This window comes from Stegodyphus dumicola, chromosome 5, assembly GCF_044657685.1.
Source record: "Stegodyphus dumicola isolate Sdum_Otavi_A_Nest chromosome 5, ASM4465768v1".
Classification (NCBI taxonomy): domain Eukaryota; kingdom Metazoa; phylum Arthropoda; class Arachnida; order Araneae; family Eresidae; genus Stegodyphus; species Stegodyphus dumicola.
In genome coordinates, this window is record NC_140772.1 from 54,015,179 (window position 1) to 54,159,357 (window position 144,179).

Below are 144,179 nucleotides of genomic sequence, written 5' to 3' on the forward strand. Positions count from 1 at the left end.
ATGAAAAATGGAACAAGATTTTTTTTTTCATTTAACTAACACTATCTCAGAAACGATACGAACTTTAAGGAACTTCGTCGTCGTCTTGTTCTGCTTCCAGTATAACCACTTAAAAGTCTTTACGAATTGTGATGGGTATTTTAAGGAAAGAATTAAAAAGATAATAGCGAATTAGGAAGTATTTGCTTCCTGAGAGCTGAAGATAATATTCCTAATCCCTAACAATACACATTTTGTAAGCCGAAGGTACTGCTTGGTGTCTATTTATTAAACATTCACATTTCCTGATTGTCTTTTGAAGAATTATGAATCACATGCTGGATGTGAATGCAGTGGACACATCCAGGATATAAAATGATCCAGGAAGAATTTTTCTATGAGAATAATGAAGAAACGACATGTAGGGTAGTAATAAGATTTGAATGTCTTCTTTTATTTCGTTTAATGCGAAAAGAAAGCGGCTTGCGTATTTTTGTATAATGCATCTAATTTGCCTTTTTGATTTAACACTGTATTAATAAGCATTATAAAAGAATCGATTTAGGCGGTAATATCATTTTCATTTCAATTACACTAGTGTGCACAGTTTAAGCACCTTTTATGATTTTGGTGGTAATTCAGCAAAAATGAACTGGGAGACATGAAATTCATACTACAGAGGCACAAAATAGTACTTAAGGATGAAGAAAGTACAGTAGTAAAAAATGAATAGCACGCATACACTACGAAATGAATAAAAAAGTTTTATTGAAACTATGGCGTCGGTACAAAAAGCTATCTGGCCGAGTACATAATAGTTATTAATATACAGGTTTTAGTGAATTTTTAAAATTACATGTTTCCTTTTCATTTTATTATCAACCTACTTATCAAGTTTGAAAACATTTTAAATAAATAATGATTAAAAAAGGAAACGATACATAAATGCGAAGTTTTAAACAGATTAACATAAGTGACAAAAAAGTGCAACAACTACTAAGTCACTCGAGTCTTGCCAAGTGAACTTACAGTAATGCCACTGTATTAAAGGGATGTTGGTGAAAGGGGTACCAAGGGGTGAAAGGGGATATTGCTGAATGCCTCAAACAACTGAATGTCGGATTATCGGACTTTTACTGCTCTTTCAAAATTTTTGGATCGTTTCATTTTGTTACATTACATCTACCATACGTTATGTCACCATGCATTTATTACATATTTTACTTAAATTGTGTAAAAATAATGCACGAATTACTTCAGTAAACATCAACCCAACAGTAAAATGGCCTTGAAGGTCACCTTGATTTAATTAATGATTAATCTAATTGCTATAGTTTTAAATGCACTTAATTTACAACATTCCAATGATAATATTTATTTGTATTTGCAACATTATTATCATTAAATAAAACGTTTTTAATGTATGGAATCCTTTTTTAAATAATTATGTTAATTTCTTTCTGCAGGTTGTTTTAGCTTTAGAACTCTTTTGGCCAGTTGTGATATTCCTTGTCGTTATGGTTGCTAGAAATGCCATTCCACCAGTTGCTCAACCTACTTGTAAGCTTTTTAATATTATTATTATTACTTGTTGTTAACGTTATTTTTTTAAGATTTAAAATGCAGTTTTTAATAAAATTTTAAAAAGAGTGTATTTTTGCCTTTTCAGCTCAGGCGGATTAGCATTGAAAGCACATAGCTTCTAAATATTTAAAAAATTGAATTTGAATTATTTAAAACTAATTCTACAATTATTTTAAAATAATTCAAACTACTTTTTGAATTTTTTTAAAAGATGATTTTAGTATTTCATGAAAGAAAATTAATTTTTATTTTAGAGTTTTATTTTCGCATTTGATATTGATTTTAGATATAAATCGAAAACCGTGTATCTGTTTTAAAAGTGTATTTGTCGGGCAGTTTTTCATTGTGGATAGGGCAGATTAGAGACATCTGCTTATAATTTTTATTTTCATTTCAACTTAGAAATCATTCACGTTCTAAATGAATAAGACAGCAGAGGAAGTTTGACATGCATTTGAATACCTGCATGGGCGTTTTATCGTTTTTCCTATGCGTAATATAAATACATCCTGTTTTTCCTTAGTTTCCTAAGAAGGGTACTGATAAATTATATGTGAGGTGCTTCTAATTATGATAAAACTAAACTTGAGATGTTGAGAAGAGTATGGCACTTGAAGAATTAAAATTACTTGATATGTTCTGAAGATGCTTTAAAAGCTATGCTCTTCTTGGTTTCTATTATTGAATATAATTATCATACGATACGTGATGAGTATTTTAATAGTTTATGAAGATTATTAGGATTAAATAATGTATACGATAGACTACCAGAAAACAGTGTATCTATTTCCCTTACTTTCCCCAATCAAATGTCACCGTTTTGTTACCGATGTCTGAATTTTTGCATCAGTAAATAATTTTGTAAGATTGCAACAGAAAATGCATATAAACAAGTAAAATATGCTTATTCTTTATTTTTCCTTAAGCTGTTGGTCAGTAACACATTATTAAAGATTAAGTTTATGGAGAGGCTAAAATTGTATAAAAGATCTGCAAATGCACGAATACCTTATGAGGCATTTTCTCCCTCCTTCAAGATTGCCTTCGTGGTGTAACGTTAGCCCACTCATCACGTATTCGAGAGGTCCAAGTTCGAGTCCAGGCGAGGGCATTTCTCATTTTTTGAAGCAGAAGGCTTGAAGGTCTCACTCTTCAAAAAATCCTAGCGATTTTACAAACTAAACACTAACTTCCCGTGTAATCGAGGATCATCTGTATTTTTTAAGATGATCATCAGCGACATACTGAAGGACAATACTGAAGTTTTCGTTATAGTTTATTTAGTGCACTAATAGCATACGTAGAGAATGGCAAAACGTAAAACAAAGACTGGATTCTGTATTTGGTGACAACACCAGGAGCTACACTTTCAAATATAAGACGTTACCTTAAAGCATTAGCGGAAGCATTTACTTCATAATTTAATTTCAGGTACAAGTCATATAAGTATGTCAGAACACATCTTTAATTAATCAGGTGAGTCGGGTTATTAGGTGACGAGCGCTTTGTAACGAAGAGTTGCAACAAACAGTAGCTGCATTTTCAAAGCATAAACAGCAAGAGTATATGAGGAGGTAAAGAAAATTTATCTACCTGGGGTAAGGATGTAAGTCTCATTACCGGTGACTATATGAAATGATAGTGCTTGCTGTCTAAACGTATAAATACACAGAACAATTACGATAGTTTCGAATTTAAATGAAACTTAAATGTTAGAACTGAGATGAAAGTTCATGAAAAAAGACATTGTGCAGCCAGTAGAACAAACAAAAAAGAAATAAAAGCGTACTCATCTACTGTGAGGAGCTTCTAAGATAAGAGATATTTTTATTAGCTTCATCGTGGGCTTAGAGATTTTCTCAAATTGTCTAACACGACACCCCTAATTTTTCGTTGTCGTTTATGGAAACAATAATCTCCATTTCCGTCATCTGCATAGAAATAAACTACAATGTTAAGTTCGGAGTATTTCTGCAAACTAAGAAAACATTTAAAACACTTTCATAAATTTACAGCAGTAGCTATGGAATTTTTACAGTAAAAGCGTCCTTAGCAAAGTAGTCCGAGACTTTTTGGACATATTGTTACCTATATTAACTCTACTATGCATTTATCGACCACGCATTAATGCCTTTCGGTTTGATATTATTTTCATAGTTTACCTAAATTTATTGCAAAGTTTTACAATGTTGACATACCTGTTGACTGCCGAAAACAATCAATCTGCGATGCCTCAGACGATACTTTAATTTTATTTTAATAACCTATACCATGAAGTTAATTAAAATGCATTTAATTTACAATGTATGCAACTAATATTTCTTTTGAACGCATGCAACATTATTGAAATCAAAGTTTTCTTACAACGCATATGGTCCAGAATCGTCTGTTATTTTTTTTTTTTCAGCAGTTAATTGCTTGACGGTAATACGATCTATCCTTACGTATTTTCAGCTGCCGTCTTTAAACTAGAGAATTATAGGATGTTAAAGTTAAATGTTTCTTTCTTTATGAGGTTCTGTTTACTGAATGTGTTTTAATATGATATCTTTCTTTCTTTTGCTCTAAGGTTACTACAAAGCATGGGCGTTACCATCCGCAGGAGTCGTTCCATTCGTGCAGTCCATGATATGCAATATAGATGATTGCCAAAATGAGACTCAGTACGAAGATATTCCATCATATCCTGGATCCAGGTAATAAAGCATTCGGTTTTTTAATATTAGTGCAGAAAATATGTTCTTGTTTTAAAAATTGATGAAATAAAAATACATATTTTAAGCACATATTTTTATCGTATACATTATTTTATCTGGTAGTCTATCGTATACATATTTTTATCACTTTTGAAACATTCCAAAATTTTTGGATTTTTTACATAACGCTATCTTACAGTATCATGAACTTAACATAGAGGGAGTTTAATAAGTTTTGCTACTGCATTTTAACAGAGTGTCTTAAAAGGTCGTTTACAAACTTAACATACTAGTCTGTCATACCATGATAAAGAAGATTTACATAGGAACTTGTGTCCGAAAACGGCGACCACTAGAGGGCAATGTTCTTGAGCGTAGAGGGGAAGAAAGAAAAGATGTCAAAAGAGGTGTTAAAGTGTCTTTTATTAAAGAACATGGTTAAATCATAGCAGCTATTCAAAATTCCTTCCATTCCCTACGATGCATGCTTCACAACGTCGAAGCGTGGATTCACGGACCCATTCAAAATGAGCAGGCGTGTCATGGTAACCTGCCGCCACTTCCAATATCCTGGCAACGAAGCCCATGTCCTCACAATGCATGGTTCACAACGTTGAAGCATGGATTCACGGACCCATTCAAAATAGGCAGGCGTGTCATGGTCAGGTAGCGCCACTTCCAACACGGACTTCATGCATCCCCACAGGTAGAAATTCAAGGGAGTCAGGTCGGGATATCGCGGTTACCATGCGACTGGTCGTCTATAACAATCGAGCAATCAGGATATGTCCTATCCAGGTACTCCTTCACAGTGCTGCTAAAATATGCAGGCTCTTCATCATGCTGAAACTAGATGTTTCAGCGTGTAGCTGCTGGAACGTCAACCATGAGATTCGGCAACATTCTTTCCACAAAATGTCACACAATATCCATAAAGAATTGAGTTAGTGAACCGATTCATCCTTCTCATGGAACGTCCTAACCTTTCCACTTTCCATAAGCCTGCGAACATTGCCTTCTAACTGTCGCCGTTCTCATTTACGGTTCCTATGTAAATTTTCTTTGTCATGGTATGAAAGACCAGCATGTTAAGTTTGCAGCGACCTTTTCAAACACCCTGTATACTACATTAGCTTTCATCGATATCTATCCACCCATTAGCTGTCTGTGCTTAACTTTATTTGTCAATTTTAATTTAACGCCCAATCCCAAGATATTGACCCTCAACCTGTAGATCGGTGGCATTGTCAGTTACCTTCGACTATGTTTCATTAAAAGAATTTATTTGATATAATTTTAAATGTACTCAATCTTAATATATTTAATTAAAAATGTTTACGTATAATCGTCACAATATTTTAACTGATAATAGGTTGTTTCTAAGAATAGGATTCCCTATATATAACCACATGTAGCACAGTTTAAAAATGGTTGGCATTTATTTGCTGTAAATTTTGGACTTTATAAACTTCCAGATATAAGAATCAAGATTGCAAAACATTGGTGCCTAATTGTGATTACTATTGTGCGAAATCAACCGCCCTCTAAATTTCTGCTTTTAACAGCATGACATGTGGTACCATCCTGCTGGGAGAAGATCTCATAGAGCAAACATAGAGCATCAAACATAGAGCAAAATTCACGGCTTTAAACTGAGGCCATAAAAGTACTGTGGTCATCTCGCAGTAAGGTACACCAGGGGCTCCCGAACCAATGTGAAAATCACTCCTTTGAGGGAATTTCTTAGTTTCAGAGGGGGGGGGAGAATGCGGTCATCTTTTTATTTATTTGTTAAGTATTTAGCTTTTTAATTTACGAATATAAAAAATTACTTTTGTTACGTTTTGATATTTATCAACATTTTATGCAATTTTTGTTGTCTAAGTTATTAAATCTGATAAAAAGTCATCTAACTTTAGAAAAAATTCCTTTTCGAGTTTTGGAAAGTGCATCGTGTATTTTTCCATTACGACTAACTTATTACTAACGGGAATGTAATTATGCAACGCGTGCTTCAGGGAGCATTGTCAACCCAAAGGGAAAAAATGCCACGCAAATTAAATATTACGTTAATTTTGAGACGTATTTTGAGACGTTATATTACGTATCTGTCTCAGAATTTTTTCCTTATTTTTTAAACTTATATGTTCCTTAATACGCATTACCTTATATTACGTATCTGTCTCAGAACATTTTCTTTATGTTTTTAAACTTATATGTTCCTTAATGCACATTTACACAATATTTGAAATATCAAACTTCGGCGTATACGAACTTTCTTATATGTAAAGTAAGCATGAATTAATGTAATATGCGGAATTTATTGGATTTATTCATATATAATGTGTTCCAAAATGATTTTAGTCCAAACTGCAACACTAAAGGTGAACTAGGAATAGAACTATTTATTGCAACTTCTCGGGCATTGTAATTACAACAAATTTACAAAGAATAATTTATTTAACATCGAGCTGAAGAAACAATCACTTGAACGCTTCCTATTGTAACAGGTTTAAATAATATTAAAATCTTGTAGTTTAAATAATTTAAATAGATGAACATTAAGGTATTTGTGAATGGCAATATTTCAAACCAGACTCGAGTGCCTCGTGCGACTCTCGCACGAAGAATGTAATTTATTTTTAAATGATAGAATATGTTTTCTCTTCTTGTTTGTATGTCGCCATTTTTTTTAGTGTTAAATAAAAGTTATTGCTGTGTTCCATCATTGGAGTTGCTTCATATCGCCAAAGAAGTATTACAGTCATAATTATTTTGGAGGCACCGACCAAGATCGAATAATCGTGCGTATTTTTATTTTATTAGTTCATCACTGAGACATAATATTAGTAACACCAGATTATTACTTCCTGTTAATAATAAATTGTCTTATTTTATTACCGTATTTGATATTATATTTAATATTCATTTTAGTTGTCCAGACGGTAGATATATATATTGCTCTATGTTATTATTCTTATTTTAATCACAATTAATGTGGTCCAGAGAATGAACTTCATATAATTTAAATATTTCATTTTTGAGCTATTTTGAGGAAAAATAAGGAACACAGTGTTCGTTAATTTTAAACATAGAAACAATGTCTTACTTAGGAAGAGCTCGTAAGGAAGATTTGCAAAATCTCGCAGCTGAACTGGGAGTTCATGTGACTGCAGATTTGAAAATAGTTGATTTAAAACAGAAAATTGTTGAAAGTAGAGATTATGATGAAGTCTTCGTCAAAGGAGTTTTAGACACAATAATAGAAGAACGGAAAGAGAGGGAGGAAAGGGAAAGAGAAGAAAGGAAAGAGAGGGAGGAAAGGTAAAGAGAAGAAAGGAAAGAGAGGGAGGAAAGGGAAAGAGAAGAAAGGAAAGAGAGGGAGGAAAGAGAAGAACGGAAAGAGAGGGAGGAAAGAGAAGAACGGAAAGAGAGGGAGGAAAGAGAAGAACGGAAAGAGAGGGAGGAAAGAGAAGAACGTAGGAGACAGGAAGAAGCAGAAGAGCGGAGAAGAAACGAACAGTATGAATTAGAGAGATTAAGACTTGAAGCAGAGACAAAGTCTCAAAATACCGGACAGATCCAGCCGAAAACGGAGCTGCGTCACCTTATGCAGAAATTCGATGACAAGAAAGGAGATATCAGTCTATATTTGCTATTGTTTGAAAGGAAAGCAGAATGGGTTAAAATTGATAAAGAAGAATTTGTATTTCATTTACTAGGACTACTTCCTTACAATGTAACCCAGTTAATAGCTAGAAAACCCTCCGATAAAGCTAAAGACTATGAACACGTGAAACATTTATTGTTAAGACGGTTTAAATTAAGCCCGGAAACGTTTAGGCAGAAATTTATGAAACATCAAAAAAGTACCGAATCCACATGGGTGGATTTCAATTATGAAATAGAAAATTATTGCAAAGAATGGGTGACTGGTCTAGGAGTTAAGACTTTTGATCCGTTGCTAGATTTGATGGTGCTTGACCAACTTAAACGTCGAGTTCCTCCTGAAATTCGAGATCATTTTCTTGATGAATGGATAGAGATGATTTCATCGAAAAAATTAGCTGAAAAAAAACTTGATGCCTATGAAAACGTTTGCGGAAACTTTCAAAAAAGGCCTGTAGTCGATCGGCAGAAAGAAAGATACAATGCACTAACTCATGGTAAATTGAGTTCAGATAATAAAAATAAAACTGAAAAAAAAATTGTCATCAGGATTTAATTCGCAAAGCTGGTTTCATAGACCTAGAAGTCCACGTCCAGATGATAAATATGAAAAACGAAAAACGCCACAATGCTATCAGTGTGGGTCCTATCAACATTTAAGACCCCAATGTCCAAAACTTAAGAATAGTACTGAATCTCCTGCTAATCTTAACAGAATTAGTGCAAAACCAGAGGATAAATTTCTATTACCTTATACTAGTATGGGTTACGTAAATGGTCATAAAATTCCTATATTAAGGGTATCAGGTGCTAGTATTGATATAGTTTGTCGCAAATACATCACGCTGGAAATGCTGACAGGTGAAAATGTGTGGGTGCAACAGCCATTAGATTTGAATCCAACCTGTTTACCATTGGCTGAGATCGAACTAAATTGCGATCTTGGACGAGTAATAACTAAGGCTGCCATTATTACAAATGAACTCGACAAAGGAAGGTATTTATTAGGCAATCGAACTTTTGCACTGTTGAATAAACAAGGAAAGGAACCTGATAGTTGTCCTCACCAGGTTAATGCTGTCTCTACTAGAGCTCAAAAGAAAAGAGAAATAGCCGAAGAGAAGATCTTAGAACCGATGAAGGAAGAAAATAAAGCATCCAGAGATGTTTTTGAAGAAGAAGATAATTTACCGGAGCTAAATTCGGAAGATGAAACTCTCATGAAACTGGTAAACATTGACTCAGAAGAAATTGCACAACTTCAGCTTGCTGATAAGGAACTGTCTAAAATCATCCAAGAAGTTAAAGAAGGTACATGCAAAAATGAGAATTATAGTCTGACAGGAAAAGAACTTTTAGTTAAAAAAACGACGGATAAAATGGGCTTTGAAAGACAGCTTGTCGTTATACCTGAAAAACTCAAGCCGTCAATTATAAAGATGTGCCACGAAGAAACTTCTGGTCATTTGGGTGTCAAAAAGACCAAAGGAAGACTTGCTAGATATTTTTACTGGACGAGGTGTTACAAAGAAACTGAAGATTTTGTAAGAACCTGTGATGCTTGTCAGCGCGCTGGAAAAGGAAATGACAAAAAGAAGGCTCCAATGACATTAGTACCAGTAATTTCCGAAATATTCACTAAAATAAATGCCGATGCCGTTGGTCCGCTACCTATTTCAAAGACTGGAAAAAATATATTATTACAGCTCTGTGTATGTCGTCCAAATATCCAGATGCTGTTGCGGTGACAGACATTTCTTCGCCATCTGTGATTGATGCTTTCTTACAGATTTTCAGTCGTATGGGTTTCCCAAAAGTGATCCAAACAGATCAGGGGACCTTTTCGTCAGTGCTTTGACAGAGGAATTTTTGGAGCGTTTCGGAATTAAACATGTAACAAGCTCTGTGTATCATCCGCAGAGTAATCCCGTTGAGCGATTCCATAGAACGCTAAAAAGGGTGTTAAGAGTCGTATGTATAGGAGCGACTTCGGATTGGGAGAATTATCTACCATCAGTTCTTTTTGCTCTCAGAACAGTCACACACGAAAGCACTGGTTTTACACCAGCAGAATTAGTTCATGGCAAAAACCTACGAACGCCAGTCACTTTACTTTATGAGCAGTGGCTAGAACCGATTGAAGAAAGTAATAATGTTGTCAGTTACGTTTTCGAACTTATTAATCGAATGAAGAAATGCCAAGAACTTGCCGTAGAAAACATGAAAGAAGCTCAACAACGGAGGAAAACATGGTACGATCGAAACGCAGTGAAAAGAGAATTTGCTAGAGGAGATTTAGTTCTTGTTTTATCAACGAATCGTCAAAATAAACTAGAAGTACAGTGGAAAGGACCTGGAAAAATAGAGCAGAAATTTTCAGAAACCAATTATATTGTAAGTTTCGAGGAACAAAATGAGCCAAATCAAGTATATCACATTAACAAGCTTAAATCATACTACAAAAGACCAGAAATGATTAATATGATAACTGAAGTGGAAGGAGACTTAGAAATGGACATTCCTCGTTTACCTTCCAATCCAAGTATATTAAATTTCTCGGACATCATAGAGGACAATGAACTCGAGAAAAGGTTGAAATCCGAGGAAATAGAAGATTTACGAAAGATTTTATGGAAACATTCTGGTTGTTTTTCAAATAATCCTGGACTAACAAACTTAGTTTGTCACGATATTGAGCTATTAAATAACGAACCAATACAAATAAAGCCATACAGACTGTCACCCCGACAGACTGAAATTCTCAAAAAGGAAATACAGAAAATGCTCGATCTTAAAATTATAGAGCCGGGAGAATCGGACTATACATCTCCCATGATTTTGATAGAATCTTCATCAAAGGATCCTCGGCCTTGTATTGATTATCGTAAACTCAATGCTGTTACTAAAACTGAATACTATCCTTTGCCTAATATTGAAGAACGTATCAAAACTGTAGCAAAAGCAAAATATATTACCCTATTAGATTTATCTAGAGGCTACTGGCAAATTCCGTTAACAGAAAGAGCCCAAAGATATGCAACATTTGTAACTAGTTTTGGAAGTTTCAGGCCTCTACGTTTACCCTTTGGATTAAAAAATGTCCCATATTTTTTTAGCAAAGTTATGATTAAAGTCCTGGCTGGATGCGAAGGTTTCGCTGTACCATACCTGGATGACATTGCCATTTACTCAGAAAACTGGGAAGAGCACCTTAAAAACTTAACTTCTGTTCTAGAGAGAATACAGAAAGCAAATTTACGACTAAAACCATCAAAATGTAAATTTGCACAAGATCAAGTGAGATACCTAGGCCATGTTGTGGGACAAGGACAACGAACCCCGGATGAAGTAAAGATCCTGGCTGTAAAGGAGTATCCTACACCTAAAACCAAAACAGAAGTACGTGCTTTCTTAGGACTGGTAGGGTATTATCGCCAGTACATACCGAGATTTTCGGAAATTGCTTCACCCCTCACGGACGCTTTGAAGGGGGTAACAAAAAAAGGAAATATACAATGGTCTGAAATATGTGACAAAGCTTTTAAAAATTTAAAAGAGTTGCTATGCAAGAAACCAATTCTGTATGCTCCCGATTTTGATAAAAGGTTTATTATACAAACCGATGCCTCAGACAATGGCATGGGTATAGTACTATGCCAATTAGATGATGAACAACGTGAACATCCTATCTTGTATATAAGCAAAAAATTTACTAAGTTTGAAAAGAATTATTGTACTACTGAAAAGGAGTGCGCTGCTATCATCTACGCTATCAAGAAACTGCATCTTTATCTGGATGGTCAGCAAGAATTCTTGATTCAGACTGATCATAATCCTTTGGTCTGGCTACAATCCAACGCCAAATGTAACTCTAGATTGATGCGCTGGGCACTCTCATTACAACCTTATAATTTTAAGGTCATTCATCGCAAAGGATCTTTGCACAAGAACGTAGATGTTCTGAGTAGAATTAAGTAATGTAATAACTCTTAGTGTATGTAACCACGTTCAGGATTTATTTATTTATTTAATGTATACTCAACTGATGTATTTGAACGTTCTCCATTTTTTTCTTCCTATTTAAATGTAGTGTAAAAATATTTGTTTAAAACTTAAAATTTTCGGCCTGAAAATTTGGAAACTTATGAGAGAAGTTATCTTTTCTCTTTAAGCAATTGAGCAAGCTGAGCTTATAAACTTTCGAAATTTACAGAACTTTTCCCTTCGGTAAAAGTCTCTCCGTTGGGGGAGAGGTTGTAACAGATTTAAATAATATTAAAATCTTGTAGTTTAAATAATTTAAATAGATGAACATTAAGGTATTTGTGAATGGCACCAGACTCGAGTGCCTCGTGCGACTCTCGCACGAAGAATGTAATTTATTTTTAAATGATAGAATATGTTTTCTCTTCTTGTTTGTATGTAGCCATTTTTTTGAGTGTTAAATAAAAGTTATTGCTGTGTTCCATCACTGGAGTTGCTTCATATCGCCAAAGAAGTATTACACTATTTTAACTTTCTGTTGGCTGTAGAAGACAGCATACAAATTCTAATAGTTATCGGCAAGAGGTAGATCTCAGGTCAGAATATTGCATTAAACTGTTGTCGGGTTGGAGGTGATTTTTCTTTTAAATAATTCTAGCTTTAATGCCTGTTAAATCTGGGGATGGTCTAGGAAATTCCATTTCGGATCCTTTCGAAATTAGTTGCTGTCTAAAAATTTGCCTACGATTTTGCAAGAAATTAAGCTGAATTTACTACGATCTCCAAGATTTGTAGTTTTATAATCTGAAGGAAGGAGAATAAATAAAAATAAATTTTAAAACACGAAAGAAAAAGGTTTAATGGCACTTCTTCACACGGCATTTCCGCAAAATCCAAATCAGAGGCATTTCCGTGTAACAATATTTATTGACGGGCAGGTAATCGAGGTTTGAATAATTTAGTGGCACTTTAGTAAATAAACCTGCGATGGTGACGCTGATTATTTAATTAAGTAAAAGTTTAGGTTAGCTGTAATGCACAAATATAAATTGTAATAATATACAGTAGTACATCGGTATACGTCATTAACCCGTTTAAGACATTTGAACGTATCCCAAATGAACGTTGTAGAGACATTAGGTATTTTTTGGAAGCAGGAGAAAATGAAAAATTAGCAACGCTTTCGCCGGGAATCGAATCGCGGACCTCTGGAATACGCGCCCAGCGTGCAGACCACCACACAACGACGACGGGAGAAATAATTTATATACTACTCCTTTTAAAGAGTGATTGGGGTTTTTAGGGGACCCAATCGCCAAATCCTGGGTGTGGAGATTCATCATCCACCACCCTTTTAGTTAGGGCGCCACTGTAGAGGCATTAGGTATTTTTTAGGCCGGAGAGAAGAAAAATTAGCAAAGCATTTGCCGGGAATCGAACCGCAATACGCGCCCAGCGTGCAGACCACCACACCACGAAGGCATGCGAAGAAGGCGGGAGAAAAATACCTCATATGCTCCCCATTTTAAAGGGCGACTACTGTAGAGACATTAGGGTTTTTTTAGAAGCAGGAAAGATGAAACATAGGCAACGCCTTTGCCGGGAATCGAACCGCGGACCTCTGGAATACGTGCCCAGCGTGCAGACCACCACATCACGAAGGCGGGAGAGATACTTTATAACGTTTCCAATAATTCATCCATTCTTTTAAAAAACTCCTCTAGGTCTCATTATAACATTGTTTAATTCTGAAGTACAAATACGGCTGGTGAAATATATACTGTGCGTAAATGAAGAATGGCGCATGATACTATACCTACGCGATTTTCTGCTATCCAGATCAAAGAAAATTTTTTAACATGCTCTAGCACTTGTGATCTTTGTTTGGTAATTGATTTCACCTTCTTCGTAACGTTAGCCGATTTATTAGCGTCTTTGGTCTTCACAGTGTAAGACACGATTTTACTCGGCATACTGTACGCAATATGTCTTGGACACGCACACCATCGCCATACTTTTCAGCAATCTGTTTTTTCCCCTGCGTGATGGTACTACTATTTTCTTCGTAGCTTACTTCTTTTCATTCATTTTCCTAAAATTCATTGTTAATGAATTAACGAAATAGTTTGGCTAAAAATGCGAAATACTTGAAAATCACTTGAGTTATAGCGTTGACTGTTTATTGAATATTAGCAATAGGTGTATTGACTCATGGGAAGTGATTCCTGGAATTCGAATCATATTCCAAACAAATGTCGTATACCAAACAAAAATTTTCGCGTCCAAACAGGGCGTATTCCGGAGTGAACGTGTACCGAGGTACCACTGAATTCTTAACATGTATTGGTATAAAGAATGATAAGTACATTAAATCGCGTGGATGATAAGCGAAATATAAAATATCTCATGGCATGTTAATTTTGGCTGATGGTCTGATGACAAATGCACTGGTAACCGCGGAAACAGAAAAGCTAAATCACACACCTTCGTAAAATTAAAAAATTGTTTATAATGGTTATAAACATTTTTATTGACCTTGAAAACACATAATTCTTTGCTGCACCTTATACAGTGAACCCTTTCGTAATGATCACGTTCTTAATGCAACAGATTCTGAAGCGACCACCATTTTTAGGAATATAAATAAATATCAGTATTCAATATTTCCTTTGCAAGACTACCGTCTTATACGGAAGATCAGTTTCAATTGTGCGTGCTCGTTTTAGAAGGAGTTCATAGTATTTGTAGAATTTTGTTAAAATCATTTCAATCATGGGAAATGACATTATGCATATACGTTAAATGCAATTATTGTGTGATATATTCCATATTTATGTGATACTGTTACCTTGTTTTTCTTTTCTGCATAAATTTATTACAAATATCGTTCTCTTCTAGTGTAAGAGAGCTGGTAGAGAATACGATGCCGCTGATCATGGATCAAAATATAACAGAACTAGTAGGAGCCTTGCCCAAAGGCATACGTCTCATGCGAGCAGCGGTGGATGCACTGTCTGGACCCGATCTCTCGGCATTGTTAGGTAGATGACATTTAATCTTTGAAGCTGAATGCTTGCTATATTTCATTTCCTTTATGTTTGCATTTTGTGTTAAGAATTATAAGATTAAATTCAATTTGAATTAATGTCTATTTGACTTAATATGAAACTGTCTAGGTTTCTAGCGGAAAAACGAATCTTCGTTCCTGTTTTTACTGCAGTGTCAGAACATAATACAGCAGAAATAAAACAATTAAAATTGTTTCTACCATTAATGAACACAAGTTAATTTCCCTGTATAGCGAGAATAAGATACAACACGGAATTCAAATAATTTTACAGTTCATACGTTTCAGTTGTAGAACCTAGCTGGATTAATTTCATGAACTATTACTTAATATTCAAATTATGACCGGCTGGATTCGTCACTTGTCTTTCTTAAACTTAATAGTCTTAAATCTTTTTAAAACTTCTCTCATTTACATATTCTGATGAAGTAAGTGAAACAGTAGAAGTATAATTCAGATTTTAAAGTAATGAGATAACAGTTAACTAAAATAAACCTTACGGAGTTAAGTGATGAATATATGTGATAAATGTAACTGAACGTTCTGATGTATGGTAAGCTCATATGTAACTTAACGTATGTGCTGTTTATATTACAAACAAAGCCTGAAGTTGGCTATTTCTAACATTAGCTGTTCTCTGAAATACAAGAATTTGCCGTTACTTCGGACCATCGGTTTTAAGTTTAGCTGGAAACATCTGGTCAAAATTAGGAGCTATTTTTATTTCGCTTTTGATGATTCCTCACAATGTTCACGACCTTCGAGAATGAAAAGTATGTTTTCTATTTAAATGTGTAATTTTTTTTTTCATTTGCCGAATACTTGCTTATTGTGCATTCACGGAGGGCGATCAAACCCACTGGTCATTTAGCCGCTGCCTTATCACCGACAGCACTGCCCAAGATACACCTGTATTACATACGTTGGAAGAGGAAAAATTAAAAATACCTACGCGTTCTCTAGAATTCAAATCGGGACCCAAAGACACCTGGCACAATGTAACTGAACTATAATAAAATAATAATTAAACGCTGACTTTTTCATTAGTATAATCATACAGATTTGTCAGTTCATACAGTTAGCATACATAAAATTGAAAAGCTCATCTGAACTTTTCAGTTGAAAAATTAAAAGCTCATCCGAGAATCGCATAATGTAGATGAAGAAATATCGTAGATTTCCTTGTCCCGTTAAAATAATGAAAACTGAACTAAATTGTTCATTCATAGCTTTAATTACTTACTACAAAACGCCTTCGGGATGATTTCCTGTCGAAAACGCCTTCATATTCATATTTCACAAAGCGTTTGAACCGTATTATTTGGCTATAGCAAGGTGCACTACCTAAAGGTTAAAGCACCTAAGGGTAGGCTTTTAGGACTATATGTTCGAAAGGAAGGAATGCTTTCGTGGAGAATTTTTAAAGCTCACAATCATGTTACACATGAAGAAACCTACGTCCATAAGGCCCCACACTTAAATATAAAATTAATTTGCATTCTGGTGAAGACTACGGAAAGATAAAGTTATAATAGTTTCAGTTTATAAGAACTGAATTATAATTAATTAAGCTAATTAATTAATCATAAGTTAATTAGCAGTTAATTAGCATAAAATGCTACAACCTTTCTATACTTTTCTTCTGTCACAATCAACGAAATATGAAATACCTATCATAATATTAAGATCGTCATATTTTTAATCTGTTTTTTTTTTTTTTTGGTAATTTTCACATCCATGAGAAACATATTTTTATTTATTTAGTTTCATATATTCATTTATTAAATACCGTGAAACAAGCATTTTCGATGCGTTTATTATTTTCGCTTTGTCATCCTGGCAAACCAAAAATATTAGCCGAAATATTTGTTCCAGTTCTAACGTGTAAAAGAAAAGGCTGCAGAACTTTTTAAATAACTATATTTCTTTTTTATTAAGAAACTGAAGAAGAGTTTTTTTTAAAAATGTATGACTTTAGGTCCTATATCTTCGATTTTTGCGAGACTTAGTTTTTTGAAACCACAGTAATAAACTTGACGTGATGTTAGATGAATACATTAAATTTTCAGATTTCAATATTTTTGTATTTTGTCATTCATTATACATTTGCGAAGCCATCATAAATATTTTTATTTATGTACTAATGATGTTAGTACAGACATTAAACAGAAAATATATTTCTTAGCCGGCAAAAAGATAAATTTTGTAAAAAATCATTTAAAAAAAGGGAAAAAAAAATTTGTAATTTTGGCCCTTGCTTCTGACCAAATCTAGAAGTAGCCGGCTAAATTCCGAAGTATGTACATTTTGGGACTTAGCCATATCAGTTAGCTAATGCTGGAACTGAGCAGAATATGGGTTTTAGTCAAGATATTCATAAGAAAATGTTCCTAGGTATAGTTTTTGTTAGTAATGAAAAGTATGTACACATGCAACTATAAAACGACGGTAGTTTGAGAGTTATGCTTAATACTGACGTAATGTATAATGCTCTTATGCATAGCATTGATGCCAAAAATGCTCTTAGCGGAGCCTCTCAAAAGTTTTGAAATGTTACGTTACATTACAGTATGGTTACGTTATAAAATACCCTACCATTACGTGCGTTATAGTGCATCCTATCAGGCAGAAAAGAAAAGAATACTATCAAATTATTCCATCATAAATGCATTCATATAAAGACGTTTTTCAAAGAAAAAATTTAACATTTTAAGTACGATTTTTTCGACTGGATCACTTACGCACAAGGTCTGCAACAGATACTCTTTATAGTAAGATAAATGGCAACCCTTTCTATTTTGCTCAGACTAGAAGTTCTTGTGGTGAAGAAAATATCATTTTCTTTGAGATTTATTAATAATTGATGGCAACAATGTAATAAGTAAATTATATAATAACGTATCAAATGACAGATATAGTGTTATAAATGTAATATTCTAAATCAAATATTATTAAATACAACAACATAATACTATGAGTTTATCTGCTCTCCAAGACGGTAAGGCTAACGGTGATACCTAAAACCGCAGGCTTCAGGGAAAATATATGATTTGCGTCAGACGTTGGGAAAATATTCTCAAATTTTACACATAAGAAAATAAAAAATAAAAACTTGCATAATGTAGTATGAAATGTAAAATAAAGCTACTTAATGTAGTTTTGTTTCAGTGTTACAAATATGTTTTAATTTTGCAAAATGATATTGTTTTAATAACGTTTTGCAGCTGTTTAAATTTAACACAGTTTTTATTAAACAATGTTAAATGTTAACTGCTATTTTAAAAATTTATTGCTTTCCAGCAATGTCATTAAACTTCTACATTTTACCAATGTAGTTTTATTTTAGTTGCGTTTCTGTGTTGACAACACAGAAGTGCATCTTTAAGCCTTATATTGATTTCGTTCCTAAAAATCATACTATTTTGGAATTTTCTAAGTGTTTGCCTTGAAACTGCGTTACAGTTTCACTAACAAGTAAATAGTGGAACTATTTGCTATAATTTCAGTGAAGTCTGAACTAATGAAAGAAAATCTAATTTGTTGATGTCTTTTATATTTTGCTTTTACAGGTGATGGTTTTCCTGTTAAAAATCTTCTGAAAGATACAAATCAGACAAGAGAGTTGCTGCGTCATATAAATATCACCAAGAGAGAAATGGATATCATTTTAAACTCGTCCATACAATTACCACAGGTATTTTACTTTTTATAACTGTCTAGATACAGTCTAAACAACCATTAAGGAAATAAAAGCAAAGTTTTATAATATGTATAGAATTGGGAATTTTATTTTTGAGGGCTCATTGACCCCTTAAAAATAAAATTCTCAGTTTAAAATAAAATAAAATTCTCAGTCAAAAATAAAATTCTCAGTTTAAATTCTCAGTTCTCAGTTGAGTATTTCTCAGTTATTTTCAGTCAATAAAGTTTTAAACTCACAAATAAAAAAAAGTGAGTTAGGTATGACAAAGGATTTTACGATAGGTAAAAATTACTTTTATTGTTCAGTGCGTTTTACCAAACTAGGATAACCCTAAACATTTTTATATGTACTTTACCTCAGAATATTTAGAATTGGGGAAAATAATTAAGAAAAATTATCGCTGTCTCTGATCTATCATTAATCGTATTATCACTGTCTCTGGTATGTGGCGTTAACTTGACCTTTAAAATCTCCCAATGTAACCATTGGCATGAAAGTAAATTAAATTCATAAATTTTCTATTTAATTTAAAAGTTAAGCACGTCGTCACTTGAAATCTTGGAGAATGAAAGGTTACAAAGGAAATTTAGCAACGAAGGCTTTTGGCTTAAAAAATCAGTCTTTTGATAGCAGCAGTACTATAATTAAACTAAATACCAACTTTTGAAGAATCTGCAAAAGTCTGTAAATTAATCTAAAACTTTCGAAAAACCTTCATTTGGAAGATTATTTCTGATTTATGTGGTGGTGCAAAAACCTAAATTCTGTGATGATTAATTTGATTTTTTAGCAACATCATTAAATTATGCAAAAAATATTAACATTAAATATAAAAGCATCTAATACAAATTCTAGAAAAATTTCACTGTATTGTCAAATAGTAGGTACGTATTCAAAACTGCAATAAAATCGTTTCTGTAGATATGGGTGAAAAATCAGTTACAAAACGTGACCCGATCAAACTAATGAACAAACCAGAGAAACCAAGGTTAATAAATGGAAGTAAGAAGTTAGTTTAATGTTGGTTAGCTGTTTCATCTCATTCAATAAAAATAGAGGCACGGTTATGTGTTTTGTTTTATATCTTACGTAAATAGAAAGTGATTTCCTTATCTAATATTAAGTAGAAATGGGTTCTGTGTGCTTAGATAAAACCAAAACTAAATTCTTGTTAAGTTTTACTAAAAAAATCGTTTTTATCCGAAAATAAAAACAATAGTATTATTTTAAGTTTATATGTATTTCATTTTTTGATAACACATAAGGATTTATTCTAATTTAGTTTTTGTTAGAAAACAGAAGAGAGAATGTTTATTATTGCTTCTTTATATATTAATTAATGAAATATTTCTTTATTTAGATTTTTGTTGGTAAAAAAAAATTCCGCCAACGAACTTTTCATATTTTCCAGATTTTGGAAATTACTAGTCAGAGAAGTTTCTGCGAAGCAGCGCCGACTTCGGTGAGTGGAAATTTAGATTCTGTTGGTATTCTCAGACGATCTCTGTGCACAATTGACGATGCTAGTAGAAACGATTTTTTTCGACAGCTAAGAAATCATTTGGACGTTAGGAATATAGTACAGACGGTAAGAGCTTCTTCTTTTATTATAAATACGGCTATATTTATAAAAAAATTTTAAATACAGTAGAACACATATGTGAAGTAATTGCATAAGAGATTTTCTCTTCTAAAAAGCCTGATTTTAAATATTCCAAAATCATATTCAGACTCTGTACACATTTCCCTGTGGTATGAAGTTTCTCCTGTTTAAGTCTGGTTCTACGGCACCAAGAGTATGCGTGTAAAACCCAAAATTCTCGTTGTCCGATTAACAAGTTACCAACGAGAAGCTCTCTTACATTCGTGTTTCAATCGTAGAATGATTCTTTTTTATACTGACCTGTCGTGCTACGATGTGAACAGGCCCTTCTTACGTAACCATTTGATCGAATTTTAGAATTTTAGTAGGATTATATGTGGTTTTTGATTAACATAACCGATACAGTTTCCACAATAATGAACTGTTCATTTCAATAAATGATAAATTGATAAAATTAATCAATAAAAATAAATTGATAAAATTAATCAATACAAAATCAATCTGTAACAGAGTATTACAGTCTACACACACATATATAAATATATATATATCGAGTTCTGAATTCTAGACAATATAAATATTGTTGGGACTGTTAAAAATATACTCAATAAAAATGTTCCTTTTAGGATAAGTTAGTTCTATCAAAACCATAAAGTCAATTTATAATTTAATTGACAAATGCTGACGTAGAATATTTTATTGTAAATTCTTGAATAACTTCTGAAATACAAATTAGTTAAATATTGATCAAATGTTTTCATTTGAAAATTAATAGAGAATGTTGTAAAATTAAATGCTTCTTTCATAATTTTCAGATGGGATTAGCCATGTCTGAACTTGGCCGATTGGATGTGAGCGAGATTCTCGAAAACATAGCAAGTTTCCTGAGCAGTGTCCAGTCTTCGGATATACTTTCGGCTGACTTGCTGACTATGCTAGCTACGGTTATGGAAGAGATTCATTTCGAAGAAATAGATACTGAAGCGTGAGTATCTTCAATAGATACAGTTAAACGGGGTTTCGTAACGGTCATTTTAGTTTTTTAAAAATTGCAATCACAAAATTCAATTTACAGTTTAAAAATTTAACCCTTCGGTGGTTGCGACATTAGGCAATTCTTTCTTCCCAAACTGGCGCCGTATCTGTCATTCCTTATCTGTAATGCGAGCTGTGTTCTCTTGCGCCCACTGTGGCGCGTAATTAGAATGCCAGCTGAGCTCGTTGCCAACGATTGATCAAATGATTGAGAAAAGTTTATCATACAAAAATACCAACAAAAATTAAATTATTTAAAAAACATGCAGAATGTCCTATAAATGTGGGCAGACTTTAAAAAAGCATACAAAATCAGCAAAATAGAGTATTAGAGTGCAGTTTTCACCGAACGGCTTAGAAAGGTAGGTATTTTTGAGTATGGCACTTATATCAGATAAAATGTTCTTCAAAGAATTGTGCTGTGTTTTTAAGTTTGCTAAAACGTGCAAATTTAAAATTCTTTAAAAGAAAATTTGCATCTGAGACTTCATTATGGGTTGTTGCATTATTAGTCTTATTGTACTATGCTCGCAAATGCAAGCAAATAAATGTTGTATGATCTTAATTTTCTCCCCTCCGTTTTTTATACTAACATTGTCATCTATTGGTAGCAGTTTTAACTATAATGCACTTGGGAGAGGGGGGGGATTCTCCCAAATAAGGTATTAATGTGAAAACCGCGCTTTGATACTCCAGTTTGCGTATTTTATAGGATTTTTTTAAATGCATCCGTATCTATTGAATACGATATATATAAAAATATGTAAAAAAAATATCCTTACGAAAAACTGTAGTTTCGCCTTTTTCGAAGGCTGTTATAATGCTATTATTTATTTTAATAGTTAACTTGATTAGCCAAAAAACTCATGGTTTTCGAATTCGAATTATGTAGAGAGGACTCGAGAGCTATCTACCTAAGAAGAGCGATGCCTTCGTGGAGAGATTTTTAATGGAAATATACTTGTATTCACGTATATCATTAGGAAAGTCCACGAAAAGTCTTAGTTCATCAGTCAGTTCGCTGCAGTTGTAACCCGGATATCCCACCAGTGTTCAGCATTTTTTATCATTTGGCTGCTATCCCATTCGCCCATCATGATTTTATTAGAGGTATTTAATGTATACATAACACACGTATTCAAAACAATACAATTTTTTTTGTAAACAAAAAATAAGAAGAAACCATTAGAATTCAACAAATGGATGATAAGTTTTAGTGTTCGCAATATTAAATCAAAATATTAATGAGTTTCTCTCGCCTACGCTTCGGGTTATAGACGTCATCATTTTCATGAACCTGCAAGTTGAATCATGACGAGAATGCTCCTAACCTTGAAAACTCGGTCTTACCAGATATTTTCAATGAAATAAATTTTTCTATGCCTCCAAAGTCCATTTTTTCTTGAAATTCGAAAACTGTATTTTTTATTTGTATTTGCATCTCGTCATGCTGTGGCCATCCAATGTCATATTTTTAATAGAATCTTTGAATTCTATTTTTGAAAGATTTATTAACTGAACAGTCAAGTAGTTAAAAGTTTAAAGAGTCTAGGATTTGCATCCATTTTAGAATCAAAATAGCATCCAGAAACGCGTTCTTCTAGAGCAAATATCTTCGATTCTAGTTGGATAATCCCCTTTAATGTAGGTAGTTTTGCATCATTCCTGCCAATACTCCTTAGATACTATTTCTCTAAAAATGTACCACAAAAATAAGTATTCGAAAATATGAACTTTAAGAAGCAACTTTGTCAGTGGTGATTCTTTCTGAAGTGGTGTAATGATTTACCTTTTTCATTGTTATATGTAATAAGCTACAAATCTAATGGTTTATTTTTGAATTCCGGAAAGTTGTCATTATTTACCGTCTGTCATAAGCAGACATTGCTGTCAGTCCATGACGCATAAGATTTATTATTTATCTGTCGAGCACAGTATTAAGTTAATGATTTAAAATGTAATTTTACTTAGACTTATTAACAACGTTTTGTAATAAGTGATATCTTATGACCATAATGGTATAAATGAAATCGGTTTTTAACACCGTATAACTGGCCGACTGTAAAATTTCTGCTGTCACCAATTTTTGTTGTCAAAGAATTTACTTCTTGTATTTGCTATCAGTTATTTGCTCCAGAGTAAAATTTAATACTAACGCTGAAGTTTTGTAGTAGACTACATATTGAAAACACACACACACACACACATATATATATAGTAGGTGTTTGTGTAAAATGTAAAATGTTAAAGACAATCACTAACAAAATTTTAACAACAGACCTTTTAATTTATGATTCTAAATATAAATACAATCCCCCTTCGCATATGCATTGACGCCTGCAGTATTCCGCATTGCAAAAGCTCTTGCTCAGTCGTCATTCAGGATTAAACAATGGAGACAAGGTTATAAATACCACTGACGATATACTCTTTCTCTTTTGCCGCTTGCTCTGCCTTCAGTAACCCGTATTGCTCCGTTTATTTGCATTCTCTATTGTTTAAAATGTAACTGCGTATATAAAATAGTGGGGATCGTTTAGCACCCCTAGTGGTATACTTGTTAAGAAAAATTGTATCTTTAAAGAATTAATCCTGTTCAAAAATTAAAATGATGTTTTAAATATCAAACTAGTTGTAATTTTTAAAAATTTGAGTCGTGTATGCAGCAGTTTACTCGCTCATGGTTAAAAAGTGAATAGCGTGCCTTACCTAATCAAGCTCTTATCTAATCTGAGGTTATCTACAAGAAAGTATAATATATATATATATATTGTTGCGCTCTACCAGCTCATGGATTTGGGCTAATTGATGATAGCACTTGATAAAGAATCAAAACACAATTTATTCTCCAGTATTACACAGAAAAGTTCCAAAGACACGTCACGTTCGTCGAAAAACTACGCCAAACACGCTGAAACAATCAGCAACACAGCCTTCGGGCTATCAGGCTATAACAGTGAAGATAGTTTCACGGCAAATCTCTAAAGTACAGCTCCTGATTCGTTCGATTACTTTAAAGCTAATCTCTGAACTCAAGTCACTCTACACCACTGAAATCAAGATGCTACTACTACTTTCAAGATATTACTTTCTCCGCGTACAGGCTGGGTATATATAGCTTTATTCTAACTTCGAGAACATTCCCGAGGAAAACCGCCAAGGATGCGTTCTAGAATGTTCTCGCTTCGTCGTCAATTTTGTCGCCAGATATCGCCTAATCGGTGATTTCGCGCCAGATCTCGCAACCCCGCCTTTCCTTGCCGTTTCTACCCTAACTCCGCTTTGCGGGAAAGGCAGCTGGGAATTTCGCAACAATGCAATGCATACAATTTAGCAAAATATTTGTATGATTCTTTTGCCTTTTTTTCTCTTCAAAGAACTTTAAACTCGTCTTTGAGACATTAGCCTATATTGTGAGGTTTTCAAAATTTGCAAGTTTATTTATTTCCTTGTTTATTTTTCAGGATATCCCTTTTGATTGACGACTTGGAGCCCCTATACAGGCATAGCCAATGGGCGGATTTAATAAATGTTCTGAAAGATCTGAAGTTTAATGCAGCTGATTCAACAGCTAACATTCCAAGTACTTCTTTTTTATTATGTTTATCAAATTCCTCGCATAATTTATTGCTTAAATTAGTTTCAATTCATCATATTAATTTTTTGTAATACTATTTTTGTTTAAATGAAGCATAAATGAATGTTATGAAAATCTATGAATTTATATTTACACTTCATGTCGCTTTTGGAAACAGAATTTACTAAAATTGATGTTTAATGGCAAAAGAAAATTTTAAATACTAGATTCTAGTAACTAGAATATTTAGCAAGTGTAACATTTATACACATTTTAGTTATTTAATTACTATTAATGCTTTTGTATATTTAGTTTTATTAGTTACTTAATTTTAATATTGTCAATTATATTTGATTCTATGTTTGCAAGAATAACTGAAATACATAATAAGCTTGTTGTTCATGCAAAATGTACCTAAAATACGCATAAAAATCATTTGATTACTTGAAGCTAATTACTAGAATTAAAATTTACTTATCTATTCTGAATTTTAGAGTAGTATAATGAAAATTTAAAAAAGACCCTATACCACATGAATTTAGATAGTAAAATTTACTTATGATATGTAAGTAGATTCATAGGTTTATTGAAAATGTGATTTTTTTAAATAGCAAATACTCCGAAATTCCATTACTGCAGCTAGGTTCTAATTCTAATTGCTAAATATATTTTGTTAAAATATTACAAAAGAGTAACTGGCGAAAAGCCGCCATTATTTCATCTAAATTTCAATTAAATAAAGTTTTTTTTAAAAAATTTAGTAAAGATCTCTATATTTTAACTTGATTAGAGTCATTAATATGTGCTTGGAGAGAGATGAGATTCAGTTCTAGCTAATAATAGGGTGCATAAGTATTCGATACTAAAAACGATAATCACATATGTGAGACATTTATGAAAATAAAATATATATCGTAAAAATTAAGTTCGGAGAACGTTATGTCTGTTCCATTCCTCATCTAGAGGTTTTAAGTTTTCGAATGCATCTGCGTAAAAAATTGCATATGAAATTGTACAGAAATGGATACTTTCGCTTTAAATGTCCTTCGCTTGTGCATTTATATCCAATTTCTAGAAATGTACTCATACCTAGAAAATGATATCTAGCTTATTTTCAGAATACTATGGAGAACCTGTTTCGTATTCTGGGGAATTAGAAATTCTTAGTTACATCGGCTGAGTTGTTAGTTTCGGAAATATTCAGAAATCACAGGCAGCGAAGTCAGATGAACAGATAGGATGATCTGATTGTATTATCTCTATTCTGGGCAAAAGACATTTTTTGTAGCTTAGTCCCACTTCTGTCATAGTGATTGATTTACAATCCACTTTGGAAACTTTCTCATATTCAGTCTTTCACTTAAAATTAGCTTAATTGTTTCTGGATTAATAAGTAATATTTTAGGTATTAGTCTCACATTTAAACATTTGTCGGGCCATACTGAATCTCAAACTTTGTTAATATTAATATCCATACTTTTCAGTTCTTACTGTTCACTTCCAAGATCATGCGTTCTCTTTTTCTCACTAATTTATGAATATCTCGCCAGTGAAATACACTTTTCGTTTTCGTAGTATCTTCAGCGTATACCCCGTTTAATAGTTTCAGTTGCGTATTTTCCAATTTTTATACAAAATGTTACATTAATTTACTGCAGTAAATTTCGATCACTCAGTTTTATGTCCAAATCCACTTTCGATAATAATAAACAAATGAACACATGTCTGCATTAGCCTGTAATCAGTGCATATATTAATTTACACATTCCTCAAAAACTTAAGTGATTTGAACGTAATTATGTTGCAAATGACATTTCATGGGCATTCAGGAAATTAAAGTATCACATTTTGATTAGAGAAGTTCAAATTTTGTTTAGTTCGCTTTAACACGAATCTTTCTACATACAAAATATGCGTACACACTATCTATGCTTGCAGCTGTAAATTAAAATTCTATTAGTCATCTTAACGCAAAGTTAATGTCTTAACTTATTCTATGTAAGAGTTCCTCTAGAAAAGATATAAAGAATTTAATCAGTTTGTAAGTGCTTCGCAAATGAGGGATTTAATATCAACAAAATCATTTAAAATATTTTTTGTAATATGTCTTTATAATGAAAGTAAATCTGTGAACCATCGCTGAAGAATGGCCTTGAGGGTAAATTTTATTTCAATTTTAATAATCTATATACTTTCGTGGTCTCGATCCTGCAGAACAATGGTGAGCAGCTGTCTTAAAGGTCATCACTGATTTAATCATCGATCTGATGCAATTTTAAATACTTTTTGTTTGTAATATACTAAAGTGATAAATTTCATGAATTATTACAGCATCATTTGAACTAATGAGCATTGTTTTTAACGCCATACCTTACGTATCTGGCCTTACTCCCCCCTCCTTAAATTCATGTTTCTTTAATCACGCTACAGGTATTTTATTCTTATAGTTATTCCACGTTTCCACAGTTCAGTTTCTCATACTAAACTATTTCTTGAAGTCTGCAATTTTTTATAGGGTTACTTCGTTTCGTAACTTTGATCTATTGGTAATATCATTATATGTGAATGCATAAATTATTTTATCCCCGATAACATATAAATGACAAAACATTCTTTAGGATTTGTAAATGCTTTTGTACATATCTTTCCTTGTTAAAAGTTACTATCAATTCTTGCGGAAATTTGATATTCATTTTATTATTATTCATTAATATTTTATTTGCATTGCATTATTCATAGGTAATAGGCGAATGGATTTGCCCGATAATATGCACACCAGGTGGAGCCAAAGTCAGGTAAGAATAAATCCTTTTTTTTTTAATTTTACGATACTGCTTCAGAATTTTAAACAGCATTTAGTTTTTCAAGCACTGAATTTTGGTTTCCAGTGTTAATTCTCATAAGCAAAAGCAAGTGAAATTCGTTACACTTGGTCGGTGTTCAAATTACTTGCGTCATCTTTCTTTCGGTTCAAAGCATTTTTTGACAATGCCGTTTGTCGCATATTTAAATAGTATATATATATATATATATATATATATTATTTTGCACTGCAATTATATATATATAATTGCAGTGCAAAATAAAATAAAATAAAAAGTACGTTTCAAATTCATCCCATATTCAATTCGGAATAAACCACAGGCAAAAAACAAGAGAACAAAAGCACAGTAGCAAACTTCAAGAAAAAAAGGGGGCAAAACATGTCAAAACAGAAATGAAAATGAAATTTACATCTTTCGCTGTATTATTATTATCAAAAGATTAGTGCAACGAAAGAAGTAAATCAATAAGTCCTCCTCTGAACCGACAATGACTCAAAGTTAAAATTTTGAAATAATCTTAGAAAAACAGTCAAAACAATCCTTGTCTTTAGCACCCATCCCCTACAGGACAAAGTAAACAGTGCCATAAGTGCAAAATTATAGTTTCAAAAAAAATTAAAAAAAAATAAATAAATAAAGCTATATGTGCACACACACACACATATATATTGTATTGCACATTAAATTGTGTGTGCATATATCTCTGCCCATATAATTTAATAAATAAAAATACATAACTATATTTAAGTAAAATATAGTCTAATGAATGATATTATAAAAGACTGATTTTTTAGCATTAAATATTTTTCTTGTATAAAATTCCAAATATGAATAATAAGTAGAAGAATATTTTTTTATTTCTTCAAAATAAAAATTAGAATTACATACGCGTACAATCACAAAATTATAAAGACAATAAAGTGAAATATTGTTAGGTTTACAGTAGTATACGTAATAAGTGGAACGAATGAGCTTCGTGGAAAATTAACAGCCTATCAATATTTCTCATAGATCCTCATGTCCAATAATTTGCAGGCGATACCTTTGTTTTGCCAAAAGCGGACACACAATATTAAAATCCTCATTCGTCTAAATATGAGGTTAAAAATGGTATTGTGGGGGAAGGATAAGAAAAATCACCGCCAATCTGTACTTAATTTTATTCAAGTTATCTGTTAAATTATGTCTAATTGCATTATTGCATATTTATTAAATTAGTACAAGTTTTATTTCCTGTTTTAAACTGTGGTAGCGTTCAAGCGCTAAACGCTAATAGTTATCTGGGTTCAAATCTTAGCACATGGGCTGGATACACGGGTGTTTTCGTGTTTCATGTATGTATAATGTTCAGTATCTCTTAAAAAATCCTCCACGAAGTCGTCCCTTCCCCTTAAATAGATAGCTCTCGTGTGGCTTGCAGTAATTCAAATTAATAATAATACCTTTCATGAAACCTAAAACACCCTGCCGTCTCCGAATGGAAGTACATTTCCCACTCTAAACAGCACCATATGCATCATGCCTATTGCATTATATTTTTACATTTTATTTAATTTACGCATAGAGCCTATGTGACTCTTCCCATATACTGAAAGTAATAGAAAATGAAATTAATATTAAAAATTATTGGTTCACTGATTGTCAAACGAATAAGACAGTTTGCCCAGAGTTCGAACACTGCCGAAAGTTTCTTCAGCCGATGGGCAGAATTCCATTGTAGGGCGTTTATAAATTCCAGTACCAATGCAGATTACTTGACTACACTTTTGAAACTCTCTCACTGCAAACTAGAGCAAATTGTATCCGCCTAACATTGTATGCAAGGAAAAAAAATAACTGACGATAAGAGATTTTTTTATAGACTAAATTAAGATTAATACTTGAAGTTTACATTTTATTTGACGCATTTTAATTTTATTCATTGTGTTAGAAGTTGAAATTATATTCAAAATTTTAAATTAACTTTAACTGCTTGCAGTAAATATGAAATCACTACAAATGAAGTTACTGCTAGATTGGCCGCAAAGTTATCTGGAACAACTTCAGCATTGAATAACAATCATTCTGGAAAGCAACACATTAGTATTTAATTGTAAATGGTTTATCTTTATCGTAGCCCCAAATATAACTGTTTAAGACCTAAGAACGTGATCACGTTGCACCATCGAAAATTTATCATTTCAAATGCTGATATATATCACAATATTATCGCACTCTTGGGCATCATTGACACTCGTTCAACCATTATACGTTGTTCCGAGTCATTTGCTGTTCCCTTCCAAAGTAGTATATATGCTTTTAAATTAACCATTATTTTTATATCAGTCCAGAAAATTTCGTTAACGTGACTAATTAATCCATGAAATCACGCGTTTCAAGGAGTCCCGTTACGCTGTAGGCATAATTACAATTGTTCTATCATTCAAAATTTGGGGGGGGGGGAGAGTTTGTTTATTCCATTTAATTTAACTTTTTTTTTCGCACAGCAACGTAAATCGAATAAAATAAATAAAATTTAATAAAGTGTTTGAATAGTATTTGTCATTTGTTTCATCATGTCGTGCTGTGATGAAAAAAGAGTCGAATATTTGGCAGTCACTCTCGGCCGACTCCGAAGGTTCGTTCTATATCAGGTTCAACATCAAATAAAATTTCTTTAGCGTATAGTGAGGTCTGTAAATTATTCAAATTATTCTGAAACCTGTCTTTGATTTACAGATTCAAACTATATTAGACTTACATATTTCAAACTATATCACAGTTTTTAGGTAGGAGTAATTTTTTACCTCTCACTTGACAGCAAGATATACCGCGGTTTGTAACATGTTGTCTTATTCGATTGATTATGACGCACATTGATTACCATATATTGAATTTGCATTAAGCGTTTTGTTTTCAAAAATTATATGTGACTTTTTATTAAGGCTGAATAAGGAGCACACAAGAAGGAAGGTTTTTGATATTGGAACATTGGAATAAAAGATATGCCCTAGTACACAATGGCTTTAACAGTTACTTAATATGTTATGAATTCATATGTTATTAAAAAAATAACAACAACAGTTACTTTTCTTTCATTATTCTTTTTTTCATACGAATTCACTTAGCCTTTCCAGAGTAGAAAATTCTTTAATGGTGTTATAACTCAGTTATACTTATAATATTATTTTCTACTCCATTATTATTCAAATAAAGGGAAAATACAATTTATCATAAGAATGAAAATATATGTACCTTTTTTTTGTCATCCTTGGTTGAGTTGTACTAGATTCGTTAATATGCAAAGCAAGTCAGAGCCATCTTCCCTACAACAAGCGATATCTTCATTAAAAACTCATTAAAAAAACTCACTTTTATACAGAAAAAAATCCAAAAGTTCCATGCGAAGGAGGTGTTTATAAAAAAAGTGTCTGTTCTTTAGTGGGAACAGATCCAAATCTGTCATTCAATCACATACCCTATCACCAATAAACTGATCGCCTTTCTTATCCATAAATCTCTACAACGTGATTAAGAAAGTTATTACTGATTATTTTAAATTTTAAATTTTGAATTTTTCCGACACCCATTCAAGAACTTTCAGCGAACCAAAAGACAAATAAATAAGACGAATGAACTTTGGTAGTTTGACCCAGTTTCGTGTATTGCTGCGTTAATACAAGATAGAATGATACACACTAGTAAATCACAAAAAATATCATTTAATGGTATTTTAAGGAAAAAATAGAGCTCAAATAATTCTAATTTATTTATTACCGACTCCTAAAAAAAGTCGATAATGACGTAAAATATCCAAAATTTTGAAATTATATATTTCGGTCAAATTTTGTTGTACAGGAGTGAAATATTTTGCTCTTTTTTATTTTTATAAAAAGTGTAAAATTTTCTTAAATATAAGAATAGGGACTAAGAGACAGTGCAAAAGGTCAGATTTTGAAATTTTTAAAAAATTTATATATTTTTAGAAATGTAAAAACACGAATATTTGCATAATCTAAAATCTTTTGTAAACACTATACATGTGTACTTAGATTAGGTAGGAAGAAAATATTATTTTTGTTCTATAACTATACCCCGGAAAAGTTGCCTATGTATGAAAAAAGAAAAAGGGTTTTCATATAAAAATATATCTTACGTTCACGCATCGCCCTCAGAAGAAATTTGGGTTTTTTTTGTCAATATATATATACATATATATATATATATATATATATGTTTCATTTAAGCAACAAACCGTGAATATATTTATCATTTTAAAGTTTTTATTCGAAAGAGTGTACCTTAATTAAGTTAATGTTTTGGTAAATTCTGGCATAACGCATCTTCATAGCAGATTCAGCCTAATCAAGCCGTCTATTGTGTCAGCGCCACGCACATTTTTAAACGTTTCAATCACAGGTTTGACACACAGTTCTACAGCCTGGATGTGACCAGCGAAGCTTTGGAAATTCAGTTGCAGCGATGTGCCAGCCTTTAATAAATTTTTGATATCCTCATCTGTAATGTTTCCTTAAGAATGGAGAAGGAGAGATATTGGAACTACCACACTAAATGATGTTGGACGTAGTCTAATGCGTCAAAGTTGAGTTTTGGCACGGTGAAGTTCTGAACAGTTTTCTTTGGAAAATGATCGAGCTTTCAACAATATATGCAGCCCTAGTAGTTCTCCGATGTGTCTTTCTTTCATCTACATCATTGCAAGGATCAAGGTTTCGAGATGAACAAAGAAAGCATCCACTGAATTACTGGGCTAATGACTTGCAGTAAATTTTGAGTTAGGTATTGTATATCATCATGTTCTGATGGTATAAAATACTGCCTTGGATTGTCTGTGAAACTTTTAATGGATTTGATTTGGAACCATAAATACATGCAACAGTTCAAAATAAGATGCATCAATTGCCTAATTTCATCAGTAGGTTTTTCTAAGCACACGTATAATCTGAAAATACTATTTGTTATCGTGCGAGCCAACTTCAGTGTGAAATGGTCCAGGACCAAGTGCTGCCAGATCTAAAACTGAACCTGATGGCAGCATGAATATCAAAAATGGTAGCAAAAATATCAAGGAAGTACAATTTATCCTTGCCGAGCACTCTTCTGTCAACTTGAGGAATAGAGCTTTCAACACGTTCAAAGCGAATCAGTGGATGATTTTCACAGTCAGCGAGGTTTTCCAGGCTGGTCCATTGAAGAATTTAGGCCTTGAGGTAACACTATCTATTGTGTCATCTTTTCTTCCATAAAAGTATAGACAATGTAATGTTTCTTTAATAGCCTGATTCTACAAATCGTTTCTGTTACGAGTTTTCCTCTTGTCATTTTATCTTTGTCAATGACGTGAGAACTGTGTGAATCAGTTATCACAGCACACTTAAAGAACAAATTTAGTCACAGTTTAAAATATTTTGTAAAAAAAAAAAAAAAAAAAAAAAAAAAAAAAAACTACGAAATATTATTAGTTTTACAAAAAATTGCGTTGCTGAACTTTTTGCGTAAACAATAAACAATTTGAAGTTACAAGTTTTATGTTTTGCGTGTATGTATGTGTTCCTCAAATGCTAAACTTCACATTACGACCTACAGCATTTCGGTAGTAGTGAGTTTAGTAACTATAAACAATTGACACAAAACATCAAAATTTCACCATTTTTCCAAACTTTTGAGTGTGATGCACGAAGGAAAATGTAATTTTATTTATTTATCTGATTTTACTTGGATAGGCGGTAGGCAGCTTTTCCTGGGTACAGCAATAGAAAAAAAAGTGTTTTTCAGTCCACTCTAAGATACGTACATAAATACGTATACATGTATATATTATATTATATTATATTTTTCATGAACAATCATTATTTTATCAAATCAATCATTTTTTCTTTTCAGAATGTAAACAAAATTACAGCTGCCAAGAATTCTAACCAGAATTCTTCAAATATACTGTAAGTATAATAGTCTGAATTTCAGCAAAGGAAGTAATTTTAAGTCAATAATTTGAGTAGATTTAGGTAAATAATATTGAGTAAAGTAAATAATTTTGAGATAACCAGAAACTGTAATAATAGATGTATTTACATTATATTTCCGGAAATAATAAAAAAGATTGCTAATTACTATCTCTTGTGATCGTTCAAAAGAGCCCTTGTTTTTACATAAATGAGAATTTAACAGATGTGCCATGTTTGCGCATAATTAAATTATTCATTTGCTATCGAGACAGAATGGGGCTGAATATGTACTTAATTATTTAAAAAAAGTATGATATTTTTCATTTGTTATTGTTAGGAACACTCTATGAATTGTAAATAATTGACAAGCCTTTCCACTTTAAGAGTACTTTTAATAATTTGTTTTAATGAGAATTATATGAACTCTAAAATAGACTGAAAACGCTTGTGATTTAAAAGGATTTTCAGAAATTTAAGTAAATTCATCATTCGTTTTTCTTTCTTCATAAAGAAGTAAAAGGAAGAATATACGTACGTTTTCTGAAAATAATAATAATCATTATATAATTCATATCCATTTCCATTTATGCAGCATTTTTTGTTTCATTTGCTTCTCATCATAATTCTAACAATAACAGGAGGACAGAATTATTTCAGTGATCTTTTTTATAACAGATGTAGTTTAGATATTTTAATTAATTGATTCACCAGACATAAAATGTGCATAATATTTAATTAAATATGAAAACAATTATGATCATAATTTTCTGTCTAAAACTATATACAATGGGAACGAAATTATCCCTCACAATTTACTGAGTACAAATAAAACAGTATGTTGTTGGGGTTCAGTTTTATTTTAGCAACTGAAAATTCTCGCTTTCTTCAGTTGCAAATAAATGAAAGACGAGTGCTAAAAAAAGTTTACGTTATCTTTCAGCCACTGAAAGAATCCAGTGGGCAGAATGAATTAAGCAAAATGCAAATTAAAAAATAAATAACTAAAACAAAATCCAAATAAAAATTATAACCCTAATTAAAACTTTTTGGTTTTAAAAAATACCATACTATAGAATAAAATATGATTGGTTTGTTACTATATTTACAATAAAAAGTTAAAATACTATTTCAAGGCATACAGCATAATACAAATATTTAGAACTAGACAAAAAATATTTCCATTAAAATTTACTGCCCAAGTTCAATAATGACAGAATTTCATGTTAATTTTGAATACTTATCTTGGTAGCATTTTAAATTTCCTGTCTTAGTACATAGAACTTTAGCAGAAAGTTATATCCATGTAAGACAATAATAATTTTCTTGGTAGCTTTTTTAATTTCCTGTACTATTAGGTAGAACTTTAGCAGAAAGTTATATCCATGTAAGACAATAAAAAATCAAACAGTCTCTCCATGCAAGAAAATAGAAATTAAGGAAAATCGATGCCAGTAGTTCATGTTAAAAATTATTCATATTTATCGTATTGCAGTTAGATACTGCTGAGAATTTATTTACATTAATTTTGTAATGCGAGTAATAATAAGCAAGCTGAGTAACTTCAGTACGACCAGTTTTCAGTTTTAATCATCATTATTATCTGTGCTATATACTAAGCTAATAAAGAATCTATGTTAATCGCGCTGCCCGTATCTGAAGGGGGCTGTGGTGTGAGGAATTTTTAAAATTCGTCTGTTATCTTGTCTGTCCCGATCAGAATTCAAGGATGATGATAACAACAAAGCAATCACTATATGGAAACCACATTTTCTGTCCGTACTGGGACTCCTTATCCAATTTCTTTTCTTTTAATTCCTAGGAGTGTTTTTGAAGTTCGTTCACTCTTAACTATGTTAACTTTCTATTTCGATGATGAGGAGGTTATTGTAAGTTTACGATAAAGGTGCACGTGAGGAGGGGGAAAACGCTTTGGTCCTTAGTTGGTTAATGATGCAAAATCGAGATTATAGTGTAATAATATTCAGTATAAAATATTTTTTGCTTTTCTTTTACATGATTTACAATATTGAGTCATAATATTTTGTTCAGGGATACAGTACTGGAAGTGGCCGAGACGGGAGTGGACGTCGTTCGATTGATGCCACATCAGAAGGTTCAACATATTCAGAGCGCTCTCGAATATTTCACGGTTCTTGTCGAAATAGTCGATGGTGAGTACTGCATTATTATTTAAAAATATAACCAGCTAAGCATAGGTTAAAAAATGCATTTAATACTGCAACTCGGAGGGGGGATATCCAATATAAATTTAAGTACTGACCAATCATGAGAAACTCTCAAATCGATCAAGATAAGAGGGATTGTTTACGCTTTTATGTTGGAAACATCTTAAATGGGACTTTTCAAAGTTTCAGAACCTTACGTTACCACTCATATATCACCCATTTACATTAACAATTTTTGTCTTTATTGTGCACCAAGTATTGTGCGCATTCGGTCATCAGTGATCGATCGAATTTAGATTTAATACTTATAGATCACTCACATTGAAAACATTGAACAGTTTTCGTATTGTCCTCTCTCTTATTGTGAAGAGCTTGTTTAGGATCAAATAATTTTATTTTATTAATTGTTGATATTAAGCATATAAATGTATCTGAAATGATATCATTTTGATAGATTATTTAAATAAAATTAAATCAAAGCTGATGGAAAAGATCCTTGGTTACCTTTATGAGATGGTGTAGTAAAGTTCAATAAATATCCACAATTAAATTCAATAGAGAACACCTTTGCCTTGTGAGTTCATAGTCAACAGCGCGGTGGCATTGTAGAATTTTGTATTCTAGTAAAATTTTCCGACACATACGGTTGATAAAGGAAAGTATAATATACTGTATTGTAATGTAATGCCTTAAAACAATTCGAAAGAATCTACTGTGGATGTTTCTAGAGTATCAAGCATATTTTACGCTGCGCAAGCGGCAATACTGGCTGCAAAGTTAAAAGTTAAGTAACATTTATGTAAAAATTTCACATGTATACAATTCTTATCTTACAGAATTGACCAGATCACTGGAAATCGAAACCTCATCAAATTTCATTGACCATCTAAGCGATGTTTTAGGAGCCGTACTTCTCAATGTGGCTCAAGAAGCAACACCGGTAAGTAACTCTATAAATCGAATGCTTCGAAATTCTATGACCAAATCAAAATATCAACATGATCAGACTAAAATTTATAATAATTTAATTCATGAATCTGATGAATGGTTCATTGAATTGGTTATTAAACCTGACGAATGATCATTCAGGTTTAATAATACAAATATAAATATTTTGTTTAGCTCATTGAAATAACGTAGAAATAATTTACTAATACTTTCTTCTTATGGATACTGACCATTTTAAAAAATCAGCAACTAAAGGTAAAAATTTTGCGAATCTATTTTTTATCAGAAAAGCAATTCTTTCTTATCTACGGAGACAAACAAATGTACTATTGTTGCGCGTGCGCGCGTTCGTAATAGACTGAATGCATACAGAATTGATTAAAGCTTCCTAAACTTTATTTTGTCAAAAGTAACATTTCACAGTTCTGGAATTTTTCCACAAAAGTACTCGTACAACTTTTCACAAAATATAATCAAAAACTACTCTTGAAATTGTTAAGAAGGTTAAATACAATCTCAATGCAAAGCGCATTTAAAGAACAAAGCTAATACGGATATTTCAGTACACTGAACTCAATTCTGAAATACAAACTACTACTCTAATGCTCTGCATGGTCTTATATAGATTTTCCCCCGGCCGCCGGGAAATCTCTAGTACTTCTTAAAATTACTGGAAAGAATATGAGGGTCGGATACGGTTACAGTTACGCAGAGCATCGATTACTATTTCTCAATTGCAATACCAATCGCAGTTATAGAGGAACCGGACCAAAATGTCACCAAATGTTCGCCAAGTTTAGTGATTTTGGCGATTTCTCGACAAATGTGGCGACAACAGTCCCAGAAACTGTTCCCAGCTTTGGGATATCTCGCCGATTTAACGAGATAGACCTTTACTCAATGCTAAATAGACTTGCCCTTGTATTCTTGCTTTTTCGGCAAAACATCGTCTATTTAGATTTTCATGGTGCATTATACAAAAAAATAACTAAAATTTCACATGTAATTTCACTAAAATTATCTACGTGTGTACAAAGTTCATACCAGTATTGCTGCAAGTCGGGAATAAAACTGAAAAGCTTCCTTTAATACTTTTTTGAGAATAAAAAAAGTATTCGAAATAACTTTAAAAGCTATTTTCTCCGTCCTTTCTGCATATCTTCGTGGTGTAACGGTAGCCCACTCATTCGAGAGGTCCAGGTTCGAGTCCCGACGAGGGCATTACACATTTTTCACGTTTCCTGCATCAAAATAATCTAATGTCTCTATAACTTGTAACTATTAATTCCAAGTACAGCTAGCAAATAGTATCCTGTCATAAAAATGTACTTTAATTTGTTTACTTGTAACAATTTCGTTTTCACTGCGAAAAAACACCGCAATTATTAATTTAGTAACACCGCATTTAGTTATGAATAATCATAATAATTTTGCTGTTTACACGACGCTTATGCAGAACTAGATTTAGACTTGATAAGGTTGCTATACCTAAGCTGTTTGAGATATGGGGCCCTTTATAAATCTGTTGTACTATACCTATACTATGTTTTAATATTTTTGTGGGGCCCCCAAGAAAGTGGGGGCCCTAATCTATAGCTTGTGTAGCTTACACATAAATCTTGCACTGTGCTTATGCTTAACCTTTTCCAATTGTTCCGTCAACATATCATCGTTTAATAAAATGTTCTCCCAGGTGAAAAAAGCCTGAAAATTCATTACCAAAATTGATTCATTTGCCTTCTTGTCGAAGAATTACCTAAAATATTTCTGTTTAGATTATCAAATATGAATGTGTTATATATTTGATAGAATATTCCCACGGTTTCTGCATCAGTTTCCCAGATTCCTAAAGATTAAATGTACCACAGACAGCAACTAAAAATCTCGCAAGATGTCTTGGACTTGTTAAGAAGCTCGATATTTGGGTTCCGCAGGAATTGAAAGAAATTCACTTAACGAATTTTAAAATGCGATAAAATTGTTTTATGTTAATGTGAAGTTCTCTGAACACAACAGAGTATTTATATTACGCATTTCAAACGTGGCGCAATCGACCCTTTTTCTGAAACGAATTATCACTGGTGATGAAAAATTGATAGTCTACTATAACAACAATTGAAAAAGATCATGATCCAAGCATGATGAATTAGCACAAATCATATCGAAAGCCAAATTGCGTCAGAAAAAGATCATGCCGTCAGTTTGGTGGGATTAGAAATGTGTTGTGTATTTTGAGCTGCTCCAAAGCAACTAAGTGGCCAACTAACTCAGGTGTTTGCTGCCAATAACTTATGCAATTGCAGGAAACAAAGGGAAAAGGCTTCAATTGGCAAATCGCAAAGGAATCGCGTTCCACCTCGGTAATGCGAGGCCTCACACATTTTCAACCATATGTACGAAATTATTGGACCTTAGTTGGGAAATGATGTCATTCCGCATAAAGGCCACGACTTACCACCATCGAAATCCATTTATTTTCAGTTTATATAATTTCTGAAATGGTAGAAATTTAAGTAATAACGATGAACTCAAATCGCACTTCACTGAGTTTTTTTGCTGATGAAGATTAGAATTTCTATGAGCGCGGAATCATGAAGGATTCATGAAAAATTAGCAGCGTCTTTGCCAGAAATCGAACCGCGGACCTCTGGGATAAGCGCCCAGCGTGCAGACCACCACACCACGAAGGCATACTAAGAAGGCGGAGAAATACCTTATAAAGTTATCAGAAGAATGAAAAATGGTCATCGAACAGACTGGAAGGACTCATTAAAGTTAATTTTTTTGTGGAAAAAATTGAGTTTTATTTCAGACTAAAAAGCTAAAATTATTTTCTTTCCAGCCGTTTATTTTATATTTCCTATGAAAAGGAATTTTAGTGGTTTTCTTCATGTGTAACATGGATACGAGTCAGTTCCGTGAAAACGTCCTCCACAAAGACATCCATACCGTTAAGCAGACGGCTCGCGAGTACTTATCTAAGCAATCCTAATTGTTACAAGAATCGGTAATTTGGAGACGTGGAAAATAACATTTTAAAATCTTAGTAGACAGTTAAGCAGCGCTGCAACGAAAATTTTTGATATATTTCAATAATTTTTCTTTACTTAGTTACAGCAGTTTGTAGCTAATTTTTTATCACTAGAAGAGCAGATTCATGCAGCTTGTTTTCGAAAGATATTGAGAATTCAACGCTGATAATCCTTCCTTGTTAGTAAACGCCCTACCATGACGTAGAAGTGGAATATGTACACTTTTCCTTGACTCAAAAGCTACTTATAAATGACGGAAGGTAGAATTGCAGAACAACTAGCAATACATTTTTTCTACTTTTAGTCATTACGTAATTCATACCAAAAATTGTGAGAATGAGTCCCAAAGGGCAATTTGGACAATTTCGTCTTGACATTTTGCGTTGGTTCACTATAAATGTCGGTTCACTTTTCAAATTGTTGCTGCCAAATATTAGGCCCCTGTGTAATATTTAAAGAAATTAAATAATGAAGAAACTGCATAAATGTATGTATGTTTATCGCATTGTGATAAAGCAACGGTACCTAGAGCCGTCAAATTATGAATAACGTAATCTTCCACGGAATACGGTCCTCTGGAAGCCCGAATTTGAAATTTGAAATTTATTTTATTATCGATTTCATATTTTGTAAAAATTTAAGGAATTTTTGATTAACAAGCTCAACAATTTAAAAGCGAGCAATGGAACACTGCACGGAAAAGAAATTCTCTCCAGCGCGCGAGACTGGGTATCGGAAATTCTAAGATATGCTCATTTTAAAATTATTTTGCGATATTGCTGTTGAACTGAAATTTATGGTATGAGTACGTAAAACATTATATTTAATAAATAAAGATAGCACAAAAACGTTAAAAAACGCCTCTTCGGGCGTAATATAAAATCTGAAAGCTTTCAAATTAATTAAAAAAAAATATTTGCATATTTTTTGCATATTCACTTTATTGTACAATAAAGTATTTATTATACAATATTGTACTTTATTGTACAATAAGTGTATAGCTGTGTTCAAATACTATGTTAAGTACAGGAGAAATAAAAAATCAGTTAAATTTAAAGAGGCCCACCAGCGGCCGAGCGGTAAAGTCGCTGAGAACTGGCAGTTCGGTCCGAGGTTCGAATCCCACGAACGGTCTGGCTGCATGAGCGTTTTCGTGGTTTTCCTTGAGCCAATTTCCCTTCGAAAATCCTCCACGAAGGCATCCCTTCCCTTAGGCAGATAGCCCTAGTGTGCTTAGCCGTAATTAAATAAACCAAACCAAACTAAATGTAAAGAAGTGTATGAGTGAATTTGTAGAGGGTAATAAAGTGAAGTAATATATGCAAATTATGGCATATATTACTTTAATTATTGCAAATTATTACATCTGCTAGACAAAATGTTTTGCCTCGAGATATATGGTTCTGCTTTTAAATTCTCACTCCCAAAAGTCAATATTATGTCGAAAGAGTATTACGCTCAATCTGAAAAAAAAAAAAAAAAAAAAAAAAACAAGCAATGAATTCTGTAATATTCATGCAGGATGCTGCATCATCCGATACCTCTTCTATCTTATTTTCACATTTCTAGTAAAATGCAGTTACAGCGATCAATTTCAGTGCGAAAGGTCTCTAATTACTAGATTTCAAACCTCGTGGTTTTTGAGATTAGAAATATCATTAGTTCTGAAAGAGATTTTCGTTCCGTCGTATTACGTTACGCTACCATGTATTTATCATTCACGTGCTACTGCATGAAACATTGCATTGCCCAGACTATTGATTTGTCACACACCGGTGACCAATGGAATCAGCAATCACCTGTTTCCTTCGGTTTGAGTTTTACAAATGTCATTAAAAGCGTTCCAAAAGGTGCGGAGATGGTTACTGCTGTTTAATGCTTAATGGTGATTAATATGCTGTGATGCTTCTTTCATCCATGCGACTTTACACTGAGTGTTGGCGTTGAAAAAAAAACTTAAGAACGGGCATTTATCATTTTGCATGCGGCCTGGCAAATATTTCGATTCCAGAGCATTGCCACTCGACGTGATGTAATAACTTTAAATGACGACGTGATGCAATAACTTAAACTTTTGTTTCAGATAATATTTCTGTTAATTAACGAACTGACTGAATGAATAAATGTATTTCTTATTAAAGTAACATAATTTTAAAATAACATAATTCTTTCTTATATTTAATAATATATTTAACAGTAACACAATAAAAAATGCTTATTATTTCCAATGGAACGTATCCAATCGATAATTTTCAAGAGCGTTTGCCATATTATTGGAATTTATAAAAATGTTTCTCACATCATACTACTATACCTTAATACAGATTTTTTAGTTTCTCAAACGTTAGCCTTTTCGATGATCTTATATATTTATCGCGTTTTGTTTGTCGAATTTATTAATTACATTATATTTTTTTAAACACTTATTTAAATAATAAAAATTTTAAAATGATTTAAATAACACGAAATGGTCTGAAGTCTTTTGTTATCGTACTTTTTAAATTTTTAACGTGTCCTTTTTGTTTGTGCATCCCAGACTGGCAAAAATGTGAATCGGCAACCAAGTGGTCGAAGACTGTGCGATCCTGAATATTTTTTGAAGAATATCAGCACTGCCGACTGGAAAAATACTAAAGCTTTGCAAAATTACGCCTGCAGGATTTCAAAGGTGATGGCTCAGGTATGGCATTACCATTTTTGTGTAATACAGCAAGGATTCTCAACCCTTTTTTTGTATCGACCCCCTTTAAAAGAATACTTTTCTTCATTGAAACCCTTACCTTTTTCTTCATAATATACTGCATACCTTGTAATCATAATACAAATATTTTCACACAAATAATGTTAAGCTAAAAATAATAAGAATATAAATAAAAGTTTTGAAAAATAAATTTTTATTAGATTTCTATTTTATTATTTTTTGTATTATTATGATTAATAATTTTCGAATCTAAAATAGTTTTCAAAAACTAAATCGCAGATTCTAATTGCACAAATATTCGATTTAAATTAATGCGTTTTATGTATGGCTGTAATTTTTTAAAAAAATATTTGAGGCAAAAATGCTTAATTTAATTTTTAAATCACATTGTTATAAAATATTCAACTTTTTTATTTAATTAATTTATTTATTTATTAATAGAAATTATTCGCTTCATAAAAGCCTGCTTTCGCTAGATAAGAAGACGGAGATAGCAATCATGTTGGTTTGATAAAAAATTTTATTTTGGGATGTTTCTCGCAGATGACTTTCAGAATCGGAAACTTAGCGTACTCATGTGTTTTAATTTTAAGTAAGACTCATACTTGAGCATTTAATTACACATTAATCTTCTTCTTTACTATGCAATCAACTCTTCTTGCATAGTAATAATGAAGGTCAGATATATCGTAGTTCAGCGGTTGTATAAGATGCTGACACATTCAAATTTTCGATGTTTGGAAGAGAATATTAAAATTTTCTTTTAAATTTTACAAGTGACTTGTATATAACAATATATCTTCTGAGGAAATACAATCCTTTTTAATAACGAACGGTATTATTAAATTACCAAATTCTTTTCCATTCAGTGTCGATATAAATAAATTAATTTTAGAATGAAAACCGAAGATAGCCGCCCAACCAGGATAGGGGTCAGCGACGGTGATTGTGGTACCAAAAAGGTCCGGGTTCGAATCCCGGATAAAGCATGGATGTTTTTAAATGCATAGTGTTTCTGCGAGCAGTCTAAATATGCGGTGAGCAGAACGTCCTCTCGAGAGTTTGTGGTCGAGAAAGAAGGGCGAGAGACCTTGGACCTTCCACTCGGTATGACCTTTCTCAAAGCTGGGAGCGTAACTTTAAGCGGTAAGTCGGGAACCTTCTGTCAGACAAGGGAGACTGGTAACAACAACAACAATAAATCGAAGATAAGCATCAACCGTTCTAACTTCAGTGAGATTGACGTCTGTTCCTTGCAGTTTTTTCTGTTGCGGCATTGAACAATAAATAGATATCAGTTTTTATATCAATAACTTTTCCCCTCCTTACTGCGTAACTTCGTAGTGTAACTCGAAGCATGTCAGGCTGGCACGAATCTTGGCGAGGGCACAGCAGATTTTACATATTTCCTGCTCCAAAATAAACCAATCAGTTAATGGCGTCCATGGACGATAATTCTTCACCGCGTGGGCTTGATGACTGGGTTCCCTCCTCCCCAGTTGCTCTTTAAGTGGAGGTACATAATATAAGGTAATTTCTCTCTCCTCACAGCCTGCCTTCGTAGTGTAATCGAAAGAACGTCTGGCTGACAATCAAAAGCTTAGGAATTTGAATCCGGTGACAGAACTGCTCATTTTTCATGCGTCTTTCTCCAAACAAACCTAATCATTCTACAAAATGCTATAAAGAGAAATCTATCATAATAATCACAGAGTATTCTACTATTTGAAACCAAAAATGTAAAATAAAATTTCCTACTAACCAATGGAATTTATTTTGGAAGCAAACGATAGTTATACACAAGAGAAATAGATTTCGAAATTTTACTATCAGAAAAATTGAAAGAGTTAAAAAATCCATTTTATTTATGATACTGAGGATATAAAATAACAGTTGTTGCAAAATGTTGTTAAAGAACACGACTTTTTAAGTAATCAGTTTTGCAATCATGATAAGGCAAGCACTTTTATAATATAGAAAATAAATGAAAAATTTATGCATTGTCTGGCTCTTTCTAAATGTACTGGACTTTTTTGCTAATTGAAAATAATAACAAGTCTTTGAGGTGTTAAAAGGCCATACAGTCAAATGTATCACCATGCAGTCAAGGGCTATGGCCTCAAAACTGGTTTCTTTTTCTTATCTTCTGATGAAAACTCTAGCGTTAATAATAAAAAGTTTTATTATTTATCTTCTTGTTAGCATCTCTAAGGTACAGATGATTATATCATTTGTTACTGTTACTCATTATGATTTATTATGTTTTTAAAGAATCGAAAACTCATTTGTTATTCTTTCAAGAAGGAAAGAACTCCTTTCAACTTTCTATGTCACTTCTTTGCCTTCGGCACTGCGGGAAAATGATCCACAAAACCAGTCTGTAAATCTCGCTTTTTAAAAGTAAGAGAAGATGCTATTAATAGAACGAATGATAACAGACCTCATGAAATGTGAACTCGTTTCATGTCAGATCTCGTTAGATTCGAGGTTTATATTGAAAATAAAATCGTGCTGAGATAATATCTTTAGTTTGCTTCGACGAATACGTAAAAATGACGCTGAAATAAAAGCAAAAATGGGCGAATACGAGTACAAAATTTAATATTTAGTAAATAAAAAGAAAGTATTTTATTAATGGACCACTGAAAGCAGCATTTTCCCCTAATAAATAATAATCTTTGTTTACATTAGTTGCACGTATGCCTAGGTGTGCTTCAAGCACAATTTGGCGGAAATCTTTCTAACTGGAAATTATTTTGCTTCCTTCAAATTCAGCTCATTGAAATTCAATAATATCTAGTGAAGGCATTTTCTTTCTTTACACAAAATATGTTATTAAGCAACCAACACAATATCTTTTTTTTTTTTTTTTTGAAGAAGGACTTTTTATTGTTTACTTGGAATCCAAATTTTTTATTTCCAAAGTATTGTTTACCTGGAATTAATACCTTAAACATCAGGTGCAACTGATAAATGAGGTCTATCTTAATCTTACATCACTTAAGACGTTTCTCTATTTTCAGATGGCAGATATATATTTAGACCCTTTATATAATTTTTTTTAAGCGTAAAGAATTTTGAACATGAATGCAAAATATGTGCAAATTTAAGCGTTGAAAGTGCACATTTGTCATTTTTTAGTACTTGTTTTTCAGACTGGATAACTCGAAAAATTCTTGCAGCTATTAACTGCTTTATATTCTATATTAAAGAAATATCATGTAAATATTTTCTGAGACTTGTTTGGCTGCGTTAAAATGTTTTTCGTTGTACAATGCTACATGCTGCTATTAATCGACGGTGCTTAAGATCATAATTTATCTTCGGTATTTTAAAAGTTCATTGCTGACTACAGTATAAAGGAATTATCGAAAAAATTCATTTTATCAGAAGCGCTTAATAATATTTTATTGTAAGTATTATTTTATATAATTAGCGTTGTAAATAAAATAGGTTTCTAGCATCTATAAAAGATCGATTTACAAAAACTTCTAACTCCGCTTCTTGTTTACACTTTTATCAACATCTAAAAATAGAATTTACCGATTATAAATGTTTTCGGTAACAAATAATTTGCAAGCTTTCCTCTCTTTCTATATATATATATATATGTAATAGAAATACACTTTTCTAATGTTTTGATATTTACAAATTTATAACATTTTAACTTAAAAAACGAAATTCTGAACAAATACTGGAGTTTTTAAAACTAGGATTCTTCTCTTCTATTTTTATAAAGCGGTAAAAATTTGGCTTTGTCATTTGGCAACAGCAAAGATTATTTAATCTTTTATTTTGCTCTTCTAATGTCCTCATTCATTTTCACTGTTCAAAGTAAAATTCTCTTTCTAGACAAGGACTTTCAACTTTTCCAATATATGGGTAACTTGAATTTTCTTGCTTAAATTAAAATAATATCATCCGCAAAATTATCCGATACTAATACAAATTGCTTTTGTGATTCAGTACGTTTCAGAAAATCAAACATTAAAACGTTATATCAATTTTTTTTTTTTTTTTTTTTTTTTTTTTTTTTTAGCGAAGATCAAGTGGTTATGAAGGTGATGAATGGCAGTTTCCCTCTGACAAAATTCGACGAATATTCAGTCAGCGAACGAGTTCCGAAATTCAGCACAATATCAAGAGATGGGAAAACGAAGACAAGTAAGTTGAATGACAGTGATTTACTTAACGCATTGCATAATTTAATATATTTCTTTTTTATTTTTGGAAGAAACTTAAATGGATTGCAGGTCTTATTGCTTTCACTTAACGATAAAATCATATTTACACAAATACACATTGTTGCCGTTCAGTGATGCAAAATTTCTTTATTTATCCTCGATGATTTAAAATTGATCTTCTCAGTGCAATCTAATTATTTAATAAGTATCATAACCTAAGTTAATCAGCTTAAATTAATCTTTTAAAAGTTCATTTATCTGTACTTGTGTAATTGTTATTTTATATAAGTGTTCTATAAATAGTTATTATAGTGTTATTACAAGAGTTTTTTATATAAAGAATAACATAAATAAAATAAATTGTTTACGCATATAAGAAGTCAACGCCATTATTTCTAACTCTGCTTCTTGTATACACTACATAACAGGTCAATTGTAAAATTCATGTCTTTAATTCTCATAGATACATAACCATCAGATTTTATTTCCGGTGCCGATGGTAGGTGCACTGTATCATGTCAATGATACGTCGTTTCTAACAGCAGTCAAGGGTCAATGACTCGTCGTTAACGAGTTCTTCGGAATCTTTGCTGAAAGTTTGACGTTCATCACTGCGAGATCTGCGGCTACATATTTTTTTATTTATTTATTTATTTAACCGAAATTACAAACCTTTCTTTAATTAAGATTCCTGTGAATAAACTAGAAGGATATACTATAAATAACTACATGACCGATTTTTATAAATAATAGTAACACCACTGTACAGAACTTTCTGTTCAAATGTCAGGCAATTTATTTCTATCCTGAAGAAGACTGGAAACCTCTTTGCAAGATTTAAGTGCCCTTTTGTATTCTGAAAAAGTTAATGTTACTCATATCAGCCGCATCTTTCTTTGAACTCTGCTTAAGTAGTTAAGCTGCTATCTCCAGTCGGGAATCCATGTATAAATTTGTTAAAAGGATTATTTCAGCTTCCTTAGGACTGGCTTATTTATTATGGTAATATTTTTTACCTTCAAATAAAATTTTCCATGTTAGTAAAATGTCACATGTTTCCCGAGAAATTTGTTGGATGCTTTTGATATTACAAAATTTAATAAGCCCATTATTCACTAGCGTAGATTCACTCAACAAAATATCTGAACCGATGAAATCATACCTTATGCTTCCTAACCTCACTTTATTTTTCGCTGGTATTATAAGGCATTTGATAGTGTCAATAGTGATATAAGGCATTTGATCGTGTGTGCCTCTAGCAAAGGCATTTCGAAAATTTTGAAAATTAGTGCTTAAAGTACAAAGTGCTTTTATTTGTGTTGATTTGTTATAGGTAATCTTCAACCTGAAGCATTACTAACATAATACCATTTGGAAAGACATTGCCCACCAGATATTTCCAAAATGTGCTTCAAATTTCTAGAGATTCATGAAAATGTTTTATTGGACAACTGAAAAAGATAATCGAAAAATAAATCTGTATAATTTATATTTATATTAATTTTATATTAATATTATACTTTATTTTTCGCTGGTATTATAAGGCATTTGATAGATATCGTGTGTGCCTCTAGCAAAGGTATTTTGAAAATTAGTGCATAAAGTAGAAAGTGCTGTTATTTGCGTTGCTTTGTTATAGGTACTTTAATTAGTCTTCAAATTGAAGCACTACTAAAATAATACCATTTGGAAAGATATTGCAGACTAGATATTTCAAAAATGTGCTTCAAAATTTCCAGAGAATCATGGAAAATTTGAAGCACATTTTTGAAGCAATTGAAGCACATTAAAAAAGACCATCGAATAGTAAACGTGTATAACTGGCAAACTAAACAGGATTACTGACGTCACACGTCATTAGTTACGAACTCGTAATAGCCTATTTTGTGGTGGTGTACTGAATTAAAATGAATAAGGATTTTATAAATATAGAAATAGATACAAAATGAATAATAAAACATGTTAGAAAATAATTTGTACCTGTACCTCAACCAATAACTTCCAATCAAAGAATATTTACATTTTCATCGGGCCTGTCTTCAAATTTTGAAAAACCTCCTCGTTTCCATCAAATGATATGTTTAATAATTAAAATAAAAGTATCTAAAATCCAAATATAAAAGAAAATTTTAAGTGTGGCGCTCCGATGATGTCTTCATAAATTATTTATTTTCTTTGAAATCTTAGCAGTCTGTGTACAGAGCCTTTAAAAATTTTGAGATCGTGCTGCCATGTTTTGGCTTTAGTTATAATTAAAAGAACAAAGCTTTTGTGAATAATGATTTTATTTTTCAATAGCGCACGGGAAAGACTAATTAATGGAAACAATTTTTTGATAAATTTTATTTCTCTAAGAGAATTAAAAATACGTATAGCAATGCGTAGTATACTTTCTAGTGAAATTATTTGATCGCCATTTAAAAGGAAGGCATTTAAAGTAAGCATTTTTAGTGCTGCCATCTTGTGATCAAGATATTAAGCATTTCAAGAACTTTCAATATATGCTGTTGAGATCAATTTGATATTATCCATATGAAAATAATAATAATAATAATGTATTTTATGTTCCATTCAGTTCATTGACAAATTATAAACATAAAATGTAGTAATTAATAACAGTTCGTAGTAAGAACGACTTAATATCTTCATCAGGGCTTAATTTCTAAAATTAGAAATGCCGGAGCCTTATCGAAGACCATCAGAAAAGAGGAAAAAATAAATGTATAAATAAAATGACTCATAAAATCATTAATAGTTGAAAAAAATTAAAATTTAATTATTAAAATAATTAACTAATTGATGATTCGGATAATGAAATAATTAAAATTTCATAAAATGTAAAGAGATAAATAAAAATTTAATAAGTAATTCAATAAATAGTAAATAATAAAATACTGTATCCTGACTTCTGGATGCAATTAAAACTTAACAAAAACTAAGAAATAAATCAGCCGGTATCTGACTGAATTTAAGCTTTGAATATAATGGGGGATGATAGAAATAAATTCCTCTTCCAGCACACCAATGAACAGCAGTAAAATGCTAATTCAGAAGTCAAACAACAAAAATCAGCGTTATATTTACAAAATTTTCACAGAACTAGTTTCGATGGTTTTACCGAACCACCATCCTCAGCTGCAAAACCGCAAATGAACAAGATAGGAAATAATGATTAGATAAGATAAGAAAGCCTGGACAAGAATAAGCAAGTGGCGCCATCTGTTGGTGAAACCAGAACTAAAACATAATTTCTTTAAAGGCCGCAGGCAAATTGGATTGGAGTTAGGATCGTTAACTAGAACAGAAAGATTTTTATGAATGTGAAATGCCTCTAGAAAATCCAGTTCTCCAATGGAAGATGTTTTTTAAATAATTTGGGCAGCAGAAAAATTGAACGTGTGATTTTCGGACCAACAATGTTGAGCAACAGAAGACTTCTGTGTTTCTTTTTTCTAACATATGCCTCATGTTCCTTGACGCGAAATTTTAAGGCTGTCTTAGTTTGGCCAATGTAAATTAAACCACACTGGCAAGGAATCCTATAAATACCCCAGGAATTCATATCCGGAATGGGCTCCTTGAGTATGGAACTCGGAATTTTATTGATGGGAGAATAAACAACCTGAAAGTTAAATTTCTGCAAAATATGTGCAACTTTATAGCTAATTGATGGAAAGAAGGGAATGACAACAGAATTTTTATAATCTCCTAAAACAATATAACGCTGATTTTTGTTGTTTGACTTTTGAATTAGTATTTATTCGGAGTGTTATTGTGTCTTAATTAACAGTAAAATGGTTAAAGCATCACTAATGACATTAGAAGGAATACTGTACATAAAATTGAAGAATCAGGGTACATAATATTGAAGAGTTATTAGGTTATTTGATTACTTGAAGATGTGGAAAATGCGAAGTACTCTCTCCGTCCTTTTCAAATGGAAGGGAACTCCTCAGAATTTCCTTACTTAAATATTTATATAATTTTAAAGAAATAAAATGCAGAAACAAACATCGTAGCATTTAACATCGAAATTCTCTCTCTCCACACTTCTTTTTTTTTTTTTTTTTAAAGATGACATTTGTTTCTTTTAAGAACAAAGATTTAATTTTTATTTCCTTGTTAAAAGTAAAGGAAGTACAGTAATCGCGAAAAATTTCGGGTATCATATTTCAATGGAAATTCCCATTCTGGCCATTCCTAAATCCATCTTGAAGATTATTTTTGAGTGACGTTTGAAAACATATATGTACAGAATAAAGAAAGGACTCTTTATCCCAAAATGGATTGTAAAATAGGTGTAAAAAGGATTTTCCACCCCCTTACTCGGCTTTAAAGTCCTTACCCGGCCTATAATTTCTCAATCATTGGACTAGTCATTTACTTCCATTTACAGAAGTGTTTAAAATGACAAAAAATATTCATATTCTGAGTGTTAAATTTTTAACAAAAATTAATTTTTGACAAATAACGAAATCAATCCAAAACTTTTAATTTGATCTCCCGGTTCCTATATTAATATCTGAGAATGTTTTTGTTTGTTAATATTTAGTCATTATAAAAATACATAAATACAAGAAATTGACTCCCGTACGACAAAAGTTGACTGGGATATTTGATTTCAAAACTTGTAATTTTTTATGCCATTTTAACTTTGGCTTGAGGGATCGAGTCAGCTTGAGTTGACGTTAGAATAATTTGAGGAAACGAATTTCAGTGAAGTGCAGTAAGAAATGTAGATAATTTAACAGACTGTACAAGGAAGTTATATAGTGTTAATTTTTAGTTAACAACACTAGATATTGTTTGTTTTTTGCTTATTTAATGACAAAATTTCAAAATAATCCCTGAGATGTTAGACCGCAGTTGGAGATTTTTAGAATTAAGGTTTACTTACTTATTTAATGATTTTTCTTCTCCCAAACACTTTTATTGTTTTTATTTATTTATTTATTTTTAATTAGTGTATCAAATCCGAGGCGAACTGGTTTATTAAGCCCGCATCAAACAGAGAATGAAACAAGTGTCGACGACTTAACATCTGCGGCTGAATGTGCAATTCAAGGACTAAAAGGTAAACAGACAACGGATATATTAATTAATCTGAGTATTTGACTTGCACGTATGTATATATTGTCACGTTTATGGTGCGAGTAAATAAATACAGTTTACGGCTCGTTGATTAGAGCCCTCGGTAGTCTATTATCTTCTGTAGAAGAAAAACAACAAAGTCAATAACAACAAAGCTAAAGTTAGGAAGAATTCTGCTACTTTTAGCATTGGTCCGAAAATTTTAGCCAAAGTTTGAAATATGCAATTAATTATTGGTACTGCTCGAATCTGGTGATGAAATATCGTCAATGATTTCTTATATTTGATTGTTTTCATACATTTAATTGTATCAAATATATTTGATACAATTAAATGAAAGGATGTCAAATGAATTATATTAATGAATTTTTAGACTTTCATAGATGAGAAAGCATGCTTTTTCGTGAATGACGAAATGCTGTTTCGAAAGCAGAGCAAAATTAGGTAATGGAAGGGATCGATAATTTAATATGATAATATTTGAAATTTTTATGATTATATTATTTCTTATTAACTCCCGAAGGCACTGGAAGGATCATTGTTTTATTTCTTTTCATGCTTACACTGGGGTATTTGCTTCGGTTTATAAGCAGGAGAGAGATAATCCAAATAATTTTAGTTTTAATTTTAAAATTCTTCATAAAACCGATATATGCGTAATTTCTGCTCTTAGTTATTGAATGGTCAAGGTCCTATGTGGACAAGAATTACTAGGAATATAATAATGGTAAAATATTTTTACGCCCCTTCCATAAGTTGTGAAAACACTGATAATTAGATTACTAAATAAGAATATTTTGCACATTCGGAAAAATATTTATTCAGAATTTCCATCAATTTCATGAAGAACTGGTATTTTTCTATATACTGTGTAAAATTAACCATCATTCATTTAACAGTCAGTCTGTATATCCAGTCAGGCCACTGAAACAATACAAATTCCTCTAGATAAATGAATCCAAACACATAATAACAAGATAAAAGGTGAATTACGCAGCAAAAAAGTTTGTTTTATCACTGAAAGGTTCAACCTGCTGTATTAAAGAATGAAATATTGCATTGCGAATATTTTTTTATTATAAATGAGCTTGCAATTTTGGTAATCGCCGGATAACAGGCTTTTCATAAAAATGCAGTTTATACAATCTGAAAAGGCAGTTAACGTAAGTCTATACATTCGGATATTACATATTCATTGGCTTATAAATTCGGAAAATACATTTTATTTGTGTACTGCTTTTTTAATGACACAGAGCATTAACTAATCGAAAAAAAAATGTTTTATAGGCTAGGCCTTGCATTGTATACATTTTCATAAAGTAAAATATTTAGCCTAAAATAATTGTGAATCTGTTCCGTTTGAAATATGGAAAATTGTTATCTTTGTATTTCCAAAGTTTTTTGGAACACACACACACTTGCTTAAAAACTCTCGATATTCTTAGAAGCATTGGTAGAATTCATTTTTTTGGATCGGTAATAAGCTGGCTGCCGCGTTGTTTCGGACAGCTTGCTTGATAAGAGAAAAATCGGAGTCGAGAAATCTGGGAGCTGTGGCGGTCACAGAAACCAAAACTGCTTTCGTCAAACTCGCTTTGCTCAAAAATGTGATATTGTGCCTAATGGCAGGAAAATTTTGTAGTTCTTTTGGCACTACAACACAAAGAACTCTGCTCCGAGTGAACTCTTTTCGATGTGTATCTTTTGTACAAAATACGCTAATGATTTCTAGCAGCCAAATTCAATTATTGCAAGTTTTATGTCCGTGAAATGCTACTTCCGCCAATAGTTTGGACAAAGAGAATTATATATTTGTCGGTTTTTACAATAAATAAAAAAAGATCCTGATATATTTTATTTTAAGTCAAATTTAATTAAACAGCGTTGTAGGTATTTGATATTTACCATACTGATTTAGATTTGTTTTAAACTTATTTTACTGTACTTAATAAGAGGCTATTATGTCACCAATTTTTAAATCGTATCTTAATTTCTATTCGTGTTATAGAATGCATTATTCGATACCTTATGCATTATAATTGAATAATGGTAACCATATAAGTGAATAATGGTAATTATGCATTATAATTGAATAATGCATTATTCAATTGTCTGTATACCTCTAGGTGACAGTAGCAGAAGTTTCTATTATTGGTCTTTCATTTATCTATCACAACGGCGCTTTCGAGACCGATTGATAATTGAAGTTCTGCATGAAATATGTAACTGTAATATATATCAGGGTGGTCGTAAGAAACTTCCTCGATATTTCATTTCGATTGGTTGAGCGGCATATCCGCTAAACCAATCGAAATCCATCATACCAAATAAAATTTCAGATATTGTTTTTTAATGCTATATACGTTTGAAATAGTGATGATTTAAAACTACACAGCATACTACGCACTATGCCATAAATCATCAACTCATTTAGGCAAGTATTGTCACTGCGCGAAAGAAGCTGTTTCATATTTCTTCCTCTCATCTTCGCGCATGAAGTGTTGCCATTTGGTAAAGCATAAAAATAATTCTTTTATTTTTCATTTTATCAGTCTGCAAATGCTTAACAAAGGAAGCATTTTAAAAATAATTAGTTCGCGTTTCATAATTTAAATAATTTAATTTTAATAATTTCTAACGCTGTTTAATTAAATTTGACTTAAAATAAAATAGAATATTTTTATCTAATAAATGTTATTTATAGGCTATTTAATTCATAAATTTTATGTTCATTTGTAATGTTATTGTGAGTGATAAAAAGTTTATATAGTGCCATATAGTACGGGACTAGGTACAGAATCTGTTGAATCTTTTTTCCCCTTCTCAGATATTCTGGTGCAAGTTGATAATGGATCAAACTCGACGAATGAAAATACTTTAAAGGTTTCGGAAGATGTATCTAAACAAGCTGATGACGTAAGTTTTTATAAATTTAGTTATTCTTTTGTGTTTTTGACATTTTATACTTTTTAATAAGAGTAATTTGACGAATTTTTCTCTGTTTTATTTTAATTAGCTAAAAGAAAAGTGGGTGCTTACTTCGATTTCTCGGGTAAAGGAAGTGGCAAAGGATTTCAGAGGGAGTCCTCTTATGCAGATGAACTTATCCAATTTTGATTTGCAAAAAATGTAAGTGTCTATTTCTTTAATGCTGGCGGTTAATTTCACAATAAAGGATTTGGGTACTGTGAAAGTTATCTTATGTACTATCAATTAAAAAAGCGACTAATAAATGATTACTATATTAGTCGCATTTCAGCTTTTCTGCACAGTTGATTCGTTCAGGATTAGTTTCATAAATTTAGAAACGTATTATATGTCGTGCAGTGTTTTTATCTTGAAAAGCATTATAAAATAATTTACATAGCTATCTAGAGAAAACTCACGAAATTTCGCAAATTTTCGTAGTCAAGGAATAATATTTGAAATATTTCGATTGATCCTTCTAAACAAACATAATTTAATTAAATATTCGAAATTTTCGTTTGATCAACCTAAAAAATATAATTTAGTTATGAAAATAATTAAATTAGATAGACAGACTGACGGAAGATAAAAATTAAATAATATTCCTTAGCAGATTCCTTAGCTGATTATACTTGTGTTTTTTATTAAAAAATCTCCTGATGCATTTTTGATTTATAAAATATCAGTTTGGGGCGGAATTATTGGCATTTTTTAATGTAATCGCTACATCGATACGCTAATATTATTTATACAAGATATTTTCTTATTACATATATTAGAAATGTCTTTATTGAAGTTTTTGCAAAATATTTGGACTGTTGTGTTACGTTTCATCAACATTTATTAGTAATTTGATTAGTGTTGCTACTACACAAAATATCGCATTACTCAAAATCTAAGGTCACTAATGCCCTTTAGTTATAAATAATCTATTTATGTTTACCGACCTACCCTTCCCCACCGATGACCTTCAGCTCGCAAATCACTAACGATGAATTTGTTTTATCGACCGAATTTGTTTTAATTTTATTTTAACAACCTACGTAAGTGAGATAATTTTTAAAATATTTTATTTATAACACGCTTGAATGATAGCTTATGACTATTTTCGGTATTATTTTGATTAAATAAAATATGTTTCTACCTTCATACATTATTTACTTAATACGGAATCGTTTGCATTGTTAAATATTATCGGTTTATAATCGATTTTACATTATTTTAAGGTTATCTACAGTGTACAGCATGCTGAATAAAGCCACTGCACATAACCCTGCTGGTGTCTCTGCTACGGCTAATGAGCTCGTGAGGTTATTGCCAGCATTTTTGTTTGTGTCCCGTGAATTGAACACTAGTAAGTGTTTCCTCTTCTTTCTTATTCTAAGACGCTTTGCATATTTTTTTCATTTCCAAACTTGAATTTAATAATAAAAATTTCATTGTTATTTTATTTAATCCTTCTAAGCCAGGTTTTGAATCTATACTTCCTATCTGAATACTACAGCTTAGGCCACGTAAAAAATAGTCCACCTTCAGCGATAGTATGACAAAATGAATACGAAATTTCTCAGAGTAGGGGATGAATAGGAAGACAAAATAAAGCTAGAATATTGCTTTATTTAACGATATCAAGTTACTGGACAGATGGACAATCGGTGGACGTAGAACAAGGGCTCTAAGTCCTGCCTCCAAAGACCTGGCGCCGGTATTGAAAACGGATTATTTTTTCGTAGCCCACACTGAGTAAAATAGTTCAACTAAAGTTTCGATATAAATTCGTATTTAGGAAGCAATTTGGCTCAAAAATTATTTTAACTTGAATGAATTCCGAATTAAATTAGTTAATTCCGAATTAAAGTTCAGTTTTAATTTGATTAAACGATCATGCTATTTTACAAAAATTACTTTCAGTTTAAAAGTAAGTAAGCTTATTTTAAATTAATGTCTCATTTATACGACACAATTTTAACAGCATATGAAACTGCCTGTAATTAACATTAAATTTTAGAGAAAAGCAGAGCTGTCGCTACGACGCACTAAAATATAAATAATTTGTAATTTGCCGATGCAACATCTATTAATTAATGTTATCACAAAAACAACAGGCCGAAGAACAAATTTTAAAGACAGTAATAATTAGCAACAAGAGTCGCCCTAACTTGAATAAATTTTCGGGACTATAGTTTTGAAGGTAAAATAGAACCTCTTTTCTCAGCTGTAGGAGTGAAAATGATGACCTGATACCAAAGGACAAAAAGTTTGAGAAAGTTCCAGTTAAAGAGACGTGGAAATCAAAGTCACTGGAGCTATCTACTGACAAAAGCCAAGCTGATAGTAATGAGGCATTGAAACTGGGATCATTAATTAGAACCGATAGGTTTTTATGAATGGAAAACTTTTCCAGGAAATCTAATTTATCAAACGAGAAGATGTTTTTTAAATGGTAGGCATTGCTGGTCACGTTCATAAGAATTTTTCGGTTCTGGTTAATGATTCCAGTTTTAATCCTCCTTTATCAGTAGCTTTACAGAAAATTATTTGCTAGTTGCTTTTAATTCAGATTTTAGATGGAATAAGTGGTTTTGTTTTGCCGTCTTTTAGGTGGAATTATCTTGAAATTTTCGTCAGTTGTTATTGTGTAAGCACTTTTCTCTGTTGTCAATATTTACGCTTCTGTAACTGAAGAAGAAAATTCTGTTTAACTTTCGAAACTATAGTCTTTTTGAAATTTATGCACGTTATACCAAATCCTGTTGCGAATTATTAATATCTTTGCAAAATACACCAAAGTGTCAATTTCAAGATACAATCATTGTGTTTTGCCAGATTATAAGAAATTCATGAGCCGCTAGAGTAACGTCTATTAGTCTGGCAGTTGCCAAAATCATCCTATTTAAATTCGTAAATTTTCATATAAGTAATTCATTGATAATTATTTCAGTATGTCCGTTATTTATTAATTGATGGCGTTGCTTCGTCCACTTATACATATAGCCATTAGTCATCTACCTCTTATTACGCATAGTATACCGATAAAGTGAAATTGTGCCTTTTTTATTAAATCAGGTGCTATTAACTAAGACTGTCTTAGAGGAGATGTTTAAGAAAATAATACTAATATCATAACTTCCTTTTCCTATCATTTGTCAGGGCTCACCAAGGGCTGAGCGGTAAAGTCGCTGAAGAATGGTATTTCGACTTGGGTGTGATTCTTATGGGGATGGATGCATGGTCATTTTTATAGTTTTCTTCTGTGCAACTTGAATAAGAACTAGTTTTCCTTAGAAATTCTTCCACAAAGACAGATAGCACTCGCGAACTTTGCCATAATCAAATAAAATCAAACTATAGCACAGCCAGTGAGCACACAAATCCCAGTGAGCGGGTAGATGCACGGGCGCTTTTGTGGTTTTCCCACTGCTTAAAGTAGATATAAGGTCATTTCCTCTTAGGAAGTCCTCCAAGAAGACATCTATCCCCTTAGGTGGATAGCCCTTTCGTGCTGTGCCGTAAGCATACAAACTAACTTATCATTTACCACTGCTATTACGAATAACTCATTTTAAATATATGCCAATTTTTAAGTTTGGGATTTCTGACGGTTTTAAACTACTAGTTTCAGTTTTAAACTACTAGGCTTTTTGATAGTGTTTAGCTTAAAACTATTTCAGGATTGGAACCTGAACAGTAAAATGAGATTTCATTAAAAAAAAATTTTTTTTTTTAAATAAAAATTTTTAATTTATGTTTGTTAACCTGCATAAAAATGCAATCTTCTTTGAGGTGTTAGACTATACTCTGCAGTTTTGAGACTATATATTTTTTAATTTTGCTATAGTTATAGGTAGAAGTAATATTTATGTTTTATTACAGTAGATTATGCATTGTGCATTTTCCTGGAAATGACAATAGAGACTTGATTTGTAGAAAAAAACAGTCTTCGTGAAAATATGCCCGATTAAAAACTAAGGAAAAGAGACAAATTTAAATTTCTGATTTTTCCATTGATGAACCTTTCACTCTCATTCACCGTACCAATGAAATAATACTGCTGAATATTGGCAGCTCGACCCGGGCTCTATCCCGACAGAACTGGCCGGCTGCATGATTGGCTTTTATGGTTTTCTCCATGTTTACCGTAAATGTGAGCCAGTTTTTCTGAGACCATCTTCCATGAAGGCCTTGTTTTCCGTTGACAGATAGCCCTCGTGTACTTTTTCATTCCAGCTACCGAACTTAATCTAACCTTCACTTTCATTGAAACACGAGTGGTTTACAGATACGGCTTTAGTTCCTGCACACTTAACATTCTATAAGCAAAAGATACTAATATTATGAGCATTGAATTGCTAAAAGGTGCTGATATTTGTTGCCTGGTTGTATAAAAAAGATCTTCATCGTTTTGTGAAACATAAGATGTTTAATTTACTTTTCTTACGGCTTTCCAAGTAGCCATTTTTCAGAATGTTATCATTCATCACAAAGGAAAGTATCATCAAATCAATTTTCAAATTTAATCAGTTTATAACTGCTTAACACTAAACAGTTTAAAAATAATAAAAAAAAATTCTTAATAATTTTAATTTATTTTTCAAAATAATTCTAATTAGTTACTCATTAAATTCTAAAGTACTCTGTGCCAACTACATAATATATGCCGTTAGAAACATTTTTACTAATTAGAATAATTCTTGAAACGTCTACAATAAGTTATCAGTTGGATAAGCTATGAATTGAATATAATTAAAATGATAATAATTAAATATTAAAAAATAAATACAGGTTTATGTTATTGAAGAAATTAAACAACAAGAATCAGTGTAATGTTTATAAATTTTGCAGGACTAGTTTCCATGGCTTAAATACAGAACCATCTGCATCAGCTGCCTAAGTGCAAATGAACGAGATAAAATATGGGGAGAAAATAAGATTGACTGGAAAGAATTAAAGCTATTAGCGCCATCTATTGATGAAATAAGGAAACTAAAGCATAACTTCCTTAAAGGCTGAGGATAAAGATGGATTGGAATTAGGGTCGTTAACTAAAAAAGAAAGATTTGTTTTTAATGGCAAACCCCTCTAGACCAATGAAAGATTTTTCTTAAATAATTGTGGCAGCCTCCCCCCCCCCCGAAAAAAAAGGAAAGTGGGATTTTCGGACCAACAGTGCTGGGAAATTGAGGATTTCAGTGTTTCCTTTTTCCTAACGTATGCTTCGTATTATTTAACGTGAAATTTTAAGGCTCTGTTAGTTTGACCAATATAAATTAAACCCACTGGCAAGGAATCCTGTAAATACCCCAGGCACTTTTATTGAAGAAGAAAAAACGACCCGAAAGTTAAATTTCTGTAAAATACGTTCAATTTTATAGCTAATCGGTGGAAAGAAAGGAATAACAGCAGAATTCTTATAATCATCTAAAACGACAGAGGGTCTTTTATGTATAGAATTCAGAATTTTTTAACCGCTTGGTTAATAATGTTGGGTGAAAAGCCCCTGTCAATAGCAAGTGCTTTTAAGTAATCAGTAAGTTCTTGATCAAAAGCCACTTTCGAGAAGTAAACTTGAAGTGCACATAAAGCAAAGGAATAAAGTGAAGATAACTTCTGTTTAGTCGAATGATATGATTTGAAGTGTGGTGGAAGGTAAACCGATGAAGGTTTACATTAAACAGTAGTACTGAAGTTGGATATATTACGTGTGACTAAAATGTCAAGAAACGGAAGGGCATATGATGTCTCAAGTTCAAAAGTGAACTGAGTAGCAGGATTAATGGATTCATTATTGAAAAAAAAAAACTTTATTTAAATGATCTTCATTACCGCCAAACAGAGTAGAAGTATCGTCTACGTAGCGGAACCAACCACACCGGGAAGTTTGAAGTTTCAAATAATTTTGATTTATAATAATGCTTGTAGATAAGACGAGGATGGGACTAAGAGAGCTTCCCGTGGCTAATCCCTCAGTTTTCTTGTTATACTTATTTTGGAAAACAAAATGTGTTTGTTTCAAACAGAGTTGAGTAAAGGAAATTAGCTCGTCAATTTCGATGCAGAAGAAATGAAAATCACAAAGTCTGATTTCTAATCATCTTAATGTACCTTCCATTGGAACATTGGTAAATAATGCTTTTATATCAAAAGAAACCATGAGTAAATACCTAGAAGAAATGCTTTTAACTTTTTTTGTAAGTGTAAGTGTTATTATCTAATAAAGCTTAAAACCTAGAAACTAAATATTTAGCAAAGGAGCATCGAAAAGAGCGCTTTTAACCTCAGTATGTTTAATTTAAATGTCTAAATGGACAGTTTTTACGAATGTTTCTAGAATTATTCTAATGAATAAATGTTGGTTCAATGCTATATATTACGTATGTAGGTACAAAATAGATTTGTTTAATTGATTTATATTTTCTAGATGCCACTTTGATCAATGGAATCCCAAATCTAATATCAGCCTTCGTAGATGATTTGGAACCTTTGGTTTGGAAATCTATTTCACCTGATAATGTAAGCATTTCTCATTCATGTTTAAAACAATAATTTAAGGTTATGAAGGCATTTTAGAACATCTTAAAATGCAGCGTAAATATTTATAAATGCGAAGAATATAGTTGATTATCTGGAATTTCTGATGCGTATATGACTATGTTTTGCAAATGTATGCAAATACTATTGGTGTTATATAAGTATAAATATTATAAAATAATTCCGCAAATATCATATAATATTTTAAAACATTGTATAATATAAAATAATTGGAACCATGCGATTGGCACATGTTATAAAATAACTCGAACCATGCCATTAATCGCCAGGAAATCTTTAATCTCTTTTACGTGTAATTTCTCTGTTACATTTTATAATACTGTTGTTAAACCTTTTTTGTTCCTTCAAAATCTTTCAGATCAAAAGGGGGGGGAAACATTTCAGTTTGAAATAAAAAGTTTTTTTTTTTTTTTTTTTTTTTTTTTTTATATATATATATATATATATATATGGGAAAAAAAGGAATTTATCCTGTCGACCATCAAGCACGGCGATTTTAGCGCCAATTAGGTTTGCCCTAATAACACAATAATAACATCAATATTTTCGTTCGATGTAACCCCGTCTGATTCTAGATAAGCCACCTTTTGTTTTTGTGAACAAGATGCAAAAATTAATATAATTATTACCGAAAGGTTATTGTGCTTCTTGTCATTTATATTTAGGAAAAAATCAGCTTTCGATTAGCTTAAATTAAAAAAGAAACTCAAATTTTAACAAAACACATAGTTTTATTTAATATCTACTCCAATTTAAGTTTTTTTTTTTTTTTTTTTTTTTTTTAGAACCATTACTGATATTTGAACAAAACGAATCTTCAGGAAAAAATTAAATTAACATATCAAAAATAATCTAAATGAAATCATTGTAGAGAGAAAAAAACAGTTGCTCTGCATTTAAATTTTTGGGCTGAATTATAAATAGTTAGATGCTTTATCGCAGAGACTTTATGAAATAAAATACTTAAGCTGACGAGAGTAAATTATACCTTACTCATAGAAATATAGCGGTTCCTTGGAATAAGTTATTAATCCGGTCCGTAACCTTGGACTTTTGATTGAAAGTATACAAAACAAACTTTTCAGTAAGAAATAAAGGGAAAACAATTAAATCATTCTGAATACAGACAATGAAAAGCCAGAGGTGGGCTATTCACAGGAATCTAAAGAGCATTGCCTGTAATCCAGTTCAGTTAACTTTAAACCGTAGAAGGATAGCAGAAATATATTTGTATGGTAGACATTCACAATTAACGGACAGTCGAGTTTTACTTTTGCCATTGTTTTTATGGGTGTTTCGGTCGTAAGCAATTTTTTTTTGGGGGGGGAGGAGTTGGTTTACCTGTCTCATAATTTGATACAGGAAAATGCTGCATTAAAATCACGTCTTTCCTGCCTTACGGCCTGGGTCATTCTAGGCAATAATCATTAATTAGTCAGATAATTTCATAGAATGTTTTGGGTAGTAATTAGTCCCAATATAGGAGCAACTACAAACGCCAAACACTCATTTTGTAATTACAGCTTGCTCTTTCATATTCAGCGGCTTCTCTACTAATGATACAAGCTCGAACTTGGGAATCTTATTTGGAATAAAAAAATGAGGTTTCAAATTTAATACATCATTCACTATTTCCTTTCATAATATGTGATAATATTTCAGTGAATTCACTTTAAACGCGAAATACGCATTTAGCTCACCCTATAGAGTAATGTAAGCTTTGCAGAGGAACAAACTTTTTTCCACAGATTAAAATTAGATCTCTTTACTCTTGTGCTACATAGAGATATCAGTTCTTCATTATTCTTTATTTTTTTATTTTGTGTATTTTTAAAAGTTTTATCATTCTTAGAAATCATAAAAGAAGCATAATTTTTAAGCAATATGTTTTTATGCAGTATGTAACTATTATATTATGGCATTATTTCAATCACATTTCGTTATACTGATGACGAGGAAAAAATATTATTACAGTAATAATACATCATACTTAAATGTCATATTATCGTTATCATTATAAGGGCAGAGCCGCGATCCTCATTGCCGGCACAAGCCGGCCGTATGATCAAAAAAGGGGACTGGTCAGAAATTCATCAGGGTCGATATATGATATAGCAGACTTTAAATAAATTAATTCTAAGATTAAATCCATAAAATATTGATCATTAGGAAGGAAAAAAATACTTATCACTAATAAAAAACATTTTCACATAATTTAGATGTGCTAAAATTAATCAACACAATAAACTATATTAAATGCGGTAAGCTTTTCGCAGTTTCGTACTGATGCAAAATATGAATTTTCGGATGAAATTATAACACTCACATGCACTTTGGAAATAATTTTAACACAAGACCAGAAATGTCTATAATTTGTAAAGAATTCCTTCCAGCTTCTGCATGTATTTGAATAAACTGTCCAAATATTCATTTCAATGTTTTCATTCCAGTTATAAATTTTTTGCGTTACTGAATATTTTGAGAAGAATCAAGTTCCCAATCCTTTAATTTTTAATCTTCGCAATTAATTATATGTACTTGAAGATATTATGTATTTATATATTTTTGACAGGGTTATAATACATAGCAACACAAGGCGATTGTTTCAAATTGAATATAATATATACTATGCTATACATGTATAAATGTTTATTAGGTACTATGCGAGAAAAAATGGGACAGTTTATATCTCCCGTTCTACTGGGCCGATTGACAAACTTCAAATTACGTTGCGTTTTTCATATCTCGAAAGCTCGACTTAGGATATATATTAGATTTATATATAGCATTGTTCTAACATAGGTATTTTGACACAAAATTGAACCTTTTTCTGAAATTACATGCCAGTGTTTTTCCATATTTCGATTCTACGATTCAAATTACGCCAAACTACCAAGTTTTGTAAAAATCGCACGAGTAGTTTTTAAAAAATTAGCTCTCAAAATTTTAGCTCCTCCATGTTAATTCAATTTGGTATGTATTCATTAATCTCTCTTTTTTTTTTTATTAAACTTATTTGATTCCTTCTTACACAATTCGAAATGTAATTTCATTCGAAGAAACATTCACCCATTTTTAAGATTTACTTTTAAATAATGCTTCTAAATTTTTCGAAAAAATGTTTGAATTATAACCTATAAAAGTTTTAAAAGCATCTTAAAATAGATGTATTTTTAAGCATACCTGCCAAATATTAGAGCATTTTATTCGAAATTTCATTTATATATTAGTGCATTTTCAAATTTGGCATATTTGTTGAAAGCGATAATAACGAAAACGTGGTTTACGCTCTTTGTTAAAATTATTTGAAGATAAGAACGATGTGACATTTTCCCCACTCATCTACAATGTAAAATAATACGAACGAGGTGCCTTTTTTCCTTTCTGGCATAATGGAAGGGTAAGGAAAATAGGTTGCCATATATTAAGAAGTTCGCCAAGTGAATTATTCTTGGCGCAAACTTAAAAAATTGCGCCGAGATAAATTTTCGAATTTCTCCTTAAATTTCGCGCTAAATTTCACAAAATTTAACTAGGCATAATTTGAGTTGTAGAATCGAAAAATGAAAACAAAAATGGTATGTTATTTCAGAAAAAGTCCGATTTTGTATCAAAATACCTATCTTAGAACAATGCTATATATAAATCTAATATATATCTTAAGTCACGCTTTCGAGATATGAAAAACGCAATTTGAATTTTGTCAATCGGCCCAGTAGAACGGGAAATATAAAACTGTCCCATTTTTTTTTTCTCAGTGTACTTACATATTATCCCATCGATAGTGAAAACTATCGCCAAACAGTGCGATTTAGCGCCAGTTATGCATAAGCGTAGCGAAGCAACACATTCATAATATCTGCGTTTTTAGTTAATGTAACCTTGATTGATTCTTAATAAGCCATGTTTTATTTTCATGAATACAAAGATGTAAACTAATTGCTACTACTGTATGTTTTCATACATTTTAAAAATAGAATGACTAAAATTTGGGATCTAATTTCTTTAGAAAGTAAGCAGTGAATTATTTTCAAAGTTATGGGATCCTGTCATTAAAAAAGTGTGTATTAATGAGCTCTATATATGGTCAGCTGAATAGGGCCAACAAAATGGTAATACATGGAACAATTACTTGCGGGAAGTTTGTAGTCATAGTGTCTCCATTTAACTTACTATAATTCTAGTAATTTTCTGGGGTGTAGGATTCTGTAATCCTCAGACGTATGTAGCACACGCTAATGAGTATGTATTGATTGACCTTAACAGCTTCTTAATGCGCTAGTTATCCCTTTATTATCTGGCAGTGCCCGGCTATATGGACAGTAAAATCTTCTGAAACTCTCATTTTCGGTCACGTTAATAGGATTATTTGCACCAGGATATATATTGATACCTTGTTTGGTAAAAGACAGGTCCACTGATTGAAATTCAGTGATTCTTCTTTTCATGGGAATTGAAGATTCCAAATTTATATATTTATATATATATATATATATATATATATATATATTCAATTTTTAAATATATATATATATATATATATAATATTTATTCAATTTTTAAAGACATATATGTCTTTAAAAATTGAAATAAAATAGCAAAATTTCATATAATTACAGATTCTTGGTGTCATGGAATTACATTTCTTAGACTGCCAGTATAAACTTTTATCGTTGCAGCATATATTTGTTAGCTTGATAGTTTGACCTGTTAAAAAACTTTATTTGGAAACTAGTTGAAAACTGAATAGCTGAAAATTTTGACCGGTTAAAATGATACTATTACCCATTTATATGAGTGATTAAGCAGTTCAGTCAGTTTATTTAGGTTACCCGAACCCGTTATAACGATTTCTTTACGTTGCTGCTTTTGATTTAAACTTATTTCCTCGAATTTCATTAGAGATATATTTCTCATTCAGTCAATAAGATGCAGCAAGTAAAAGTACATAAAAACTCAAAACAGCTTCATTAAAAATTGTAAAATACGGAAAAACCTAAAGCACCAAACAGAGTTAAAAGCCGTTAAATTTTTTACAATTACAATTAGAGCTTAAATTATTAAAGTTAAGCAGAATGACATATTTTTCGTTTTCGACGGGAAACGTTTGACACCACTTGGCAAAAAGACACCTGAAGTTGGTGCAGAAACTGACTTCACTATGCTACTAAGTTTTAAATGTAAACAAATGGCGGCGTCCTTAGGCTTAATGGAACTTAAGCAACTTTGAATTTTTTTTAATAATTCTACAACTATTGCATGCAGATTAACTAAAGGCATAAAAACCTTAACCGGAACATAAGAAGAACATAATTCAATATTTTTAAAGCAAAAACTGCACAATTTACGAACATATAAGAATAATAAAAAAAAACAGAGCTCACTAAGCCGAGTACCAGAGGGGTATATATATATGTATATATATATATATGTACTTTCGGTGCCGCCGATTGCAACCAAAAACGGAAGTCCGCATCTACATGTTATAGCAGTCCTATATACAAAATTTCAAAGTTCTGAGGCTACTCATTTTCCGCCGTTCTGAGGCTACTCAGTTATGAGAGATACATACATACGCACTACGGACAAACGTCGCGAAAAAAAATCTCTTCTGAATCCATTTTAAATCCATTTCGCAATTCATTTTGGGGAAAACAGTTGTTTATTCTGTCCATACGTAGAGATGTAACGCAAAAACATTGTTTAAATGGAATCACGGGCAGTCAAAATGGATATTTTCGTTGAAATACGATACCCGAAATTTTCAAGATTCCAATACTTCTTTTACTTTGTACAAATAAGTAAAATATTTCCTTTACTTCTTATAAAGAAGTAAAAATAAGAAAACGAATTACTATCGCCCTGAAAATGACTACGCGAGCGTCAATATTTATGATATATGATCATTCTTTAAGAAAATGTTTAAATGACACACCTAATTGAAGCACAGTTTTGTACATTCCATTAAATTTGTTAAAATCTGCATTGGATTTTAATAAATAGTAAAATTCCCATTTGTTACACAGTTTGATTAAAGACGAGAGTTAACGCTTTATAAGAAACGCCCAGTCTTTCTTTTTGAAACGAATTAAGCTTATTTGTATTTCGCAATCTACTCTCAAACTGAAGCTCGACTAGAATAAAATGCTAACTGCAAAATAACTTCGGTTACTTTTCGAACACCTTGAAAATTATGTTTACACTCTGCCAATTTTGTATTCAGCATAGCAGAAATTATTGTTCAATTGAGGGAAATATAGATTGCAAAATTCTTGCGCAAGATTGCCAGTGGAGCAAAATGAACATTACGACTTTAATAACGAAGATTTTCTTTTATTAAGATCATAAAATCTCCTTATGGTGTTAACGATGGAATAATATCATACCAAGTATTTCCCCTTCCGTTCTGCATTGCTATATCGAGCAGCTGTTTTCCAATAGATCATATTTTTATGTTCTTTATATTGAAATTCTTGGAGGTATTTTCTTAAACAGAGAGATCTGTCGAAACTAATAAAAGCTAAACACCCTTTCCTGTGTTAAACTAGGATCAGAATATGAAAATTAATTTGAAATTTTATAATTTTCTTTATTTAAACTTTTTAATATTTTTCATTTGTATAAGTGTATAATGAAAGACTTTTCCTTAAGGTATTATGTTTTAATCATCAGTTTTTGAGACTGCAATTTTGTTCTAAATGTGCCTGAAACAGACATTCAGGAAAGCAAGCAAAAATACAGACATTTGATTTTGATTTTTCTAATATAGCTCACAAAATGTTTTCAAGGTTAATTTTGAATGACGGATGAATTATAATTATTCCTAGTATTTATTATATAAATTTTTATGAAATTTCACTTAACGCGCATTTGCTTATGAATTATTAATGATGTTTAATTATTTTTTGTAAGCTCTTCATTATCATAATTATAAACTTTATTATAATTCTGATTATAATTTTATTAATAAATACATTCCTTTTATTCTAGGTCAATTTTACCAAACATACGAGCTCGAATTGGAATACCAGAACGAAATTCGATTCTCAAACTCTTGCTCGAATTTTGTTGGAATTATCATCCAGTATTGGATCAGTATTCAAAGTCATGGCCAAAATTTTAAAAGAAGTGCCCGGTTGCGAAAATACTTGCGGTAACGATGATGTCGTGTTGAAGAAAATATGCTTCTTGAGCCGATTGCAGAATGTGAAAAGTATAATGGATAATGACAGTGCTGATACCGAAGATAATGTTATAAATGTGAGAAAATGCACATTTTATAACTCCGTTGTAACAGAATATTTTTAAAACGTTAACTTTTTAAACTGATATATTTAAAATTAACAAAAATTACCACTCTTCTATATTTAACAATTTTTTTATCATTAGAAATGTCTTCCGTGAAGTATTTCCAAAATCTTTAAACACTATATTACGTTATAAATTTGTAACGTAACATTACGTATTATCTATTTATCGTTCACCTATATGCCTTTGAAGTATTGTCACCACGGGGAACATTGCATTCTTCTACACCAGTAACTGTCTTTCTACAGTCACTGCTTATACTTGGCACAGAATAGAAGTCTCTTATAACCTTCGTTTTATTTTTATTTTAATTATTTAACTAACTATACTGTACCACTCCACACTGTTCCCTCATGGGCTGACTCCAGTGACCTATAAAAGTCATGGGTGACTAGTGAGCTTACATGGAATTGGGTATCGTTCTATTTTACATTTCTTACTGATCGATCTTAATTTACTACTTTGTTGCACACCGCTTGCCGTCAGCCTGTGAGTAACCAATAACTTGAGAGTCACACCTGGCCTGCTTAAATTTGATATTAGAAACATCTTTAGCAAAATCTTTCCTAATTTTTTGCACTGTTACACATGTTACATTATGTTACATCGATTTCATTTCCTTGTTACCAACTATTATCATTAGACGAAGCATCACCTTCTTAAATTTTTGTTTTAAGTGATTGACAAGTCACTCATTGTCAGAAAGTTAGCTTTTTCGCGAAAGCTAAAGATCTTTAATTTATTGCTGAAGCATAATTAATCTCTGATTGATTAAAAAACTGATCTGTTTAAGGGGAGAAAACGAATTTCTTGATAACTTAATTCAAATCAGTGACAGCAACTGGCAGGTCATGTGTGATCAAGTTAATCATCTGTGACGAAGGTTATTGTATTACAAGGTTTCTTCTTCCCGCTCAGAAAGCTTTGAGCGTCTGACATCACCAATATACAGTCTTCTCAAAAACTACTACTCCCTACTCCTTACGTCTCCCACGTCTATAAGCTAAATGACGTCATTGTACTCTAGCATTGGAAAGAGCCTAACTTTTTCTACTGACCTTGGTTTTGATTATCACCTTCGTCTTTATTTTATTTAAATAATTTGCTCAATTAATATGATTTAAAATGCAGTTATTTTACAATACATCCTATAATAAATTTTATGAATATTTAATGAATATTCTATTTAATGAATATTCGAATTAATTTTATGAATATTCTAATTAATAGAACATGCTTCTATTATATATCGCATACTTGTGCAAAATCATATTTTAATCGGATGGTTCATTATTCAAATAATAATTACTGCACTATGTGCATTATTCGAATCCTTCTGATTCATCTTGGTTAACCAAAGATTGTTGTTATAATGCAATCCAAAAAAGAATTGAAAATGTTTTGCAAGGTTAATTTTCTCAATACATAAATAATTAACATCAGAACTGTTTCGAAAATTTTAACTTGTTTATTTTTCAGGAACTGAGACCGTACTTCACTCTGAATGAAAATATTTTAGAAGCATATAACCTCTTTGTGGATACTGCTCATTCAACAGCTTCCAACAACTACACGGATGACAGGGATATTGTAAGACTGTAAGTTTTTGCTTTCAAGAAAGCAACATATTGTTATAAATTTGTTATGTAAATATGTGTGTTAATTTGCTTTTCATTTCGCTAGTTTTACTCGTCTGTTTGGTATTTCTGGGTATAGGGTGTATGGATTACAAAAGATAAACTTTCAAATATAAAAACCAAGGGAAGGCTAATTCTGGGAAATGACAAGAAAACATCGCACCTTTTGAGGACCAAATACAGATTGCTATAATAGTGAAATATACGGAAGTGCTGATTTTTAATCCATTCACAAAACGATTACAAGAGAAACTGCATTATGAAATTCAGTGAAGACAATCACAAAATATTTTGTGATCACAATCCTTCGTTTTGTCCTTTAACACATTTCTCGCATTCTTCATAAGTTCAAAAAGAGATTAATTTACTCGTCTATCAATAAAATTCATTGTCCAGCCTGATTTCTCAATAAATTTTGCGATAAGGGGAATTCATAACATCTATTCTCAGCTTAACCACATTTTGCAAACATAAATGTTAGATTAAAAGAGTGTTAAGATTAAAGATTAAAAACCCTATGTTAGAAAGAAGTGAATACGTATTAAATGGTTAATTTTGGTTGTTCCCTTAATCGCAAATTTGACTTTAGTTTCTTTAAATTTATCTAAAATTATCTTGAGGTGATGAACTAGATATCCTTGAGGCATTTCACATGCAAAAAAATTAGTTATTGACATTATTCCAATCTTGTTTTTCCCTAAAATTTCAAAAATTACTTATCTTATTATTCGGTTTTGGTTCTACCTATTCGGCTGCTATCTAATATTTACCCGGCTCTTTACTCCATTCTCAATGCAATTTTTACCTCTGAAGAAGGACTTAGGGAACTTTATAATTGAACATTCATCTTTATAGAAATAAAAACAGTTCCAATTTTCGACACTAATTAGTGTTGGACAATGAAAATTTTATTCAAAATTTAAGTTACCCATCTTTTGTGAGAATTTAAAAAATATTCTCTTGTATGAATATTCTGTTTGAACTAGCATGCCATCAGAGAAGAAATAATGGGCTCTGCTCAAACTATTTTGAATACGGTAGTAGTGCCTCATCTTCACTGTAAGAAAGTCTTAGGACTGCAAAATAATGCATGTACCAAGAAAGATGGCGAGGACACAGAAAAGAACTCATGATTTGAGTGTGACTCTAGGAAGGGAATGGTCGTCCATCCCGTAAGATGGTGTTAAGGAAAGGATGTTTTTGCGGTTGATAAAATTTCTTGTTCTCAATTTTCAAGTAGTGGAAAGATTTCTCTCTTTTTTGCTTCGAAAGATATTGTGATCTATTTTACTCTGGTATGGCGCAAATTTCACATGGTGTAAGAGGTGAAACACAAAATTCGAAAAGCTTGCAAGTTTTGCTACCGATTTCTCGCGAGAATGATTAGCAATAAAATGTGACTCTGGATCACTTTACGAACTCAGTACACATAATTTACACTATCAGGAGCAATAAATGCCCAGAACTTCCGTATTTGAGGCGTCTGCGATGTGGTGTGTAAAAAGCCATACATTCTGATTATGTGAGTTTGTAGCAAATTTGTCACTGATTTCATTCTGAGCCCATATTTATTTAAAGCTGATATTTAAAGATTCTGTAAGATCTTTTATTACGAATGAACTTACCTGATATTTGCCAAGATAACTTCCAGAAACTTAATCATCTCGCTCGCTCGCCCGTGAAATTTTTCTATGAAGCAATTTTCACTTTCGCGAGTGTATGTGTAATTTCGTATTTTTTAGAATATTTTTTGAAAAGTTTCTCATTTCTAGAGAAATTAAGTATTTTTTTTAAATGAGAAATTTTTCTTTCTCTCAAACGGGTTTATTCCAATTAATTTTGAGTTTCATTGCAGCGTTGTTTCTGGAGTTCGTCTGCTAGAATCACTTGGAGGAGAAGAGCACACTCTAAGACCTGCCTTACACGTGGCAAATTCCCTTATCAGTCTGTTAAAAAACAGAGTGTCAGATGCTGCGATGTACAATGAAAGTAAGTTTTTCTTTTTCATCTGTCAACAATGAATATTGAAAATGCAACTTTTTAAAATTCTGCATAAATGTTTAGTAATTAGCTCAGCTATGTTTCTATAGCTCCAAAATGTAATTTGGAGCTATAGAAAGATATGAGTTAATTACTCCAAAATGTAATTTGGATAATGTAATGTAATAAGTTTTTTGAAATCTGAAAACTTTTGCTTAATCTTTAATGTCAGGAGGCGAACCCAAACTTCCGTGGCAAGGCACGCAATGTACTATACTAAAAAAATCTGTTGTTGGTTACAGAAATGATATTAATGATTATAAAGGATCAATTTATTCTTAATTATGTAATTAAAATTGCATCAAATAGCTATAGTACAAAACCTCTAAATGATTCTGTACTAATGTACATTATATATGGATTTAGAAACAACACTACAGACCACAAATATCGACAAAAATTATTTGTATACATTATTAGCTCAAAAGAGGCGTTAGCCCAAATGCACTGTTAGTCTGGAAAATAGGATTTTGCGTTGAATCACTATAAATGGCGTATCACTTGTTGCCACCAGTCATTATCACCCTGTATTATTTTTGAAGAAATAAGGTGATGAAGAATCTGCATGACTGTATGAATGATTTTCGCAATGTAAAGAAACGATGGTACCTAAAGCCTATTTGGAGGCTCTAGGTATTTCAACGTAGCCCTCCACCCAAACACGGGCACTTGGAAGCCAGAATTTTAAATTTAAAGAATTGGTTTTGTTACCTATTTTATATTTTGTAAACCTTAATGTATTTTTGATTAACAAACTCAAAGATCTCAAAGCAAGCAGTGGCAACACTATAAGGAATAAAACGTTTTTATCACCAGAGCGCGAGAGTGTCTATCAAAAATCCTAAAGACATGCTGTTTTTAAATATCTGGTGATTTTACTATTGAATTGAATTTTATGTGGCGTAAATACGAAGATAGATAGTTAAGATAGTTAATAAATAAAGTTAACTCATGTTAATAATAAAAAGACTAAAAAACATTTTTATCTAGCCATCTTACTTAGAAAACTAAAAACTTATCCGAGAAACTGAGAAAAGAGGGAAAAATATACGCCAACACTTAACACTGCATCAGAATTAAAAATTTTATTAAATTAAATAAACATTTTGTGAATTTGCTGTTGAACTGTATATGGCGTAAGTGCGATGAAAATGATGCTTAATAATGAGGCTAAAAAGGCAAAAGCAGGGGTCAGCAAGAGTGAGTGCAACAGAAGATTAAGTAGACTGCGAGAGCGTAAAAAAACTTTAACAAACCCTTTTCGACGATCGTTCGAAACCTTTTAGATATTTTAAGTAAAATGTATTTCTAATTATTAGTTAGATAAAGAATTAAAATTAAAAATAAAGACTTATGTTATAAGGAGCGCGTAATTTATTAACGAGTTATAAACTGATTAAATTTTAATTAATTATCCTGTGTATTTGGCAGAACTGCGAGATCTGGATCTTCGCAACTTTGCGTGGAAGATAAGCTAAAAATACTGTTTCTCTCAATAGCAGCATCTGAAAGCGTATTTTGTTAATAAATGCATAGTTGTTAATAAATGCACGTATTTTGTTAATAATGGACTTTATATAAAAGTCCAAAAATTTTGGAAAAGCACTTTAACTCCTTTCAGAGTTTCATCTATATGTTAAGAACTGCAAAGGGTTGGTGTTCAGTTTCACACATTTAAAAGGAATAATTTCGATCATGTATATTTATTATTTATTATTTGTTCTCTTTTTAGCATCTGTAGTACAGATACAAAATGTATTCCCTGATTCGCCGTTGACTCAAGAATTAGCGAGTAATCTTCTTCCTTTATTGCCGGAAGTGACTTCAACTTTTTTGTGGACTGTTTTGGCACCTGGAGAAGTAACATTAATTCTTTTTTTTTTCTTGGAATTATGCATCTATAAAATTTGACAGATAAAAAAATTTTTTTAAATTGATTTATATTTTGAACTGATGTATAAAACTCGGGCATAAAAAGGATAAACTAAAATTATGTTAAGATATTTTTCAGAAGCCACAGTGTTGGCAACTTATGCAGGAATATTTATTAAGAGGAAATTATATTTAGAGTAATATGATCATTATTTTTATAGAGTTTCGTCTTCTTTAGTAGCATTGAAATAGGGAAGCACTCTCGAGACGTATGTGACTTATCACTGTGTCTTTGAAATTGCGACAGAAACGTACGAAAGGTTTAAAAAACCCTTTTATTTAACTCAGATAAAAAGTTTAACAAAAGACACTGCTCGAGCTTACAGAAACAGCCAGCATGTGTGGCTTAAATCAGAAGAAAACGAAATTCAAATTGACTTAAGTTAGCTGAAGGGCTACACAGACACAAAACACGCAAGATGGCTCAGATCAAATATTGGAGTGTCAAGTCTAATAGCGAGAATAACGCAATGCCGCAGATATACTGTTCTCAAAAGAATAAATTAGCAAACGTGGCTTTCAATACGCGGAACACGTTCTAATTCTGCCCTCTTTCTTTTAAATACTGTCTTTACTAACTCAAAATCCAACTTCTTTGGAGACAACCTGAAAATTTTTACAACGATTTATAATGAATTTATTGAATTAAGTTTGTATTTTTAGTTTTGGTAGAACCAGCCCGTTGTAGGAGGCGCTTTCTTAATATAGAAATGTAAAATTTGTCTCAGTTTGACAATTTTCAAAGGTGTAAGATACAATTATTTGGCAGATAGATATAAATTAACTAGTACATAATTTTTGATTTTGTCGATTAATTAAGTGACGGATGATTGAGTAATGGAGTTATATTTTCGACGACACTATGACGAACACAAAAAACTCCATTTTAGTCCAAACCCATTCATATATTCAATAAGGTCGAATATCAACTGTACGTTTCTCTTAATTTGATAAAGGTGAGTTTCTTTCAATAACCTGTGTTAGAAATGCGAACTGTAGAAGAAAACTTCTGACTGAAAGCTCGTCTTCTAGGCACGTAGTGTCAAATGCAAGTAATTGCTTAAAGAAATTAGAATTTCTTTTTTCAGATCAAAAAGAAAATTTACTTCATTTAGGCATTTCTCTTGTTTGTAAAGAAGTAGAGAGTATATTCTGATTTCATTTTTTTAAATTTTTTTTTAAATATTGGCATAAATGGAGGAATAAAAGTGTTCTGTCAGAGCAACTTGTCATGATGATAATTTGCTTAATTTTAGTCCTAGTTTGTTAATTTTGCCACATAAACGACTTTAGTAAATAATTTCATATGGTTACAGCCGAAAACATCGCGGCAAAATCATCGCTGACGAAAACGCCGCGGAGAAAACAACGCAAGGCTAAAACGTCGTGCTACAAAACATCGGGGGAGAAAACATCACAAAGAGAAAACATCGCAGTTCTAAAACATCGTGGTACAAAACATCGTCGTCGAAAATAAAGCGGTTCAAAAACTTTTTAAAAATATCGTCGCCGAAAATACCGTGGTAAAAAATAAAGTGTCTACAAATCATCGCATGACGATGACATGGCAGACATGCTTTCTTCAGGTTTTAATAACTGTAAATGGATATTCCCATTATGATTTGTGAGCGCAAGATGTGAAGAAGGATAATTTTTACTTTCACACTTTTTTATAAACATAAATTTTTGCTGAGAAAATAAGAAAACTTAAACATAGAAAATTAATGCAACTTATAGCACTTAATAGAATTTCAAACCGACATAGTTAACTAAAAAAGGCCATTAATAAATAATTTTTATAAAGTTTTTACTGGTAATTTTTCATTAAAAGTATAATCTATAAGTTGAATTTAATTTTCTATGCTTAAGTTTCCTTCTTACTTTTTTAAGCAAAAATTTATTAATTAATAAAAAAATGTGAAAGTAAAAATTATCCTTCTTCACATCTTGCGCTCACAAATCATTATGGGAATATTCATTTACAATTATTAAAACCTGAAAAAAGCATGTCTGCGATGTTATAGTCATGCGATAATTTGTAAACACTTTATTTTTTGCCACGATATTTTCGATGACGGTGTTTTTAAACTGCGAAGTTTTTGAACCGCTTTATTTTCGATGACGTTGTTTTGTACCACGATGTTTTCTCCCACGATGTTTTGTAGCACGACGTTTTTGCCTTGCGTTGTTTTCTCCGCGACGTTTTCGTCCGCGATGTTATCGGCGGACACCTTTCATATGCTGGGATGCTTTTTTTTTACCCAAAACCTGCAAGTGCAAATTTCGCTCCCGACATCGCAAGTTCCCCTTATATTGAATTCGCCAAGCATTTGATTCAGCTTCATACTTTATCCAAAGATATTTTTGCCCCTTTATGAATGCACCTTTTTGTTGTTGTTGCTTGAACAGAGATTGAGCAACTGCTTTTTATTGAAACAAATTTTCCTGGTCTATGCGTATAAAAATTCGAATCTCGCGAACGGGCTGGTTGCATGGGTGTTTTCGTGGTTTTCCTTATGTGTAACGTATATACGAGCCAGTTTCCCTTAGAAAGTCCTCCACGAAGGCATCCCTTTCCTTAGGCAGATAGCCCGCGAGGCTTTGTCATAATCACACACAAACGCGTATAAAAATTAAAGGCCAACTTATCTTTATGTTATCTAGGCACAAAGAAAATGGCAGCATTTCTAGATCTCATCTGATACTTTTTTCTTCATTTGTCCCACCATTCATGACGATCATTTTTATATACCGTGTCTATACAAATGCTTGTGCTGCTTTTATATTCGCAACCGTGAACTATATGCATATAAATTAAGTTAAGTTATTAAGTATTTTCTAAATTTCAATAAGTTTTTTAATATACAAAGTCCATTTTTATATGATCCCCCAGTTTTGTATATTTAGCAAAAGTTTACGCTATGTATCCATATATATAAATTAAATTGTCGCGTCCTGAAAACAAATGGGCACCACAAAAAATCGTCACGGCTCTGACCTCATGGAGCTCTAAAATTGACTTTTTTGGCCCGTGGTTAAACGTATTTGCTCACTCCTGGTTTAGACTATTTTACATTCCAGGATCAGATGTAGGAAAAAATACAGGAGCTTTTACAGTTGGAATTCTTTTCTGATTTGAGTTTTAATTTTATTCAAAGTTATTAGTAGTTTCATGGTTTGACAACTATAGATATTATTCTTATTTAAGAAGGGTACCAAAATAATTGCTTTTATTTTATACATCTAATAGTTTTTATTTTTTTACATTTTTATGACAAATTGTACTTTGGGGTGTTAGACTGTAAAATTATCCAAATTGCACATTTTTAGCATAGTTTTATAAGAATATTTATGAATTATATCACTAGCTTGGTCATTTGATTTTTGAATTCTTTTTTACAATAATATGTAAGATTTAGTGTAGAGGGGTTCGAATAACATTTCAAATATTTAAGTATTTGAAATTTTTTCTTACAGCTTTTGAATTTAGTGTCAGCAAACGACAAAAACATTTCTGTGATCATGGCAGCTGTGTGCAACTCTTCTCTGAGTCGATATTTATATAACCCTACGTTAGACCAAGCAGGATTTAGGAAACTTAGTGGAGCACTTTGTCGTCATGGTTACTATGATATCTTTGAAGAAATCTTCCAAGATCCAGATATACAAGAAATAGTATTCGAGGTAAGTAAAATAAATAAATAAAACGTCGTTTCCTTTAAATCACAAGTGCATTTTGTTGTACGTTTTTATTTAATTTTACGTTATGATATCATGAGTCAAATATTATATATGTTTGACTCATGATGTTCATCAGAATTTTGGCATTGATTATTGACCTAATTTGTGATAAGCTAATGAGTTCAAATTTTATACACACACTATTTGTCGGAGGCAATGCAATGGGGCAAAGCGATTTTCTTCAAAATTCTATTCGAATTTTTGAAAATTGCTCAATTTTATAGGTTATTTGATATAACAGAGTTGTTGGGAGTAAAAGAGAGATTTTTTATTGTTCAAAAATGATTTGTCCATTCAATAATTTAACTGACAGTGTGCCTTTGAGACTAATAAGATGAAATAAAATAAGGTTAAAAATATTTTTATAAAATCAGCTTTGCTTTAAAACTCGCAAAATAATTAATGAACTAGAAGGAGAAAATAATTTATCTCACAGTTTCATGGAAACGAGAGATTCAATAATTCTTTTAATAAAGTTATTCTATAATTTTATATTACGTATCATAAAAGCAGCGTGCACTTCTAAATAAAGAAATCGATTAATTGAATTGCATTATGAAATGTATAAGCCATTATCTTTGAAAATTACTCAAGTGCTCCTCACGATTTTAATATTCGCGATATAAAATTATAAAGGAATTTTATAAAGAGAATTGTTTAATCTCTTGCTATTATGAAATTGTGGCTAAATTATTTTTTCTTTAGTTCATTAATTACTTTGTAAGTTTCAGATCGAAGTTCATTTTATGAAAAAATTTTTTACCTCATTTTATTTCTGAAAATGGTGCTGTGACTAAACTCGCTTATCTGACATCAGAGCAAGCCTGAAATTCATGGTGGCAAGGAGTCAAGATAGCGCCTGTCGTTGGCTAGAGGCTTGAACACCATACAAGTGACAGTACGACCAAAAAATATCTTTGGTACGACTTAGCTTAGTTCCGCCCCAAACTTGGAAGGAGAGCGCCCAGGGTAAACGGGTCCGAGGCTCTCCCACCGCGATGGAGTCGCACAAAAGAATTAACTAGCCCTTCTGTTTAACCTTGCTACCACCCTTTTACAGTACAATAATCAGAGTCATTAACCACTATTCCTGTTGGTCGACATTTCTTACAGTGTACATTTTATAAGCCCCAAAGGAAACTCTTTTAGAACTATTCGTTGTTTAAAGTTTGTGATAAATTACTTTCGTGATAAAACTGACTCGAGATAAAACTCTTGCATGCTAATGTTATTGTTGCGAATGTTGCGAATCCAAGAAACCTCTTCAGATAACATTCATTTTACCAGATTTCTTTAACATTTTAGTTTACACTGGTTGGAAAAAAATTAGCATTTAAAAATAAAACCATTTACGTAATCAATGATTAATGGCGTTGGTGGTCATCGAAATCATTCCGTTTAATTAATTAATAATTTATGTCAATTCACTGCGCTGTGTCACACCAGGAGATGTCTATTCTAGGTCATCTTCATCCAATGATTATGGCAATCTGTTTAGGTTTAATTTTATTTTAATGTCCTGTCTAATTGCTATAAATTTAAACACATTTAATTTACAGTCTGTCCAACTGATCACTTTTATAAAAATTTTGCGACATTATTTTGATTAATATCATATGTTTTTATAGTCATCGATTACATATTTGCTTAATTATGAGTAACTTTTATTTTTTGTGTAAGGTTTTAACTTTAATTACATTTATTTTTTAGGCTGGAAACACAGATGAAGTAACATGGGAAGATATGCAAGAGAATCTTCTCGATATCATAGATCTGCTGGAAGAGTTAGCAGCGGTACGGAAAGCCGACCTGTCAGCTTTGCCGCCACCAACAAAATGGCAAAAAATGGGAATAAATATCTACACGAAAGCGCAGGATCCCAGCGTTTTGCTCTACATCGTCACAAATAGAATGTTTCATGTATTTTGCAACTATACATCCAGCAAACTACCATCCCATTTGCAAAGTTTCATCTCACGAGATAAAGAAATTGCTCTTTACCATGAGTTATGCTCTATGAGCAAAGAGTCATTTGCCAAGAAAGTCGTGAGGAATTTGAACCAGACCATCAAGGCTTCCTCACCTAACTCTATGCAAAGTTTCGACGTGATAAATATTGCCCAACGATTCTGGGAGACACTGGCTGATATTTCCGAGATCAAGCGTATAGCGAAATTTGTTCTTGATTTAGATTTGTTGGACCACTATGAGACAGCTGGACTGTCAGCAGCATTTGAGGCGATGGAAAAACGCAAGATTTTCCAAAACAAGTAAGTTTTATATTAAGTATTTAAACTTTTGATTATTTAAATTCTGTGCTTATCGGATGGTCTCGAAACCAGTAGTACTTGAATACTCAGGCGAGACAATAAAAATAAAGAAAACGCAACTAAATAACAGTAAATAAAATTTATATGAGTTATGTCTTGCAAGGTGTCTGTCTTGCGGTTGTCTGTAAAATTGTTATATCTCACGTATATGTTACCGTGAAAGACCGAAATTGGAGAAAGTCGAGTTTCACCGGAGAATGTCAACATTCACAAAATACGTCGGCGAAAGATCGAATATTGCATTACATTCTTGTACATTCGGACCCTCACCGATGCATGTCGACAATCACAGATATGCTCTGGAGTATGTCGAAAAGAGAGGAGTATATGTACACGCTGTCATTACAAAAGGAAGTGTTCCACAAATAAATGCAGTTGTAAAAGCAAGGGCCTCTTGTGCAATTCAAAGTGTCATAATAGTTTAAGTTGTTGCAATAAATAAGATTTGAATCACATAATTTAGTAAGTTTTTAACTTCTATTATTTTCCTTTCTCATTTTGAACGTACTGTATGTTTTAAGTTCTTATATTCTTATTTTAAATCTCAAGTGCGTTTTTTCGCGACTGAATTATGGATAAGAAAATACAATATTCTTATGTGTTCAACATTCACCATCAGTACATGGTGAATGTCGACAGTTGCCGGTGTAAGTCAGAAATAAGAGTATTTAGAAAATATTTTGGACATACACCAAGCGACTATGTGAATGTTGACATTCCCCGGTGAAAGTCGACATTCTCCAGATTTCGGGGTTTCACACTAGCATATATTATAATCTATTTTAATAATAAACTCAACCGATCTGAAATTACCATTATTTTTGACTGAAACAAATGTCAGACTTGTATACCAACTGCTTAATAAACAAAAATAATGAAAGAGGAGGTATGCATTATTGGGGTCAATCTTCTGATATTAGATATGTCTTTAATAGAGTCTGCCCAAAGTTTCACCGTTACATTGTGGTATCACATATTTATCATTCATATTATCTGATAGTGTTCTATTGTAGGGGGCGGAGGATGTAAGATCTGTTACTTAACATTCATGCAGCTTTGAAAACAGCTAGTTCTGACAGTGTTGTTATTCGACAAACAATAAGATTATTAATTTAGTTTCCAAATTTATTCAATCTGTTTTTGATTAAAAACACTACAATAAATACCCTTGTAACAAACTTAAATTATTATTTCATTTTAAAAGTATATTGAATTAATTAATATAAATAAAAATGCATCGAACTGAAAATTAAGAAACGTCGCGCTTTTGTTGTAATGTATTTCAAACGCCATACATTACGTACCTTGGTATGTAAGACATTTCAAATGCCATACATTACGTACCTTGGTATGGATTCACTTACGTTTTAATAATACTTACGATCGACGTAAGAACATGTAATATATGATAAATGCCATTGAGTTTATTATAACGTCTGGAGCACTGGTACAAAAAATATGCTTATAACACTACATATTTCATACCTAAATACAAAATCGTTTTAGTCCCACCCCCATGTTGCATTACATTTCATCAAAGATTATACAATTAAAACTGTAAAAAGTTTTATTTTTGAAAAGCACAGTACAAAGCAATTTTTGAAACACTAGGCGATGAATGTTTTTTATTCCATAAATGCATAATTCATTTCTTTTGCAACTAAAAGGAATCATTGAAATTTGCTATTATTTGATACATATAAGGGCGAGTCAAATGAAAATGAGCCAACCCCTCCTCAGCAAGAATGGTTCGGTCCATCATCTGCGGCGCATGCGCGTAGCACAGAGACAGCCTTCATTTACGAAAGTGGCGCGAAAGTGTGAGGTTAAAGTTCTTTAAAGCGCTCTTACACTGGGTTGAAGACGGTAGCGTGACATAATGGATGCTCCAAAAGAGGAACAGCGTGGTGTGGTCAGGTTTTTGACAGCTGAAGGTGTTTCCCAACATGAAATTAGTCGCCGTATGACTGCTGTGTACGGTGAACATTGCACCGCATTGGCCACTGTGAAGCGTTGGAGCAAACGGTTCAGAGAAGGACGTGAAAGTTGCAAAGACGATCCAAGACCGGGCCAAAGCCACCTTGCAATCACCCCGACACAATTGCACAGGTTGATGAGCTGATTAGACAAGAACGGAGGATAAGCATCGATGAACTGGCAGAGCGTGTGAACATCAGTCACGGTTCGGTTCACACCATAATTCATGATTATCTCAGTTATCGGCATTTGTGTGCTCAATGGATGCCCAAGATTTTGAACGACCGCCAGAAGACGGAGAGGTTCGGCGCTGATTGACTCATCTCATCCGGTATCACAATGAGGGTGATGACTTCTTGTCTGCAATTGTGACCGGAGACGAATCATGGTGTCACCACTACCAAACTGAAACACGCCGGCAAAGCTTACAGTGGAAACATTTGAATTCACCACCCCCAAAGAAAGCAAAGGCTGTCATTTCCTCGGGAAAGGTGCTATTGACTTTTTATTTCGATCGTCAGGGGCCATTACTGATTGAATTTGCTAAACATGGAGAGACTATCAATAGTTCGCGATATTGTGCAACGCTGGATCGGCTGCGTGTCGCAATCAAGAACAAACGACCTGGAAGATTGACGAATGGTGTGATCTTGCTACACGACAATGCTCGTCCCCACGTCGCTGATGTGGTTAAGACACAACTGGCAAAGTTTAAGTGGGAAACGCTGCAACATCCTCCATACAGCCCAGATTTGTCGCCATGCGACTTTCACATTTTCGGGAAACTGAAAAAACATCTCAAGGGTACCAGATTCGTGTCGGACGACGCCGTGAAGGAGTTGGTTACAGACTTTTTGAATCGACAGCCCAAGGAGTTTTATGAGACGGGGATCACACGGCTCATTTGTCAATGGGATAAATGTCTCAATGTTCATGGAGACTATCTTTAAATAAAGTACTCTGTTTGTCATATATTCGCATTGGCTCACTTTCATTTGACTCGCCCTTGTACATAGTTTTGTTTTTGTACAGAAAAATTGAATGAGATTTTTAGAACTTATTCAGCGCCATCTGTTGCAGGATAATGAATGCTACTCTTCGAGCTTATAACATGGTGGACAAAATGACAGACGGTATGCTGTCTTCGGTTATTCTCGACAGTGCCGTTCCGGAAGTCATGCAACAGATATCATCGTATGTCATTGAATCAGGTAGGTTTTTTTTTATTTATATTTTATTTAATTAAAATATTTGATACTAGAATTAGTTCTATTACTACAAAATGAATGTTGTATGTTAAAAAGCCAAATTTTTACTTATTTACTTCGGTTTACTTATTTTCTTCTTCGTCTCCCACTCCTCTAACTTTAGGCTATAGCAACTAACTTGCTTCAGACTCCCAAACTCTAATTTTAGCCCTCGAACTCCAAGGTCTATAACAGAATTTTTCAGTTTTTGTTATTCTCAGTTTCATTCGGTTTCAATAACTGAAGAATGGGAAGCTGCAAGATATCTTCATACTTTTCTGTCACATTTCTATTTTTTCGTTTTTTGTATATTACAATAATATGTCCTATACAGAACGGAGTTTTTCTTATAAAATTTTGCATGAGAAAAGTATTTCTTTAAAAAGATAGCCAGTCTCTATTTGTTTGGCTCAAATTAAACAATAATCAAACTATACATTTTTGGGCAGTTATGTTAAAACTACACTTGTAAGGTATTTTCATCCTCTTTACCGCTTCCCTTCGTGGATAGCACGCCTGACTAGCAGCCCGAATGCCCGGAGTTCGATCTCGATGGGGCAAGGTACAATTTTCACATCTCCTGCTCTAAAAGAAAATGTCTAATGTCCTCTACTGTGGCGCCCGAACTAAAAGATGGTGGAGGAAAGTTCGTTTTTGGCTGGAGGACAAAGCAATGTATTTTCTTCCTCCTTGCCGTGCACCTTCGTGATGTAACTGGAAAACACGTCAAACTAGCAATCGAAATGTCTGGAGTTCAAATCCCGACTACGGCACTGCACATTTTTTAAGTCTCCTGAAGAGAAGTAAATGCTTAATCGTATTTACACGCTAGGCTACTACAGCATTTATAGCCCACGCAGTTTATTTCCATTTCAGGAGATGTAAGGCCCTTATCTTCCACGTGATTTCAAAAATAGCCAATTTCTACAGAGTTGTCAGTTGGCATTTTATAGGATTATACTTCAGGGGCTCCCAAAGTGTGCACCGCGGCGCCCTGGGGCGCCATGAAGAGTAAAAAGGCGCGCCGCGAGGCACTCGTGTTTACCTTTTCACGGAATCTAAATTCAAATAAGAAAGGAAGGAGTGGCCAGTTCGGCACTAAGAGTGAAGCACTGCTTCGAAGCTTCGGTCTCATACTCAGAAGCTGTCTTGACAGTGCTTCGATAGTATTTCGACACACGGCAGTTCCATACAAATCGAAAAACGGGACATTTCCGCATAAAGAAAACATTTCTTGTGTGATGGATAATAGCAATTTGTATAGTTTAGTGACATTTGCGCAAAAATCACATCTTGGTTATTTTTTGATAACTAACAACAGCGATTTTGATTATGAATTTGTTTCATAAAATTCTAAGCTGTTGAACTACAAAAATATACATTTTAGCGAAAATGCTAGGCTTAAAGAATGAAAAGTACCTTAGGATGCCTTTAAAATTGTATACTTCTTTCGATATTCTTGATAGAGTATTCGCTACTTTTATTTTATGTTCCAAACGCCAACATTTTTTAAATAAAATTTTTTTGTCATCCACATATTAATGTGACATGTACTTTTTAAAAATTTTTAGAGGAGAGGCTTTATAGTTGCTCATTTTAAATTTATCGTTTTATTTTTATATGACATAAAAATAATCACTTTGGGTTTACACGTTTTACTTATTTGGGTTAATTAAAAAATAAAATTACCACCAAATGCTGCAATCTTCGTCAAACTGAATACATATGCCAATAAGTTAACTTTTCCTTGATCTGTAACCACATATTTGTGTAAAATTATGTACAATTTTACACAAATGTGTGGAATAGAAGATGGTTACATTTGCGAATTCGCCGGGACTACCATGTACGGTCAAGATGATGTGACCATGTGAACGTGTCACATCATCAATACAGCTTAGTAAGAATTTGAAAATAGGGTAATCGACGGAAGTGAAAATATTTGTCTATCCTGCCAAAGGAGGTCCGATCATGAATGGTCTTCTTACTGATTGTTCGTACTGGAAAGCAATCTGTTAAAAGGTATTGTAAAGCAAATTCTATGATTTGCATACTTAAGAAAGTAATAAGGAGGAGTTTTAGAATATGTATTGTTGAAAGTAAGGGTAAAAAATCTGATAAGTATAATTAAAAGAATTATTTCCCTTACATTTTATAACAACTCAGTTACAGGATTTAAATAATATTTAAGAAAAATTCTTTTTTTATTCCATTTCAAAAATATTCAGAGAAAGTTAAGTACTATTTAACGTATTTCGCTATTAAAATAAAATGTGCTCTAATTTGAAATGGATCGAATAGAGCATTAATTGTAAATTGACTTCGATTTTTCGATTTAAAAGATTCCTCAGAAGCTAAAAAATCATGTCGCATTGGTGAAAGTATTTTAGGAAGAAGCTTTATATATAGAAAAGAAATAATGCATAATTTTAATATTGATAATACAATAAACTTTGATATTAATTTTTGTAATCCTTAACCGAATAAAATCGAATTACCTTAAATTTTTTTCTAATCTAATTAAGTAAAACTTGTGAAAATATTTCATTCAAATTAAACCGTTCTGAGAAAACTGTTCTGTGAAAAATTAATTAATTTTTAATTCCGTTCAGAATGAAATGTTATTTAAAAATGTTTTCTTTTCATATGCTTAGGACTCTGAAATATTGTAGAAAAGGAAAATATATGCATTTATACGTATATTTATAGCGCAATTACAAAATATTTACATCTGATCGTGTCAAAACCCATTGAACTTAATGGTAGATGACTCAATGTTTTGGTCACCACGAAGGGATCTGTTCAAAGCAGTGTATGGGGGAAACCAAGGTTTCTAAAATACCTAAGAAGTATTTTACTGATCTTGGGGAAACCGGTTAGGAACACTCCATCTTACTTCCTACCTCCATGGCTTGCGCTGCATAAATCGCTCATTGCGTAGAAAAACAACACCCTACCGACAACTCCACCCGCGTATGGAATTCAGGTTGGGTTGGGCAGCGCAGAATTCTTTGCTAGCAGATGCCAGAGATTTCCAGATGCCAGCATTCAACCGTCGCGCTGCATGAACAGGAGTTGTCGCGAGCGCTCATCGGTGGTAGTATCGTAGGCCGCATTGCCAAGTTAGTTTATTGTAAGCCCAAGCAGTTAAATTTTCAAGTTAAATAGACGTAGTAATAAAGTGTTCTTGGTAGTGATACGGAGGGTTGTGATTTACGAACCCAGGACAAATAAACGTTATAATATCTATTTAAACATATCTAAGTGAGCAGTTAATTGCTTTGTTTTAGTTGTGCTGTTTTGTATTTTCGTCAAAAGTTAGTCACAAAATGGAAGGATTTTGATTAAATAAGCAAGTCGATAGTTCAAGTCAGAGTGATCAAGCTTCGACAAGTGGCTGGAGAGCAAAAAACAGAAATATCGCAAATACGATGATAGCTTTGTTTCAGAAGTATGTAATGAAGAAAGACCTCAATGTGTGCTCTGTTTGAAAATTCTATCGTCCGAGAGTATATTCCCAAGTAAGAAGTGACATCTGGAGATCATTCACCCTACCATGGTTGAAAAATCGCACGAATGTTTTAGTAGGAAGTTGCAAAAAAAAAAAAAAAAAAAAAAAAGTGTTCACTCAAGAAGCTTCAATACTTAGCAACGTACTGCTAGTATCTTTCAAAGTGGCATACAGGGTAGCGAAGAAGTACAAGAAACTTCACACCATCTCAGAAAAACTTATTTTACCGGCTGCTGTCGATATGGTTAATATTATGGTTGAATAATCGACGGAAAAACTAATTACAAAAGTATCTTTATCAAACAACATTATTAGTCGAAGAATCCATCATATAGCCGAGGATCTCAATGACCAATTAGTAAAGAAAATGAAAGACAAGGAATTTGGTCTACAACTTGAGAGTAATAAAGATGCATGCCTTATTTGTTACGTACGCTTTCTAGATGATAATATAATTGTTGAAGACCTTCTTTTCTGTAAAAGCATCAGTGAAGGCTCAAAGGCTAAAAACGTATTCAAAATTCTTGACAAGTTTATAAAGGAAAATAATTTAGATTGGGAAAATTGTATGAGTGTGTGTACTGACGGTGCTAGATCAATGTCTGGCAGATATTGAGGATTGAAAGACCTTATTCGCAGTATGGCATCGCATACTATGTGGACTCATTGCATATCCATAGGGAAATAGAAAATACTTGCATCGAAGCTGTGAATTGAATTTGGTATTGAAACGTATCATAGACGAAGTTAACTACGTAAAAACTAGGCCGCTGAAAGCCAAACTATTCAAAAACCTTTGTATGGACATGGGAGCTGAACACATAGCCCTGCTATATTACTGCAGTTTACGATGGCTTTTACATGGAAATGTCTTATCCTGTGCATTCAAGCTACATCAAGAAATTCACCTTTTTCTGCCACAGGAAGGACATGCAAACTCCAGATACTTTGCCGAACCAAAGTTTTTACTAAATCTGGCATATCTGTGCGATATATTTGACAAACTGAATGCCTTGAATTTTTCTCTACAGGTCAATAATATGCATATCTTGAAACTAGGGGAGAAGACTGTCGCGTTTAGAAGACAACTGCAGTAGTGGATAAGAAAAATTAATGAAGATGGCGGTGCAGATTGTTTTGCCGAATTGCATAAATACGTGTGCTCTAATGAGCTCATTATCTCTCAAAAATTGTTGTCTCTTTTCACGGAACATCTTTCGAAGCTCACTGAATGGTTGTCAAAATACTTTGCGGAAGAAAATATTGAGAAACATCCAAAATCCTTACCATGCTCAGCTCCATCAAAATTCATTTCAGAAGAAAACAAGAGTCTCATTGGACTCTCTTGCGACAACCGCCTGAAAACAGTATTGCTTGTTTCAATTTGGCGGAGTTTTGGATAATCATCAAAAATGAATATCCAACTCTGAGTTCAAAAGCTTTAAGGATTCTTATTCCTTCTGCAACATCATATTTATGCTAAATCGTATTTTCATCTGTAGCTCTAATAAAGAGCAAATATCGTTCAAAGATCAACGTGGGACAAGAAATGAGAGTGGCAGTGTCAAGTCTTATCCATTGCTTTAAACCTTTTGCGGAGATCAGCAAGCTCACACGTCCCGTTGATTTTTTCTATTTTTCTTTAATAATAATAATATAATATTCTTGTGTATCAGTTCAATATATACCTATATGAGCTTCAAATTGTGGTTGTTTTCATTTCTGTGCTTGGTTACTAATATCAATATACAGTCGTATTTAATGAGGTGCTGTGATTTGCTATGACACTGTGTAGTAAGCAGGTTGTAAGGCACAAACCTTGTACAACACTTCGTTAAACACGATTAGGGCGCCGTGACAAAATACTAAACCTCTAAGTGCGCCGTCAACTGAAAAAGGTCAGGAACCCCTGTTATACTCGATTATTTAATTTAGGTAAAGTGCGCAAGAGATATTTGAGTACGTTCTATCCCAATATTGACTGAGGAGCTCCTAGGAAGAGAAAGGATACATTACTCCTCTTCCTTTAACGCAACCCTTTTGAAAGACGTTTAGTGAAATAGGTATTTATCTTTCAAATTTTCACTGCGCAGTTACAAAATCGACAGAATTAAAAGCAATAAATGCATTTTTAATTACTTAATTTAATGCTTTTGATTGTATAATGGTTATCGGGCTTTGATTGCTAGCATGGAGACAAAAATATGGGTTTGACTCTCGTGTAAGGCTTGACTGAATATGTTTGCCCTTCCTTCCTCACTGCAGATATGCGACCCAACTGTCGTAGTACAATTCTGGGCAGGGCAATCTTTTTAATGATGAGATGTTAAATGATCAATGAGTTCGGCCGTTTTCGATGAATACCTGTGAAAACGTGTTTGGCCTGTGGGCTAAATGTAAATCTTAGTTTTATTTTGTATAACTCAAACACTCACAGTCTATGTCATTCAATATTTACTTGTCTAAAATCTAAAGGCAGAACTATTGTTTTGTGATCTTAAATATAAAAAAATAAAAAGTGTACAGTAAAACAAAACTATGCACACAAATAGAATTTTCTTAATTGCTTAATTGCATTATGCTGAAGTGTAGTTACCTTCTCCCATTGATATGAGGAATAAAAAAATATCGGCTGATTTTGGATATAGAAAATCTGATTATTTTATGTACAGGTGGACACATCAATATCCGAACTGTGTTTGAAAATGAGAAAGATTCGCGAAGACTTCTCAGTAGTCTTTTCCAAAATGATCCCGAAAGGAAGAAACTGGAGAGCTACATCGATATCTTAGTAAGTATGCTAAGAATGTGACATTTTAACTTGAAATCTTAAAATAACTTTGCTAATTATATGCCTTATTAAATCCCAAACAGTATGTCCTTATCCTTGGGCGTAACCAAATTCTGCACTCATATATGCAGACCTCAGTGCAAATGATTACTCCCTTGTGATGCTATAGGTAAATTCCGTACCATTCGATTTGACATTGTTAAACCTTTAGTTTATTTCTGATCACTGTCATACTTAAGCAATGTCAAAATGAAAAGCTGTTATTAAAATTATTTTTAATATATAAATGAAAATAAATAGACGGAACTATATATACAGTACGCGTTTAAAACATTCAAAGCAGAAGTTTTGAAATAGCCTGGAAATAAAATTTTTCAGGAAATAAATAATCTGGGAGCTTCTTAGAAAAGGTGTTTCTTAGAAATGGATCATTTTTCTTAAGAAAACTAATGGGAAAAGGTTTGTAAAAGAAACAAATCCCGAAGTCTGAAGAAGGATAACAATTACTCCAACAAACTGATAAGATATTTGCGTATGCGATTGCCTGAGTCGCAACGTGCGAAATTTAGATTACTATTCATTATGGTTGTATACTTTTATAAGGTATTTCTCCTTCCTTCCAGCATGTCTTCGTGGTGTAATAGTTAGCACATTCGGCGCATGTTCAAGAGGTCCAGGTTTGAGTCCCGGAGAAGGCATTTTGGATATTTACAGTTTCCAATATTTAAAAATACCCTAATAACTCTACACTTTGAATGTGAAATTCTCTGAATCCTTTTCATAAAAATTAGGAGGTAAATTTATATGGTATTTCTCCCGCCTTCTTAGCGAGCCTTCGTGGTGTAGTGGCCTGAACGCTCGGCGCATAATTGAGAGGTCTGCGCTTCGATTCCCGGCGAAGGTGTTGCATATTTTTCATCTCTCTTGCTTCTAAAAAATACCTTATGTCTTTACAAATTTTCCGATTTAGTGGCAGCATTCCTTAAATGCTCCCTAAACTTCAGTTAACTGCTATAATGAAGGTCGATTAATGAAGTTGTAAGGCTACTTTTATTACTTTAATTAACCAACTATTGTGATTTAGACCTTTACTATCACTTCTTTCCTTTTCCTCACTAGAATACAAATCAGTTTGTGAGTATTTAAATCTAGGATTCTAGATTTTAATACAGAGCATGTTACTGCCTGTTGATGCTTCGTTACTAGGTTTTCCAAGTTCTGATAAAATTGAAGTTCTTCGGCTGTGCGTTATTTCTGATGACATTTTATTCTTACGCCGGTGAGAAGTTTTGAGACAACTTCGCATTAAATCAACAACATAGTCTTTGACTTTGGGGTTTAGTTTTAAATTTGAATTAGACTGTTACTCTAAGTTTCCTCACCACAAGTTGTGGTAAAGCACGAATCGTACGTTTGTGCTAATGTTTTAATTTAACGTAAAGTTTGTTTTAAATGTTAACGAATCGGTAACTCGCTCAGTGTCTATTAGAAGTTTGATGCTAGTTTATGCTACCAAAGAATACCAAACTCTACAAAGTTACTTATTATGGAAAGCTGAATTCAATACTGATTATTAATTACTTACTGAATTGGTGAATTCAGTAGTCAGAATGTTTAGCTGTAAACGAAAGGGTAGTGGTAATTCATTTAAGAAAATTTAATTCTTTATCTAAAAATTCGGTTGAAAAAAGTATTACTTTTCTTTTTCCGTAAAGTCAAATTTTTATGTTAAGAACTGCTGTAAAATCTGTATTTGGGAGGAAGTGAACAGACAGTACAAAAAAAACTTTTCATTATCTGTCATTTTGTCATTCCGTCCGTAATTTTTATTAACTTTTATTATCGCCCTATATCTCAGTCACTTATTCGTATAAATTAGTTCATATGAATTTAAGGGAGAGGCAATTTAAGAGAGAGACACTGCTTATTATTACATAAATTTGAATTGTTTTAGCCAAACTAAAATTAGTAACACGAAAGATAATCTTCTTCATTTTCAGGTGAAATATACTTATTTTCAGAGTGCACACTCATTGGAATTACAAAAGTTCCGAATTCATTTCTGTTCTTTCAGAAATGATAAATGTTTAATTAATTACAGTGGTTGCATTATTATTATTATTATTATTATTATTATTCACATTTTTTCTTATGTCTGATAAAATTACTCGCTAGAGATGTAGTAATGAATTTTAATCAAAAATATAGGGAACTATCATTTGGTATCATTTCTCTATCATTTATATATATCTATTTATCATTTCTCTATCATTTGGTGTAGAAGTTTTGCAATCGATGAAAATTTGAGATTTTTACTAAATTCAAAGAAGCAACAGTTTGAATTTTATTTTGTTGTAAAAATCATATTATTTTTGTATTATATATTTGATGTAAAAATCATATTTCATGTGTTAAACTGATAGACCTTTATTATTTAAGAGGAGAAAATAAATATTTTTTAGAATTTTTTGAATATTTAGAGTTTTTAAACTTTTAGATTCTCTTTCAGTTCTTAACAGCAAATTCTTTTTGAGCCAACTCTTAACTTTAATCTAAAATTTTCAGAGCGCAAGTTTTTTTTTTTTTTTTTTTTTTTTTTTTTTTTTTTTATTTCAGTGCATAACCAATAAATATTATATTCATACCTTAATATAGCTTTATGTTGAATAAGTGTAATTTTGTAGGATTATGATTTCAAACATTTTGACATTCTTTATGCTTCCAAAAATCTGTATATGTATACGAATACGTCAATTAATTTGTTGTGGTATCTGAGAAGCCAATAACTTTTATGTTTCTGATATTTTAGGCAGAATACTTTTCAAGGCTTGAAAATTTGAGTATCCTTAAGACACTGTGTAACGAGCACCAGAAGAACAAAAGATTATATTATACTGCGGACAACATCATCAAAAAACTGTGTTTACAGCCGCCATTAGAATGGTCTCCAATTAGCCTTACTGAAAATAAGCATAACCTAACAGCATTGTGGTTACAGGTAAGTGGATTAATCAATTTATTGCAAAACACTTTTGACGCTAACATGTCATTAGCCAAGTTTTTGTAATTTTAGTAATTGTCTTTAGCGAAGATTTTGCAAAATTTTGTAGTGTCACGCGCGATGTTAGGTAGGCAGTCATTTTTCCTTCATGCTACTTGACAATTGTTCTTTTCGTGAGAAACCTATAGTTTTTCATTTACCTTCCATGCGACCTAAAGAACTTTATTGTTCTGTAAAGCTTATGGGATTTATTTCACCTTCCAAATTTAATTACAAACTGAGCGATTTAAAAGCAATAAATGTCCTTCTTAATAGTTTAAATGTTTAACTTATTTTTAGAGGTAGCCAAATGTTGATACCTGGCTACATGCTGCCAAATTAATAACATTTATTATAAAGCTTTAGAGCAATTCTTAACCACTACATTTGACGATAATCATCAGCAAATTGTTTCAGCAGTACATTACATGATTTTTTTCTCAGTCATAACATACATAGCAAAACAATAATTATTATTTTAAAACATGCTGAATTACAGCAGATGCTCAAATGTTGTATATCATTAGCAAACTTCCATTTTCCGTATTTGGTAATGAATGACAGACATATTTCTGTTTTGTCAGAAATAGCAGTTTTCCAATCATGCAAACCATCTCCTTTTAAAAATGTCATATTTTATAGAGTGTATTCTCCTTATTTATATGTAAACATCATTAGAGAAATAAAAATATTTGCGGTATTCATATTTATATATAACAATAAAGCCTTTTTTTCCAACAGCAGGTGCTAATAATAATCCAATAACGATTGAAAAATATCAAAATATTTTCAGTAAGCATTCTAGCTTACACTATTGTTTAACATTACATTGCTAGTCTGAAAAATTTAAGCATAGTGTGTGCTCGATAATCAATTGACGATTTCAAGTGTCTCGGTTTGAACCTTTTACACCGCCGACGAAAATGGGCCTAATAATTTTAAGTAGTTTATGTGCAGATACTGGAAACAAAAAGTACTTCGTAGCAAATGGAACGAACGTTAAGTAATTAGAGAATACACTAAACCAAATAATTTTCATCATAAAATACAGGATCGCTTGTTAAGAAATTATGTTCTGCAGGGCGCTTTCCATTTATACCATCTTTTGTACATCAAATACAGAAAAAGCATAAAAAATAACTGTGAAGCTTTATTTAAGATAAAGTAGAGGAAATGGAACATCAACAAATGCTTGAAATCACTAAATCAAAATTACAAATAGTTTAGGAACTCGCAAAGTTTTACAAATTTACAAACATTAATGACTGAACATTAAATGACAAAATTAATCGCAATTACAAAAGCTGCTCAAAAGGGTGACTGCCTGGTACAAAGATGTTATATGGTTCGGAAAACCATTAGAAGTTTTTAGGCTTCTATAGCGACTGAAACGATCATTTAATTTTACCGGTTCCACAGTCTTAACATATACTACCGGGTCACATAACGTACTACCGGGTCTGAACCCCTTAATGCCTCCGTATTTGGCGGGAGGTGGTCATCAGACAAAATGCCCACAAAGAGCTTTAAAAAGTGTAACGATACACCGCCGCCTCGACCCACACTTACGGGCGACGGATCAAAAAGGCTCTCTCTCCTCACGGCTGAACGGGTCGACGGGGGTCACCACTCCCCCCGAACCGAGACAACCATGAGGTCTGGTACTTTAAGCCTAGCCGCTCTACTGGTCGTTACTGCGCCCCCACCAGTACTACCATGGAGGTAGGAAGTAAGTCCTTTCTTATCTCCATGAGTACTACACGGGCAGTCCACCAGACAGAAGGTTTGACATGGAACACCAGAATCGCAGTAGACTGGCCACTGCCTATCCGCTACCAATACCGTAGCTTTACTCGGAACTCGGTACCAGGCCGCTACCGACACCACCTGCCGAGTGGCCTTTAGCCACCCCCCTTGGTCCAACCGTACAGACGGTTGGACTCAGGGGTTCTGGAACCGCCAAGCTCTTAATGCTTTTCCCCCGGAGTACTCTGTCAAGATATAGAATCCACCCAGTTGCACTCCAGGGGGTAAATATAGCGACTGAAAGTCTAAACACTACATTCTTGTCAAAATCAACGATGCTGAAATCGAGATTGTGATGTCGATGTCGAAACTGAATCTCGTACGTTACGCATTTAAGATGCTTTCATAAAAAGGAATCTAAAACAAACAGATCTGTTAAGTGTGTATGAGAAGGAACGGGGATGGTAGATCCACTTAGGACAAATATGAAGCTTTGAAATGAAGTGGCACTTCAATTATTTGGAACAACATTTCTTAGTATACTCCATCAATTCCGGCAATACCTGTTGGAAGAAAAAGTATATCCTCTTAGCCAGACAATCTGGAAGACTATATGGGACGAGCATTTAGTCATGAACGATATCCTTGTAAACATTTGCCGGGAACCGTGCCTGGTGGGAATGTGTCCTGTACCTTTGTACTGCGTAAGACGGTATTATGGGTAAACAGAAAAAAACCCCGCCAGCCTTAAACCTTTTAATGTGCGATCGAGCATTAAGTGATAAAAATTGTTAGTTTCCATGCATCCCATCACTTCTTAAAATTTGTTTCATAACATTCTGAAGGAAACAATTCATTTATGTAAAAAAAACATAAAACATAAAGAAATAATTTATATATATGAGACAAATATTTTTTTCGAAATGTACTTCTTAATATTAGTCAAGTAATGCATACAGTGCGACCCGCAGAACTAGGACATATCTTTAACTGCCTGTCATATTTACACAAGCTGGCTTCCTGTGATCCTGAAATTTGAAAGGCTTTACTTTACAAAAGATTCATTTAATAATTATGAACTTTTGCAGCTTTATTCAATATATGTGTCAAAATGATGTACTTAACTCTATGTTTATTTTTGAAGAAAATGTTTAATTCCATTTTAAAAAATTGGGTTTTCTTAAAATCACTTATGAAGTTGTAGAGCTGTACTTGATTGCTCCATTTGCTGAAATGTAGACAGTGTAGAAAGATTATTTAAATGATAAATAAATATTTTAGAACTTAAATGAATACATCTTAAATGGAAAACAAACAAATTTTGTTCTTCAATACTTCTAAAATCCAAAATTAACATTTATAGTTCTAAAACAGTTTCTAAATTATTTTTATTTAGAAAAATATTTTTACAACTAGTTGCGCTTTCAGCAGTTGTGAGGAAAGTTCGCAAGAGTATTTACAGCATTCAGGAATTTATTTTAGAGATTATATTTTAGAATAAACTGCGTAAATTTAAAAGGACTTCCCTTCCACTTTTTCCCTACCAATAGCGGAAATAAAACGGTTGAAATACTTCTCTCTTAACAATAAATTCCTCGTTATTAATGTCTTTATGATCATAATGTAGTTTGTATTTGTAATTTTTATTCAAGAGTTTCGAAAAAAGTAAAAAATCATAACAAGGTTATGTAGTTGCGGAAATCTCTTGGGGAAGTTTCTTTGAACACTTTACTGCAAGTAAAATCTATTTTTCCTCTCAATTTAATTTGGTGTGTAATTCAGAATCTTATTATTCTTTATATGCCTTGGTAATCAACTTGACTAACCCCCATAAGGGTTTCACGCAAAATATGCCCTCCTCCAGAATGTGCTACCTGCGCCGGACCTCTCCTTTTTTAGCTACAACACTGGTCTGTACACATATGACCAAACGAAGAAAATTTCAGAGAGTTCATAAGTTTTCCATCGAAATCTTTCAAACCCATGCACCATATAAATATAGTTACAGGTACAAGTGGGACGGACATATAATATGTCAATTAATATATTATGCCATGAATATATTAATATAACACTATTATAATATTAATAATACGGTTTAATTCATGGCAGTTTAATTTAATCTGCCATGAATTTTGCAACGAAATCTGCCATGATCACAGAAATGTTTTTGTCGTTTGCTGACACTAAATTCAAAAGCTGTAAGAAAAAATTTCAAATACTTAAATATTTGAAATGTTATTCGAACCCCTCTACACTAAATCTTACATATTATTGTAAAAAAGAATTCAAAAATCAAATGACCAAGCTAGTGATATAATTCATAAATATTCTTATAAAACTATGCTAAAAATGTGCAATTTGGATAATTTTACAGTCTAACACCCCAAAGTACAATTTGTCATAAAAATGTAAAAAAATAAAAACTATTAGATGTATAAAATAAAAGCAATTATTTTGGTACCCTTCTTAAATAAGAAGCATTATATGCCCCCACAGCCTACTCAAGTAAACTCGACTGACTTTAAATATACTAGTTTAATATCTTATACAACAATATCTCTGCTGCAGCTAAAATGACTACTCCAGACTTAATAGAAGAAGCAACTACTAAATTTAACAATAAAATTCTGGATGCCATCAATAAAGCAACTAGAAATTCATCCAAAAAAGACTACTCCCTTCCTATCAATATTGTAGAAGAAATTAGAAACAAGAACAGATTAAGGAAGATCTGGCAGAGAACTAGAGACCAGAGAGATCATAATAATTATAAAAGATGTGACTATACAGTCAAAAAATTATGCTTTGAATTTAAAAAAGACAGCTGGAATGACTCTGTAGAAAACTTATCTCATACAGATCATTCTATCTTTGAATTTAAAAAAGACAGCTGGAACGACTCTGTAGAAAACTTATCTCATACAGATCATTCTATTTGAAAATTAGCCAGAAAACTAAGAAATACCAACCAGAAAATTGGACCTATTGAGAACAACAACACAGTTATTTATCATCCTGTAGATATTGCCAATGAATTTGCAGATGTCTATGAAGAACAATTCAAAAATAACTTTTCGCATCCGGAAGACAACAACATTAAAGAACAAGTTCATAACTTTATTAATTCCAATAGGAGCACAGCTAATCCTCCTAACACTCCCTCTGAAGTATTCTAAAATTTATATAGCGCGACTAAACAAAAGGTAAAGAGAAAGTGTATTTGAACTATAGTGTTCATTAAAATGTTTTAGGTAAATCTAATAATAAAAAAAAAAAAAAAAAAAAAAAAAAAAAAACTTAAATGTTTCATTTACTGATATTTTATGTATAAAATATATGTCTTCTAGAAAAATTTTAATTGCTTAGATAAGGAGAAGTCTTTTGAGTAAAAAAATCAGTATGTTGGGGTTCTCCATCCACACATTAATAGTTCAAAGCACATTGAAATCATTAGAAATGGGCTAGCCGTAAAGGTGGCTTTGTGGTTTTTCTGGATCTTAAATAGAATACCAGCCATAAAGGTAATTTTTATCTTTAGATAGTTAAGTCGCTTTTTCATAATCATTAAATGCTATGTTACAGAAATTTAGGTCAGTTATCTAATTTGTGATTATATTGCTCAAATGTGTAAAACTTAGTTAAAATTTTGATGTAAGCACAATATCAAGATACCACACTATCTTGAACTTTTAATTATATCAGTCTTAAGGTATTTAATTTTTAAATGTGTGAGTAGTAAACTAATACATATCCATGTCATAATACATTTTAAGCTAATAATGAAATGCAAGATCATCACAAAGAAATTGGATTATTTTTATAATTTAACTCAGAAACATTAAATCATTATTTAGCATTTTAATGTACATTTTTGAATAAGAAACTTGATTATACACAGATCTAATGCTTTTTTAGAATGAATTATAAATAATTAAGGACATCAGCATCTCCTCAGCTGGAAATGTAACCAAAATTAACGAAACCACAGCACTAACAATTCTGTTATTAAATCAGCTATTAAATAACAAATATAATTACTAATTTTTCAATAATTTAAAGTGATTATAAAAATATTTCACATTATAATATAAATGTTTCTTCCTACAAAATGGTAAAAGCATTAAAATTATTGACTAGCTTTTGAACAATTAAGTACTATGTGACGTCATTAGATTATTTTGAAGCAGGAGGTGTGAAAAATATGCAATGTTCTCACAGGAATCCTGGAACTCTCGACTATGCATCGAGTCTGTTTTCAATTACACCATGAAGACATGTGGAAGGACAGGAGAAAATACTTTATAACTATCTTACAAGTAAATGATCAACAAACATTTTGAAAGGAACAGAATACATCTACAAAGACAAACTATTAGGACAAACTGGTAATATTTGAGTTGATCTTCATTACTAAAACAACCTTAAAATACAAGTTCTAGTAACCCAGTACAAACATTAAATCATTATTTACCATCTTAATGTACATTTTTTAAAAAGAAAATTAACTATACAGAGATCTAATGCTTCCTTAGAATGAATTATAAATTGCTAAGGATGTCAGCATTTTCTCGCCTAGCAGAGGAACCCATAAATTCAAGAAATCAGTGTTACCTACTCTGCTATTAAATCAGTTGCATGTTAAAGTTTTAATCTTTAATTTGCACAGATTTAATCAATATATATACTAATTTTTCAATAACTGGAATAAAATCTTTAAATCTGTTTATTTTTATGGAGTCAATCAACAGTTTATTTTTGTATTTCTTATATCAAGTGCCCAGAAAATATCCAGTATGATCATTATGTATTAGTTTCTATACTATATTAACTTATCAGTTGTATTTTGCTGTTTAACTTGAAGCGAAAAATTAAAATCAATGATAATTAGCTTTTAGTTGCCTTTCATTTTTTAATTAATCTCAAATCAAACATAGCTCAGTTTGCTTTATAAATGAAGCTAGCTATTCAACAGAAAATTCTTCAGCAAAGCATGCGAGTGCTATTTGTCAAAAGGGAGGAGTACTTTTGTGGAGGACTTTATAGAGAAAACTGGTTGGTATCCAAGTTACACATTGGAAATTTGCAAAAATGCTCATGTAGCCAACCCTTTCGATTGGAATCCAACTCAGGTCAAACTATTAGTATTCAGTAACTTTACTGCTTGGCCACTGATGGGATCCAAATCAAACATATGTTTAGTTATTAAAATGAGCTATTGAACAGAAAATTCTAAAAGAAACGATAATTACTTATCCAAAACAAAAGTAACATAAATTTATCCAAACCATTTTAATTTGCTAATTAAAGGATATTTAAACAGTTTATTTATAATTTGAAACCATGCAATATGATTTCTTAATTTTTTACAAGGTTTAACCATATACAACATGATACACCATTTACTTATTATTAACTAATTGTATGAGGTGCATAGAAATTTGATGAAAATCTCAATTATAAAGTATAATTTACATATCACAATGACAAGTTTACATAAGTAGTTGAATCAAGGATATTTTGTTGTTGCATATCTGTTACAATATAAAAACAGGATCAAATTAAATTAAGATAAATTAAAATTATTAAACATTTATTTTTATACTTGTTTTGTGTTATAAAAACCTGCTGAAATCGGTGTAGAGTAATAGCTATTTTGATTATTCACAATTTACTAATTTTATTTGAGAAAAGATAACGCAAGTTCAAAATTATAAAAGAACAATCTAACTATGAGATGATAGAAAATAAAATTAGGACTAATATTTTGAAACTACATTTGTTCAAAGATTAATAAACCATGCTTCATATCGAAAGACATTTGATGATCCTGATAAAATCTTAATTCAGGAAATACTGAAAAATTATTTCAGTGATACGAATTATTGTTATAGTATTAAGTGATTAAAAAATATTTCAGAGTATACTGTAAATGCTTCTCCTTATAAAATAGCGTTTAATACGTTAAAGCATTAAAATTAGTGATTAGCTTATGGAAAATTTCTGTCTGCATACGAACAACAAAGAACAAAAAATTTCAGTAAAGAACAAAGAAAATGCGCGAAGATCCCAAAATCACGACAAATTGGCGACATTTCAGTTGCTTTTCATTACTATGACAAACATAAAGTTCTTCTTCTAGTAACCCGGAGACAAAACTCTTCATCTGAACGTCATGCGTGATTGACATTCATGATAACCAATGAGAGGGTGCCATTTAGTAGGAGGAGCGAGAAGAGGTCCGGTTAATAACGTGTCCCGTGGTTGACAGACAGCTTGTTTTGCACCCGCTAAGTCTTTCTGTACGGATGGGCGAAAAATCAAGCTTAGGTGCCAAGGAAAGGTATACAGAAAGGTGGGCAATTTGGTATTTCAGAGGAGAGTGAAAAGGAACTTCGTACATTTTGTACGAGTTTGAAAGGCTAGGAAGAAAAGATGGGACAAATTAAAATTTAAAATGAATAGCCCAAAAAAATAATAGAGGGGGAAAAAAGGGCCTATAGAAAGAAAAGGAAAATATTCTAAAATACGATTGTGTCCATGAGTGTAATTAAAAGGAGAAGAAGCTGTCTTCATTTACAATAAATAGTGTCTCACAGGTGTGTTTGTGTGTGTAGTGAGTGTGTTTGATAATGCTGAATAGATGTGATACTGTGGTCTTGGCTACTAATGTTTAAAATTACTTTATGATTAGAAACAGCATGAATTATAAACAAATAGCTAAGTATTGCATTTTTTTTTCCAGCTGCAGCAACCATGCAACGAACTTTTAAATTAAATGTTCACTGTTTGTGTTTTCATGTATAGCAGTGCTGCAACTAAACTCTGTACTTTTCTCTCAAGTGAAGTGAACTGATTTGTTGTAGTTAGTTTTCCTCGTTGCTTGTGCTGTTAGAATACGAGAAGCTGCACCCCGCGCCGTACCCTTCTGATGCTAGCCAATTATGTTTAACTTGAAAATGACGTCATTTATAGGTGGAGTGATTGGCTGTCGATGAAAACGCGAAGATGTTCACGAAGTTCTTGTAAATACAATGTAATTTTGTAGTCAAACCTTGTTTTCTTTTGTAATCTCAAGTTTTCCACATTATAGTAGGTGAAATGTATTTTCTGAAAGTTTAAAACTCTAATTATTATCTGCTTGGTTTTACATTTTGGCGGTTGCTGATTCATTGATTATTTAATTCGAGTTTCAAAAATAATATTTATACATGTCCACTTGTTATATTAACATGTCCATGAACATCATCATGAAGTAATTTATAGGACATGATATTGTTAATTATCTGTGCTATTTAAAAAATATCTATACAATTCGTTATTCTTTCATTATGTAATCATAGCTTATGAATGCAATTAATACAGATTCAGTATCGAGCTGCATTTAAAAAAAATAGGTTTATTGTATAGTGAAACTACGTAAGTGATTAATTCTGAACTGCAGGTGAAGTTGCTGTTTTAGTTCTTGAGATAAAATAAGAAATAATTTGTCGGCCATTTGACTTAATTTGTGTCTTTGAATTATATACATATAAATATTTTACTTATGGTTGTCAGGTGCCTGATGTTGGCATGTAATAAATAGCTTTAATTTTTTACAACTGGAACTTATTTTGCGTTTTTACATTCTCTTCAGTTTCTGGGAGGTTGTATTGATTGAATTAAGACATTTTTTATGTGTTTTATATAGCAATAAACACAGTATAATGTCAACTTTCCAAAAGGATTTTGTTTTCAGAATTCTTTTTCCACTTAGCTTTCAGTTTTAATCATATTGGTTTATTTTTGTTTAAGTTATTAATTTAGTTTATGTTTTATTTTAGTGTCATGGATTATGTTGAATATAAGCTTTTAAATTCATCTGAGCAGAAGCATAACTAGTGTTTTCAGTGCCTGGGGATGCTGAATATTTTGTGCCTCGTCCTTTTTGCCGAAATGTAATGGGCAACATCAGTTTGGCATTTCCTGTATGTTACACCTACAGACAAGAGATATCCCCTTACACCTCCGCAGCTGTGCCACTGTGTCCGAATCCTTTTTACCACGCAGTCGCGCCAAAAACCAGCGCAGAATACATATTGCCACGTTTGGTGAAATTAGGGCGTATATCAGAATTGTACCAAAGAAAAATTAGTATTGTATCACTACTTAGTCAGAAAATCACAATCTCCTGGAATTGCTGATAATCATCTTGGATGGGGTTCATGTATATGTTTCCAAATTAAATGAGAATTATCGAACACAGTGAAAGTTTTTATGACAACCACCTCTTAAAAGTGACTAGTATTTCTGAGTATAATGGGGTTATCATATCTAATGACATATGAGGCTAGAAGAAACTTTTCCAAGAAATGAGCTTGTCTATTTACTACCATTAGGTAGGTTTGTAGTCGAAACGTGTCGGACCCTTAGTCTCAGTTAGCTGTGCAAGGCTTTTTGAAACTGTTGGTTTTCACATAAGTTAACCAATGAGATATTCAGAAAACAAAAATTGCAGGAAATATTCCCTTCGATGCATTGTTGAGCGTAGTTTGTAGATGCGAAACTGGTTTAAGAAAATATAATCCTCCATTTCTGTAGATGACCACAGTAATGTGGATGGTGGATATCTTAGATAATTTTCGCTGTAATTACATTAAAGTGAGAAACAAAAGGATTATAGAAATGTAGTTCTGCTTATTTCAATCCTATAAATAATTTAAGTAATTTTAAAGCTATAGGAAAATATGCATTGTTTGTAAAAAGGATGACATATCTGGAGTACCGTATGAATGAACAGCTTAATGGGCTTTTTTGTTAATGAAAAAAAAGTAGATGACTGTGAATGCATTTGCGTAGGCATTAAACATTCTAGATAAAATTCTTCTATGAAATTAATAAAAAGTTGGATACTTATTATTATCAATAAATGTTAATTTAAGTTTTTTTCCTCACAAATCTAAATAAAGAATTAAAGTTTTGGGATGAAGCATTCGAAATTACCAACAACATTAAGCTTAGCACAGTTTTCATTACATATTTTTATTATCTGTAAAACATTCAACAAATAATACAGCAAAAGTAAAAGAAATCTGTAGTTGTTCTGAGTGACAAAACATACAACATTAGTCAAGTTTATTATTTACAGATGTTTGTTTTACAAAAGTTTGATTATTCACAAATGTTTACTTTAATCATAGTTCACTTCCATTTAGCAAACAGATTTCCTGCATGAATTTAGGCATATGAATATTAGAATTTATTCATCTTAAAAATTCTAAAGCCACTTGAAATAATAATTTAAGTTCTTGTATTTTGTTCTAAATTATTGATATAGAAAGAAATAAATTTACAGGAGCAATTAATGCTAAAAATAATGATTAGCTTGTATGATAAAATTTCTCAAACAGCAGTAATAAAGTTTACTTATTAGTGATGCTTCTGTATTGAGTAGTCATGATCATTCCCTTTGCTAATGACAGGCTGTCCTAATAAAATATCTCTGAACTTTTCAGTTTCATTTGCTGTAGGTTTGTTCAGTTTTCGTTTTTTTACTATTTTTTGTTTTTTTGTTGAGAAAAATCTTTTCTGTGGAATAATCTTTTTGCTTGTTGATTCAAATTTAGTGCTTACATTTTTTATCGGATTTATTGTGTTGCAATTCTCTGATAACTGCAATAATTTTTTAGCAGCATTTAAATGTTGCATGATTGGCTGAAATATTTCATCTGATAACGCAGTCTGCAAATTTTTATTTTCGTTGCACAATTTTTGAATTTCATTTAATTTATCAGTAATTAACATAAATTTATGATCAGTTGACTTCTCAGAAATGAAGTTTGTCTGTGGTTTTTCAAAATTTTGTATTTCTTCTTTTGAGAAGTTAATAATTGCTCCAGAATAACCTGTTTCATTTCTGTTGCAGATTACTGCTGAATGAATGTGTTTGCACAAATTGTTTTGAATGCTAAAGTCAATACATTCACAGGTATATGCTTGCATACAAATATTACACTGTCTGCACATTTTCAAACAGTGTTCGTTACAATCATGCTCTGAATTTTTTTTGACATAATAGATCATGCTTGATGAGCTACTTTCAAATTTAAATATTCTGTTGTCTATTTTCTTAGGCTGTAAAAATTTTGCATCTTTGTGCCGCCTTAAAGTATTTGAAATTTTCGCTGTAATTTTGCCTTTGTGCATTTTTGTCAGTCTGTCAATTTTTTTATCTGTTAGATATGACAATAGTGCATCTATACATTTGTCAACTCTTTTGGTCTTTTTTCCTTCTAAGTATATATGCTTAATTATTTTGTGAAATGATTCCACGTGCATGTTTGTGTTTATTCTGCTTTGTTTTCTAAAGCAGTATGCCCACTGTTCTGTTCTTGGCACATAGTACTTTTGAAAATAAGTTGCAAAGTCTTTCGTTTCGCTGTCGTCTTCTAATTCGTTAAGAAGACAGTTAAGCATATTTTTAAAAATATTTTCATTAAGCTCATAAAGAGCTGATTTTAAAGCTTTATAAATATTTTTTCGTTTTTCTACGTCTCTAATAGAATTTATATGGCCTTGCCAAGCTCTATCCACATGCCAGGCACAAAGCAGTCGTTTGTCTGCAACACCAAAATTATTTTCCCATGCTTTGTAAAAATGGGTGTGTCATCGCTCATAAATATTTTCGTCGAGCTGATAGAAACATTCTGTTTCAGATATTTAAAAAACTCAGTCATTGTATTTATATTAACACTGGAGCAACAACAAAAAGCTGCAGGAAATCCTTCCTTAAATTCATCAATAACAATAACAGATACCAGTTCAAAGCCATATCCGGTTAGCCCAAAAGTAGAATCTACACATACACGGTCACAGCCAAAAGTATTCAGCATGTGTTGCTGCATCGGATCCATAATGACCAACATAAAATCTTCTTTCGGCAAGATTTCATGCTGGTCACCTTGTTCTTTATACAGCAAAACACAATTTTTTTCTTTCATGCTATTAACCCATGCACGTATACTTACAGTATCATCACCAAACGTAAATCCATTATTACACGAAGGTATATGAAACTGTTTCCGAATATTAGCAATGTCTTTGAGAGAGATTAAATGTTCTCTTTTTAAATTTTCATTCTGCAGTGAACTGTGTAAATCTTTCACTATTTTCCTAGAATCTACTCCCAGGACTAACTTTCCTGAAAGGAGGAAATAAAAGTTTAAAAATTAAAATTTTCTATTTTCCTGTAGTATTTTTAATAAGTAAATAATACTGGGATAATACATATTATTCAGAGAACTGTTATTTTGTCTTTAAAAAAAATATTTGACTAGTGTAAAAAATAATTTTCTTTAAAGTAAACTTGGAAGCCTTGGGAAACACAGTTTAATTTATTAACACTAAAATTTTACTCTGAAGTAAAATTTCAATTTCATACACTTTGTCAACAATTATTTGTTTAAGTTACAAGGTATTTTTTCCCTCCTTTTCCCATGCCTTCTTGGTATAACTAGAAGCATGCTCAATTCATATTCATGAGATCCGGAGTTTAAATCCCGGTCAGGGCATTACGGATTTCTTCAGTGTTTGTGGAATCGAAAAATTCTAAAAAGGAAGACTACAATAGTGCCCAAAATAAAAAGGTGATGGACGATAATTCATCACCACCAAGATTTGACGACCAGATCTCGCGATCACTAGTCACTCTTTAAAAGGAGGAGTACATAAGTATGCATGCCTTCATGGTGTAACTGGAAGCACACTCAATGCATATTTGGAAGGTCCAGAGTTCGAATCTGGGTGAGGGCATTGCAGCTTACTTGAGTTTCTTGAGACTAGAAAGTTCTAAATGACTAAAGTCAATCAAATATTATATATGAAATAACATCTATTAAAAATTATATATTAAGAAATTTTACTAGTTTTGCAGATGAAATGCTAATGATGACAAATCATTCTTATATGGATTGTAATGGATTAAGTCCTATACATGTAATGTTCATACGTATTGCTTTGAAATTATTTTAAAGGGAATGGTTCTTTTTTCTTTGAGAGGGGGGTCTTGTATCAGAATAAAAAATAAAATTTCTGCAATTTTCTATATTGTAACTCTAAAATAATACATGGACAGAGCCTGTCAATACATGCTATTTAAATGGAATAATAGCAGATAAAATCAGTTACTTATCATTATTTTTTCTTGTATGTTTAAAAATTTTGTTGAAAATTGCGTAGGTGCCTCCAAAGAAAATCTAAACTGAAATGAATTATAACTCGAAACACTTAACATTTTATACAATTAAAAGTAAAATGTTCACAGCTGACAAGTTAATTTGGCTATTTAATGGACATGGCATTAACCAATCAATGAACCATTGAATGTTGTACATAACATATAGTACACCTGTGTTTTTAAATAATTACTTCTGCTTCAATATATAAGTAAATTCATATGCGTATAGTTCCATTAATTTTGTATGTACTTTTGTTTTTTTTCAAACAAGAACTATTATAAATATAAAACCAAAATATATTTTTTAGCAGTAAGTATCTCGGATTTGTTCCTGCCTATAAATAATATTTGATAGTTGACTATGTTACAATAGATACTGCTTAATGTGATTTTGGTTAATGTCATCATTCAGATACTATTATCAAATTATAGAAGTCCCACCCATTTGTTATATGTAAACATGAAAAATACACTGTTTACTATGGTCAACAATTTGATTAATATCAAATTATTATGAAATAGATTTTTAAACCATTTAAAAATTGCCACTGAAAAATGTCATCAAGTAAAGGATTAAGTTGTCAAACTGCTTTGTTTTTACTTAGGTGAACAGTTTAAAATTAGATAAAAAAGCAAATTTTTGTCTAGTTTAGTGCAGAATTTGGATAACTCTGTTGATTTTGAGAGCAATCAAACACAGGCCTTTCTTCTTCAGACAAAAAAAAAAAAAAAAATACAGAAATATCTATCAGTGGCTTTTTTCAAGCACATCATGTAGTAAACATTCTGAAGACTAAAGATAAAATCGGCAAATTCTATGTAAATGCTGATATAAGGAATGCAGTCTGAGTATTAAGATTAGGAGTAAAGCATTAGTCCAATAATTTCAAGAAACAGTTCATAAAAAAATACTGGCAGACAGTCCACCTGTAATAACTATTTTTTTAGTTAAATGCTGTGAAAGTAAGTATTTATATGTTTTTACTTATATTAAATTAGTTAAATTCTATTGCTAATTTGAAGGATATTTTTTCTCATTGTCAGGGCCGGTGCTAGAATTTTGTCGCCCAATGCAAACTTTGCAACTTCAAAATTCTGATGCTCGGTTCCTTCAAAAATTCTAAAAATTTTCCATCCCTAAATTGAGCCACACTGGTTGCACACTTTCTGGCGCTGACCCTGCTAATAGTTTAATGTTATCAACATAGGCCTGTTAGTATATTAAGTGGCACATACTGTAGTAGCATTTTCAGTTTAAATTTGACAATTCAAAATTTCAAAGTCCAGTAGAAATCAACATTTAGAATTTTGAGTTAGATGCAATAAAAACTCTAAAAGATGAAAAAGACTTTTAATTTTTAATAAACATTGATAAGAAATTTAGATAACCATATATTATAAATACTATTTTTTTCACTAATTTTTTTGTTTAAATAGAGGTAGATCTTATTGAACTTCCAGAATTGGGAAAACTAATTAAACCAGGCTAGCTTGATTAAATTGCTAGACTTCCAACATACACCACTGCAATGAGCAAGAGATACCAAAGCTTTATTTACTGGGCATACAAGTCCAGTAGCTAAGAACATTAAAACAAAATTTAGCATGATGTGTAGTCACCATATTGGCAGTAACTACTGCAACATGTCTTGCAATGTGATATGTCAGTGTATGTTGTTTTTACGTGTTACTCGAGTTTATCTTCCATAACTGTGAGTTATGTATGCTGGGCTACCAATCATGGATGTTTTTAATGGGTGATTTATTAGGCAAAAGGCTTAGTCAAAGCAGCAGACTGACCTAATAGACAATGAAAAACTGTTGAATATCATGATGATATTGAAATTCAGGCTATCTTTATTTACTTCATTGAACATTTCTTTCAACGCGCTCATGCGTTAAGCATATGCGCATGATGTATGTGCATTCTCTACGTGCATGCGTAAAGTTTGTGGCTTTGAGGTCCGGGTTATAGATCATTCCAGATAATGGACGTCTGGATTACGGACTTTGTACTGTATTGCATTTTGAATATCAGTAGCGTACAAAGTGAGAGGAGGAAACAGAAGCATTATATTTCAGGAGGGATTTTCCACATAAACTACTGTGATAATTACAAAGGACAAATAACTATTACATTATGTAGAATAAAAAAGATTAAAATTATTACCAGCAATTTTTTCTTTTTCAGGTGATGGAATAGGAACATGACCTAAATTAAAATCATGTTTGTAGTGTGTGTTGTAGTACTGTACAGAAATTTTACTTTCATAAATTTTCATATTTATGCTAGCAGTACATGTCTGTCCGCACTTTTTTGAACCTTGAGCTTTTAATTGCCGTATTCCTTTTCCTTCAGATTTATAAAATCCACTTCAGCTACATGTCAGAGTTAGAGAAGAGTGGGTTTTGAATTTTTTTTCTCCACGAGCTATTACAAAGGATGTTCTGGTATTTTTTTCCTCATCATGTAACCATTCATAAAAAGCTATATAAAAAATTAAAAGCAATTGATAATCCATTATTTCTACAAAAATTTATCTAATAACAATATGTTAATTTCATAATATGTAATAAACATCTATTGTAATTTTGAATCAGCATTATGTTAAATATACATATCTAAATCAAGCATGATGTTAAATACATACATGAAAACAAGTTTAACCTGTATATATTCAAAAGAATACGAAGTCGATAGTTGTTTTAACATACTGGGTCATTTAAAAAATTCTATCATTTTTAGTGGCTGAATTTAAAATTACTTCATACAGAAAGCACCAACAATGGATCATTTACAAATTCACTATCGTTCTCGCATTTTCCGATCAGGAAATTATAGGTGACTTGGCCAAATATTGTTCAATATACTGTAAATATGTTTCAAAATATTTCACAGCTAAGAAATGTTAAAAGTACTGAAACATTTTAATGTAATGTTGCTGTGCCTAAGCTGTAAGGAAGAATATGTGAACCAAGTATCCTGATTTTTTGTTATGTGTTTCAAGAGGCATGTATCACTCAACAGTAAGAACTTTTCTCTATTTACAAATCCAAGCAGCCACTGGTAGTTTGATTCAGTTCAAATCCCAGAAAAATGAAAACTGCAGAGCTGTTCACATAATTTTCTAAATGTGTAAGATTATTACAACCAGCTTCCCTTGAGAGGCTCCTTCCCCCCCCCCCCATGATTATATCTCTGTCTTTAAGTAGATAGCCTGATGCATTTTGCCATTATCTGATCAATCCAAACTAATCCTAAAACCTGATTTTTGAATACTTCCAAGGACAATATCTGTATTGAACATTGTTTCTTTCAGATAACTAACTGCTTGCACAAAAAAAAAAAAAAAAAAAAAAAAAAAAATATCTGGCACCATGGGTGGGAATATTCCAGAAGGTTCATTGTAAAAGCATATGCATAGAGTAAACCATGACCAAACAAGGACGTCATGTCATTTACACACTGCACGTATGGCAAAATTAAATTCCACAAAGATAACCTGCTATGGAAAAAAAAACATTTTAGGTGTATTTCAGATTAAGAAAGGATGAATAATTAATATAAACCTTAATATTATTGTAATTAAAAGGGAAAGCTGAAACAAATGGTATTTGAAACATTTCTATTAATAGGTATCTGATACAGTTTTTTTTTTTTTTTTTAAATAGCTGATGATTTGGGACAATGTTTCATTAAATGTATTGAGGTAAGGAGTGCAATTCTTCAATCCCTCTCATAAAGTGTCCTTTTCTTTCTTCATTTAGGTCAATCTGAATTACAAAAATCGGACGTTTCCTATGTCTTACTTAACAGTTTAACTTATTGTACATTAAAGGCATTTCATTTTCCTCTCTATTGCTGCTTTCACAGTTCAGCTGCTGTTATAAGATCATTCAGTTCTTAATTTGTTATTTCAAAATCACAATTTTTGACTAATTCTTCTATTTCTCCTTCTTCTGTACATGAAAATCCTTTGCTGCCTATTGCTTTTGCAATTTGTATGATTTCCTAGGCTTCATTTTCACTTGATGGAAATCCTTTAAAATTGTTGACTGGTCAGAGGAGATGCCAGAATACATTAACTGTTGATGAATTCACTTACTGCTATATGACTTTAATCATTTCTATATTGTATCTTAAGTTCAATTACTTTCAAAAATGCCATTAGTGTGCTTTCTTTTGTCTAGTGCTTTATTTGCAAATGTTTTTGATTTTTTGATCCATTGGTTCGATTAAGAGAGTTGAATTCGGTGGAGAGCAGAACATTACAGTTCAGGTTTTGCTGTTCTTTGTAATATCTAACTTTTTTAATAAATGAATTTTCAAACTAGTCATTAAAAAAAGCTATCACAATATTGCCAATACTCCACAACATACTGTGTATAATTGGAATTTTCGCAGTGGACAAATTAAATGGATACACATACATGCAAAATCATGTTCTTTGTGGGTTCACTATATTAACAAGGAAACAAGAATGTGTTGAAAGAAAAGCATTCACTTTTCTTCCATTAAAGATTATTTTGGAAATATACTAAAGATTACTTAAAACTTCTCTCTTTTTGTTTGTATTTAATTACAAATATGAAGTGGAAAATGTTTGTTAGACAGTACGTTCTTTAGTCCACTAACTTCACATTTGTGATAATAAGAGAGAAAATCACGTATCATAAAAAGGTTAATTTTTTTTTTCGATTTTCAATAAATGTTTTGAGAACATATCTATCCAGTTTGATTCTTTAAAATCTATAAAACATGTTATGTAGACTGAAAGGTAAATGTACTGAAAAAAAAATTGAATGCAAATAATAAAAATCTACGTATGATCAGTTTCAGGTATTCACATTAAGTAAATAATCTGAAAAGAAAGCAAAATATATGGGATAAGAAAATTGTGAAGCAATGTGAAATGGTATGTACATTTTGGTGAATGAAAGGATAAAAAAAAATAAAGAATACAATTAAATCTCCTTCATAACCCCTGCATCATACCCAGTAAGAAAATTTATCTATTGGTATCAATTTTTTGTACTCTTCGGTTATTTGAATTGGATTCAGAAATGCATGTATTCATGCATTATATGTGTCTATACACACACATACATTTCTGAATCTGCTCCTGATAACAGAGAGGTACTCAGTTTTTAAAAACTAAGACAATGAAACTGAAAACTATACAGTCATATTAAAATGTATTCAGTGATGAATTTATACCATAAATTATTTTCAAGCAGCATAAAAACTGTTATGTTAGTGTTTTAAAAACTTTGTAATGTACATGTGGAATGTTGTCTTTTGGTATTATAGATAACAGATGAAGAGAAAGCCTTATAAATTTATAACATCGTTATGATGCGGAAAAATTCAGCAATGATTCATTGTGCAGCACCTATTACATGCTTTTTTTTTTTTTTTTTTTTTTTTTTTTTTTTTTGTAATCAAACACGGCAAAGGAGAAAATGTAACCTTTTTTCAATAATTTTATTTTCCTTAAAAATAAGATAAAAAAATAAAATACTACTTCCACTGCGTATTCAAATATATGTACGGTGCGGATTAACAAACCTTGTCTTGATGGGAATGAGAGATCTAAACTTTTACTTATATTTTCATATTTATGCAGCTTCTCTAAATGCTCTCTATAACAAGGTTCTTTAATATACTAAGGTTAGGCCAGGAACGGAAAAAGCGTGCCATTGGTTGCTGGTAGTGACGTCACCCAGGAGACAAGACGCATCGGCCGACGCGTCTGCTACATGATTTTGGTAATGGAAAAAATGTAAACTAAAGCAAAATGATCATTTTATATGTGGTAGATATACCGGAAATACCGGGTATATACTTTCCGATTAAGTATTTTGTTAAAGAAAATGTTTATTTTATGCACAGAATTCGTACGAATGCTGAAAATAATTGTAAACATTAAATTCTTTTCGTAAAGGAAAGCATTAGAAAATGAAAAACGATATTTAAGTTAATTAAGGGAAATAAATATTGTAAAACAAGGTATTTTTCAATATTTTTTCGTAGTATTGTTTGCACTAAATAAATCTTGTTGAACAGAACACATGCATAACTGCTAAGACCATGGTAAAAACATAATCAAAAAGTATTATTCTATTTATTTTCATTGCTCATGCACTTTCCATGAGAAATATATGATCGTGATTTTCAGTTTAAATTACATATCTCAAGCAAAAATATATATAAAAAGATTTGACTTAACAAATTCATATTTAAATACCATAAAATTCTACAAATTTCTTAATATTCGTCATTATACTTTTAAATAGTATACTTATCACATTCTTTTTAAAGTGAAAAGTCACTTCATACTGATTCACTTCAGATTTTAGCAGAAGTGCGTATATTTTCAGTATAATCTAAAAGTACTCTTTTAATCCCTTACACTCCCAAGATTTCTATATAACATTTATCCTGACGTGATTATTTGCTATAGTAAATAATCTTCGATATTGGTATCCTATTCTTCCTTTCATACATTAAAAATGGAACAATTAAAATACATTTTCTTACACATATACGCACAATAATAATAATAATAAACTTGCCTTACATCTTAGTTTCGGCCCACCAGCGGCCGAGCGGTAAAGTCGCTGAACACTGGGTAGTTCGGTTCGAATCCCGCGAACGGGCTGGCTGCATGGGTGTTTTCGTGGTTTTCCTCATGCGTAACGTGTATACGAGCCAGTTTCCCTGAGAAAGTCCTCCACGAAGGCATCACACCTATTACGCAGATAGCCCTAGTGTGCTTTGCCATAATTAAATACACCACCACATCTTAATTTCAATTCAGTCTGTACACAAATTCAATATTTTTAATCACTAATGTATTTTTATTAGCTTGTTTCTTAAAATACTTTTGTTATACTCGAAATATGTGTTCAATATTGAATTATTTTTCTTTCTATTATAATTAAAAACAAGTTATATGGAATCAAAATTAAAACATATGCAGCAGTTAAATAACACTGAACAGAGTATCTTACTTTCTCTTTCGCTATTTGTATTCTAGCATTATACACAGATTTGTTTTCCTTTAGGTTCAAGCATGTGTAAGTTATATCAATTAAATTACATCACACATACCTGTATGCATCAGTTAAATAACACTGAAGGAAATATGTCACTCACTCATTCGATGTTTGCAGCATAGTGTGGTCGAGAAATTGTCCTTTCCTCACGGTGAGGCATGTATCAGTTTACTTAGTTCGCAAAGCTTAACCCAGACGCTGCTTCAATACATAGAGTTACGTTTGGGATGTAAAGAAAGTAACCAAAACATGTGAATGAAGTTGGATACGCAAATTTATTAACTAATCATTTAGGTACTCAGTATTGGTAAACATGACACTGAGTTTAAATATCTCACTACGATGTAAGTCTCATACACAAAATGAAGATTATGATAAAAAATGATTTAAAATGAGAAATTTTTCAATTTAAATGTAAAATAGCAGTAAAATGAAAAATAAATGTAAAATTACATCACAGTTATGTATGAAAACTACATAAATTCATTAAAAAAATAGTTATTTTATCTGATTGTAAAAAGTGTTTTCCGCCAAAAAACGTATTAACGTGTATAATTCTGACACAACGCTATAGCACAATTTGCCACTTCCGCTTAGTTATAATAGCAAATTAACAACACAAATCAAATCAAACTGTTGATGCAACGAAAGTAAATAAACGCCAAGAACTAACACTGTCACCCACATGACGTCATGCGTGTGTGGCATAACTTTCTCCCTGCACTGCGCATCGCTCTTGGGCCCCCCCTGTCTCTATAATTCATTAATGTAGAGAAACTTTCCAAACAACCTTCTTCTCCGCATTTAATGTGATTCAGCTCACTGTTTGTGCACGTTGCGTAAATGTTTTCAAAGTTGTACCCTGTTTTTCAAACTCTTTTCGCAGTACATACAAAGCACATGCTCTTCCGAAGACATGCCGTACTCAATCGCTACTCGACGACACAACTAGGAGAAGGTCACTAGTTAAAATGGCGAAAGCAAAGAACCGCGAAAGGACCATCGCGTCGAGTAACAAAAGACCACGCCCATAATCTGATGTCACCGAGAACTCTAATTTAATTGGCTACTTACATAAGGGTACGGCGCGGGGTCCAGCTTCTCGTTGTTAGACTCTGTCTGATATCTGAGACCCGACGAAGGAGGCTTACCCGGATATTTACCGGCCTCAAGGCAAATACTCTCGACACACGAGTGGTATTGACGAATGAAGGGTTATTGTAATTGGCTATTTATCGCCGTACTGGTTATTTTTTGTTATCATACTTTTACGTATGTTGTAATTGCTATGTGAATGAGTTTGGGGAAGTTTTTACAAAATATTTACGACTCTTCTCTTTAGTGTTATAGTATAGTAGCAAGAACTTAAGATTATCATTATACATACGCGTGCATTAAAACTAATCAGTCTACTCAAAAAATGCATTAGATATGTGATTTTACTCATGCATTATTTCTTCGTACATACACAAATAGAAATATATATTTCTGGCATATATGTATATAATATTTGGAGTGTGCAGTAGTTTTTAAAATGCATGAAATTTATGAAATCAGATTGAAATCTGTGTTATATTTTATTATCTATTTAATGGAGAGATACTTATTACTTATTTATTACTGAATTAATGGAGAGATACGTTTTATTATATTACGGTTTTATTGTTAAGTGGAGTAATCTTTGAAATATTATAAAAACTGTATAATGGATTGTTTTGCTAAGCAAGTTTTTTCCGAACATTACGCTCTGTTAACTCTTTGTTGAATATGTCCACTGTATTATGAAAAGAAACCTGCATTGTATTAAAAACATATTTCCCTAAAAGATTTAAGGAAGACAATTATTATTCATTTTCTCAAATACTCGTTTTTATATATTATGTAATGAATGTGGAATTTTTATGATTGCAACCTTTGAAATCAATCAAAAATAAATATTTAGGTCAAAAGAATTGTGTATGTAAAAAAACTTGTCCACATATATATTTTCATGTTAACAGAATTTGTTTTTATATATAATGAACAATTATGTCAGAGTTCATCAATGCAGAGATTCCGTGTTGATTTCTACAATATTTGTCCTTACAATCGTAAAACTGCATATTTGCAAAAAAGTATAGATATATTTTCTTTGAAAATAAAAGTAAGACTGTTAAGTAGTGTCTTAGATATCAATTGTTTTATCTTTATTTACAAATTAGGACGTAATCGGCAGATTACTGAGAAAATTTAGATGACTAAAAACTAAGGAATTTTGAATGCGAGAATGTTAGATAATTTTAGATACAGATTTTATTGCTTATTACTATATTTAACTACACTTATTATTGCAGCTTATGTAAAATTTACTGTTTCTGTTTAAAAAGTTGTTCTTTTTTACATCTTTTCACTTTTATGAAGAAAGTTGGAAAGCAGAATTATGGTGCAACATTTATTTCATATAATGCCTGCAGAAAAGTAGGACCAATTATGATGTAACAGGAAAAACAAGGAAACCAACAATTTTAAGGAAGTATCTGCAGATATCAATTTTAACAGCTAGGTATATTATCCTAAACATTAGTCAAGGTGTAACAAATTTTTAACTTTTTGACCCATTTGGGCACCTAAATTATAGACATAGTGATCTTATAGATTCAAATAATTAGATATTAATAAGTGGTTTTCAACCTGTCTCCTATATCTTGCACAACCAGATATTTCACAACTCACTTTACATTTTCACTGCCATCTCCTTTACAGTTTCCAATGGACTCATTTTTTTACACCGAATATACATGTACTTCTATCTACATAATCTATGTAGTCATCATATGATTGTTTCTTTTATTTATGTTTTATTTCTTAAGAAATTGATATGATTTTAAAAAAGGACAACATTTATATTATAAGAAAATGATTTAATGAAGGTGACCCTTTTCTTTTTACAATGAAAAAGAGGACAAAAAGCGAACAAAGCAGGACATTTGCGTCTTCACAAAACTTTTTTAAAGCAGTCACACGAACCGTAAAACGACTAAAATACAAATAAATTGTTGTTATTATTACTTCTACATCAATTGGCATGGCAGATGATGCCATGTTTATTGCATTTGACAAAATATGTGTATTACAACCTATGCCTAGTGTTTTCTTTTAGAGTAAATCTGGTAATTTTTCATAGACATTATTTACTCCTTTTGCATCTTTTCCCACCAAAATTTGTATTTGTATTATCTGCTGTTAGTGCAACAACTTTATATTTCAAATTGTTTTCATTTATTACTCTGTATAGATGGTTCACCAAAATTTCTTCGCCCTCAATAGACTTTAAATTAAAAATTTTTATGTGAGTGCTCTTGTTAACATTATAATATCTTACTAGTATTGGATACAATTTTGTTTCATTATGATTCGATGCCTCAGATAAAACTGTTATAAATACTGCATTTTTCAAGTCTTCTGCAAGTATATTGTCACAATTATTATACTCAGAGTATAATAATTATACAGTGAAAGGAAATTTGTATTTGCATCAGATGTAAATGTGAACTATAATATTATAGACACATTAAAATAAACAAAGTAAAGTGCGCAAAAGTGTGAGGGTGCATGACAAGTGTGGCTGCGTGATGTTTTGATATGCCCAGAATGTGCTGTCTGTGCATTTTATAATCATGTTTTTTCGAACTGCACTATCACCTGACCATTGACGTGTAACATTTCGAAGCAGCATCTTTAACTAATACAGAGATAAACAGATTAGTTGTAAAATATTGAAAAGGAAGACAGTCGGCAGGACACTTCTTGAAGAAGGACAGAGTCTACCAAAGGAGGACAATTGGTCTCCTTGCATGGTGGTTCGCATGTAACATTCTTTTCATTGTTACCTCCTGGGGCATAGCTAGAGGGAAGTGAGGGTAGACATATGTCCCTTGGCTTCCCCCCCCCCAAGGGGAGCCAAACTGATGTTACTAAATTTTAAAATTAAATATTTTCCATTCTTAGCAAACAAAAGGGGTTGCGAAAACTTCAGCTGGGCACTGAAAACCTTACCTATGACTTTGGTTACATTATCAGCTTTAAGATTTTCCCCAGGCAGATTATTATGATTCTCATACTGTCTTCGGACTAGTTGTAAGACATTTTAGCTCTGTGTATTCCTAAGCATATTTCATTTGTGATAAAATTTTCGTGGTGAATCATTTCCATAAGTTTCTTCAGAGTATCAGGTACGAGTCAACATTTCAGACATTAGCATCTGAAACACAAGCACAGAAGCTAACCATACAGAAATAAATGCCAATGATGATTTAATAGCTGTCCTTTTTTTTTTAAAAAAAAGGATTCTATATAATATCCTTTAATAAAGGTTAGTTTTTCTATATAAATTCACCTTAGCTGCTTCATTACTTTTTACCATTTTTTCTTATTAAAGATTTTACAGCAGTGCTGTACTTTTGCAAAGTGGAGATCTGTATTAAATTTATATTTTTTTAGATATGTACTGTTAAATATAATTTAACAGAAATTCAATTATCCTTCATCCTCTCAACATCAGTTTTTACTATTCACTTATATATTCTGATGGACAGAATGAAACCCCCAAAAGGCGAAAAATAAAAATTAAGTAATAATAAAGAAAAGGATTTAAAATAAGCCATATTGTGATAAATATGATTATTTTGTCATTTTATTTATAATAAAGGAATAAAATACTGTTTTAAAAACAAAACAGACTATGGAATGAAATTACATAGAAAAAAATTTCCATAAAAAATGACAAATGGTCAAATCAATAGTCATGTTTTTCCTGAATATATAAACCTTCATATCCAGCATATAAAATTTTAATAGAAATTTCTATCCAGCAGTAAGAAATGGTATTGACCTAAAATGGCGAGGATGAGTCATGTTAAAGATGTTTGATATTTATTGTATTTTGTGTAACGATTGTAAGTTATATATTTCTTAAATGCAACTTATATCATAAGAGCTTGCTTTTGTTTGCATAAAGGCACAAATCCACATACTATTGGACGTACATCCATTTTGATGTTTTCAATGAAAGCAAAAATACCAATCTGCAGTTTGAAAAATTAATCTGGCTATTTAATTATGATCTGTACATTACTTATAATAAGTATAACATATGAAATTTTATTATTGTACAAAATCTTTGGTAAAACAATTTTGGAAACTTCTGAAAGTTAACAGTAATTCTGAGAACATAAAAAAGCTTTATTATTGAGCATTAATAATATGTAGTTATTTTCTTGTTTGAGCAATCTAAAAGCTATTAAAAGAAACAGAAATTGAAAAATCATCAGGAATCATTATATGGTTATCTTAGGGAGATTTCATTACATTTAATATAACTTATGTAATAGTTTACTATTTATATATGTATATGTGCTATTTCATCACTGTGTGCTAACATAAGTTGTCAATAACAATTATTAAATGCAGTGGTTTGTGAAATGGTTAGAAGTTTTGATTTTACTGCTTACTTATTTATAATTATTGATCATTTTTAACAGTTACAGTGAAATCATTGGGGCAACCACTTCCTGAAAATGAGTAATGTTTCTATTATCATAAATCAAACTTCACAGAATTTATTTTTAAATATCTCTATAAGATGATGGATTCCATGAAAGATAAAAGCCATGGATGCCCTTCTTGCAGAGATTTCACTGTGTAGATATTTAGTTATTGCTATTTCATTACTCATTATTTGCTTCTGCTCTCTCACATAAACTATATGCATGATGCTTAAAAGATTTTCAGAAATATGTTTAATAAAAATTTATAATTTTAATCCAATAGTATATATTATTAATTTTTTTCACATTTCAGAAATGTTTAATATGGAATTTTTATTTACTTTCTCAAGGGGGGAAAAAACTTAGCATCATGATGTGTTAATGAAATAAACATCCTGAATTTTTTATTCATACATAATTTGTCAATGCAAGTTCTCAGATTTAATATTTAAAAATTATGGAAATTTTTAACTTTTTTTAAAATAAAAATTCTTATTTTTAATGTAATGAATCTCATTGCTAATGTTGGAAATAAAGATAAAATTGTACCTAACAGATGGGAGATTTCACTGATATGAAGTTATGAAATTATTCCTGTTAGCATAGAACTTCTGATAATAGTATTCAGACTTACTAATACTATTTCTAATATCTAATAGTTTGAAAAGACAATAGAACTTTGTTAATTCAAAATTTGTGATAATTTAAATTTAGATATATCTTTCCCTGATGAGTTGTTTTAAAAATGGATACTAACTTTTCTTCATAAATCAAACATAACTTTGATAATTCAAAATTTGTGATAATTTAAATTCCTCTTTCCCTGATGAGTTTGTAGAGGCATTAAGTTATTTTAAAACAGGAGACATGAAAAATGAGCAATGCCCTCACCGGGAATCGAACCACGGACCTCTCGAATATCCGCCAAGCATGCAGACCACTACACCACAAAGGCACACTAAGAAGCTGGGAGAAATACGTCGTATACTCCACCTTTTAAAGGGCACTGGGGATTAAGGGATCCAATCGCCAAATTCTGATGGTGGAGAATCGTCATCAACCATCATTTTTAGTTCAGGCAGCACTGTAGAGATATTGTTTTTTTTTTTTTTTTTTTTTTTATGCAGGAGAAGTAAAAAATTAGCGACGCCTTCACAGGGACCTCTGGAATACGTGCCCAGCGTGCTGACCACTACACTACGAAAGCATGCTAGGAAGCTGGGAGAATTACCTCATACACTTCCCCTTTTAAAAGGTGACTGAGGTTTTATGGGACCCACTCGCCAAATCCTGGGTGTGGAGAATCATCATCCACCACTCTTTTAGTTTGAGCGCCACTTTAGAGACATTATGTATTTTTTGGAAGCAGAAAAGATGAAAAATGAGCAATGCTCTCGCCGGAAATCCAACCACGGACGTCTGGAATACGCGCCCAGTGTGTAGACCATTACATCATGAAGGGATGCCAAGAAAGTCGGAGAAATACCTTAAAATTTTTATCAAAAATGGATACTAACTTTTCTTAATAAGTCAAATTTCCTTGGCTGCTGTAATGAAAATTTCAATCAAATTTTCAATTTACTCAAAATTCAGAATTTTGAGTAAGTTTATTTTTCCCCCTACTTTTTCCTATTTATCCTAAATTCATAGAAGTTGTTCTAACTTCTCAGGAGATTCTAATCGATTGAAACCTGGAATGTTAACAAATATGTAGAAGTCTTCGGTAAAAAGTGAACTTCCCCTTTTTGTCCTGACAACCAACTAAAATATTGTAACATGAATACAAGCCAGTATCTCAAAAATCCTCCACAAAAGCATCCCTTCCATTAGCAGATGTCCCTTACACACTTTAAGTTAAATGAAACACTTCGAAAAACTTAAATTACCTTGGTATGTAATTTAAGTTTTTCGAAGGCAGTGTTTCGTAAATATTCAAATTTTTTACACATAACAGTAATATTTGTAATAAATATTTAGAGATATCATGTATCATACAGCATTATTTATTAGGAAAGAACACAATTCTTGGAGTAAGGATGCTAGCATATGAGAACACTGCAGCTTGGTTTCTTGATCAATGCTATATCTTTTGGTACCTCTAAATTTCAATAGTAAATTATTAGTGCTATGTAACTCTTGATCACCTTGGCATTAATTAAATCACACTGTTTCCTTTGCTTGGTCCTAATACTTATGTAATGTGCCGTATATGATTTCAGAAAAAAATCCAAGCTGTTGTCAAACTGAAATGAGAAGCAATGATATAAGAAGCATGATTGCCAGTGCCCGACTTAGCCTAAATGGGGACTTTACCAAAAACTTTTTTGGGACCCTCCTATGCTTTACTGCTTCAGTAATAGACACACGAACTTTTTAGATATATTTAAATTTTTATAGTAATAAACTTTCTAGTCGATTAAGAGCCCTTCTGTGCTGTGCGGGCCTGGGGCAACTGCCCCATATGCCCTTGCCTTAGTCAGGATCTGATGATTACATAACCTACAAAGTACATATTTGAGGACTATATTTCCCACCTATTTGAGTCCCTACTGTCATACTTTGCTTTCTTCCTTGAAATTGGTATTACACTGCTAGCTGCTCAACTTACTATACCATGACTGTGGCATGCAACAAATGTCAAATTTGCCTACAGTACTACATGGTGGGATGTGCAAATAGTTAATGATCAGTATTCTAGCGCATGCACACAAAGCAGGTATGAATAACATCTGCATTGTGTATAATTGTAAAGTCACCGCGATTTTCATTTAGAAATCGCAACTGAACATCGGTCGTTTGAGTATTACGCCTACATATTATAAACGAAAAACTCCTACCAGCACCTGTCAGAAATCGACTGCTCCAGGATTGGAGGGTTTATCGGTTCACTAGCGCCTAGAGGACAGCCATATCTTTTCGTCTCGGCTTTTGCGGGATTGTACAATCACTTCACGTGCCCTGAGTCAGGAATTTGCCTCCTCATGTTCAGGACTACAAGTGTCTGCACAGACCGCGCTATGACGTCTGCAGCACCACGAACTGTTAGGACTGCGACCGTTATTGCGGGTTTCAATTGTTGACGCAGCAGAGACAGGCGTACATACCAGTAGATTGACGAACGACGATATTGGACACAAGAGTACCACCACATCCTCTTTGTAGAGCTTCTGCTTCAACATCATGATGAAACTCGGTTCTGCGTCAACCATCATGATGGACGTATCCATATATGGAAGTGTAGCAATTTTAACGCCCAAAAGCAGAGTACTTTAACCATCAGCTGTGTGCATTTAGAATAATTATATGATCATCATGAAACATGCAAGAGGAATGAGAATACAGAAATGAAAATACGATGGAAGCCTATGAGTCTACTCTTAGTCACCATGCATGATTGGTTTCAAATTGATTGAAGAGCATACTTCGGAACACTCTTTTGCAAAAAATCCAAGCACCATGAAGGAAGTGGTTGTTTTTGATGAAATTGAATATATGTATAACTGATACACAGGTAATAAACTGATTAAAAGGTCAAGGTTATAGTACCTGTTCATGGATTACAATCACCCATTGAGTGTTCAAGTTAGTAGTTGGTCGAACCTTCTCTGGCGGCAATGTATGTTTGAATTCGTCGAGGCAAGGAATGGTAGAGGTTCCTAATGTCATCCTGCGACACATTCTGCCAAGCATTCATCAGTTGTCGCTCCAGATCTGCGATATTTTGTTCTGCCCGAATCTGGCGGCCTACCATGCCATAAAGATTAAAATAGTTCCGACCCGGCAATAAGCCATACAGTATTGAATGCTGTGACACCAAAGGGTGTCTAAAAACTATTTAGCGATCACTCAGCCCGAGTCAGACCTTGGTAGTATCATTACTAATCCCTACCGCGCCTGAGCGCGCACTGAACAGAACGGTGCTTCTAGTCCTGTGAAGGCCGCTAATTTTCTCCATATTCCACTCCCAACGTATGCGCAGAATAAGTGAGCAGCGTGGGGGAGGTCAGGTCCAATTAACCCGCATAAGTAGAGCAGCCAACTCATGCATTGCCGCCTCTTCCCTACGTCGACGAAGGACCCACGGAGAGGGACTCATAAACATGGCCCAAGAGCCCTAAAAGTGAACTCCTGACGATTGAAAAATAGACAACTGTAAAAGAGACAACTATTCACTGACGGCAATGAAATTATGCTCTCGGAAATATCTCTTTGCAGTACAGTGTTTTCATTGATAAGTCTGAAAACAGCTATTAGCACTACAGCTTACCACAATATCGCTGCCGATCACATTCACTCAGGACCAGGATCGGAGCCTGTGCAGCCGTAACGGGCGGTAGCACTTAGGGAAGACAAATTTTTTAGAATTTAGGACGGCACTGAGTGGCAGAAGTTAAGACAGTAAAGACTGCACCGTGCGGCAAAGAACCTACCATTGGCCCTGCGTACACTCCTTCATTGATGCTATTCCACCAGATGCTAATGTTAACTTTCAAGAGAACGATAGTCACCGTGCATAATTGATCTCATATTGGCTGAAGAGCATATTTCGGAACATAAATAGTTTCCGTGCCAACTCAATTCTTTGGTTTCAATCCCATAAGCACTTTCAGAAACAAAATTGAAACATAATTTCGAAACTTGCTGACAAGAGTTTTTAATTGTTGATCAGGTTTATGCGCGTTGTCAAATGGTTGTAACTGTCGTCCTAACACGCCTCATGCATACATATCACTTTTGGGAAAAAAACTGAAGATCTGGCAAGCAAAAGGGAGGTTGTAATATTAAACAGACATTCCTTGGAGGCGTTGGCCGCATGCAGCTGGCTATTATCTTGCTCAAGGATGATCGCTGACGAATGCCATAGTTTTGGCAATACAGAAGTTGGCAGGATCTTGTCCATAAATCATTGGGCTCTTAAAGTGCTGCGAAAGATCAGTAAAAATTTGGTTATTAAGTAAGAATTTGGCTGCCTAGATAATAATGCCAGTATATACAGAGCTATGGTTGTTTTACGTTGACAAAGGGTACACAGCTCACTCGGACTTCTATGCTGAATTAAGGTAAGCCAATCTTCTTTCACGTATGAATCCCAAGCTAAAGAAAATCATAATTCATCGCAGAACATGATCCAGTTCTAACCCGATACATTCGAAAATTATCAGCCGCAACACCAGAATAAACGTTGCTCTCAATGCCCCTCTCCGGGGATCTACGTCGGAAAATCGGGAAGCTACTGTCTAAGATCTATACATAGGCAGTTTCTGCCACGTATAATCAGTCTTTACAGGACTAGAACATACGTTCATTCAGAGGATGGTTCAGGACCATATGGCCCCATTCAGGACCTGCAGGGACCATATGGCACTGTCTTGTCTGCCTATTCACTGTAGGTCGCAACATGTTTAGATATGAGGCGTTTTCATTGGGTCATTGGCTCTTCGGTCCTCTGGTGCACTTAGTAGATGGAACAACACATCAAATATAATCATTGCTACCGGACTGGTACCCAATCGGAACTTTTATTGACTGAGCGTTATCGTTCGTGCAATGTAATATATATAAAGCCCGTAGGAACCCGCGGGAGTTACGTCCGCCTGAATGGTCTACTGCAGATCTGAGGATTTTTTCTGAAAGTTAATCCAGGGCAGGAGTTCGTCTCCAGTGTTCTATTCTGCTCTCCATGCCTAGGAGTTATGGATATTGCAACAGACGCCGAAAATTCAAATCACCTTTCCTTACAACACTGTTTTTTAAAACTACACGTCTAGAGTATGTAGGTAAGTGATGCTGAATGGTAGAAGCTTTCAACTAATTTGCAGTAACTCTTGCTATCCCACAATCCTTCCCAGAAACTGCCATTCTAGCTCTGCGTCTGTCCTTTTGGTGATTCTGAATGCCTTATTGTAATACTTAGTAACAATATAGTTCTAACTGTACTACACTCTTGTCAGAATTCTGGTTCTCAGGTCAGACGATGCATCAGTAAGATCAGTCCGTTCCCATGAAAGTGGTAATGCAGTCGCTGTCGAATTTATTCATTTGGATTATATTGAGTATTCGGATACATTCTCATTACCTAATGCTAACAAAACTGTGAAATAAGTAGTCAAAGTTATAGAACGTTGACACGTTAGTCGATATGCTTAACTGAATAAACCTTGCTCAGGCAGTTTTAAGTAAGACAAGAGAAGGCTTATATAAGCACACTGCTTTTTTCGGGAAATGAGCTTGTCTTCACCTACACTGCTGGCCATTAAAATTGCAACACCAGGAAGGAATGATGTGACGAACGATAAAAGCACGTGAAAGGAAGAAGAGATTTGGTATGCAAATGGATTAGAATTTAAGCGCATGCAGAAGGGAGAAAAGACATCTGACGCATTGCATAAAAAATGTTGTATAGTGGATTTCTCATTCGAAACGCGCTTTGTACGGCCAGAGTTTTCTCAGAACATCGTGTTATGCCTCAAATATTAAGACGAAATTTTTACCAGCAAGAGTCGGAATTCGGTAGAGGCAGGATTGTTTCCCATAGAGAGTGTGGATTATCGTTCCGCGATATCGCCCGTCGCACTGGTCGACATCCAATCACTGTCATGCGAATATATAATCAATGGGTTGCTGAGGGTCATACTGAACGGCATGCAGGATCTCAACGCCGTCTCCTGACTAACGCTCGAGAGGACAGACATATTGTGAGGTTAGCCTTGAAAAAAACCGCACAAACACATAACGAACCATTAGTTAGGAAATGTGTATGTTTGTAGTACGCCGAGTATCCGCTCGTACGGTGCTTCGACGTTTGCAGCAGAGCAGTGCTTAAATCGCACCGGAGCCCAGCTCTGGTATTTCTCAATTTTTAAGCTAAATTACAATTCTAGCCGGAGTGCACCGGCGCCCTAAATAAGAAGGCTGCGGCAATTCTTTTATATAACTGAATAACAATTTCCGTAGAAATTTTAACTCGAAAATTTTATTTTTAGCAATAAAATTATATTAAAAATCGATTATGACATTTTAATTTGTTGCTTTACATTTATTTTAGTTTTAATTATTTCAATAAATAATAATTAATTATATAATAATTATCAATTAAATTATAATCAATTATATAATAATTGTTAATTGAATAAAATCTATAAACTTTAATTAAATAGCTATTAATTAATTTGATTATAATTAACTGTTTAATTTAAAAATTATTAATGAGTTTAATAGTCATTTAATTAATTTATTTACTTTTATTGCTCTTTGCTGGCGGTCTTCCATAAGGCTCCGGCACTTATAATTTTAAAATTTAAGCCCTGCAGCGGAGTGAACTATCAACACGATGACCGCTACTTTGGCTTCCCTTGAAAATGCAGCATAGAGAGAGACGGTGATTCTGGTGCACCAAACGACAAAGCTGGATAAAAGAATGTCACAATGTTGTCTTTTCAGACATGACCCTGTTCAGCGTGCAATATTCTGATGGCCGTATATGTGTCTGGAGGCAGCGAGGAGACTGCACGTCGTATACCATACAGTTTACGTGCAATAAATATCTTTTTTGTATTTGCTTTTCTTCACGGTGTTGCTATTTTAATGGCCAACAGTGTACTACTGAAGTGTTCCTAACCGAAACATGTTTCGTTGAAAACTGCGTCTCGCCTAGCTAGCGAGATAATTTTATACTTAAATGAAAATGTTTCGTTTGAAGCACTGTTTCTCGTTTGATTTCTCCAAAGAACCGGTTTTCATATAAGTCAACTGATCAAACAATAATTATATATTCGACGTTGTATGCATAGACATTCTTTCTGCACCTTCCCACGCATTGGCCGTATTCTCAAATTGCACATTAATTCTTCTAACACTACATTTCCTGAATGTTTACGCCAGCCCAGAAATTTTATGAGTCATTCATTTTAAGTAATATAGTCTGCTTCTTATTCGATCTATTATTTTTCTTCCAGTCTTTTTTAAATTGCTAATTCTTCATCGATTTAATACATAGCACTGTTGATTTATGTCATAGTGAATGAACTTCATTGCATTTTTCTGTGATTACATTTCGCTTATTTTGTGACATTGCATCCCCTTTTTTTGCCAGAAGCAATGAACTGAGCACATAAACTTCTTTAAACAAGAATTTGTAAAACTGGGTCACATATGCTACGTTATGGCTGCCTGAAATTTTTCTATAGTTGCTAGCCAATGATTTATAGCTTGAAGAAGTTGCATGTGACATTAGAAAATTAGTAACAACTGTTAAAGCTTACACGGAAAGAGTAATCGGCTTTCAAGCTTTAAAAGTATGAATCACACTTCAGCTTCAAGTAACCTTTAATTAAAGACTCACATCATAGTTTTAAAACAGTCACCATCATTAAAAAAACTATAACTGCTGTAATTATTCAACTAATAAAATCAGTGAAACAATTCGGTTGTTGACAGAACCTTTTCACGAGAGAAAAGGAGAAAAAAATGGGAGGAGTTACGAAATTCTCAACGTTGTATTGAAGATCTAATAACTTTCTCGCCAATTTATTTGGCGTCATCCGCATATTCTTATTTCTGGAATTGTGGTTGACAGACAGACAGACAGAAAAAGTAGACAGATGTCTTGTTTTGCACCCTATAAGTCTTTCTGTTACGATGGGCGAAAAAATCAAGCTTAGGTGCGAAGGAAAGGTATATAGAAAGGGCGGCAATTTCGGATTTCAGAGGAGAGTAAAAAAGAACGTAGTACATTTTGTACGAGTTCGAAAGGCCAGGAAGAAAAGATGGGACAAAATAAAATTTAAAATAAAGAGTCCCAAAAAATAATAGAGGGGCGAAAAAGGGGGCCTCTAAAGAGAAAAGGAAAAGAAGTAGAAAATATTCTAAAATACTATTGTGTCCATGAGTGTAATTAAAAGGAGAAGAAGCTGTCTTCATTTACATTAAATAGTGTCTCACAGGTGTGTGTGTGTGTGTGTTTGGTAATGCTGAATAGATGTGATACTGTGGTCTTGGCTACTAATGTTTAAAATTACTTTATGATTAGGAACAGCATGAATCATAAACAAATAGCTAAGTTTATTGCATTTTTTTTTTCCAGCTATGGAAATGCGACGCTGCGAGCAACGTTTTGAAACCAAAACCTAGCAATCATGAATCAGAACTAGTTGCCATTCAGCATAAAAATATTTAAATATAAATATGGAATCTGTCTGGTATTTGAGACCTGACGAAGGAGGTTTACCCGGATATATACAGGCCTCAGGGCAAGTAATCTCGACAAACAAGTGCTATTGACGAATGAAGGGCTATTGTAATTGGCTATTTATTGCCGTACTGGTTTTTTTTTTTTTTTTTTTTTTTTTTTTGTTATACTTTTACGTATGTTGTATTTACTATGTGAATGGGTTTGGGGAAGTTTTTACAAAATATTTTTTCTCATCTCTTTATAGTATAGTAGCAAGAACTTATGATTATCCTTATACATATGCGTGCATTAAAACTAATCAGTCTGCTCAAAAATGCATTAGATATGTGATTTAACTCATGCATTATTTCTTCGTACATAGACAAATAGAAATATATATTTCTGGCATATATATATTTAATATTTGGAGTGTGCAGTAGTTTTTAAAATGCATGAAATTTATTAAATCTGTGTTATATTTTATTATCTATTTAATGGAGAGATACATATTACTTATTTATTATTGAATTAATGGAGAGGGAACTACTCTGATATGCGCCCTCAAGTCGCCAAATATTTTTGGCGAGAAATTTTACGCTGCCATATTACTATCTAAATTTTTTGTCTACATTTCAAACTTTTAGCCTAAAATGTCTCCAAAAACGCGGTTTTCGGATATGCAAAAACTACGTAAACACACAATTTAGCTAAAAATCCGAAAAAAAAAATTTAGATAGCAAAAACGTAAAGTTTCTAACCAAAAATATTTGACAAGAATCCATGTACACAGCGACATGTTTTAACTTAAAAAAACATCTATGAATGGCACAATGTAGGCAGCGAACTAATCTAGAAACTACGCACACCTCGCTTTAATAAATTAACACAACAACAATAAATTTCAAAGAATACCATGTACACAGCATCCTGTTTAAAGTTAAAAAAAATTCTACTAATTGCACAATTTAGGCAAGGAAGGAATCTACGATCTACGCACTCCTCGCTTTAATAAAATAACGTAACAACAATAAATTTCAAATAATACCATGTACACAGCGTTCTGTTTCAACTTTAAAAAACATCTACGAACAGTCTAGACACTAAACAAGAAAATAAACTAAAATAAATTTCAAACAATTTAAAAAAAACAACAATAACGATAAATTTATACTAAAGAACCAATGAATAACATTCTACAAAATAAGAACAAGGATAAAATAAAATGCACTTACCATGAATTAATGCGTTCTCGAATAGCAGAAATATAAATTTCATACCGCCTTTAACATGCCGCCACGTAATCACTATCGTATTTACACGACAGCCAGACACACTATCCAGAAAATTTATACTATGGTTCACAAATAAATAAAATTACAAATCCCTACTTCTATCATGCACTGCCATTAAAAATAATCTCCCAGACCCTCTTTCCACACTTCCAAATACCATTGTGGCTACTAAATATCATTGTGGCTACCCCTCAACAGGATAGCCACAATGATATTTCCTTTTGCCGAACTTCAACAACTACCATTTTATCAGACACAGAGGCGAATCGACGAGCTCCAGCGAAAGATTTTTCAACGTCAACAGGGTTGCCATAGAACACGCAAACGCGCCAAAAACCAGCGCAGAACACATATCGCCACATTTGGTGAAATTAGGGCGTATATTAGAGTTGTACCATGGAGAGATACATATTACTTATTTATTACTGAATTAATGGAGAGATACGTTTTTATTGTCAAGTGGAGTAATCTTTGAAATATTATAAAAACTGTATAATGGATTGTTTTGCTAAGCAAATTTTTTGCGAAGATTACGCTCTGTTAATTCTTTGTTGAATATGTCCACTGTATTATGAAAAGAAACCTGACGTTGTATTAAAAACATATTTCCCTGAAAGATTTAAGGAAGGCAATTATTATTCATTTTCTCAAATATTTCTTTTTATATATTATGTAATGAATGTGAAATTTTTATGATTGCAACCTTTGAAATCAATCAAAAATAAATATTTAGGTCAAAAGAATTTTGTATGTAAAAAAACTTGTCCACATGTATATTTTCATGTTAACAGAATTTGTTTTTATATATAATGCACAATTATTTCAGAGTTCATCAATGCAGAGACTCCTTGTTAATTTCTACAATATTTGTCCTTACAATCGTAAAACTGCATATTTGCAAAAAGTACAGATATATTTTCTTTGAAAATAAAGGTAAGACTGTTAAGTAGTGTCTTAGATATCATTGCTAAACTTGACTGCTAAGGAGCTTAATACGTAGCCGTATTCGGAAACTATGTACCGTTTCATTCTAGCGCCGTCGCAGCGCTGTGGTAGGCGTACCACGCATGCGCGTCTTTCTTGTTCACTGACTTTCAATTGTCGCCATTTTGGTTGCTCTATGTTGTGTTTTCAGTTTGCTGTGCGCATTCAAAATGTTTAAGACAGTTAGTTCTCCCGCTGACTGTGAGATTCGTTCCGTGATTAAATTTTTGAACGCGAGGAATGTTGAACCGGCCGAAATTTATCGTCAAGTGACAGAAGTTTACGGTGAATACGCGATAAGTGATGGAATGGTAAGAAAGTGGCTAAGAATGTTTAATGCAGGTCGAACAAATGTCCACGCCGAGGCTCGGACTTCTGTTGTCACCGATGATTTGGTAAGGAAAGTTGATGAAGCAATTCGTGAGAACAGACGCTTCACAATGACAACTCTTTCAGAGGCATTTCCACAAATTTCAAGTACGGTTTTGTTCGAAATCGTGTCTGACCGCTTGAATGATCGCAAACTGTGTTCCCGATGGGTTCCAAAAATGCTCACTGATGTTCACAAAACAAAGCGACTTGGTAGTGCCCTGACATTTCTTACGCGGTACAGTGATGAGGAAGAAAACTTTTTAAACCAAATTGTGAGTGATGAAACTTGAGTGTGTCATTTCACACCAGAATCGAAACAACAATCGATGGAGTGGAGACACACTCATTCTCCGAAAAAACAAAAGTTCAAAGTGACAATATCATCACAAAAAATCATGTGCACTGTCTTCTGGGATAGGAAAGGCGTTTTGCTTACTGAATTTCTTCCCAGAGGTGAAACCATTAATGCGGCATGATATTGTGAGACTTTAACGAAACTAACCCACATAGCACAAAAACATGCTTGGGATGTCCCGAGGATGTTGCTCGCAGGATATGCGCACATCCTCAGGACATCCCGGAATATCCCGCAAACCTCCTCCCGAGTGCTTAATGTCACATCCCGGGATATCCTCAGGACATCCTAACTAAGTCCCATCGACAGCGTGCGGGATGTTATTAGGATATGAACTCCTTCTTACTACATCCTCAGGTCATCCCGTAATATCTCAGTTTCCTCCTAAACTCATCCTCCTGAGTGTTTAATGTCACATCCCAGTATATCCTTAGGACAACCTATCTAGGTCCCACCGACAGCGTATGGGATGTTATCAGGAATTCAAATTTTTACTAGTTACAATATCACTTTAACCTTTTAAATACATACTCTCCACTGCTTAATACCCAGTATATATACAAAGAAACTTCCAGTGAAAATATGTGAAGGTGTCGTAATGATCTAAATCCTACTTATTTTACAGAGACAGTCTCAAATCCTTCTCCTAGGGTTACTTTGGAAAAATCAGAAATGTTGAGAATATTTATACAACTGAATTTATGAATATATTAAAACTGAGCAAGGAAATTAAAATGAATTATTAATACAAAATATTATAACAGAAAATTTTGCTTTAAACATCCAATAGCTCCCAAATTGAAGTATTCATAATTAAACTAGTTTACAAAATCAGTTAATTTGTATTAAAAATTCAATAATAAAATTAGTCATTTTATAATCTTTACATAAATAAATCATCTTTCTTTAAAACATGTAAAGAAATTTTAGTGTTTTGATGAGACTGTTGGGAAATTATTAAAAGGAATAAATTGTATTTTTAAAACTAAATGAATTCCTAGCCACAGAATAAATAAATATGTTTTCGTAACATGAAAATGCTGCAGGCTGTTTCATATATTTAATATTTAGTTGTAAAAATTATGTTATTGACATTATGTTAACAATTCTTTACATCATTCAAAAGGTAACTCAAGGAGCTCTTCTAAAATTCTATCTTTCTACTCACACACACACACAAAAAAAAAAAAAAAAAAAATCTGAAAGGCCTCAGATTTTAGCAGTCACTTAAAAGGGCCCAAAGTTTATGAGTGCATAGATTATCAATACAGACGGGGCAGTGGAAATAGCAAAACAGTTTATAAGCTACTGACACCAGAAAGTTAAATATCTTCTGTATATTTGAAAAGTGAAGAACTATATCATATAATTATATAAAAATATTAAATGTTTTCAATTAGATATATGATGAATTAAATGCATTTTAAATCAATCAGATTAAAATGTAAAAAAAAAAAAAATACATTGTTAAGAACTGTGTGTATTGCTTTTAAATAGCTTGGCTTGTTAATCGATAAGAGATTAGATTTTTGCAAAATTTAACATATTAAAGCGAAACAAGTTTTCGATTGACGATATGAAGTCACATTTTGAGACTAATAGCCCTTTTGGACTACAAAAAAAGTTCTGAAAATAATTTGCACTTGTGCTTATGCAAATTTCAGTAAAATGAAATTTACCAGTTGAAATCAGCACCAAATTAAACTTCGTAAATTCTAGCACATGTTAAAGGTTATCTCATCCAGAATTTTATTACTAACCATTCATTTCAGAGCAAAATAACACAGTAATTGCCATTTATATGACAATCAATATCAAAAATTTAAATCTGCATTTTACGCAACATAGAAAAAAAAAAAAAAAAAAGATCTACTGCTTACCATGCAATTAAGGCCTTTTATTCTGCAATCAGCTCTACCAATTATTAATACTTTTAAGTATATTCAGTTTATTCTTTCTGTTTAATATACACTGTGTAAAATTTTCCATAAATTTATTAATTCATTTTATTTTGAGGCGAGCTCTTGTTCAACTCTGAATGTCAACGAAAATGTTTAGTTCATTTTTTATTCGGTCTCAAAAGAGAAATCAAAATATGTGGATTTATGTACGTGTTATAAATACATGTATTTATGAATCAAAATACATGAGAAATCAGAGTGAGAAAAGCACTACTACTTTAATCTGTGATTATATATAACAAATGCAGTGAATTATAGTTAACAAATAATGAAAATATTTATATTTCTGAAATATTTCATATATAACATTTTAAGTTTCGCATATGTGGCAGTTTGAGAATTTTTTACGCATACCAATTTTTTTAAATGTCTAAAAATTTTTGTATTTTCAAGGAAAGCTTATTCTTTCACCTTTAGTATATAAGTAATGGTGTAACCAATCCATTAACATAAACTGTTGGACTAACTGTGACAACAAGGCTGCCCTGTGGTGAGTAGCCAGAAAAGTACTTCAGTAAAAGCCAAGGCTCCCACTAGATAGGTTGTACCAGACTGTTGCTCTGTAATTTTTCTTAAAGTTAAATGTAACTTGTCCGTGTGTAACTTAAACCTGTTAATAAATATTTGTTACACTATACCGGACTCTTCTATGACCCTATCTAAAATGACCCTTTTACAATGGTAATTTACCAGATAAAATTACTTAATAGGGAATAGAGAAAAATATCTAACCACTTACCTTTGTGACTTCATCTGCAGAGAGACTAAAAAAGTAGTTCAGCTAAACCTGTTATAATAAATATTTATAATAATGCTAAATCCTGCAATAACTATTAATATGACAAATTTTGTAAACCTATTTATTTGGATGAAAAATAAACACTTTCAGAAATTTATGGCACTATATTATGATTAACAGAGGAAAAACACTTTTCAAAATTCAAAATAGTTTTTATTAATCCAATTCATGACATTTTCTTTTAATTCCTGAAAAATAATCTTAGATCCATGTAAAAAAAAAAAAAAAAATATGTATTCTTATGTATATAAGAACTCTTGATAAACTGGATCTCTGCCATTGCCTATCACAGCACCTAAAATAAAAAACACTCACAATTACTATATGTGAATATAATTTATAATTAAATTTAAAGAAATGACTATTAGAATGCAAATTAAAGGAAGCATTTAAAATATTTTAACATTTAGTACCTATAAACAGAGTAGCAATTATTTGATTATAGTAAAATAAATATGGGGGATGCCTTTTAAAATTTTTTATGTCAGAAACTAAACTCAAACCACCAGCTGAACATATGAGCAGTTTTATCAATCAGCCACTGGTAGGTAACCTGGATACCGAATCAACATATAAAGTTGCCAAGATAAAGAGAGAAACAAAATTATGATAATCACATCTTACCTAATCATAAAACTATTTTAAATTTAATGTGTAGGCAAGTCCAAAAAGAATGAGAATGAATTTATTTTGTAACACAACGTAAAGTTATCTTGCAGGAGCAAAAAAAAAAAAAACTTGTCTCATAAGATTGGCAAGAAAAAAACAATTAACTGCATCTGGTAACATTTATCTGATAACACATAAGTGATTGTTAACCATGTGCAGAAAATAAAATCTGATCATGATAAGAATCATGATCAGATTTTATTTTCTGCACAGATTAGATTTTATTCATTTTAAACTTTTGAATTTAACTGCAGAAATCTACCAAAGAAGTATATATTTTATGTTGTAACAGTAGTAAATGAAGATGTGGCTATTCTTTGTTGTATGGTACACCTTGGTTTCTGTCTGAAAAAAATCGCAAAGTGGTATTGGTTGTTCATGAAATCTGGAAGCCCATTGTGTCACATAAGTTTTTTGGTAATCCTAATGTTGATAATGTTCGCGAAAGTAGCCTTGGGAGGGAAATTAAGTTTTTGTCAATAAAAAAGGGGTTATTTCCGCAAATATTGTCAATGTGTTGTGATAAATTTAGCTTTGGGCTCTTTTTTGTAATAGTAACTCTTTTGTATGGACCCGAGTTTTTGGTTATTACCATTCTTTTCAATTGCAGTGTTTGGTTTCATGTAAGTGGTATGGTCTTGTATTTTGAACTTGCTATTATTTTGGTGTGGGTATCATCATTTGAGTATGTCTGAGGTGACTAAGAGACGAAAACTTTAATTGAATCGCTTACCTGGAGGATGGAAGAGATGGTGGTGGGAAGCCTAAACGTATGATGCATTTGAAAAAAAGGTATGTTAAAAAATGACGTTTCAATTATTTATTCGTCTCTGTGTGTTAATTTTTGTTAAAAGATTTGTTGTTTAATGTTTTTATGTTAGGAAATATATATATTTTGTAACTTATTCCGCTCTGTTTGTGCATTTTTGGTTGTCTCTGTGTTTTAAGACAGTGGCGAATTTTTTCTGGTTAACATGATAGTTTTAACTTTCTGATTTTCTTAAAGTGAAAATAGATCGATGTGTACATGGACAAAGTTAAGGCAGTGCACAATGCCTAGTTTGTGCAGTTCTCTGTTTTTTTTTAAAGTTAAAATAGGTCGATGTGTACATGGACACCAAGTTTGTGTACGTCTTTGTTCTTATTTTGGTTTTGTGTAGCGTCCATCTTGAAATTGGTGCCGATCCTCCCAGGTGACGATCTTGGTATCAAAAAAGAAACAATTCGCCAAGGGGTTACCGTAGAGTAAATTTTTACCAAAGATGTTCTACCATAATCACCATTTCAGTGGTTTAAACACTAGTGGAGCAGTATGCAGAGATGAAGATTTGAGTTTTGTTTACACAGCATGATGGTTTAGGCACTCCAGCTATTACGGTGAACAAGATTATAATAAACATAGCCACAACAATTGTCTATAAATATTGATGTATAACACTGCATGAATTAATAGATTTCTTATGTTAGTATATAGAGAATCCTTAATCAAAGTGAAAATGAGAAGACTGTACATGCATTTCCTTTAATTGAAACATGGGTTTGACCATACAAATTTCAGTCTTACGGGACATGCCACACTATGCAGATAGACAGTAAATAGTGCTCATGCTGTGTTTGTTTCTTAGAGCTATGAAATAAATATACTTCTACATTTTAATTTTTTCTTGTTTCACATTTGGATTACCTATCAAAAAGTAAGGAATTTTGATATTATTACAATATCTGAGTTAAAATAACATTCCAAATAACGATTATTGGACATGTTAAGGTAATGAAAATTATAAATTAGGTTAAAAAGTAACCCTTAATGTTGCATATTTTTGAATTAAACTCTATCGACTTTAAAAACAACAAAACATCCCTCTTTATTAGGGTATTTAATAAACTAATTTTAAATACAGAGCTATGTATGAAGTCTTTCCCTTCCATGTTATAATAACTGAAACAAAATTACACTGATACAGTCAAAATTCCTAAATGCAAGTACATAAAATTTAGCAATTTTAAGAGATGAGACAGACTGAACACATGAATAAATTTCTATCAAAGAATAATTCATTAAATTTGGCCCATTCCATAGTAAACTTTAACCATTAGATTACATTATTACACCATGTCATCAATTTGAAAAGCAAGTCATATGCCAGATCTTGATTGTAAAAGAAATACACAGAATATATAGATTATTGAAAAATGATCTATACCAGTGTTTATAGATATGATTAAATGTAACAGAAAATTTACTGTCACAACCACATTATTAAGTGAAGTTTATAATTTTAACATTTTATAATATTTAAGATATGGCATTAAATACAAAACTATGTGCATGGACATAAGTTAGTAAATTAAAAAAATAATAATAATTAAAGAATGAATGTCATGACAAATTTCAAAACAAGCAGAATTTATTTTAGAAGGCTTTTAGACACTTATGATAAATAAATTTAGGACTTCTTCACCCAAAATTAAATTATAATGAACTAAAACCAGTGTGACTGACCTTCCACAAAATCCTTCAGCTGTGATTTTTTCAAGCTTGAAAACCAAATTCTTCTGTTAATAACAGCTTAACCAGTTGAAATCCCTACAGAAAGTTTGATAACACAATAATAGAATTAATAGAATAGAAAAATTATAGAACATCATTTAAACTTAATATTATTACAAATTTTGGTGCTTTCTGACTATCTGCAAAGCTGTGAAAATTGGCAAAATGTGTGGTTAGTTTCTGGTTCATATCTACTGCTCTGTTCACAAGTAGTAATTCAAATAAGCACTTTATAAGAAACAAGAAATTTTAGGATGCACACACACAAAAATATATATATCGGGTCAAAATTCACATATTTTTCATCCAATGGAATACTATTCGGAAATAAAGATTAAATATAAAGCATGTAAATACATGTGTGTGGTATGCATATTCATAATTTGCTGTTATCGTGTACATACTCTTGCAGTTTTAGCATAAGTTGAAGCTGTGAGGGCAGATGATCAGAAAGTATCAGAATTTTTCATGTATAAGAAAAAATTGCCCTGACAATAAACAATGACAATAGTATCTCAATTGTTTAGCACTGACATTTACATAGTGCATTAGAAATATATAGTAATATATGTATAATAAAAAGATAATTGCATACTATTAAATCACTTTTTAAATGACAAACTTATAACAATTCTTTCGCATGAACATCCAAAATCCATTCTTAACTAAAAAATAAATAATAAAACCATGTAAATTTCTTATGAAGCCCATCATTTCCAAAATGTCCATTTCTGAAAGTTCCCAGCCTTTCTCAGTATATTATTAAATTACTAAACTAAGCATCAATGATCGTCATGTTCGCTAATGTGACAATATCTTTCACACTTCTTTGTTACCACAAGTAACAAGTAAGCTTTGATAAATCTTTAACTGATACATGCTACATTTGTCTAAAATTTGTACAAATAATAAAATTAAATGAGCTTTATAATATACTCAAAGAAATAATTTTGCATGAAAATTTGTATGTTATGTAGCAGAATATTGGCCTGATTAATGATTCAGGAAATAATTCAAATTTCAGCTTAAATAAAATTAAAAATTAATACTATAAAATAAAAACTATAACACAAAGATAAGCAAATTTCCTTATGAACAATGCATATTAACAATATTCAATCACTGGTGATCACACAGTACTGATTGCTTCAATAAACATTACTGTAATTGTGTTATTTAAAAGACTAATATTTTAATTATTTTCTTAATTAAAACATTAGTCTTTTTCTCTTCCTCTTTCTAATACCAAAAGAAAACCCAGATAAGAAATATAAAAATATCAGTAAAAATAAATTATATTACTGAATGACACTTTACATTAATTACACTTATGCATATATTATTTTATTATAAATTATTTCAAAATAAAAGGAGGAGAAACTTTATTATTGGCATTTCTAAAATAATATAAACATTAACAATTTAGTACAATTTGTTATTTCAGGCAAAAAGAATTCCCTTTTCTGGATAGCATTTATATTTCCATCTCACCTTCAATAAAACATTAAGAGCATATAATTTAAACACTAGTTTATTTTATTTAACAGACAGATTATGTCAACTCAAACAAATCTATCAGTAAAATTCGGTAGAAATAATTCTGAATGTTAGACAACTTGCAATATTCAACAAAAATTATCAATACTTTTATTATAATGACAATACTACAGTAACATGGACATAAAATTAAACTGCATATAACTATAAAATAAGCCAGCATAATAATAATGGTGCATTGGTTTCTAAAACAATGGGCTGGATGAAAAAATACATGTATTATGGTAGCTATTCATATTATTCAGCTTTCCTAATATTCTCATGTTCACTTTACATAACTAAAGTATCTAAAATACAATAAAAATGCAAACAATATTTATGAGAAAATGTTAAAAGCAATCATAAGCATTTGATTGAATGACCATATTTTGTCTTCCTGCAAGTCGAATCTTAAAATGATATGCAGTTTGAAAAATGCTTAATCCCTTTATAAAATATTCAAAAAAGATTAAAAAAAGGTACTGTTATCAGGACTGGGTTCAGAAATGTATTTATGTATGCTTGTATATTTGTAAATGTATGTGTGTGTGTATACATATTGTAATACTTCTTTGGCGAAATGAAGCAACTCCAATGATGGAACACAGCAATAACTTTTATTTAACACTCAAAAAAATGGCGACATACAAACAAGAAGAGAAAACATATTCTATCATTTAAAAATAAATTACATTCTTCGTGCGAGAGTCGCACGAGGCACTCGAGTCTGGTTTATCTATTTAAATTATTTAAACTACAAGACTTTAATATTATTTAAAGCTGTTATATTATTCACATACTTACAAAACATACTTACAAAATTATATATATATGCACATACTTACAAAACCAGGTTTCTACATTTCCGAATCCGGTCCCGATAACAGAACAGTACCCCCCAAAAAAACTTAAGAATTCCAATTCTCCATGTTTTAAAATTGAATTACAAACTAGATTAAGATAATGTTTCAACCATACATATTTTCAACAAAACAATGCAAACTCTTATTTTTATACAATCGTTCAAACTATTTAATATAAATTTATTGCTGCAATAAAATAATAATCTGATCACACATAATATTTTGAAACTGAATGCATAAACTGAACTAAAAAAAAAATCAGTCATAAACATTTGGATAGCAGGACAAATCAGATATTTGAAGACAGCCATTGAGATATACACGTAATTCACGACAGAACGGTAACAATTCATAAAGCTGTGATAGCTAACACAGTTAACTGTCAAAATAACATAAATTCGAAAAGCAAAAAACTAAACATACAAGTATTGCAAATGAACTTACCTTTCATGCAACAGAAAATATCCATAGAAAAAGTAAACCTCATGGCGCAGCCATCTTGGATTTCGTTTCAAATCAGACAGACGTTTACGGACTTGCGGAAGAATACAAGGAACTAGTAGTTTGCCGGATACAATGTGCAATGACGCGAAAGAATATAGTTCTGCAGAACTTCCTACAATATTCCGGAATAAACAGTACTATGTCATATTTTTTCTTTATCTCATTAATTAATTAATAGGTAAATAGTTAAGTAATGCTGAATTAATTTTCAATGAAATGTAAAATTTTGCATGTATGTGACGACCACCTTCTGTCCAATATATTTCTGAGAATATAAACAAATTTTGGAATCTGAGAGTATTAGTAAATAAATGTATAGAATATCGCCTCTCAAACGACCACTCCTGAAAATGACCAATAGTTCTGAGATTATAAATAAATATTGATATTAAGCATTATTTCTATAAGACGACCATCTCTATATAAGACCAAAGTTTCTAGAATCTTGGATAGTCATCAGAGAATTATTTTTACGGCGAAATTATCGCTCGACTGTAATTCAATATCAATAACAGATCGCGCGATTAAAAAACATTTTCTGTCCTGTAATTAGGGGCGGAAAATTTCCTTATGAGGTATTTCTCCCGCTTTCCTAGCGTGCTTTCATGGTGTAATGGTTCTGCACGCTGGGCCGGTATTTCAGAGGTCCGTGGTTCGATTCCCGGCGAAGGCGGTTGCTAATTTTTCATCTCTACGGCTTCCCAAAAAAATCCTAATATCTCTACAGTGGCATCCGAACTAAAAAGGTGTTGGATGAGGTATATCCACACCTAGGATTTAGTGATTGGGTGCCCTTAAAAAAAGTCGCCCTTTAAAAAGGGTAGTAATATAAGGTATTTCTCCCGCTTTCCTAGCGTGTATTCGGGGTGTAGTGGTTCTGCACATGGGTCGGTATTCCAGAGGTCCGTCGTTCGATTCCCGGCGAAGGCAGTTGCTAATTTTTCATCTTTCGTGCTTCCAAAAATGTACCTAATGTCTCTATACCCAAATTTAAAAAAAAATTCGTTTCAGAATTAAATATATATAATTTTACCTATACTTATAGTAGGATTAGTAATCTGTAAGTAATTATACATGTAATTTATACATTTTTTATAAAAAAAATATATGTTATTTAGAATTTTGCAAATATTCTAGAAAATGCTAATCCATTGAAAAAAATCTTTTCCATGACTAAATAAATTTTTAAAAACGTCAGAAAAAATAGCAGTTAAAATAAATAGCAAAATAACAAGAATAAATCATCAATCATATCAATATTTTTAATGTACAGCATTTAGAAACAACTTAGTAAAATACATATGAAAATTAAATAATGTGCAAGTTTCAGATGTGCAATGTCAAAAAATTAAAACTGGTAAATTGAACAAATATCCTCAAAATGTTTGACAACGTAAGTCCTCCGGACAATGCAGAATGAATGTCCTCAGGATGTGAAATTGGTGAAGTCCTCAGGACATCTGAGAATCAACATCTTCAGGACATCCTGTCATGTCCCGGGACATAGCGACTTAAATAAGACATCCTCAGGATGTTAAATTACGATCTCCTCAGGACATCTGAGAATCAATATCCTTAGGACATCCTAAGTATGTCCCGGGATATTACGACTTAAATAGGACATCCTGAGGATGTTTTGTGCTATGGGGGAAGGCGTGCCATTCAAAACAAACGAAGAGGAATGCTCAGTAAAGGAATTGTGTTGCTCTATGACAATGCTCGGCCCCATACTGCTGGTGTCACTCAATCGTTAATTCGACAGTTTCATTGGGAGCAGTTCGATCACCCGCCGTACAGCCCGGACTAGGCGCCGTCCGACTATCACTTGTTCCTGCACATGAAGCGCGAGCTTGGTGGCAAGCGCTTTGGATCTGACAAAGACACGAAAAATGCTGTGGAGTAGTGGTTATCGAAACTGGCGATAAGTTTCTTTGACGATGGTATACAAAAACTGGTCACCCGCTATGACCAGTGTTTGATCATTGGCGGAATCTATGTTGAAAAATAGTTTAAGACATGTATTTTCATGTAAAAATCAAATTGGATTCGAAAAAATTGTTTTACTATTTTTTTTTTTTCAAAACGGTACTTAGTTTCCGTATACACCTCGAATATAAGGTAAATACATATCTCATTAAAATTTGAATTAAATACAAGGATCAGTTAGTTTGTGAAACAAAATAAATAGAGAAAAGATTAAGAATCCTTCACCTGCGCCACCATGTTGTGTGCTGTGATGCTATGCGAATTCTTCTGATATTAGGACATAAAGTCGCATATTGTGTCATAACATATTTCTGGCAAATTCTGTTCCTTCCTCCATAACATAAAATTCATCTTAATAAACGTGAAATTCATCTCCAGTACAAAGAGGAATATGAAGACCATGCACTCGTTGACTGATACTTTCATCCTCTCAAAGAATGTGCCTACAACGGGGATGACCATTCCTGGACACTTGCCTCTATTCCTTTTGCATCAAATCCATCGCCATCCAAGTTTGGCTTCTTTCCGGGAACTGGCATTCATTTTATCACCACATTTTGGGCAAGATGGGGCATCCTTTTTTTGGAACCAAGACAGCTCCAGTTGCTAGAATAATTGCATTTTCTTCATCATTTATCAATGACATTCCTGTTATCATGTTGAAATACTTCAATTTCTGTATTAAAGGTGAAGTAACTATACCAAAGAAAACGTTTAACCTACCAAAATGAAATTAGATAAATCAAATAAAATATTAAATTAAATGTATTATTTTTAAATTAAAAATTATGTTAAGTTAAAAATATATCAAACTAAAACACTGATAACGTACAGGAATAAAGGTTTAATCGTAGGCAGAAGAAAATGTAGAAATAAATGTTAATAACTTCTTAAATATGAAGAAATTACAAATATTCCTAAGTTAAAGACATAAAAATTAATAGTATAAATGAAAAATAATAAGTCGAATATGCAAATATCAATAGATAGAAATAGATAAAAATTTAATTGAAAAAATACTTGCTTTGGCAGATGATTCCTTTTGAAGTGTCACACACAGAGCACTGAACCAAAATAATTGTACGTTCAGAGTTCAGAGGTTCATGGGGTTTTGCGCCTCACTACTAGGCTGAACTGAATGGGACTCCTCAACTAACCCTAAACCATAAACCGTGACAATACTACAATACATTATTCCTTCTAGTTGTTAAATTGTTCAAAAGCTCCCCCTGAAAGTTTCAATATGTATTTGGAAACGTACATTTGCTTTGGAGCTTGCATTTGCTCTTACAGATCTTGTATATAGTATAAAATTATTTGTAAAGCCTACACTTGGCATGACTTCGCCTGTTGTAAAAGTACATGTAAATATATTTTATGTGTGCATTTTCTTCACAAGCGCTGTATATTTAAAATATTCTGTTAATAAATTTTCAAAAATATGGTGTTTGTGAATTTTAATTTTTTGTGAAAATTTTTTTATTCTGCATTGTGTATTTTATTAATTTTCTTTTACACAGTAACGCAGAAAACATTACGTATAATCTCTCGTAACCAACGGTACCTAAATAATGCTTTGAGTTAATTTTAACATCTGCATTTTACTTAGAAAATGCAGACTGCTTTTTTAAATTTTTTTCCCTGGTCGTTACCTACTGGAAAGCTTCTCCGACCGTATTTGCCTAACCTAACCAAACCCCTTGCTTGTGATAAGT

The 144,179-nt window shown here is 32.2% G+C and overlaps 2 protein-coding genes and 1 long non-coding RNA gene across 3 annotated transcripts; 1 reads left to right on the forward strand and 2 right to left on the reverse strand.

The window, feature by feature from the left end:
- Positions 1 to 18,552: 18,552 nt before the first annotated feature.
- LOC146997102 (uncharacterized) lies at positions 18,553 to 109,131 on the forward strand. The gene is made up of 25 exons (XM_085816667.1): positions 18,553 to 18,673; positions 20,094 to 20,270; positions 21,101 to 21,270; positions 24,785 to 24,903; positions 27,637 to 27,692; positions 33,606 to 33,661; positions 35,717 to 35,838; positions 36,690 to 36,793; positions 42,370 to 42,513; positions 46,574 to 46,698; positions 51,683 to 51,792; positions 54,637 to 54,725; positions 54,826 to 54,938; positions 56,003 to 56,130; positions 61,195 to 61,286; positions 68,316 to 68,585; positions 70,113 to 70,231; positions 72,126 to 72,259; positions 74,043 to 74,170; positions 77,720 to 77,926; positions 79,694 to 80,253; positions 83,371 to 83,501; positions 89,721 to 89,839; positions 92,649 to 92,837; positions 109,031 to 109,131. Exons 1-25 carry the CDS (start codon positions 18,635 to 18,637, stop codon positions 109,040 to 109,042), a joined length of 3,513 nt encoding a protein of 1,170 aa, XP_085672793.1. The 5' UTR covers positions 18,553 to 18,634; the 3' UTR covers positions 109,043 to 109,131.
- On the reverse strand, positions 105,170 to 109,139 carry LOC146997103 (uncharacterized). The gene is made up of 2 exons (XM_085816668.1): positions 109,010 to 109,139; positions 105,170 to 105,804 (listed from the first exon to the last, which is right to left on the reverse strand). Exons 1-2 carry the CDS (start codon positions 109,119 to 109,121, stop codon positions 105,170 to 105,172), a joined length of 747 nt encoding a protein of 248 aa, XP_085672794.1. The 5' UTR covers positions 109,122 to 109,139.
- Positions 109,140 to 134,514: 25,375 nt separating this feature from the next.
- LOC146997104 (uncharacterized) lies at positions 134,515 to 140,519 on the reverse strand. Its single transcript, XR_015041121.1, has 3 exons — positions 140,419 to 140,519; positions 137,528 to 137,611; positions 134,515 to 134,650 (listed from the first exon to the last, which is right to left on the reverse strand). It is a non-coding gene; the product is annotated as an uncharacterized LOC146997104 (long non-coding RNA).
- Between the last annotated feature and the right edge of the window lie 3,660 nt (positions 140,520 to 144,179).

Coding starts and splice junctions, on each gene's coding strand:
- LOC146997102 (XM_085816667.1), top strand. CDS start 18,635: ATGGATATCATTTTAAACTCGTCCATACAATTACCACAG. Junction 20,271..21,100: donor TTAGGAATATAGTACAGACG/GTAAGAGCTTCT, acceptor CATAATTTTCAG/ATGGGATTAGCCATGTCTGA. Junction 80,254..83,370: donor CGCAAGATTTTCCAAAACAA/GTAAGTTTTATA, acceptor CATCTGTTGCAG/GATAATGAATGCTACTCTTC.
- LOC146997103 (XM_085816668.1), bottom strand. CDS start 109,121: ATGAAAATTTATGAAAGTAAAATTTCTGTACAGTACTACAACACACAC. Junction 105,805..109,009: donor TGAAAAAGAAAAAATTGCTG/GTAATAATTTTA, acceptor TCCTCCTTTCAG/GAAAGTTAGTCCTGGGAGTA.